This window comes from Chanos chanos, chromosome 7, assembly GCF_902362185.1.
Source record: "Chanos chanos chromosome 7, fChaCha1.1, whole genome shotgun sequence".
Taxonomy (NCBI): domain Eukaryota; kingdom Metazoa; phylum Chordata; class Actinopteri; order Gonorynchiformes; family Chanidae; genus Chanos; species Chanos chanos.
Genome location: NC_044501.1, coordinates 23,510,602 through 23,653,893, shown reverse-complemented (window position 1 = coordinate 23,653,893; position 143,292 = coordinate 23,510,602). Strand labels below are relative to the sequence as shown.

Here is a 143,292-nt window from a genome sequence, read left to right as displayed (position 1 = left end):
CCAAGCAAAGACAGATTGGACTATCACTTAGAAAAGTAGTAGCAATCCATCTTGGTATGTGAAACAGGGATACAAGTGCTGTGCAATAGAATGTATATATAGTGAGTACACTGAGTTAAAAAGAGATCATTTTTCTCCAGCCAACTTAATGAGAAAAAGAAATAATAAGCTGGTGAGTTTTTTTCCCCAAAATATACTTCATTTCAAATATACTTCTTAGAAAAATGTTTTTCTTTGATTATGGCTGCTCCAGTGATCCTCCAATTTTCTAGGATGGTTCAGACTCTAGTTTTCTTTGCTGTTTTGGTGGAATTTTGTCTTTAGATGGCATCCTCCTCTCTTTGTGCTTTGTTGTTCGTTTGTTTGTTTTTGTTTGTTTGTTTGTTTTTGGGAAGTGTGGTATTGGTGTTTAATTATGTACATCAGATTAACATGCATGGAAATCCAGTTTATGACAAAATGAACGTATCATTGTATAAACACAAGGACACACAAAATTCAGGTGTTACACATTGGTGTATGTCTTTGCTTTTTGGTTCTAAAGAAGATCATGCTGAGAAATTGTTAGGGGCCCAGTATCATTGGGGAATTCTTCTCTGTGACACACATCAGCATTGTTTTGTAATCAGCGTAATAGTCTATCTGCATATTCAGAGTTCAAGTTCTGAAAGAAGCACAAACCATCTCCTTAGGTGTTTTCAGTACTCTACAAGAAACCTGCAACCATCCATGTTGTTTCTGAGTCGCCATGGAAACTGGCCGATACAGCTTGGACACACAGATGTCAGAATCTCAGAGATTCCTTGAATGCAGCCATAGTCCACCGACTGAGAAACCATGTATCTCCTACTGTTCACAGTGACAATGCACTGACTGGTAAACCATGTATTCTCCTACTGTTCACAATTACAATGCACTGAGTTATGATAGGTACTCTAGGTGTCATGGTTAAGGCTATTTTGTCAGTCTATTCCTTATGTTTCTAGTGTTTCCCTTTCCCTGTGCTCCCCCTGTTGGTTTGTCTTCTCTGTTGTGCATGCACGTGTGTGTTGTGGGCGTGGTTGCCTACACACCTGCGATCAGTCACCTCATCACGTCAGAGTATTGAAACCCCGGTGTTTCATCCACTCGTCGCCAGATCGTTGTTTTAGCCTGTGTGGTAGAACTCGCTTCCTGGTCTCGCTTTGTATTCTTTTGGTGTTTGTGGTTTGCATCTCAGTATTATCTGCCTGTTCTTTCCCAAAAGGATTACCTCCGTGCCACTCCGCATCCCCAGTGTGCCCTTCGCCTGCCTGTTACCGCTTCAGCTCCGTCACCTTGGTCCAACTACTCCTCTTCGCTCTCAGCTCCACTCTGCAACCTCGCTCGTCATCCGCTTCCTTGTCGGCTACCTTCATTTCCTCTGCCTGATCCCCTCTCCATTCTGCAACTTGTCAACAAACACTCCTTCATTTTAAACCTGAGTTGTGTTCTGCACTTGGGTTTCCTTAGTTGATTGTCACACTAGGATCTACAGATATTTGTGAAAGCAGTGCAGTACCTACATTAACCAGTTCAAACCCTAAAATAGCACTGAACTGAGAGAAGATTTTGTTTTCTGACCATAAATAACTGAGAAACTGACCAAAACCTTGTTCAGATGTTTGATGATGTTTTACTCCCTGTTGGTGGAGTTCAGCTATCCTTTGCCTCATTTACCTGTCTTAAATTATCCTGTCATTTTTTAACAAATGATTTGAACACATTTTTAAATTGTTTCAGTTTGGTTCATGGAATCAGAAGAACAAAGCTAGAGTGTCTGCTAAGCACTCACGCTGAACAAGATATGATGACTTGGTGATCTTTTCAGACAGTACAGAGAAAAGTGTGTCTCAGTAGTCAAGAAAAGCTATGGTCAAATTCTGTCTATCATTCAGCGTAAGCAGAGATGATGTGTGTAAAATCACTGAGCTCAGAAAAGACCTCAGTCACATTGTCAGGATGATCTTTAAAATTAAGACTAATGTTTGAAAATAAGCCCAGAGTTCCTAACTGTAGACTTGTTCAGATGAATGCAATGATCAATTCTTCTGATGGCTTTTTTAGAGATAGTATGTAACTTTTCAGTCAGTTCAGTTAACTTTACAAAACAGTTGGTCATTCAGTTTGTTACTTTTGACAAACAATTTATTCAGGAAGATTTTGGGCATTTGGTGCAGAAACTGCTCAAATCAGAGGTGGCTGGAGAAATCAGCCTGATGATATCACTTTAGAAGAGTGTATGACCCCAATGACATGAGTGAATTTGATTCTGACCAATTATGATAAATTCCATCCCAGTTCAATTCTATAGTCTTAACTCATAGCAACATAACAAAGGACAGAAATAAGCACAAAAACAATATTCATTCAGTAACTGTTAACTGAGCATAGTAATGAATAATGCGTTCTCAAAACCATTTCTTTCCATTACAAATTAACAACATAACATAACAGCCATTTTTGAGAGACATAGAAGAAAGAGACAATCAGATATTTCATGAAAAGGCATAAAATAAAATGGTGTACACTAATCTGAGGACTGATTTAACTGCCCCCTTTGCTGATGGACTGAAAAGGACCATAGAAAGCCCTGATGTGTTTGGCAAGCTGAACCATTCAGCTGGAAACTGAAGGGCTGGATGGATGGAGTGAGCGCGATTAGGGAAGGAGAATGGGGTGGATGAAAGATGTGTGGGGGCAGCTTTCTCTGCCCCTCAATTGGCTCTTGGGTATTGAATAAGAGTGATTAGTAATCTGCCAGTGATTAGTAATCAGTGGTTTTGTCCAGTATCTAGGTCTTCACCAATAAGATGTGAGTATTTCTCTGCTATGTCCTGGTCACATGATCAGCAGAAGTTGCAGTTTTCTGTAATTTTCTCACTGGGGTGTGTTCACAATGACTTTCCTTTGTGTGCTGTTAGCCCAGATGGGACATGGAGAGATTTGTGTGCTGACAATTAAAGCAGTGTAGACATGCATGTAGAGAGAGACCAAATAAGGGGTAAGGGGAAAAAAAGGATGGAAAGCAAAAGAGAAAAAATAAGATAAAATAAAGAACAATGAAGGACCGAGAAATGAGAGAAAATGATAATAAAAGGAAGGTAAAATTGAGAAAAAAAGATAAAAGACAGAGGAAAAGAATACAGAGTAGTCCTAACAGATGAATAGAGAAACAAATACAAAAAACAGAAGACTAAAGACAGGCACAGATGTGTTTGAGAGAATTTGAGATGAAGGGGGAGAACAGAAGACTAAAGCTGCACAGATGTAGCAGTTCTCAGGATTGACAGGCATGTGTGTCTATATTGTCATACAAGGTGAGAAAGACAGTCGCAGAGTCAGGTGTAAGACCAGAAAGGAGAAGATGAATGAAAATGTCCAACCGTATCCCCATCCATCTATCAATCATTTCACCAACTCCTCCATCTCTCCCTCCCTCCCTCTCTCTGTCTTGCTCTTGTTCAGCTTGCAGGCAGGGCAGAAATACTTTCATTTATCTGTAGAATCCAGTCCTGGTGTTACCTAGCAACATGGCTTGGATCATTTAGTAGCCCATTCTCTCTTTTTATTTTCCTCCTTCTTGTGTGCAAGTGTGTGTGTGTGTGTGCGTGTGTGCATTTGTGCGTGCGTGCGTGTGTGTGTTCATTTAGCAAGTCATAATTTATATTGCTGAAATGATTTTTGAATGCCTCAAAGAAAAACAAAAGAGTGGTTGCCTGCACAACACACACACACACACACACACACAAAGTCTGATGCGAGACACCACGCTGTCAATATCTGTCTCTCTCAGATTTGGCAGGTCCACACACACACACACACACACACACACACCAGTGAAAGATGAACCGTACATTTTAAAAGCCTTGTGGAGAATCAATTAGCATTTAAATTAATGAAGCATGTAATGAAGATCGGCTATCTTCTGTAAGGCAGACAGAAATCTGCACCAGGAAATACACTGATCCACTAAAAAGACCTTCAAAGATATTCAAATGCACATTTTGCCCATTCTCAAGGAAATGAATTTGATTAAAAAAGTAAGGACATCCACATGCAGATAGGAAAAATAATAGTTCAACCAAAAATGTCCATATTAAAATCCATTCATGAGAAACAAAATTAAAGATAAAATGATATGAGGATACATGTAATTTTAGATGATAGATTTATTGCTAAAATAAGTAAAAGGCTGTTAAATAGTTGTCTGAAAATAAACATGTTTATTTAATACAGGACATGTGTTTAATTCACAGGTGTTTCGATTAATAACAACAAAGAGCCCCTCTCCTCTGCTTCTTTCATCTTACTAATACACACACAAACATCTACAAACACCCCCCCACACAAACATGCACACACACACACACTCAAGACAATACTTTCTCTAATTAACTCATATTTTCACTTGTTTCTTCATTTCTGACAGCCTGCTTTCATAAACAGGTATATCATGCTACACGTGGATTGTAAACTGTTATAGGCACAAATAGGGAAACCTACTCTCACATAGTAATAATTAACCAGATGCCGTTTTTGGAGTAGAAATTTCGCCAGGTGAGTGAGTAAGTGAGTATTTGAGTGAGTGAGTGAGTGAGTGAGTGAGTGAGTGAGTGAGTGAGTGAGCGAGCGAGTAAATGACTGAGCGAGTGAGTGAGTGAGTGAGTGAGTGAGTGAGTGAGTGAGTGAGTGAGCAAATGAGTAAGTGAGTGAGTGAGTGAGTGAGCAAATGAGTGAGTGAGTGAGTGAGTGAGTGAGTGAGTACGTAAATGAGTGAGTGAGTGAGTGAGTGAGTGAGTGAGTGAGTGAGTGAGTGAGCGAGCGAGTAAATGACTGAGCGAGTGAGTGAGTGAGTGAGTGAGTGAGTGAGTGAGCAAATGAGTAAGTGAGTGAGTGAGTGAGTGAGCAAATGAGTGAGTGAGTGAGTGAGTACGTAAATGAGTGAGTGAGTGAGTGAGTGAGTGAGTGAGTGAGTGAGCAAATGAGTGAGTACGTAAATGAGTGAGTGAGCGAGTAAATGACTGAGCGAGTGAGTGAGTGAGTGAGGGAGTGAGTGAATGATTGAGTGAGCAGGTGGGTGAGTGATTGAGGGAGTACGTAAATGAATGAATGAGTGAGTGAGGGAGTGAGCGAGGGAGTGAGTGAGTAAATTATTGAGGGAGTGACTGAGTGAGTGAGTGAGTGAGCCAGTGAGTAAATTAGTGAGTGAGTTAGTGAATGAGTGAGTGAGTGAGCAAATGACTGTCTGAGTGAGTGAACGAGTGAGTGAGTGAGTGAATGAGTGAGCAAGTGAGCGTGTGAATGAGTGAGTGAGTGAGTGAGTGAGTGAACAAATGAATGAGCGAGTGAATGAGTGAGTGAGTGAGTGAGTGAGTGAGTGAGTGAGTGAGTACGTAAATGAAGGAGCGATTGAGTGAGTGAATGAGTGAGTAAGTGAGTGAGTGAGTGACTGGGTGAGTGAGCAAGTGAGTAAATGAATGAGTGAGAGAGCGAGTGAGTGATTGAGTGAGTGAGTGATTGAGTGAGTGAGTGAGTGAGTGAATGAGTGAATGAGTGAGTGAGTAAATGAATCAGTGAGTGAGTGAGTGAACGAGTGATGAGTGAGCGAGTGAGCGAGTGAGTGAGTGAGTGAGTGAGTGAGTGAGTGGGCGAGTGAGCGAGTGAGTACGTAAATAACTGAGTAAGAGAGTGAGTGAGTGAGTGAGTGAGTGAGTGAGTGAGTGAGTGAGCGAGTGAGTAAATGAATCAGTGAGTGAGTGAGTGAACGAGTGATGAGTGAGCGAGTGAGCGAGTGAGTGAGTGAGTGAGTGGGCGAGTGAGCGAGTGAGTACGTAAATAACTGAGTAAGAGAGTGAGTGAGTGAGTGAGTGAGTGAGTGAGTGAGCGAGTGAGTGAGTGAGTGGGTGAGTGAGTGAGTGGGCGAGTGAGCGAGTGAGTACGTAAATAACTGAGTAAGAGAGTGAGTGAGTGAGTGAGTGAGCGAGTGAGTAAATGAATCAGTGAGTGAGTGAGTGAACGAGTGATGAGTGAGCGAGTGAGCGAGTGAGTGAGTGAGTGAGTGGGCGAGTGAGTGAGTGAGTACGTAAATAACTGAGTAAGAGAGTGAGTGAGTGAGTGAGTGAGTGAGTGAGCGAGTGAGTGAGTGGGTGAGTGGGTGAATGAGTGAGTGAGCGAGCGAGCGAGCGAGTGAGTATGGGAGTCAATGAGTGAGTGAGAAAATGACTATGTGAGCGAGTGAGTGAGTGAGTAAGTGAATGAGCAAGTGAGTGAGCCAGTGAGTGAGTGGGCGAGTGAATGAGTGAGTACATAAATGAGTGAGTGAGCGAGTGAGTGAGCGAGTGAGTGAGTGAGTGAGTGAGTGAGTGAATGAGTGAGTGAGTGAGGGAGTGAGTGACTGGGTGAGTGAGCAAGTGAGTAAATGTATGAGTGACTGAGTGAGGGAGTGAGTGGGTGAGTGAATGATTGAGTGAGCTAGTGAGTGAGCAAGTGGGTGAGTGAATGAGTGAGTATGTAAATGAAGGAATGAGTGAGTGAGTAAATTATGGAGTGAGTGAATGAGCGAGTGAGTGAGTATTTGAGTGAGTGAGTAAATGAGTGAGTGAGTGAGTGAGTGAGTGAGCGAGCAAATGAATGAGTGAGTGAGTGAGAAAATGAGTGAGTGAGTGAGCAAATGGGTAAGTGTTACTGTACGTTCACACTGAGAGCGGCGAGAGCGTCAAAATTCACTCAAGCCGCCCTGCCAACAACACTATCGAACATTGTGGACGCTCTGACGTTGATGAAATAGGTGGGTACAAGTTCATTCGGAATGCTTGGTCATGCAAACCTGTAGGGGCTGAAAGACAAACAAACGTGTAGACCGACATATGCAGACTGACCACAAGTAGGGTAAAAGTTAACTCTAAGTGAAATCTTTTAAATGTGTAGCTGAGAAATTGATCGATTAAGGAAAGAAATGAACAATTACAATGACAAGTTTGGTAACAAAATAAACTAACGAAATAAACTAATTATAAGACATTTGTGTGTTGTGACTTTTGCGGTGATGCTAAGTGCTAACATGCTAACAATGCTAAGTCAAATTTCAACATTTCAACCCGCAACGGCTATGATCAAACTGTCCTCCGTTGTGCTGGGAACTAAATTACATGTTTGGTGGGAACAAAGGTTTACATGAATGTGTTCTCCAGAATTCTCTAGTGGGTAGCACTTCTAAATTCCGACTGTTGCCGCCGAACTGCATCATAGCTCATTACCATAAAGTTAACCAAACTTATTCTGACGCTTAAATCGCCCTCGCCGTGCCGCTTCTCGTCGCGCCGCTCTTCGCCGCTTAAAGACACTGGCTCACATAGAAAATGAATGACTTCCGGTCGCCTTGACGCCCTCGCCGCTCTCAGTGTGAACGTACAGTTAGGAGATGAAATTTTGGGCAATCAACTAGCACTTATCTAAACAAATTAAGACTCACAGTCTAGGGAAATAACCTACCTAGTCCAGTTAGTCCCCAATAGTATCAAGCCTGGTACCCTAACCTAATGTCACCCTACATGTTGCGTATAATGTTTAAGTATACTTGTATATGTGTGTGTGAGTATGTAACTAAAGAGATGCTTGGAGGACTGCATGACCAAACTTGGGGAATGTAAGTGGCATATCCAAAAGGCCATTCCAAGGCGCCGCGATGTTCGTTCGTCGTACAGCGAGCCCAAGCCATATCTTTTCAGTTCAGCAGTGATGGTGGCAATCCAATGAGTGATTGGACACAGCACAAAAGACTTCGACAAGAGGGGAATAACGGAAAGGAATAGGGAGCTGATGTCGAAACACGATGCGATGTGGACCAATATGGTGCCCGTATAAGTTTATGGGAAACCATTTAAAGAGTTCCCAAGCTCCTCCCTCTCGTGAGAGCTTGTCAATTCCCTTTTTAAAGAGACAGTAAAACACCCTCCAGCAGCTCATGTGTTCGTCAGTGCCTTTCCTTACTCTACCATTACTATAGTGAATGAGTGAGTGAGTGAGAGAATTTTCAGAAAAAAGAATCATTCTATAAACAAGACAGAGTTATTAACACACCATAAATCATAATAGCCCAGATATCTAATGTACCCAATTAAAATGAAGAACAAAGCCATTTTAAAAGAAGTAAGTCCTGTAAAAATATGTCAGATGTTTGGGACAACTGGTTGTTGACTGCACAGTGTCATCCTCTCCATGGCACTTGTGAAACCCACAGCCTCCTGTGAAACACAGACTCATTCTCATTCTAAAGGAGTGCCACTGTAACACAGCCAATACACTTCTACATTTCACTTCTTACTGCTTACGTCCACCCACAGGATGGTATCTGTCCTCGCAGTGGAAGTAGGGGCTTGAGGAGTTGATTTTGCCTGAAAAGGACACAGGAAGTGTCATCCCATTTTCCTCCATCTCCAGTGTGCATTTCTATTCAGTTAGGAGGGTGGTGGGTGGGGCCTTTCAGAGCATTTGCCCCACCCCTGTGCCTGATTTCCCAGCATCCTACAGTCAATGTTGAGACATGCATGATGTTTCAGTGACCAATCAGAAAACAGGAGTGAGCCTCACAGTGAGGAGATCCACAGAGTACAGTCATTGTACAAAGGACACTGGTGGGTTCTCATTCAAGAGTGTTTATCTCCAGGAGTACAGCACATCCAGCGGTACAGAATACTCAGGACACGTCAAGCCCAAATAATGTAGCAACTAAAATGTGAACAATGCTCCATGTGTGATGATTTCTATTTGTGATGTTTTCATTGGTCTGTTTTTTTTCTACATGTGTGATAAAAGGTGAGTTTATGTTTGTATGCTACGGTTATTGACAGTAACCTACAGACTCATTTAACTAGAGTGAATCTCTAATTTTCTGCTTCTATATGAACTCTATATGATTTTCACTTCTATATGAACTACCTCTCTATGTCTCCAGGAAGCACCCCCCCCACTTTCTCTCTCTCTCTCTGTCTCTCCCTGACCCTTTATTTCTGCCTTCCAATTACAGTGGCCATGGCAACTATCTTGGTAAACGTCACGCAGGCCGCTTTTGCATTTCTAGGACACCGCCCTGCAGCCAATCTCTCACACCCCTCTCTCTCTCATACTTATCTCTCTCTCTTACACCCCTCTCTCTCTCTTTGTCTCTCTCCCTCCCTCTCATACTCATGTCTCTCTCTCTCTTTCTCTTACACCCCTCTCTCTCTCTTTGTCTCTCATACTCATCTCTCTCTCCCCCTCCCTCTCATACTCATCTCTCTCTCTCTCTCTCTCTCTCCCTCCCTCTCATACTCATCTTTCTCTCTCTTACACCCCTCTCTCTCTCTCTTTGTCTCTCATACTCATCTCTCTCTTTCTCTCTCTCCCTCCCTCTTATACTCATCTCTCTCTCTCTCTCTCTCTTTGTCTCTCATACTCATCTCTCTCTCTCTCTTACACCCCTCTCTCTCTCATAAACATCTTTCTCTCCCTCTCTCCCCCCCTGTCTCTCTCTCTCTCTTACACTCATCTCTCTCTCTCTCCCCCTGTCTCTCTCTCACCCCCCTCCCTCTCTCTTACACTCAACTCTCCATCTCCTCCCCTTTCTCTTCCACTGATATCTGTCTGCCTCTCTGTCTGTCTCTCTCTCTCTCTCTTACTCTTCCACTCATTTCGGCCTGCTTCTCTCTCTCTCAGCTACATTCATCTCTCACTCCTTCTAACATCCCCCCTGTCCATCCAAAACACAAACACATACACACACACACATACACATACACACGCATATCACTCCCCTTCTCTTTTGCCAAAGTCATCCGCTGTTGTGTCCCCAAAGCTAACCGTAGCCATGGCAACCAATTTGAGGCAATTTTAGTAATAATATGTATTAGCTGCTGCCTAGCCTTTACAGTGTTTCTGGGAAACACTGTGTTTGTTTTCAGCACTGCACACTCTAGTTGGGTTTTATATGTTGTAGTTTTACAGTCATGTATCATAGTTTTGGACCCTCTTTCACATACAGTTACACAAATACACAATTACATACACACACACACACACTCGCACAGTTAAGACAGGGGTTCTCTCAATATGTATGTGTGCACTGATGCAAAATGAAAAGAGAGTGTGACTGAACATACACTGGTCTTTGTGTTTTAGGTTGTAAGTTCATTCATAGCCATTTCTTGCCCCAGGTCAGTGTCTGTGGGAGGACGGGGTCCACAGAGAATCCCCATAGTGGAATCAGGAGCACAACCCCCCACCCCCAACACACACACACACACACACACACACACACACACACACACACAAGTACACACACATACATACACACACACACACATACAAACACAAACGCGTGCGCGTGCTAACATACCCAGCATCTGAGTACATGTGACAAAATAGCTCCAGTCAAGTGTGGAAATGAACATAACGCCACCTGCATCCCAGATTTGTGTCCAACTCTCCTTCTGTATTTACCACCTTGTCATTCCCTGTTCCTCTGGTTTCTCACTCTCTCTGTGTCTGACTCTCAGAGCCATATCCATTCAGCCCAGATGAAGAGGGAATGATCTGACACATGTCCAATTTTACCCAACAAAAAAGAAACGACTGCGCAAACCAACAAGGAAGAAACTAACCTGAAACGTAATGTTGCACTTCTATCATTTTATTTACTTGATTGTTTGTTATTTTGGTAGAAGCTTTGTAAAATACATACGCATGATACTTGAGATGTACTCATGGCTTTCTAATTACAATTATTTTTGAGTATATAGAGATTATACCGACCCTGCGATTATATTACATGTCTGCAGGTAGGTTACCTTCCAAACTATAGAAACACATTACTACCTGCCAAAGTGCAACAGGTAGGAAAGGGTGTGGCAGTGTAGTCCTGGTGAAAGAGGTGATAGTTGACTCCATGGGTATCAGAGGACACATGTAGAAGTCTCTGCCCTCCACACTATTGATGCAGGGTGCAGAGGTCTAAGGTAACCGTGTTTAAGGTGGAGTCTGGGGCAGAGCCGTGGCAATGTCAGTCTGGAATAAAATGAATCTGCAGCACATTTGGGACAGGTATGAACACACTTACTGATCTGGGCCAGAATTTATTATATTCAAGGTGGAACTGGGCCAGTTCTTGCCCTGGCTTGTATCAGATAATGAAAGCGGACCCATGCCCCTATTGGCCCTCTGTACAAAAAGACACCAGGCCAGATCTATTTTAGTGATTTGGGCTGGATTCACTTAAAACAGATCCAGCAGAGTGTCCTTTTGCTATGTGAGCTGTTTGGCAGGTTAATCATCCATTATTTTGCCTGTCACAGCTCAAGGCAGAGTTTTACTGAGCCTGACATAAGGATGGATGTTGGGACTCTTTCTGCAGGAGCTTCAAAACCATCAAGAGTTATCTCGCATCCCTTCAGTAGAGTTGCAGATACTCATGTAATCTATGGCTCAGCAGAGTTACAGATATTCGTGTAATCTATGGTTCAGTACAGTTACAGATACTCATGTAATCTATGGTTCAGTTGAGTTACAGATGCTGGTGTAATCTATGGTTCAGTAGTGTTACACATACTCATGTAATCTATGTTTCAGTAGAGTTACACATACTCGTGTAATTCATGGTTCAGAGTTACAGATATTCGTATAATCTATGTTTCAGTAGAGTTACAGATACTCGTGTAATCTATGTCTCAGTAGAGTTACAGATACTCGTGTAATCTATGTTTCAGTAGGGTTACAGATACTCGTGTAGTTTATGTTTCAGTAGAGTTACAGATATTCGTGTGATCTATGTTTCTGAAGAGTTACAGATACTCATGTAGTTTATGTTTCAGTAGAGTTACAGATACTCGTGTGATCTATGTTTCAGAAGAGTTACAGATACTCGTGTGATCTATGTTTCAGAAGAGTTACAGATACTCGTGTAATCTATGTTTCAGTAGAGTTACAGATACTCATATAATCTTTGCCAAGGCAAACTGAGAAGCTTCTCAGGTGGCTTGAGGTGACCAAGTAAGACTTTTCTCATTTATATGTCTGTGCTTCCATAGTTTACCTCAGTCTCAGTTATACTACTAAGCCTGCATAATAACTTTACCACAATGATATATGTCTTCATTTACACACCAATATGCTCACAAAACATGACTGAGCCTGGACCACTGGAGAAGGTAACTGCCATAAATGAGCACTTGCCATTGCATCAGCCCCAATTTTTTGTTGGGCCTAAACCAGCGCACTGTTCTGGGCGTATAGACTCAGTAATGCTACATATACAGTGATATGACATTCCACATGCTCCTGGGAACTGTGACTGTGGAATAACACAAAGGAACTGGAAGGAAACACATTACAGCTGTCCTGAACACAGCATACAGCTAATGTAAATAACAGCATTGTAAATTGGAAGCACTGCCCAGTAATACATTACAAACTTCTGCTGCTTTAATACCAAACAAGGACTCAGCTCTACTGTATGTCTGCATAGAATTCAAGTGGGTCAAAAAACACCATTTCTGAATGATATTAAATATTACTTTTAAAAACTTTTTAAACAACCACAAATAAGTAAGATAAGTAGAGTCGCAGTTTTGGCCAGATAAGCATTTTGTACTTGCAGAGCAGAAAGTAATGAAGTACTGACTCCCATTAGCAGCTACTGACTGAAATGACCATTCACCCCTCATATTTCAAAAGTTCTTGTCTTTTCGGCAACATTATGCCAGGATTTGTTTGCGTCCTGCCACTGGGGTCCAGCCCCGTCTGTAATCCAGCTCCTTGTTTGGTCACCCTGCATGTCCATTTCTCAGTCAAGTGTGCAGTGATCCAAACTTCCTATCCATTGTCCATGTCCTGTAAGAACAGAAGAGTAAAAAAACGCTAGAACTGTAATATGAAATATTCCATTGGGGATTACAGAAATTAATGTGAGGCACAGGTTAAAGATAATGGGCAGCGCAAATTTTCGGCAGTGAACAGTAGGACAGAGGGAGAGTGTGTTACTGACATCAGGACATCAGGCAAACGATCCAAGAGAGCTTTATACAGCCTTTACACTGAATTTAGACTTTTCACCTTTCATAAATAACAGCTGCAGTACTAAAGAAGAAAAAGAAGTGAAAGAGAGAGGGAGAGAAAATGGAGGCAGGGGAGCTATTAACTGCCCTGCTTTCATTCCTCTATTAAAGTACAGCTGCAGCCACTGAAAAAAACAGCTTTTAGAGGATAATTATCTGTGATCAGGTGCAGTACTAAAGGTATGATCACACCAGAACAGAGGGGAATAGGACAGGCAGACAGACAGACAGACAGACAAAAATATTCAGACAGACAGAGAATCATGACAGAAAATCAGAGGGAAATCACAGTGAGGCCTGGTGTCATACTGAAGATGAAAGAGAGTGTGGGGATGTCTGTGTGTGATAATGGCATTCCAAGCCCCTCCTCCACGCGACTCTGTAAGGCTGAACGTGGAGGCAGTTCCACCTGCCTGGTGCACGCAGAGCAAAACAAAAGACTGCAAAGTGGTGGTGTTTGGCACCCACAGTCCTCCTCTAAATAACCAAGCCACAGTAAGGATAATGGGCAAGGATGCCAAGGAAAAAATAAAAGAGAAATAAATGACAGAGCGAGAGAGGAAGTGTGGCTGGCTGAAAGAGTGAAATGGAATGGGAATTCCCAAAAATGCCATGAGTGATGAGCAGTGGCACAGGGTTAAAATCACAAACAGTACGGATATATTTACTGTCAAAAATCTAGTAGTTGGAGTAAAACCCTTTCAGTGAACAGGAAAAACATGTAGTGTTGGCATGGTGTGTAAGGCATCTCATACAATGATTTCACATGTAGATTTTGGCTTTAGACTTTGTATGATTTTCTCTCTCTCTCTCTCTCTCTCTCTCTCTCTCTATTTCTCTTCACACTTCTGTCTTCATCTTGAAGTAGTATATTTATGCAATATATAAAGCAATATATGAAGTAATACATGTAGTAATAAGGTAATATATATATATAACTATAAAACCCAGATCCACAGACCTACTTTACCACAAGGCCAGTTTTACTAATAGAACAGAGTTGAACTGGGGCTCTGTCTGTCATCTCAGATAAGGCCAGAAGACAAATGAGTGTACTAAATTGTTACTTACCTCATGTCACACAAAATGAAATGGTTTGTTTATTCTATGAATCTTTCTCTGATAAGATCTGAGCCCATTCGTGTCCTCATATACTGGGCAATCAACAGCCCTTAGGATTCAGAGGCTTGACCAGCTGGAGTAGTGCTGTGTCAATGCAGAGTCACAACAACTTTCCATATGCACTGTAAGATTAAAGACTATTTTAAGATCGCAAACTACTAAGTCTCTGTCTGTATCAGTGTTTCTTTGTATACAGCATGGGTTACAGTGTCATTTAGAAGTATTTGAATGTGCCATTCCATTTGTCTGATTTTTTCATTATTCATCACAAGTTTATTATCACTCAACTTTGTTGAATCCATATTGGTCAGCGAGTGGCCAATATTTCTGAACAATGAGCAGTGAGTAATAACACTGAAATCAATTGATTTGGGACAAGCAAATGGTTTTAGAATGTTAGATTTGTGTTACATTATACCAAAGATGTGATATTTGGTTTACCAGTGGGCTGAACCAAGCTAACAGCCAGAGGTTCGGAGTTGAATTATTTTATGGTAGTCGCTAGAAGCTACAAGTTCACACAATCAGCTTTATTCACAGAAAGATCAGCTGGTTAGTTCTCAGAGCTGTAGATTGGGGTTATTCTAATTTAATAGGACACTTGGATGGACTAGTCATCAAAAAAGACTGAAAAAAAGGAATGAAAAACATGGGTCCAGTCATTGTGTTTGCTAGGTAAAAGGACTGTGTGGTTAGTACATGAGATCACATTCCCTCAGCATGTCGTACAAGTCTTGATCAGGCAACTCAATCCTTAGTGTCAATGTTCCACAACACCTTAGATAATGTGGCCCCACTGAAAAAGAAAATAATTAGAGAAAAAAAACTAGCTTCCTGGTATAATGATCTCACACGCACCTTAACACTCATCACTCGAAAATTAGAACACGAATGGCACCAAACTAAATTGGTAGTATTCCAGTTAGCATGGAAGGAGAGCCTCCTGAGCTATAGAAAAGCTCTTAGTGTTGCTAGATCAACCTTTCCACCCCTAACAGAAGTTAACAAAAACAATCCTAGATTCTTATTTAATATTGTATCAAAACTAACTAGGAATAAGAGCATCTCGAAAACATTCACACCATCAATATACAGTGGCGACGACTTCATGAATTTTTTCAATAGCAAAATTGCAAACAATTCAGACTATAAATTTAAAACCACACAATTTGATAACTAACACTGTAGATAACAATATAATTATATCAGATCAGTGATTAGAATGTTTTACTCCCCTTCAAGCGATCAAATTAACCTCACTAATTTCTTCATCAAAATCACCAACTTGTGTATTAGATCCCTTACCTACACGTTTCTTCAAACAGGTACTACCAGTAGTGATTGAACCTCTTCTAAAAATAATCAATTCCTCTCTTAGCACTGGCTATGTACCTAAATCCTTTAAACTAGCAGTTATCAAACCCCTAATTAAAAAGCCTGACCTCGACCTCTGTTCGCTGTCAAACTATAGGCCAATATCTAACCTCCCCTTTATCTCCAAGATCCTGGAAAAGGCTGTAGCACAGCAGTTATGCTCATACCTACATAGGAATAACATTCATGATTAGGCCTCATCATAGCACAGAGACAGCACTAGTTAAAGTTGTAAATTACCTGCTACTGGCCTCTGATCAGGGTTGTGTCTCCTTGCTTGTGTTGCTTGACCTTAGTGTAGCCTTTGACACCATCGATCATACTATTCTCCTTGATAGACTAGAAAATGTTGTTGGAGTTAAGGGAACGGCCCTCTTATGGCTTAGGTCCTACTTGACTGATCGTTATCAGTTTGTTGATGTAAATGCTAACTTCTTTACACATACTGAGGTAAAGTTTGGTGTTCCGCAAGGTTCTGTTTTAGGCCCACTGCTTTTTTCTTTATATGTGCTACCTCTAGGTAATATTATTCGTAAACACAGTATTAGCTTCCACTGCTATGCTGATGACACACAGTTGTATGTCTCAGCAAAGCCAGATGAGAGACACCAGCTTAACAAAACTGAGGAATGTGCAAAGGATATTAGGCACTGGATGCTTACTAACCTCCTCTTTCTTAACTCTGAAACGACAGAAGTGCTTGGACCACATACAGCTAGGAATAAGCTTTCTGATCATGTAGTAACTCTGGGTGTCCTTTCTTTTTCATCATGTGCAGCAATTAAAGACCTTGGTGTAATTATTGACTCCAGTCTTTCATTTGAAGCTCATGTAGATAATATTACCGGGATAGCCTTCTTTCATCTCAGAAATATTGCAAAAAAAATGCAATGTCATTTCACAATGCTGAAAAACTAGTTCATGCTTTCATTACCTCTAGGTTAGACTATTGTGATACCCTACTGTCTGGATGTTCTGGTAGGTGTATAAATAAGCTGCAATTAGTCCAGAATGCAGGGGCCAGAGTTCTTATTGGAACCAAAAGAAATGACCACGTCACCCCTATCTTATCCAGACTGCACTGGCTCACAGTCAAATTTCGCATCAATTATAAAATGTTACTATTAACCTATAAGCACTGAATGGTCTTGCGCCACAGTTTCAGAGCGAACTCCTTGTCTTTTATGATCTGCCACGCCTACTTAGATCAAAAGGTGCAGGCCACTTGTTGGTACCTTGAATTGTAAAGGCTACAGCAGGGGGCAGAGCCTTCTCTTTGTTTGGGTTCTGATTATATTTACTTGAAATTGTAATTGCCTGCTGGGTTGGTGCCTATTGCACACCTGTCTGGCCAAGAAGGGGTCTCCTCTCTCTGTGGTCCTTCTCAAGATTTCTCCCATTTTTTCCCTGTTATTCCTGTTACACCTGGGTTTTTGGGGAGTTTTTTTCTTGCCCACCATGAGGATTAAGTCAGGGGGTGCCGTCCTGTTTTGTTTGTTGTGGCATGTAAAGCCCTTTGAGACTGTAAACAGTGATACTAGGCTCTAAATAAACTTGAAACTTAATTCTTATTGTGAAAAGGGTCATAGTGACAAGAAACCTCTGTCTGACTAGCCGACATTAAGGGAAAATCTGACCTGGAGCTCATGCTAGGTGATGTCTCTCCAATTGCACTTGTCAGGCTAAGCCAACATTGCACTAACACAAACCACACACTTGACCTGTGGGTTGAAGCCTCCCTGGAAAGCACTGTTTTTAACACAGCCACTGTTTTAAAGGCCAAATCAGCAACAGAGCCACCGCTCAGTCAGCAGATCCCACAGACATGCCACAGGGATCATTCTCACAGACATGCTACATGAATCATTCCCACAGACATGCCACACGAATCATTCCCCCAGACATTACACACGAATCATTCCCACAGACATCTCACATGAATCATTCTCACAGACATCTCACACGAATCATTCCCACAGACATGCCACACGAATCATTCCCACAGACATTACACACGAATCATTCCCACAGACATTACACACAAATCATTCCCACAGACATGTCGCACGAATCATTCTCACAGACATCTCACACGAATCATTCCCACAGACATGCTACATGAATCATTCCCACAGACATGCCACACGAATCATTCCCACAGACATAACACACAAATCATTCCCACAGACATCTCACACGAATCATTACCACAGACATCTCACACGAATCATTCCCACAGACATGCTACATGAATCATTCCCACAGACATGCCACACGAATCATTCTCACAGACATAACACACAAATCATTCCCACAGACATCTCACATGAATCATTACCACAGACATCTCACACGAATCATTCCCACAGACATACCACACAAATTGTAGGGCTGTGTATCAGCAAGAATCTGGCAATGCAATACGTATCCCGATACAGGGGTTACAATTTAATATACTGCGATACTGTACGCAAGGCAATATATTGCGATTTTTTAAATCTAATTTTAGATCCACTCGTGTAATGTTAGCCGTCTGCTGTTCCGTTAGCTGTAAATCAGAATGGTGTCTTGCTAAGTGTGCTCTCAGGTTTGTTGTGTTCCCCGAGTATTCGATTTTGGCATGGCACATTTTGCAAACAGTATGGCCGTTGTCGACCTCCTTAGGGCCTTCTTTATTGTGGAAGCCCACACTTCAGCTCTGTACGCTGCAGGAGCCAGTCTAACTATTTCGGATTCAGCCATCGGTGGTAGTGTTAGCATTAACATTAGCATTAGCAAACCTAATGCTACCACTAATGTTAGCCTTAGGTTTGCTAATGCTAACGTTAGTGATGCACCCTCATACCACTTCTTCTCTCAGTTTATGTTGTTAAGTTAGAATGGAAGAGTCACACTGCTATCTACAGTTGGGGGATTAAACACAACACAAAATGAACCACTGTCTGCCACAAATCTTTGCATGTAAACTATTAATCAAAAATCGATACAGTGTTTTTGAGAATTGATACAGTATCACAGAACATAATAACACGATACTCGTATTAACGATATTTTCTTACACCCCTAAAAAATTGTTCCCACAGACATGCCACACGAATCATTCCAACAGACATCTCACACAAATCGGTCCCACAGACATCTCACACAAATCATTCCAATGGACATCTCACATGAATTATTCCAGCAGACATCTCACATGAATCGTTCCCACAGATATGTCACACAAATCGTTCCCACAGACATCTCACACGAATCGGTTCCACAGACATCTCACATGAATTGTTCCCCCAGACATCTCACATGAATCGTTCCCACGGACATTTCACACGAATCGTTCCCACGGACATCTCACACAAATCGGTTCCACAGACATCTCACATGAATTGTTCCCACGGACATCTCACACGAATCGTTCCCACAGACATCTCACATGAATCGTTCCCACGGACATCTCACACGAATCGTTCCCACGGACATCTCACATGAATCGTTCCCACAGATATGCCACACGAATTGTTCTAACAGACATCTCACATGAATCATTCCCATGGACATCTCACACAAATCATTCCCACAGACATCTCACATGAATCATTCCCATGGACATCTCATGCAAATCATTTGGGATGAAATATTTAGAAGTATTTAGTTTCGGTGATTATTTGATTTCAAATACAATTCATTGACAGAAACTGCTTCAACAGTGCAAGAGACCAGCAGGATGGTTAGCCTGTCTTTTTGTAAAACCCACTTTTTTTTTTTTAGAAGATAAATAGGTTTGTTGCTGCAGAGACGGTGTCTGTCCCACACAGTTAGATTCAGTGTGCACTTGGTGGATATGGACATGTTTGTCTAGGCTGTGTTTACTGATGCTCTCTGTCGGACCATGCACCCATTAGTGTGACCTGATACAAGTAAACATAATGAGTTAAAGTTTAGAAGAAACACTTAAGCTGGAAAGGGCTTTAAACAGGGTGGGTATTCCACTATAGTAATACTTCTGACTGATCAGCCAGCATCAAGGCAAAAATTCCATGCCAGTCCATCATTATATTAACATTTCATAGACTATGCATATATGATTACAAACTCTTCAAATGATAAGAAAATTTAATCATATTCAGTTTATTTATAACTCCTGTGTAGGAATGGAAGTTGTATGTAGTTCAGCCCTGACAAAGCAGAAATTTGTATTTGACTGAATTCTCTAGTTCTGACGTTTATAAACTAACAGTCAAGTGGCTCTCCGGGCCCTAAAACTAAGCTTTTTTTCTCATTTTTTAAGAAACAGAGCTTTGCCGTTTTATGTGATTGTTGAATAAGGTTATACAACGTCTAACACAGTAATTTTAAACAAACACTCGATCCTTTAGTGGTACAGGTATTAGACACAATAAGGCATCTCGTGGACAACACGTTCCGTTTTTAGTATTTGCAGCGTCTGACACGTTGTTAAAGAAATCAATATCCGTCGCTCATGCTCTCGCCTCTCGCACGAGTGGTAAATAAGCGCACGAGTTCTTACCGGGTGTGATTGCACCGCTAACAATAAGGTTTAATCAACCCACGGGACTAAGGCTGCACAGTGTTCAAAGGAGCAGGAGTTTATTCACAATCATGCTATGTATGTTTCAAGTGCACTCTCCACTCCAGTTAGGTTCAATTAAAATCAAAGACTCTAGCCAAAGAACGTCACAAAGAGGAACGGAAACCTTTCAAGTTGCCTTTGTAAAGGGGGCCAATTTGCTTGGGAGCTGTAGATTTCATTGACTCTCGCGGACAGAACTTAAAATGGCCGATGTATGCTAATAAAAACAGGATTATGCTAATTGAGCTAAGCAGCTATGCAAATTTACGAATTGTTGGCTGACAGCTTGTCACGACATCGTTGCATTTATTTATTTATTTATTTATTTATTATAGTTCTTTTCGAGAAATAATCAAATATTTGTACCCATATTCCATGTAATCACATATCAATTACATAAATAAAATAGTAGAATAAATTATTTGAATAAACTGGGTTACTCATTTCCAAAACTCTCAAACGTGTCTTTGATGTCATTAGGAAAAGGTCAGGAACCAGTACATGGCAATCACAAGAGGTAGTTCGGATAATTGCTATCATTACAGTGCAGACGGATGGAGAACAAGGGGACTAAGTATAGCCATTTTTCTCCCATGTTCACACACCATGTGTAGTCTGCGCTGGCAGGAGGCTGTGTCTGAAAAGGAAACAGTGATCCACATAACATGCAATTTTAATGAGTACAAAACTGTCCCCTGTGAGCTCCACTCTCTACCTTAGGCAACTTTTCATTCATTTACCCTCTTCAAAAAAAAACACCGATTTTCAAACCATGGCATCACGTCACATAACTCCCTGCTGGATTAGACGTTGTTTTTACATCTAGATGTATTGACTTTACCCGCTGTACTGACAATACCCCACCTTTAAAATTTAAATTAAAATAATTTTATTTTTGCCTCGGGGAACAGAATACTTGCGGGAGTCAGCTGAAAAACGAAAAGCTCAAATTAGCCTAATTAAACCGTAATGTAATTAGTGAGTGATTGTAATGTGCATTACAATTTACAAGAATATCAGTGGACCCAGAAAGAATGAGTTTTTGTCATCCACACCGCGCTATACGGAAAGAAAGATGCCCACGCAAGACGGAACAGATCTGGAAGCTTTTGCAATAAGGACAAACCATGCTCAAGAGGGCTTTCAAAGAGCGGCCGAGAGCGCTACAGAGTAAGGCCCTGCAGAGAGCAACAATTAAATAGACCTAAAAGTATGCCCTCCACTTACCTTTAACGGCAGACAAAAGGGTTTTTAAATTTTGTTCGTTTACTAAAAAAACATATTTACACTGAATTTTAGTGTAACAAAATTAAAAAACAAAATTAAAAAAACATCTTAATTCAGTGACTGAAAGGCAAAGGAAACAAAAAACTTAACTTGAGGCGACTGAGGCGTTTAGTAGTATAGAATAACGTGCAGACGGGTCATAAGATGCACAAGCTTTGATGCTCTGAACTGAAACTTTTAATATGAATGACTTCTCCTTTTCAGACTAACATCGCCACAGACTCCATCACTCATCTTGCACAGTGTGCGGGAGTCTGTTACCAGGCTTTTCCTTCGAATGACCGAACAACGACTTCGTTCAGGCAACGATTCACATACACAAGATAAAAAAAAATAGCTCCACCTCTACGAGTTCAGTAGGCTATTCGCGATTGGAGAGTCCCTGACAAACACAGCTCCTCATCCATCCCATCACTGTGGGTCTTTATCACCATTTTGATTGGTTCCTGCGCTGGAACTCCTGATTCATTCAAATGGTTGGTGGTACTGTCCAAGTGTTGGACAGAATGAAATGCAAAAACTCATAGGTACACTGTAGGAATCTCCGGTTTATGCACCTGGAATGCTATAACTTATTGTTGAACTAAAGAGCAGGTTGCATACATATATTTTTTATTAAAAAAAACAACAACAAACCCGTTCTGTTTATTATCAGTATTGCAGGCTTATGGCTAAGTAATAGAAACAGATCGGTGGGTAGATTGTCTTTGCCGCGGGCTCTGAGTCCCAAAGGATGGGCTGAGTTTGCTATGTGTTCAAAGGGAGGGGGTAAAAGGCAATTACAATGTTAATGTGTCTTGGCAGGAGTAGAGGACGGGGCGTTTGGTCGAACAGTGCAAGGTGATGGAGTGCCGGGAGTCACTCCAGGTTAACAGAAAACGGCGTCTGGGGAGCAGTGTGAGCGTGAACAAAAATAAAAATAAATAAATAAATAAAAGCCTACAACATGACACGGGAAGATGAGGACAGAATTACACATACGATCGAAAACAGGAAATTATTACTGTTTTCGATTATGGCGTAGTGGCACGACATTGTTATGTTGCTGGAAAGCCAAGCAAGCACTATTTTTCCATGAGAGAAGGGTGGGAGACAGAGAGAGAGGGAGAGAGAACATGTGCTGGTTAGGTAGAACTAATAGGGCTATTATGCAGGGCTAATATAAACCACTTCATACCCTACGTCTCTCTGGGGACTTAATGATAACCCATTAAACAGGCGCATTAGGACAAATGAAAAGGCTTTCAGGTTGTCACCATAAGACCACCTGGATTTCGCTATAGAAGGAAAGTGTTGCCTTAGATTTGCGAGCGTAACGTGAAATGTCTATTGTGGCCGTCGAAATTGTCGTGTACATAAAGATTAGGCCTACCCTGTCTTGTCGTAAAAAAATGTAACTAAAAGAAAATTTTGACTCCACGCTTTATAGAGGAGTTTAAACACACACACACACACAAACACACACACACACACACAAACATATTTACGTGTAAACACATACAGACATATATATATATATATATATATATATATATATATATATATATATATATATATATATATATGTGTGTGTGTGTGTGTGTGTGTGTGTGTGTATAAATTTTATAAGAGAAAAGGAGCGAACATTATAAAACATTTTCATATGTTTGCTAGAAACGAAATGAAAAAATGACCATACTTCTATAGGGATATGTAGCTTGCTTTTACCTATAGTGAAATAGACTACCCCACCAAATTTGCCTTGGTACCGGTTAATCAGCGTAATAATTTACCTGTAATTGTAATGCTAATAATAATGGATTTGGAGAGGAGCCAAAGCGCGATTGGCTAATTTTCGCGTGCTGCGCCCCCCTGGAGACGCGTGTGTCTTTTCAGCTTCTCTCATTAACTGAAGGGTGGTATGTGCTATTTTCCGCCTCGCTGGGCTGTCGTGAATGCGTACAATGGGGCCAGCCATAGGTTAACGAAGAGAGACGAGGGAAGGATCCAATGATATTTCGTAAATAAGGCCGAAACGACGGATAGAGAGACAGAGAGAGACAAAGACCAAGAGACAAATCCAAAAGAGCGAGGATTTATTTATCATGAATGCCGTTTCACTATGTGAAGGATAGAGAGCTAGCTGATAAACTGCAGAGACACATACAAATGTATAATACTGTTTCTCGTGTATCGAATACATAGAGTACAGTTTTCATATTTATTGAAAGTATCCAAATACAAGAGCATTTGTGAAATGGAATCAGGTGGATTCACATAAAAATAAAATAGGCACATAACTGGTAAATACATGTTTCTTTTCAGCATTTCCAAGTTGTTGTTCCTGTGCCATGCTGGTAGTGTGACACTGTTAAAAGTGAATCAGTGGAATGTGAATTAACTCGAGACTATTTTCCCTCTTTCTGCATTTAAGGCACATTGTGATGAGTCTGGTCACAGGAGGTCTGTGGTAGATGCTCTATTACTGACTGTGAAAGATTAATTAATTATCTTTCTTTGGTGAAGGAAGAGAAATGACACCGATGCCAGCCCAACCAAGTGTGTAATAGGAAAAAGGACAGAGCAGACTGCGGAGGCCGGAGGGGAAAGAGAGAGAGAAGGGAGGGGTGAAGAGATCAGAGTGAGAGGGTAGAGGCTGGTGACTGAGGGAGTGTGACAGGCACCTCCACACTGTTTTGGCCACATGCTGCTGTTTGAGTCTGGCTTTAATGTTCATCATACCAGGCTTCTAATCTCTGGATGTCTCTTTCCTGCTTTGCAGGCTTAATTAGAGAGATCTGCAAATTCACAAAGTCTGCAGGTCACAAATAAGGCCTGTAGGTAACTTAGACCAAATGCTTTAGACTGCCACTGTGGATTGGTTTGTCTTAATGTATGTTGGGTTATTCATGGTAAAGAAAGAATCATTTAATAGTGCACATTTATGGAAAAGACTACAGTGAGGGAACTGTTTTTTAAAGGTTTCTGATCAGTGCTCTGGGATTGACAGAACAGCTGATCTGAAATCATTGCCGCCAAATCAAAGAACATATTTTGTTCTGTATAGCTGATCTCAGAACAGCCCAGTAGCTTTATCCATGATAAGAAAAGAAAATAAAAGAGAGAAAAATGTCATAATTGATTTTGTACTTAAAATGGACCAATCTACAAAGCAGTACACATTGCAGTAGTTATTTCTAGTTTTATTTCCTAAGGATCTTGGAATATCTTTCCCTTTATAATCATGCTCACATGATTCACATGAAAATCTGTTTGGCATATCTGATTTGAGGTTAGTCTCCTTGAGTAAAGGAGACTATGTTTTTGTGGTCTCCTGGGAGCAGGCCCATGGCCCCTCACTGACCTCTCTGATAGGTAATAAACTGAGTGTGATGAGTGGAGAGGACATCCGTGCCACTTCAAAGAGCTGCACCACTGGCTTTGTCTCTGCTCTCACGTGCACTGATAATAGTGATTTTCTCTCTCTCTCTCTCTCTCTCTCTCTCTCTCTCTCTCTCTCTCTTTCTTTCTCTCTCTCTCTCTCTCTGTCTCATCCACACATACCACACACAGCTTTCTGAAATATAAATTCCAAAATTAATGACACCCTTGATAAAGATAGACAAAAAAATGATAAAATAAATAATATCTGTGCAGGAGTACATTTTAATTTTCAACATGAAATGCAATTCCCCATTGTGGAGTGGATTTAATTTCATTTGTGTTTTAAGGGAAACCAGAATTACACATTCCTTAAATTATAATTCATTTACTAATTTGTTCAATTTAAAATTTTCACTGAAATCCCACATCCCCTGAGCACAAACTATTGTGATGAGCAATGTGATAGATATGATAAACTATAGATACATATACTGAATTGTGTGTAAGTGTGTGTGTGTGTGTGACAAGAGAAATATTGTACGAGAAGTGCGAAACCGAGCAAACCAATGTGATAAATCTACCCTCCCATTTACCCCCAGAGAATTCCGTCTCTTTGTGTTCTTATTTAAACAACGATTCTCAGAGGACAATATTTGTGTATTTTTACAATAGGTTCTGAAGCATTGCCACTATCGTCTAAAATGTAAAAAAGTGGGGACAAAAGAACAAGAAAATGTGGAAAGTCATAAACGGATGTGAATATGTGAGTGAAAGAAGTCCGACAGCACCAACATCCGACAGCTACGGCTCTCTTTATGCTACCGCATAAAGTATTTAAGTGCATTCGCGTCTAATAGCTTCCACAAAATGCTCACAGAATCCTCTAATGGCCAGTAATGCAGAAGCTGAATGGTTCCCCAAACTAACTGTTCGTCGCACTGAAATTCCAAGAGACAAAGAGAGAGAGAAAGAGAGAGAGAGAGAGAGAGAGAGAGTGAAAGGGAGAGAGAGTTTATAAACTCACAAAGATCTGTGAGAGAATAAAGCATGGACCTGAGTCATCCATCAGGCAGCAAAATTTGCTGCCTTTGCTGGCAAATAGGTCAAAGTTGTATGTGTGTGTGTGTGTGTGTGTGTGTGTGTGTGTGTTTGGGGGGGGGGGGGGGTCTCCTCACCAAGCGCTTCCTCTGGCTACAGACACACTGATTTTCTCAGCCGAATGATTGAGCACCTCTGTTGTTAAACAGAGAATTTCAAAAATAAACAAAATTTTCAAAATTGAGCGGTAAAAAAATTAAGACATAAGATAACGATGATAAAGAATGCGGTGGGATCAGTGGGACAGGAAAAACGACAATGGGCTAACCATTAAGAATCATCTAGGTGTTCGAGAATTTCTTCCATGAATAACCTATAACCTATGATAGATAATAATCTGCTTATTTAATTATTGTTATTATTATTATCATCATTCGTATCACCATCATCGTCATCATCATCATCATCATCATTATTATTATTATTATTATTATTATTGTTGTTGTTGTTGTTGTTGTTGTTGTTATTGGCGTCTTTGTGTGTTATTATGCTTACGGTTGCTTTTGCAGTCGTTACTGCTTTCGTCGTTGTCAGTCTTACCGCAGTGCTGTGCTTGATGTGAATTGACCTCAAACGCTTGAGTAAACCCCTCCCCACATTTCGTGTCACGGCTGTTCTTTTCATGATTGTATTTCTACAATGTATGAAATCAGACGGTCGTAAGTACATATCAGAGGAGGTCTGCAGGCAGCTGATAACGCTGGCGGTGATTAACCCCTTCCGTTCCCTCAGGGATCCTGGACGCTTGACGCTTCAAAAGGCATCTGATCTTAGAAAAACGATGAACTCGCCATATAAGGCATGGCTGAAGAAGCTGAATTTCATGTATTCTATTGTTTGAGAAACATATGATGCGAAATGATGCGTTAAGTGCAACCTAAAAAAACGTGGGCATTATGTCAAATTATTCCCCCGAGCATGATACAGAGGCTGTTTTCAATGTGATTTAACTCTGTTTTTCTCTGCAAGGAAGCAACTGCATAGCTCTTTATTTTTCTGCGTTAGCCTGTGCGGATTTTTCTGATTGTTCACTTAATCGTCGAAACCCAAATACTTGCAAATTAGAAAGGAGCCCGTTTGTGATGGAGAACTTGACTATTTCAATTGTCTGCGCTCAGACAGCTGCTCTGTCTCCTCACGGTGCAAAAACAAAAATATTTAACCAAACACTATGGTGATTAAGGCATAGACTCACCGTGCATTTTAGTCGGCCCTCTCAAGGCAAATTAATCTGTTACTAATTCTGAAAAGAAAAATATTATATATTCTATATATAATCTATTAATCTATAGTGGAATACGAAATCTAAGATAATGATTTTGTATTTCTCACTCTTGAGTGTAGGTATATAATAAGGCTAAATAACGACAGTCTTGAAATTCGTTGAAAATTCTTACATGAGAAATATTCGTAAAAGACTAAAATAAATAAAATAAAAACAAAAAATGTAAAACATCACGTGGTTTTACCCTGAAATGTCAAGCACATGTCGCATCATATTTTACAACTGTTCATAATTTCATACAGGCCCCAGATCTCTTTGAACAGGCTCCATTGTCAGCGAAGAAGCGTTATCCTGCCGGGCTGTGACTTATGTCTGCACATTAACGTACATTTGACCTGCAAAGGACAAGACGAGCGAGTTGTAATTATTCAAATGAACTTTCCAAAATAATTGCCCGTGAGAAGTGTCGGTGATAAATGTTGGTTACCTTTACCTGACCGTTCAATATAATTTCAAGGAGGGAGATGAATGCTGAGGATTCTGTTTTCAAGTCGCCAGGAGCAGGAATATTTATTATTGGGCTCCATCCGGGCGCATGCATTTAGTGAAACTGAATAGGGAAAAAATATTCTGCTACATGTTTTCGAAAACAGGGCTGGTCCTGAAGACAACGTTTTTAGATAAAGTCGTGTAATTAATTGGCGTAGAACGTGTTAATAAAAATATTCAAATATTCATTTTGACTTAAATGTGAAAGAGCTATGTTAAATCCATAAAGCACACGAGATGTAAAGTATTAGCCTGGTCATTTTGATATAGAGTACTAAAATTACGTTGAGTGATAAAAAGCGTGCAAACATGCGAAGTCGTTTTGAGGCGAAAGGTGTACACAAAGTGCATTCCTGAAATCTGCCTTCCATAGGGAACGAAAGCAGCGCTGAATGAATTTTAATATGCTTCATTTGGTCGATTATGTGCGCATAGCAAAATTTTCGTTGAAAAGAATATTCAATACATAGACCTATATATTATTTCATACCTTCATTTCATTTGAAGGCCTATTTTTAATTGAATCGTATAAATTATGTGATCCCGCAGTTATCGATGACTTCCCCTTTCTTTTAGCAATTCCTGCGGATTAATCACGTTACTGACAGAACACATCATCGGATCCTCAACAGCCTGTAAAACAAAACATCATTTTGGCAAATGTTCTTTTCCATCACGAGTAGATTCCTCACTCAGACCGATCCAGTGACTACTCCATGGTAAATTTAAGATGGTCACCAAGAAAATAGCTAGTCCTCCTGTCGTCGTTGCAAAATAGATTGGGAAAAATCGCAAAAAAAAGATAGAAATAGAGAAAAAGGGGGATATACAAAATGTAACAAATGTTTAATCACATCGTAGAACCGCTTAAACGAGATCCGGGAATTTGGGGAGTTGGGAAAACCACTGACCATGCCTCTTTATATACAGGTAAAGTTATGCAACACTTGAAGTCCCAAAATATCATTGGATGTCGAAATAAAGTAAACTGTGGATGCGGGGAGGAGGGGTGCGGTACCACAAGCACCTCCCCTGGAAATGCAGCAATTCTCTCCCCATTTTCATGTGCGGGGTGACTGTGCGCACTGGAGGCCAGAGACGTGCTTTGCGCGGAAGAGTCTTTGCATTGGCAGGCTGACGATGACACGTGCCCCTTCCTCGCCATCCCCCGGCTCCTGCGTACTGCATTGGCATCAGTGACGGCTGTGGAAAACCAACTGTGGACGCGCGGCCACAACGACCTGCGCCAATCAGTTTAAAAACTGAAAAAGTATACATACCGCTTTACGCACTAGCTATTGGATCCAATTTACTTTGCGTCAAAAAACCCCCACTGCATCAAGAGGTTGGAGATTTTTTTTCTGAACAAAGAAGGGAGCGCACGCATAAGATGCAGAGACCAGGAACCGACGTGTGAAGGTGACATGATCCAAGGGACTACTAAAAACGGCAGGTGTACTTTCAAGAAGAATTGGAGATAACAGGCTGAATCAGTCCAAGAGCGTATTCTGTGCATGGTTTTATTAATGTTCAGAAAGAGACCATTACTCTTACACTAAAATCATAATTTATCTAACTATATATATATATATAGTTATATATAGATATAAATATATTATCATCAGTAGATTCGTAATAGTTTTGAAATTGGGTACAGTTTGGAAAGAGATAATGGCAACATTAATTCGAAGCAAGATTTCCAATAAGCTGTCGAATGCAGCCACCGCTGTGTCCAATAAATCGCAGGCGAAGGTGAGTGGCATGTTCGCCAGAATGGGCTTTCAGGCCGCTACCGACGAGGAAGCTTTGGGTTTCGCAGCCTGCGATGACTTGGATTATGACCACAGGCAAGGACTGCAGATGGACATTCTTAAAAACGAAGAGATGGGGGGCGACGCCGCTGGAGAAATGGGTGGAGACGGGACGATGGAGGGGGACAGCCGCTACCAGCGAGACGGCACGGGTCCCCCGCCCTCAGCTTCGAAAGACGGTGGGGTTTGCGACGAACTGGGCGGTCAAGACAAACCAAAAATCACAGCTTGGGAAGCAGGCTGGAACGTCACCAATGCTATCCAGGTAAACTTGGATATTAAAATATTCTACCAGATATGAAAATCTATGAACAACAATTCTTGCGTGGAATGTAACAGAATTTTGAAATACATAACATTTTAAAGATGAGCCAGAACTGCGGGGAAAAGTGCTGTTCCGATTTTTTTTTACATTCGTTGCGCGAAATGTTGAATGCCGTGAAATGTTTCGGAACAGCGATGCAGTGAGGTGGATATGAATATGTACCAGCATACATGTCTGAACGCTGTGAATCTCGTCGAGAGGGTGCGTGTCGTGGCATAATGTTTTGCTTTTGCTTTTGTATGTTTAGAAATAGTGTGCACGAAATCGTGTTATTTCTCTCTTTGCATGAACCTGTTTTTCTGTTTGTGTTAACCTGCGTTTAACCCTCTTTCCAAGATGCGTAGAACCAAAAAAGTGATTTTATAACACTAACCGAATCTTTGAAGAGAGCAGAGCGAAACCTCTGTCAAACTTGTTAATTACTATTTGACACTGAAAGGCAGTGACGTCACGTTGCGATTTGTGAGGTAAGGGATGACATGTTAAGATTTGTAAGACAAAAACATCCCTACACAACAGTCGTGGGTTTATGATCAGAGCCAACCACGTTCGGCACTGTTCTGTCCCTCTGATGCCTCCTAATTATCACATAATGAGACAAGGGCGAAGTGTTCAGAGGAGCACATGATGGCCCTTGAATAAAGTTACTGGCGCACACAAGACTCACTCTCTGCGACAACCATGATTCTGTGATTCAAAAATTTTTTCTTTATTAGGCTACTGCATGGTTATACAAGGAGAATTTACTCTGAATCATATTTTGGACATCAGTGCCTACAGCCTATGCGAATGCAAATCATGCCAATAGTGGTGCAATTTTTAAACCTGTGTGTATTTTGCAGGGGATGTTCGTTCTTGGGTTACCGTATGCCATTCTTCACGGTGGATATCTTGGACTGTTTCTCATCATCTTTGCCGCAGTGGTGTGTTGCTATACGGGAAAAATCTTAATTGCTTGCCTGTATGAAGAAAATGAAGACGGGGAGCTTGTGAGAGTGAGAGACTCGTATGTGGACATTGCTAATGCTTGCTGCGCGCCAAGATTTCCCTCACTAGGAGGCCATATTGTGAATGTAGCCCAGATTATTGAGCTAGTGATGACCTGTATTCTGTACGTCGTGGTGAGTGGCAATCTCATGTACAACAGTTTTCCAAACCTACCGGTATCTCAGAGGTCGTGGGCCATCATTGCCACCGCTATACTTTTGCCCTGCGCCTTCCTCAAGAACCTGAAGGCTGTCTCTAAATTCAGCTTGCTCTGCACCCTTGCTCACTTCGTCATCAACGTTCTCGTGATAGCATACTGTCTCTCTCGGGCGCGTGACTGGGCGTGGGACAAAGTCAAGTTCTACATCGACGTCAAGAAGTTCCCCATTTCCATTGGCATCATTGTTTTCAGCTATACGTCTCAAATTTTCCTGCCGTCCCTGGAAGGGAACATGCAAAAACCCAGCGAATTTCACTGCATGATGAACTGGACTCACATTGCTGCCTGCATCCTCAAAGGCCTGTTCGCGTTGGTGGCTTACCTAACCTGGGCAGATGAAACTAAGGAAGTAATCACAGACAATTTACCGCCCAGCATCAGGGCTGTCGTCAACATTTTCCTCGTGGCCAAGGCCCTCCTGTCTTATCCTTTGCCATTCTTCGCTGCTGTGGAGGTGCTGGAGAAGACTTTTTTCCAAGATGGGGGACGTGCAATATTCCCAGATTGTTATGGCGGCGACGGCCGCCTGAAATCGTGGGGGCTGTCCCTCCGCTGTGGCCTTGTGGTATTCACCATGCTTATGGCCATCTACGTGCCCCACTTTGCCCTGCTCATGGGCTTAACGGGCAGCCTCACGGGCGCCGGCTTATGCTTTCTGCTCCCCAGCCTCTTTCATCTCAAACTTCTTTGGAGAAAGCTGCTATGGCACCAGGTGTTTTTTGATGTCGCTATATTTGTGATTGGGGGTATATGCAGTATTTCCGGCTTCATTCACTCAATGGAGGGCCTCATAGAAGCATACAAATACAACATACAGGAATAGCTAAACCCGCCTGCGTTTGTTCGGTGATTAATGTTATGTCGCATCCACAACATTTGAGGAACCAAACTCCCCCAAATTCTCACAGTCCCCAGCTTTAAAATAAGTTTTGTGAAACTAAGCACGCGCACATAAATCAGAACACAGACGCATATATGTGCGTACGTCACGAGCGTTCTCAAAATTCATACTCTGAGATCTGAACACACATATAAACACAATGCGTAAATAAACCTAAACAGATTCATAACCAAACCCGAAATGCCAGTGAAAAGAGAGTTAAAAGTGAGGACAAAATATTAGTAGATCCAAGGCTTGCAAGGGGAACCAGTTTGTAGGAAAACTGATCGAACGAAACATTAAGAAAAGCTCCATTTGATTAAAGTATGCGCTTTTAAGAGATGTTTAGGGAAATAACTCGCTAAAACTAAAATTTGTGTAAGTGCAAGATTCTTTTCTGGCCTGTGATAGATACACTCTAATCCGCAGTAAATTTAAATCAGCCTACATTACGTTAAACATATTATCCAGTTATTGGGGACGAGCAATAAATAGGCCTATGAGAAACAAATATGAGATTTAGCTTCACGTAACAGGAGGAGGACTATGAACACAGTCACAAAATCTTACCATACTCCAGATTACGGAAGTTTGTACATAAAAGACTCATCCTTTTTTTTTTTTAATTTCTCACTTCATCCGATCGAAGCAAAGTGGCAAAGTCAGGAAAAAACAGCAGTCTGAGACAGTGATTTAAATAGAGTTACTTAAACTATGCATTTTGAATGTAAAATGACCACGCAGTAATGGCGGAGGAAGAATTCTGAGGCTGAGAAAAACCGCAATAGTGCTTATGTTTACGCAGTGGGGTTACACTACACAGCAAGTGCACTCCTCATCCGAAAGACTGACCACACAATAACCAAACCATTATTTCTATACATCATTTAAGCATCGTTTATATTGATAAATCTGGAATGCACACCAAGCCCCCAGCCAAGGCTCTATATAAGCCCCTATCTGAACAAAAAAAATAGAAAATGTCATTTAGGCAACGGCCTGCGATTTAAAAAGGATTTTCACACAAAAGCTGAAAAATTCTGATAATGCTAAGTTTTATGAAGTCTTTTTAGATTTCGTAACACGCTATGATCACTACATCAACTGATTTTCCCTCCAAGAAGAGTAAAATTGCGTCAAAGCTATGATATTAAGGTGATTTTATCTTGATATTCTGACATATTTCCAGAAAGAAAACCTGCATACGCATTTTCATTCTGTGCAATCCAATGGGTGCTGTGGAAATGTTATAAAATGTATGTGTAGTGTTATTGTGGTTCAAAAAGATGGAATGTATATCACAAAAATCGTTATCATATATCGTGAAAATGAATATATTGAAGAATAAAGAAATATGTGAAATTCTGTTGTACAATTGTGTTTGGTTTTGTGTGCTTAAAACAAGAACCGTGAGAAATGTGTATTTTTTCCTCCGAAATAGAATAAAATGTTTTAAAAATTGAATCACATTCTCATTTTATTGAAAATACCATTTTCACGGAAAAGGCGGATCACTGTTTTGTAATGTTACTGTGATTTTTGGCCTGACTGCATCTGTCTGGCTCAGTTTGTCTTTTGATTTAGACATTTTAATTTACACAATTTCTTCGTTTAGTTAGTGAAGGAATGTTATATCTAATGACAATACCTTTTTTAGAGACGACAAAAAATACGGTTTTTTTTTATCTGAGGAAAGCGGTGCTCATTACATCGTTGAATAATGCCATACATGGATGGGAACGGAGCCTATCATTTAAAGATATGAAAAAATATTTAATACTTTCAATGATTAGGCGTGGGTTACCGTGTGTGTGTGTGTGTGTGTGTGTGTGGGAGGTGAGAGCAGCTGAATGGTAACCGTTCGGTGGTTCAGAACTTCCGCATTTGTCATACTCATCTTTTCTGCTTAACATCCGTTTAAATGATTTAAAGGGTATCCATTTTAATACCCTTTAAATCATAACTGGCAACAGAGGCAGTAGGCTATAGACCAACGCTCAGACACTATCATTGTTTTGGAAACTTCGTTTGCTTGTTCACCAAACGACTACCGGATAATGAAGGCAGGATATCTTAATTTACTGAAGTAGGCTACGTACCAGGAGCGGGGGAACGCATTAGCTTTATGCAATGTCTCGGTTAAACCCACCGATTTTCGGTGTTTGCGTGTTCAGTGAAGAAGCAACAACAGGCAGACGAAACAGACAGAAGAGTGAAATTAGAACAGACAGGATTTGCCAGATGTTTTGCTCAAGGCGGGAGTCAGCAGGTACCTGTGTCGTGCCCGAGTTTGGACTTCAACCGAAACATCTGGACTTTTTTTTTTTTTTTTAGCTCAGAACGAACCAGCGTCAAATAATGTATTTCTTTGTAGGCCTATGTGGTTTATAATCTGTTGTAAAAAAATGTGTGTTATAGGCCTACCATGGAGGTGGCCTGTGTGAACCTAGCCTTGAAACCAAGGTGGTCCATTTAACCTCTATTCCTATCGTCCTATTAAGATTATGGTGATTCTCGATATGAGTACTGTATGAGGTCCAACACATCTGAGGTCTCATTTGGTAGAAGTTGGAAAAGACTGAAAAGCACAAGATTTAAATTTGGATCGGATAACTGATTCAAACTTACAAACTGTGTGTGTGTGTGTAAACCCCTTCGCTGTGAGAAGACGAAATAAATATAAACTTAGGATAGTAGGCTATGTAATGGCATGTAACACGTAAATGAACTTTAATTAATATTTGAGATTGAAGACGCACGTTCTATTCGGGAAAAGGAGAACGTGTACCCTACACCAACCGACCCTGACCAAACATTAGGCTAAAGAAACATTCCTTCTTTTCAGTGTCATGGCGGTTCGGTCAGTTTACATGGTATTACATGCCCCTCTCAAACTCGCTGCGTCAAATCCTGAAAAATAGTCCTCAAGAACTAGTCTGTCTATATAGCCTAATTTCTAACAAGCTTTAATATTAGAATGAAGCCTATGTACAAAACGTAATATTTCGTGAAAAAAAACGAGGATGTTTGAGTCAATAATTTCATAAAATCTCTCAAGAAGAATACGCTCAGCATTATTACTATCTCTTACATATTTGATTATGAAACATTATACAACCATGGAGGGAAATGTGTAGGTATTGTCCACAGAGCAGTGAGTGAACGTATAATAACCAAAACCATGTTTTCATTTCATCGTACATATGTAGACACACTGATAGAAAACGATCCACGATCATATGGTCAAATTGTACAAAATGCCAAGTGCAAAGAATGAATATTCATTTACTTATTTTCTCCAACCTTTGACGTCCAAGTTCATTAAATCTCATAGGGCAGTACGTCATAGGACATCAAGCCCGATAACCGCCGAGACCAAACTGGAAATTGTAGAAAAGCGACACCTAGCGGCCAAAATTAGATAACCACCTGCATATTTGGTAATTGTTCGTAGGCGTTATTTACTGCGCCTGCAGAGGAATCAGTTTACACTGACCTGCACGTAAAGTGTAAAGATAGAGGGTTGACCTGACAGAGGTCTGTCACTTCGTACTTTTACTCTGCTTTTGAAAATACAAACAGTAGTTATTATACAGTGGGTTTTTAGATCCCCAAAAAGAAAAGTATATATTTAGTCATTCATGACAAAACACCCATTTCCTAGTATCATATTCAGTGGAATATGAGCACTGTCTTCAACTCAGTGTCACACTGTGACATGAAGCAGTGTATTCATTCATACATCCATCTCTTTTCTTTTTGCTCAGGATACACAAATGAACCCATTTCTAACCATATGTCAACTATAGGATCCCTTCTCTACAGACTCAGGATACTGCACTCCTCATGGTTCTCCATCATCACAACCTGGCCAACGACCTTCACACAAAATATTAAAAACAATGAATTTTTACACTCATTTAATATACACATAAGGAGAAAAAACACATCTAAAAGCACAGTGAAAAATCATTTAAAAAATTTCCATCCCTCCCATGCAACCTATCAATTTCATTGTAGGATCATGTTTATTGTTTCAAGTAAAAAGCAGGAACATTTAAACTTTCATAATTTTACAGAACAGAGAAATATTTACATGGTGCCACAACAGTGCTCTTGCCGTGAGAGCACAGTGGTGATTTAAAAAGACATTTACTTTAAGACAACATTCACTCATACATATCCATGCAGTAATACTCCACTGACGTTTCAGAGGAGTGTAGCCAATGATGGTTGTAGATGTTGAAAATAAAAGCTCCTCATTGGCCGGTGCAAGAGCCAGTGGAGATAGTGGTTGGCTTCTTGGTAGAGTTCTCCACAACCCATGGGTGCTGCAGCACACCTTGGATAGGCAGACGGTGCATGGGGTTGTGTTTCAGCAGCCTGCTAATCAAATCTTTACTACCCTCACTCATATGGGCAGGATAGCTGAACTCCACCTACAGGGGGAAAGACATTATCAAATGTCAAAACAAGATTTTAGTCAGTTTCTTAGTTATTTATGATCAAAAATGTATGTAAAAATCTCCAGACTTTGGTGCTATTTAAGGTTAACACTGGCTTTCACAAATATCTGCAGAAGCTAAACTACCTGCCTTAACTCAGCAGTGAGTGTGATGTGGACTGGGATAAACAGGTGCCCTTATACATGGATGATCAGCGTAAAATGAAGTGCTTCATACATACCCTTGATATCTTGCGATAGGTTTCTTCATGGCTTTTTGTTTCAAAAGGGGGACGTCCAACAAGAAACTCATAGCACAGCACTCCCAAACTCCACAGGTCCACCTTCTCATCGTGAGTCTTTCCCTCAATCATCTCAGGAGGTAAGTAATCCAGTGTTCCACATAAAGTTGACCTCCTGAGACATTGAAATAACCCCGTTAAAGCAGAAAAAGAGCAGTGAACTCTGGTTTAATAGTGGGAAAGAACTGAAACTTAATCGTCTGCGTGAGGGGACCCTACAGAACAAGCACAATGTATAGCAACAGTTTCAATGAACTCCACTTACCATGAACTCCAAGTAGAACTCCATGATGCTTAGAGGTCAACTATAGTAGTTGTGTGTAGAGTTCAGTTTAAGAAGACCAAGTATGGCATTAATCTTTCAGGTCAACACAGGCCTTGCGGGACAAATTGAAAGTACCGTCCTTGTTTTCACTCAGATATCCAAAAAAAAAAAAGAACGGATTGATTTGCTCGCTATTATGCTTTGACAAATGTTTCTGCCCCCTTGGCTAAGCCTTAAGCTCAAATTTCTAACTCAGATTCAACTGAATGGGATGTGGGACTGATCCAGAGTAAGCTATTAGATCCACTGAGTGGGTCAAACACTCTATACAGCATTAATATATGTTTGAGGAGAGCTTGTGAATCACTAATTAATACTCAGTAGCATCCAAATATATACAAGTCATCCTAAACATGTGGTGGGAAATGTGTGAGTGTTTATGAGAGACACATATTTTAATCAGTTTTCTGCAAATCAGTTTCCCTCCTCATCAACCCTGTCTGTTATACTAATCAACAAAAGAACCATTTCTCTCTGACTTGATAATGCAACCATGACTGCAGCTGGTCCATTTTCACAGCTGTTGTTCACATGATGCCAATCAGGTCAAAGCTTGTTTGGTCTGATGAGAAGATTCACCTAGCAACTCTCCCTACACCTGAGCACAGTGAGGTTGTTACATTTAAATATATGAACTTCTCAGGAAAGCCAGTGTTTGTAAGCTATAAACCCAGTGGTGCAGCAGTACTCATTAAAGCTGGTTATATAACCTATAGTAGCTAATTGCATCTCTGCTAAAGAGAGATTTATCAGATTGCCTTCACTGAGCATACCACCATTCGGCTACACACTCACTAAAAATGAGGAATTGCTATGCATAGACATTGTGCTAATGCACGTGCACTGAGACCACTACAGATGACAACTTTAACCTTTATCTATTGGCAAGCAAATCCTGCCCTGCTTCCAGCTCAGACCATCAGTCCTTTAGTTTCCGGTTAAATAAATATCAACCTAAGATCCAGAAGGGATTCAGATATTTTCACAATTAAACCACATTTCTTAAGGGTATTCCCCAGTTAAACCATCATTCTTAAGGGTATTTGCAACCTTTCTAAACTGAAGGTTATGCAAATGTCAAATTCATGCCTCTTCTGCATTCATTTAAAATGTAAAGAAAAAAAAAAATCAATGTCTCACCAAATAAGTTAATTTTTAAATGACATTTTTTGATTTTTGTACCCACATAACGAATCGGTTGACTGGTTTCATTTGGCCATGAGGAAAGGAAGAGAATTAAAAGGTAAAGTAAGAGTTAAGGCAAAGTGTACCTGGAGGATGGAGTGTGAACTGACCAGCCAAAATCTGCTATCTTTAGCTCTCCATTGGCCCCCAGTAGGAGGTTCTCAGGCTTTATGTCTCTGTGGATCACATTCTTAGAGTGGCAGTAGTTCAGAGCATCTGCCAACTCCATAATGTACTGCAAGACACAAACCCACAGTCAAAATTACATTCAAGTCTCACGTCATTCAGCCATGAATCCCAAAAAAAGCTTCAGATTTCCTATTCCTAGCTAGGTTCTCTGTCATGCAGTGTAAGTTCTACTCTTGGCGTGAAATCTGACATGGTATCAGAGTACAGACATCTTATCAAAATGATCATACCTATTCCTGCACGTCTTCCACTGTAATTTCATTTTTCACTATTGTGTTCACAGTACTGCAGTAATGTGTGTCACTAAACTGTATTGGAGCTTTATAGTTCTTACAATTAAATGATCCTAAAATCACATAAACCTACATCTAAAAAGGTAGACTATACAAAGGCCTTGCTGACTTCTGAGCAGGTGACTGCTCTGATAAGGCCGGTGCTTGTTCCAGACTCATGTAAAAGGCCACAGTCAGCTGTGTGACTGTCTCACCGTGGCACTCCGCTGGTTGTCAAAAGTACCACAGCGCTGTAATTCACTGTACAGCTCTCCCTTTGGCGCAAACTCCAGGATAAGGTAGACACGTGAGGCATCATGGAAATAGCCATACAAACGCAGGATGTTGGGGTGTCTGTATGGACAGGAACACGGATAAACAGAGCCAAGCAGGTTAAATAAATAAATAAGAGGGTACTGCACACCATGGCAGACCCACAGCAATAACATCCGCCGTCGTATAATTATGTAGCCTAGTGCAAGTGCAGTTGGATTCTCTTAGCACCGTGGTTGTCCTTTCCTAAGCCCTTATGAATTCACATCTTTCCTTAACCTCAGGACGCTTTCCACAGAGGTAAAGGAAAAGTGGTTAGGAAAGGACATAAGACATCATCTTTTTAACTATTTGACCGTAGCCCACGTGTCCCTTTAGCACTCCAGCTTTATCAGTTTTCCATTTTCTTTGTTCATAGTGTGAAAGTCATCAGACCAGCAGAAAGTCAGTGGGAAATGTCACTAGGGCTTGACCAACATAGTTTCCCAGGGCCAATAACAATACTGATTATTAGTAATCATGGAGGCAGAGGACTGATATTTATTTGCAACAAATATGAATATTGCCACATAAAAATTTACATGTGTAAAGTAACACAAACTCGCAACACAAAGCTTTCTTTAAATGATCGTATATTCAAATACCAAGAAAGCTCAGAACATCACTTTAAAAAATTGAAATGCATAGAGCTCCCAGAAGGCACAGAACCGATCGGTCTTTAGTGAAATAATTCTATCCACACCCTTATATATGTGAGGCAAGATAACTCTATCTACACCCTTGTAGCACCAACCTGAGATGTGACTGGATCTCGACCTCTCTCCTGAGCTGATGCTCCACCCCAGCCTTCTCCAGCTGTTTTTTGAAGAGCACCTTCAGTGCCAAAATGAACATGGTCTGACGCTCCCTGGCCAAATATACGTTACCAAACTTCCCTTTGCCCAGAGGTCGCCCAATGTCGAAATTCTCCAGACTCCAGCGCTTCCTGCAGGAATACAAGGTGAAAAGTCTTACACAGATGCCATGGTCAATAACATGTATGTGAAACTAAAATGAGTTGAAACATTGTTTCAGTCAAGGGAATCTGCTGATATCAACTGATTCAATGTGTTTTAAGGCCTGTAAGATATTTTATACTGTGCTTCTGTTACCAAAGTATAAACAGGCTACACTGTAATTCTGTTACCAAAAGTTGGAACAGATTATATGGTTTTAACCAAAGACAGGTCTTGGTCAGGCCGTCTGAAATCAGAGAAAACTGAATTTCCACACCCATCATCTCAGATCACCCTTCACATGATATCTCTCTTGGAGATAGTCACACCTGCAAAACTAGCTGTTAATGTGTTATGATCAATAAGGAAACTTAGTTGACTCATTTCCCAAAATTCTCATTGAGCTGCATTTGGTAAATAAATCGTTAATGTAAACGGGACTGTCCACTTCCTGACCATGATTAGGACATGAGAAATCCAAACTCCCCCATCAACCCCATCCCTTACATTGTGTGTTACAGCAGGAGACCTGAGATGGAATTACCCCCCCCCCTCCCCATTTCAATGTGATTAAAACCACTTACTTTGCAGCACTGTTACTGGAGGATGAGCCATTGCAAGTTTTTTCTACAGAGGGAGAAATAAGCAGATGTACCTGTAACTAAGTCACTACAAAAATATACACAATTACTTGTGTGTGTGTGTGTACATATATATATATATACACACACACACGTACAAAAATGCATACTTACGATTTGGTCTCTCCTGTTTGGCTGGCTCCTTATTTTTGCCTGATTCAGAGCTCATGGGAGCAGCAGCAGCAATGCTCTTGGGTGGATTCTGTGTTTGGGGTTTCACTTGAACCAGGTTGATGTTCTGGTCTCCAGGGCAAGTTGTCCTGACAGGAGGCTTTTGGCTTACTGGCTTTTGTTGAGTGATGGGTCGCTGTATCCGTTGTGGTCCATTCGACACACCAAGAACACACTTTGATGGCACTGTACATTGTTTTCTGCAGCTCTGTGCTACTGGAACTCTTTTCGGTCCGTCACTGACCACCTGGACAGTGAACAAAGTTCTTAGATCCCGCAAATTAAAACTGAAGGCACATTAAATATTGCAGCCTTGCAGAATTAACACCATCAAGACCCTGTAACTGACGAGTGTTCCAGACATCTGGTGTTATATCATTTCTCTCTACATATACCACTTGAACTTAATTGTCAAATTCAACCGGCACACACAGAAAGAAAAGATAATACATTGCCCTAAATAAATAAGGCAAATAATAGTAACAAGCAAAATAAATAAAACACGCATTCTAATTTTATTGTAGACCTCACTCGATTTGGGTTGTGGTAAAAGAAAACCTCACACCAGAACGACTTTCATCCATGACGCGCAAAAAAAGAAAGAGAAAAATAATAATTTAATCCCGTTTTGTACAGATTAGAATATGCTAAAAGAGGCAATTCTGCGCAGACCTAACTGGAGCGCAGCCTGCCGCAAACCGGCCATCAAACGTTAATATTACCTTTTCACTGCCAGTTCGTTGTGCTTTGAGGTCGTTTATCAATTTGCCACTGGCAAAGTCCATGATCTGAAACGAAAACTAGGATTAACCAGTGATTAACCAAGAAAAACGACTAACCGAATAAAACTGTTCGGTTAGTTACAATTCAGTCTCGTAGCTCACATATATGTATAGATGGGTCGAAATATGCAAAGTCCGAAGGTTGTTTTAGAAACACATGCAGGCTATACCGAACGGTTAACAACAAACAGTGTTAGCATGTTAGCTAGGTTTACTCAAGCATAGCTCGAATAATTTCTCATACTAACGTCATTTCTGTTAACACTGTTAGGAGGTAGAAACACAAACTGCAAAGAATAACAAGGAATATAACTTAAATGTGAACAACTACTGAGTACATCTCTAAAACAAAATATGCGTACAACACTGACTCAATATTCGAAACATGAAATTAGCTAACCCACTGTTCCTCCATCCGTGATAAAACCACCAAAATTAGCAACACTGGCTAACTAGCAACAGTGCTAACCAAAAACGACCCAGACGTTTTCATAAGTTTTAGGCCCTGAATATTTAAAATGAATTGGCGGGCCTGCAGTTTTGGTTAACTAACAGAATATATCATTAACTTACCTAGCTGCTCGCAGCTAACGTTATCTTCCAGGAAATTAGATGCTCGTAGCCTCAAATGCTCTTAGAGAGCCCAAGGACTTGACTTGTTTAATTTCAAATTTCGCTCTTTTAAAATACCTTTAACTTTGCCGTCGCCTCTGATTGGTCCGAATTGACTGTGCTTTCGTCGACGATAGGCCATTCGTTCACTTTCGTCACCATGACGCATTTGACCATGTGTTGAGGCTTCCTGCTTCCATTCAACTCAGCATGCGCACGACTGACTATACATTCACTAGCAGGCAGGCCCAACTGACTCATCCGATCCTACGTCGTCAAGTGAATCCACTTTTATGAGTTGAGTTCGCTGAGGTTTTACATTAACACAGCTTTCTCGTACAATTCTATGGCAACTCACATGCCTCCCCCTCGAAAAAAAGAGAAAGAAATATTGAGATGATGTCATGATCGCAGATTGCGGACGGAACCTTTTTAAAGTTACATTTAATTTACCATGAGCAAAACACCAACAATAAGGAAAAATTCAGTAGGCCTATTCGCGAGATAATACACACATTGTACAAATATAAATATCATTTACAGTAATTGCTACAATTAGCGACGCTCGTACGATGGCATATTTGACACCTTGTCCTCATTGAAGCTATGTCCATTAAAGAAAAGTGACAGTAAACTGAGATATTAGATTTTTTTTTTTTCATTATAAATACAAACCTAGGGATTTATTTAAGAATATTATCACCCTGTATGCAGTCACAGAAATCCTCATATGACAGCATGTTACCTTCATCAACTGTTCTGCTGACTAATATGCCCCTCTCTGTCCAAGATCTGGAACTGACGAAAACATATCTGTTGTTCCAACCTGGAGTGTTCTGTGGTGTGAGGTTATGGTCATATAGAACTTTCCAGTACAGCACAACTAGCTGGTGAAGAGAAGACGATTTAGTGAGAAGTCACAACATGAACGTTCTCCAGACCTCCCAGCTTTTTAAGTTATTTTAATACCCAAGGGGAAAAAAATCATTTTACCAAAATAGATTACAACTGATGAGACAAAATCTGTTGCTTCTTGGCCATAATTTTGACAGTTCTTTACTGCAATGCTTGTTTTAATATAACAGCTTCCAAATGTAATCAAAGTTAAATCAATTAGTTAACTGGGAGGCGTTGTATTAGGGAAAGCTAACGAATGAGGAGAATAAATACTTTTTTGTCAGATATATACAGCCAATGATGGAAATCTTTATCTGCAACCAAACCAATTGAGTCTGTCTTAAAATTCTTTTAATTTGCTACAGATATCGAGAATTTCGGGGAGGGGGTATTGTTCTTATTTTTTTGTCATTGTTTTGTTTTGTTTTTAAATATTTTCAGTCATGTGGATCCCAGAGTATTTCACTGTAGATTTAACTGGGCTACAATCAAAAGCCACTAGAGGGCAGTCATGTACGATCATTAGTTCACATTAGTGATAGGAAGTTCGGATCTTTGATTCTTGTTCAGTAAAATGAACCAATCTTTTTTTAAGTCATTCATTCATTGGAACTAGTGCGGCAGTGTAGCTGTCATCTGAGTGGTGACAGAAAGAGCAAGAGCAAGGTTTTCAGACACTAAGAGCAACATGGTTTGCTTCACCTGGTAATTATAATACACAATTCACTTTTGTTAAGCTCTTAAGCAACCTTTTGGACCATAGCCTATTGAGTTATTCAGTTGAAATGACTGATTACCTCAATTCAAAACTCAAAGCATTTATTGTCATATGCACAGTTAAAACAAGTTTCCCTATGCAATGAAATTCTTACTTTGCCTTCCACTCTGAACGCCATTTATCAAATAAACATGAGGTATAAGAAAGTAGAGATAAAGAAAAACAAAAAATATATATATAAAAATATCCAAAGACTTAGACTTAGACTGCTTTTATTGTCATTTCCACATATGCATGACTCATACATACAGGGGAATGAGATTGCGTTACACAAGGGCCACAGTGCCACATAAAACAAATAACAAATAAATAACGCACAAAATAAATATCGCACAAAGAACACTATGTACAATATGTTCAAATGCCCGTATGAGAGCGCTGCGTTTATCAATAAAAAGTATCATTCTATTCATTCCATGATGGCTATTCACTTCGGCCTGCCTGGTCACTGAGGACCCGTAGTGTATAAACTTGTCCCGACGGAAAGGCAAATTAAACATCCATTCAGTATCTACAGAGAATTTCTAAACAGAAGAGAACTTCTACTCTTAGAACTTCCTGTTTCACAAGAGGCGCTTGTGAGAGAGTCCAGAATGAATGAGGGCCTCTGAGGCTTTACTCCCAAAAAATGTAACTTTCATGGGGTAAAAAAAAATTTCTGGCAATTTTCATTATATTTTTGATATAAGGGTTTGAGACAATAGATATAGTTCCATTGTTAGATTTTTCATGGTTTTCAGTTATAGTAAAATACCTTTCTGTAAGTGTTTGTGATATCACGCACCACGAGCCACTTTACGGCAGGATGGCTTCACGCCATTTACAGCCACATGTGGGATGGAGAATAACAATCAAAGGATGTGGGCAACGTATGGACTCATGCCAGGTCTCATCCCTAAATACCTCTGGTGCGTTTGTGTTGTTTTGTAAAAAGCTTTTTGGACAATGGTAATGTCCATTGTGAAGTGTATACCAACACAAAGTGTCCAGTGTTGAACAGTGGTATTCATCACTTCAGCCCTTAGCTCGACCCTGAACCTAAACCTTAACCCTCCGTAAACCAAAATGTCCCTAAGCACTCTCATGTCGCTCCACTGGCTTCTGGTAGCTGCCTGCATCCAGTTCAAGACACTGGTGCTGGGCTAACAGGCCACAAGAGGCTCCGCCCCATCATACCTTCAGTCCCTAATAACTCCGTATACCCCTATTAGAACCCACCGCTCTACGACCTCTGGTCAACTGACGGTCCCCTCACTTCGGGAACCCGGCAGCCACTCCTCCCGACCATGCCTCTCCTCCGCCATTGCCCCGCGGTGGTGGAACGACCTCCCTCATGCAGTTAGGACTGCAGAATCTCTTACCATCTTCTGCAGGAAACTGAAAACCCACCTCTTCAGAACCCACCTGTCCCCCACTGCCTAACCTCCCTTTCCTTACATTAAAAAAAAAAAAACCTTGTCTTGTATCTATGTTTGTCAAAGTATTCCAGGGGCACAATACAAAGGGGTAAATTAACGCTCAGTCTTATTGTGATCTCTGCTTGAGGTATTATGAATCTGACTGATGCACTTATTGTAAGTTGCTTTGGCTAAAAGCGTCTGCCAAATACCAAATTGTAAATTGTAAATTTAGAAGACCAAAGACAGGATGGCCCATGAATTCACTCTTTTTTGAACCACCAAGAAATCTCTGGAAACTCAGAAAATCAGGATCCTTTTCCTAAACCTTACCCCAAATTACCTACAGCTTCACCAGACCATTAACATTTTTCTCACCTGTTTTCTCCAACATGGGCAACTCATCACAGCTTTTGACACATTTAGCGAACTTCTATGGACATAGCTCATAGCTACAAAAATGAAGCAAAGTACACTTTAACTGCAGTGACTCTGCTATTGAACGCGGAATGTTGTCGCTGCGACAGTGCCGTCATGCCCTATTTGTTACATTACAATAATGTATATACAATCAGCCCTCCTCATCCACAGGGGATTGGTTCCAGGACTTCCTGTGGATACCATATCATATAGTGTAATATTTGCATATAACCTACGCACACCCTCCTGTATACTTTAAATCATCTCTAGATTACTAATAATATCAAATACAATGTAAATGCCGTGTAAATAGTTGTTATACTGTATTATTTTGGGAATAACGACAAGGAAAAAAGTTTGTACATGTTCAGCACAGATGCAAAGATCATAGGCCTGACTACATACACGTCAGCAACAACGTAACATTTTCTTTCTTTCAACACATACAGATTGCTTTCGCTTAATGAAAGAGAAATACAAAGAATGAAACACAGAATATTCAAAATACAAGTACATATAGAAAATGTAATTATAAATAGAGAACATATATATTTTTAAACACAAGTTGTGAACGAACGAGACAAGAGGCAAACAATGCTCAAACAACGAGTGCTGGAGAGAGACTAATGATCTGTGAAATGACAGGAGACTACAGCAGGGTATGCCTACACATCACTTCATTTGCATGGATTCAGTCTAATGTTCGGCGCGCAGCAGTTTTACTTTTTGGAACTTTCTGGAATTTTTTCCCCTGAATATTTTTGATCCACAGTTGGTTAAATCCGAAGATGCGGAACCCCTGGATAAGGAGGGCCAACTGTATACGGTACCACTTTACAATAAGACCACCCTTATAAAGGGTTTATGAATATTTTATTATTAGTTATTAATTAGGTTGTGAACACTTTATAATTCATTAATAAGCTGTTATAACACATTAGATAACAAGGGCAACAGTGACTCTTTGCTTGCCAAATAGTGAGCCCACGTTTATCTGTACTGCTAAGCCTCTGATCTCACTGGTTACTTAGCTTATGTTGTCTTCTCCATCAGACAGCATTTATCCCGCTAAGCTTCATCAGATATTTGTTAATAAGTTACTAGCATTGTACCACTGTCAGCATATCTTAACAGTCAAAAAGTTGGTCATTTAGCATATCAAATTATGGCACATTAAATCAATATATCAAATTACCAGGTTCATACACTAAGGCTATGGCAATATTGTTTACCTTGAAGTTTACCCCAGCTATCAGCAGCCGTGCTCATTATGATCCCAGGTGTTAATATGACATATGCTATCAGGTTGTTATGGACACTGGATATTAAAGTGGTATATTGTGATGCGTGCTAGGGGGGTAGATGGGTGGAGTTTCCCAGCATGCCTTGGGACGATGGACTGTTGTTTAGCCCCAGTTCGTTACTGTTCAGTTTATGTTTCCCATTGTGTCCGGTAGACGTGTATGTGTATTGTTCATCATGTAGTCTTTGTGTTGTGTTGTTAATTTTTGTGATAGTTCAATGTTATCTGTGTACTGTAAATGTAATTGTCTGCATGAATGATGTACTTCGCTCCTACCATGTCAGCAACATAAATAATCCTAATATGCACTGTTGCAAAATAAAAGGCGTGTTGCTGAAAGAGCAAAGGCAGTATCACCTCCAAACAAAACCCAGCAACTCATTAATAAATGGTGATATGTTGTACACATTACAATATAGCTCCTTTTTGCCAATTATAAATGTTAGTAATTCATCAGTGGGTGGTGATGTGTTTTACACTGTACAATAAGGCTCCCTTTTGCCAGTTATATGTTTGTAACTCATTAATAAATGGCGGTGTGTTTTGCACTTTACAATAAGGCTCCCTTTTGGCAGTAAAAATGTTAGTAAGTCATAAATAAATGGTCATAAAAATGAGATGAAGCTGACAGTTCAACATGCTGACTGATAAAGGGACGATAAAGTAAGCTAAGCAACTAGCAAGATCTGAGATTTAACAGAGTAGACAGATTAAACAAATACAGCAGTAACTTGATCTTGCCAACTAGTGAGCCTGCATAGATATATGAAAAGTGTTAAAACTGCTTATAACTGTTTATTTATGATTTATAAAGTGATTAGAATCTAATTAATAGCCTAATTATAAACCATTTATAAATCCTTTATATGGGTAGTCTTATTGGAAAGTTGTACCCACATATATGTTTTTAAAAAAATAGGTTTACTGGGGCATCAGCAAATTCAATAGAGCGTGCTCTGTTATTACTATTAATGTGCTTTCCCCCCTGGAAACACACACCATACAGGCCCTCCAAACAGATAAAACAGGAACATGTTAAGCATGTTAAACTTGTTTATTTGGATGATACTTGTAAACCAATGTGGATGTTCTTTCACCAAAAACATAACAGTACAGTTATAACAGTGCATCATCACATCAGTACCATTACATTCAAAATTTAGAATAACTTTTTATATGAGTTTGCACAATATAGATTCATCGGCAAAGGGCCATTCATGAGGCCAAAATCAATCTTGAATTAGGACCACATTTACCTGTTTGTGCTTACTGTGCAATTCTTCACAATATTCAAAAGTGCAAAGGCAAGCTAAGGCCCTGCTCTTCATATTATACATGTCTGGTAAAATTTTACTTTTACTGTGATAATCTGGATAACATACAGTAAGTTCTCTGAGGACAGCTCCTGTCTGATAATCTTATTTTGTTCCCCTGAAAAACAGTTTCCATTCTACTAAAATAAATCAACCCCAAATAAGCCAAGGTACAAACTATAATTTTGCCTATTGTTTTTTTTTGCCTTTCAGAAAGCCACTGTACTTAGTTCATATATTACCACTGTATGAGACAACAAAGATAACTCATGTCACTTAAATAAATAAATAAATAAATAAATAACCGTTTCACCACATATGCAGACATTTCCCTGTTAGCATGTTTAATTTGGCTGTTCAACATATACTAACCTAAATGCTGTGACATCCTGAGAGCAGTCACTAATTTTGGCCTCTGAGACAGAGGTTGGGATAAGACATCATGCTCGTCTTTCATCCAGACTGTTTAAAGGCACTCCTCTACACGGTGGTTGCATTTTAAAACAATGCACACACCCAGTGTGTGCTGTTGTTAAAAACACAAGAGCTGGTGACGTTTCAGTGAGGGCTTTGGCAAAAACATGCTGCAAAACAGCTCATCCCTCATGCTTAAGTTCACAGGGAGCTAGCTAAGATCAAATCAATAACATACCAATCTGTCAGAAAGATCACTGATGATGCAAAATAAAATCTCTTTGCAATATCAGAAAACCTGATTAAAATGAATCAAATCTGACACACTGTGAAAAAGCTTTGCCTATCCAAACAACAGATACACCATGTTCTTAAGTGATTTCAATGGTCTAGTTTGTACAGTCCCTTTCTTTGCACATTCTCTCACAGAGGGGTGTAAATGTGAATGGGCTGACACAGGCTAAGGCCTTTCATCTTGATTTTGTCTGGAAAAAATAAAAAATAACACCCACCCCCATTCACACTGCGGCCATGCTAAATGATCACAGTCCTGACCAGAGCTTGTTCTCTGTAAACAGACTTTAACTTGATCATATTACCATTTTAAATTCCCCATGATTCTGTACATTACCCAGAGATTTTCCTCCATCCTCTATCAAACATTAAAAAAAAACAGTTTTGTTTGTTCCCTCTGTTTTAGTTGGTGCACACATGACAAGCACTGTAGGTGACAGCCAGGTTTAGAGACCCTGGCAAAAGAGAGCACACCCATGTGCTCTGCAATGGGCTTTCCAGTAGACAAAGACCTAAGAGGAATTCTAACAGAGCCAGCTTAGTACAACCCAATGCAATTATCTCTGTTTGAAAAACAAACTGAACCTGTGACACCACATTGCACAAAACCTCATTAAACCTGCTCACATTCTTCCACAGCCACTGTTCCAACATCTCAGGCCTCCACTTCTCTCTCTCTCTCTCGATCGAATCACCCCTGAAATAAGACCCTCCTCAGTTCTCCATGCAAGCAGAGATGTTGCTGTGCCAGCCTTACAGATAAACCAACGGGAAAAGTTTACCACTACCTCTTTATGCGGAGATTATTCATATGAAGTTTATTCACAGTAAATTTACTAAATACCACCTAATCCTGTTTTTCTCTATGATGTGAAAAACCCTGCTAACCACACATCAGGCCTCTCTCCGAAGATAAACAGCTTTCCTATTTGTGACCTTCTGAGTCCACCCAGCATCTAATGTAGACACTCATGATGAAGACAATGGCTCAATTGTGTTTCCCTGAACGGGAAGAAAAGCCATGTTGGTTAAAAAAAAAAAATTAAAAAATGGAGCAACAGGGAGGAAGGCTGTTTCTGTGGTACTGAGTGTGCCCCTGAGTAAAGGGAATGCAGTGTGAGGTAGAGAGACAGTGAGGGAGAGACAGAGATCTCATTTTTCTGTGACCGCGGCCGCCATTGGTGTTCTCATGGTTCCCCTTGCTGTGGCTGCGAGGTCCTCGATTTCAGTGTTCAATCTCCGTATCACCCACTCCATCGCCTCTCGACCCTGAAAACGCACCGTCAAACACTGTACAGATTCTGAAAGATGATAAAATCTAACCTAACACTTAATTCAAATTTTTGTTTTTGTTTTCATTTTTTGAAGTACCCCAGTCACTATCAGTTTAGAGAAACTTTTCTACACTGACAAGGTAGAAATACTTGCATGGTTTTAATGATTCAGCAGCATGTAACTGAAAAGACAAGACAAACAGAACCGAAGAGTTCATCTTCTTCATCCCAAGGTTAACCGTGATAAACTAATGCAAGGCTATTATATATTCTGTAGGTTTTATAGTTGACACAGTTAATATCCACTCTCAGTAAGAGTCAATGTTTCATGTTTTTTAAACATTATTAGCATATTAATTATAAAACTTGGATATGCCATCCATTTAGAATTCCATTCTCCCATTAGCCAAAAGAACTAAACAAAATCAACAAAAAACAAGCAAAAACCAAGGATCCCCTCCTAATTCTTCCCAGGGGACAAGACAAAAATTATCCTGAGAATCAGAAGATCTCAGAGTCCTCGTACCCAACCTCTGTCCATGTAAGGAAATTTTGTCTTCTAAGCTTTCCATATCTTAGCTGCTGGGAAATTTAGATATCTACTCCAAGGAATATTAATTGTGCAACTCACACTAAAGACAATTTAAATCTTGTAGATCTATTTTTGTCTGATCCAAGGTGGACCTAGCAAAGCTAATCTAAAATGGACAGTGGGCATAACTTTGAGAAGGGGTTGAAAACAGTCAACAGTGACAATGAGCTGATGTGTAATGGAGTGGTTGATGGAAGCTCTGGTGGCATGTCTCACCTTTCCTGCATTTGTGGAAATGGTGCTGGCCATAAGCCCTTCCAGGTAACTGCTCAGACTAACACCCTTCACAGAGATGATGGCCTCCTGCGTCAGTATAGTCCTGCAGAACACACACACACACACACAATTACTGTAACACACACCACATTAAAACCAAAACCTCCACCTGTTATAAACACAGACCAACACACACCCAGTTAAAGGCCAAAACAAAGCCCTCATCAAGAAATTAGTCTATCACTGATCCTGAACACAGATGTGTAGAGTTAGGGACAAGTGGTAACTTTAAACTGTCTTCACATTTGCTTGAGTTGTGCTGAGGCAGCAGGTGTGAGTGCTTACTTCTCTGAGTCTTCAGGGTGAGGCCTGTACGTGAGCCTCTCATCCACTGACACCAGGTTGGTGAATGTGATCTGCAACAACAGACAAAATTTAGGGTGTCAGCCTGATTCAGTAAGTGTACACAAAGCTGTGCGTACTTTCTGTCAGCACAGTTCTCCAAGGTCTCAGTCAAAACAAAGCAAATGCAGGTTATATGACATTCCAGAGGACAATGAACACCACCTCTTTCGCAACCAAAACAGGCCTTACGTACATTCAAAGGATGAAGCTCCAGAAAGTTCCTACAGACTTCAATGACTTCTCAACTATTCTTATATAAACTGTATTCCAGAAAGTTCTTGACCTTAATAAACAAAATTTGACTACATATAATTATGACTAAGGCTTAGATACGCAATATTTAAGAGATAAAATCAATAAGACAGTGGTAAATAAATGATATGAATTTGTGACACAACAGTAAGCGGTCTGAATGAGTTACTCTGACACACACCCTTAGTGAACTTTGGTGAAGGTGGCACCATTCAGTGATAAGGCCAGCCTTATTGTTAGAAATACTTACATTTGCAGACTGAAGTTCTAATGTTCTCTCTTTGGGGTCCACAACAGAGTGCTCCTGAATGTATGTGCATGTCCGAATGTTCCCGATAATCTGAACCATTTAGAAAAAAAGACATCATAAAAAACAGATCTTTGGAGCAATAAGAGCTTTTTTTTTACCATTCTCTCATGAGTCCCTTTGGCAAACATCATAAACTACAGCCATATTTTACCCATGCTCACACCTGCAGACCACACAGATAACCAGGCTTCAACCTGTAGCATTCTTCTTTAGTTACGCGAGACCTTCAGCTCACAGACACAGAACTCAGTGTGCCTAGTTCAGCTCACAGACACGGAACACAGTGTGCCTAGTTCAGCTCACAGACACAGAACTCAGTGTGCCTAGTTCAGCTCACAGACACAGAACTCAGTGTGCCTAGTTCAGCTCACAGTGATGCATGTTTTACATCCAGTCCAGTCAGCCTCCTGAGCCGGAGAGGACACGCAGGGAACAACACTCACTCTCACTCACTCACTATCTAAACCGCTTATCCTGATTAGGGTCGCGGGGGGTGCTGGAGCCTATCCCAGCGCACATAGGGCGAAAGGCGGGGAAACACCCTGGACAGGTCGCCAGTCCATCGCAGGGCAGACACACAGACAAACACACTCACAAACACATTCATACCTAAGGGCAATTTAGTGTCTCCAATTCACCTAACCATGTCTTTGGACTGTGGGAGGAAACCGGAGCTCCCGGAGGAAACCCACGCAGACACGGGGAGAACATGCAAACTCCACACAGAAAGGACCCGGCTGGGAACCGAACCCGAAACCTTCTTGCTGTGAGGCAACAGCGCTACCCACTGCGCCACCGTGCCGCCCGCAGGGAACAACAGACAATTATAAAATGTCTCAGTGCCAGATCAGATACACCCTCTAAAATCAGTGCAAATGGACATACCCTTAGGGGAACTTTACAGCCTGTTTACTGAAGATCCCCATATTGAAATGCTGTGTGCTGACACTGTTAACTTGTGCTTACTGTTAACAGAGTCCAAAGATACCTTCCACAGTCCTTCAGTGAGTGACAGTTAAGACAGGGTTGTGAGGACTGAATTTTCCTGCCGTGAATAAGCACAGGGCTGGTCACAGTTACATCATAACCAGACAAGGCAATTCCAGCTCTGCACTGTCAGGAATGGAAACACTGCGTTCAGGACAGTGTGTGACAGCCAGCTGTCCTTAGAGACCTGCACTCTGGGCTGACAGAAATAGCCCAGGCTACGGGGTTGAGCTCTGGGTTTGTGCCCTGGGACTTGGCACAGCGTGTGGAAAGCCTTGAGACTGGCACCATATCATTAGGTAACGTGACTACAGCAGGTAAAAACCTGCATCACAAAGAAGAAAATGAACATTACCGAAAATGGAAACACCCCAAAAAAACAGCAAATATACTAGCACTCAAAACTATCCAAAGCCTCATACCACAAACATAAAAGCCTTACAGTTAAAAACCACTTTTAAAATGCACCCCTTCTGACCTTCACATGCTAGACACCAATTCACCAACATTATTTTGTAATCTTGAATCATATATCATTTCATGAGATATCCGTATGGGACCTCAAGTCCACAAAAATACAAACTCTCCACTGAAGCTAAGTCACATAGCAAAAGGTAAAATTTCTGTAAGTTTTTTTTGATGGATTAGTTTGATTTTGCTATACTAAAACCAAACTGTCAACAAATAAAGTGTAGCATCTAGTTAGGGTGACTGAGCTTAGTGACTGGTACTCACAGATTTAACAATGGAGGGAAGACCCCATTCAGTGCTGAGGAGCCTCTTGCTGTGGAGACGGCCTTGCTCGTCCACACTCCTGTCCAGAACATCCACTCCAAACACGCTAGGGTTCATGGGGTTGGGGTACTTCTGCATGGCAGCTTTGGTCACCGTCTCCCAAGGGTGGCTGAGGGTTGATGGGAGAATAAAAGAAACTGTTATTTTCACAATTACAAAATGATATTTGAAAATGAATACATGACAAAACCGTAGTCCAGTTCTAATTTCATTTGGAAACAGTTGTTAATGTTTATTCACTGGGCAACACTGTTGACCTCCAGACTTGTGCTATTAGTAACAACATCATTTTTCATCAGGTGAATACACAAATGAAAAAGCCATAAGTGGTAAGGCAGTGTCAGGGTCTACACGAGCAGACTTGACTCATACATGACAGAGGTGACTGTTGTGTGACAGGGACCTCCACAGGTAAATGGAAATTTTCACATGGAAAAGGAGGGCATACCAAAACATTTCTGATAATATCTGCCACAGAAAATTCAGCATCAGTCTAACAGCAGCAAAAAAAAAAAAACCTCATTCAAGTTTAATGGACTCCAGAAAAATCTTGTATTCAAGTTTAATGGATTCCAGAAATATCACATTGAAGTTTTGTGAATTGGATGCAGCAGTGTGGTAGTTTAGAGGCCCGTAAGTGACACTGGATGTAACAGACTTACTCTGCAAATGTACACCTTTAGGTACCATCACTAACATATAAAAATATTAAATACCAGGTGATTCATTCAAAAAGCTGAGGGTGCAGGCTCTTTAGTCAGGTTTTTAACTGGTATTATAATTGTCAAACATGACTACACCCATATATTCGATTAAGACCAATTTTTAAATCTGATTTTACCTTAAGACAGGCAACAAGTTTGCCAATTATGAAACTGATAACTACACCTGACTTTCATTGAGCAATTAATCCAATTTCCCGAACTGTCCTGCTTCATTTGAGACTAACTTACCTGCACTCTTTCTGTACCTGATACACTTTAGGACAATAGGTGGCGCCATAGAGCACAATACGATTCCGTGTTACCTAATGCAGGAAACTGGTAAACCCATTTCTTGCTTAATGGTTGCCTTGGAGACTATCAAGGGCACCGTGACTAATGACGAAACCAAGAAGGCGGGACGATGTAAGTGTCCCGCAAAATATGTAGGTGAGAAGTCACTGTAGCCACGCTGTTCCCAGCGCTGTCAAGGGTAGTTACGCAAAGCGACTGCAATGAGGACCGTAATTTCACATCGCGCCGTTGTAGATATTTGGCCATGGTTCAGAGTGTAAAGATCAGCTCCAGCCTGAAATATTTCTCGGTCATCGGACGATAGTATAGCTATCCACTGCCGATCTTCATAGTTTCACTCATCTTTCTTGCCAAGATTCCTGCACGATGTGATATATTCATACCCCCAGATATACATAAGACTCGCAGGCTTAGTAGCAAACTTCACATCTGCCCGCCGGCGTCTTTTCAAAAAGTCGCCTGGAAACAACACATTTCTGGATATAATATAAGCAGGCAGCCTCGCAACCTAACATTTTGTGCACAAAAGAACTCCTCCACCACATGCGGAAAGAACGGAAAATATCATTCAAATCTACTGACTACGGTACACATTGTCGCTGGTTTAGATATTAGGCAGCCTCGAGGCGATCTCCATAAAACTCAGATTAAATTTTGGAACTTCGTTCAAGGTGAATCTCTTTTTTAATTCCACGACCTTAAAACGCTCAGACTGACGCCCACTAATACAGAAGAAACGAGCAAAAGGCACCATATTATGTAGCACATTGAAAAAAAACTGTTTCACCATGACGGTCAGCAAGCCACCTATCAAATGAACTGTCCATTTATTCTCCAGCATAAAGCCGGCTAACTAATTAGCTAACTTCCTATAGCCTACTTTTAAAAGTACAAGACAGATTTAGATACAGTGAGTGAAATTTTAACGTACTTTTACAATTATCAAACTGTTATCCACAAAAAGAAAAAATAATGTCTAACATAATTTGACTTCAGTGAACATTTAAGTGCCACTGCGATGGGTTTAATGAGGAACTTTTGCGACGATGTATCTATCCATCATGTTCTCGAAGGTGGACACATGAAGGCAGAACAATCATATATTCCAACTAATACGTTCCTGATACAGATTTGAATTTTCAAAACTTACTTGAAAATGTGCTCAGATGCCCAGATCTTCATTGTAGGGACTATGTTCCTATCTGTCGAATAACTTGTTCGACGACTGCTGCACCACAATTATATTTCGGTGTCTTGCTGTCAAGAAAAGCATTTCGCGCTCCACCCTCTCCGCCCATTGTCATGTGAATGCAGTCGCGCACTTCCGCCTCTACGTCAGCAGCACACAGAGAGCCAGAGAAGTGAATGGACAAGGGCAGCCTGTGTAGCTGGCACGCAAATTCATCTTGCACGAGTTTCTAGTATAGCAGCGTTAGCACTACGCTCTTACATCACAAATAAATATCGTACATTAAGTACCTCGGACAAGTAATCTAAATATTTAATAGCTTACACTTAGCCAAATGTAAAAAATAATGTCATACCACGTAGAAAACTGATTAATAATAATTAAGATATATTCGAGTAACGGTAGTTTTTAAATTAAACCTACACTGTATAATTTAATTATGCGACATATTTACTCACTTGTAATCGTTGGCTTACAGGAATCTAAATTCAGAGTGGTGTGAACGGGAATGTCATGGGTATTGTTTTTCAGCGGAGAGATTTGAGGACTTTACAGGTGAGCACGCATGATAAAGAGATTATGGTATTTAACTGATCACCTTGAATTCACCTTTACACATCTCACATTTGAACAAGTGACGACAGAACGTTGTGCAAACAACTCAGGGAATGTTGTTTCAAAGGACCCATTTCGATACAGCATTTCAGTCATATCAATAGTATGACATCCTCGGGACCACACTCAGAGGCAAATCGCCATTAGTTCGAAATGCCACGATTAATTGGCGTGTCCTCCGAGCACCTGACAAAATCATTTTCAAATATCCAGCAGATCTGGGACCCTCGGGCAAATTATTAGTTAAAAATCTCTATTTACAGTGTGACAGGCAAACACACCCTACGTGTTCGTGTTATGAACAATAGAGCCGTGTTCTTAAGAGAAAATAACAGGATAGCAAGTTATGGACAGTGGAGTTTTTGGTAATGTGATAGACTAGATCCAATCTTTAAACTTCATAAACATGACCATAAGTCATCTCAATTCTTCAAAAAAAAAAAAAAAACAATAATAATAATAATTTTGGAACAAGTATAAAACGGACCACATCTGGAGACACTTTTCATTTTTAAGCAAATACCTGAGAATTTGAATTTTTGACAGCGATATTGTTAATGTTACCATATGCTATCTGATGTTTACACGTCTGCTTACATGTCCATAAGTAAGTAGTAATCCTTTTTTGGGCCATCATGTCCTCGATTGTTTCATCAATTCATGAATGTCATCCACAGTTGTGTAACTGAGCTCCTGTGTTGAATAATTGTACTGTCTGGATCCCACGACTTGCACCTCCAGGACCGGATTTGACACGTGTTCTGTTTGAATAAAATACAACATACATGCATTTGCAATAGATGCAAATTAACAGAGGATAAAATTTGCCTGAGTGTTATGCACATATATTATTTTTAATGAAGAAATTATATGTTTTGGTAGCTTTGTCACATTTAACAAATTTCAAGTGGCACATTAACAGATTAATTTAATTTACGTAATGAATTGTTATCAGTAAACGTATATTGTCACAGATAAATCTGCTCTTCTGTCATTATTAAGGTACTGGAATCAAAGTGTAGATTATTCATAGTAATATTTTGCCTATTAACCGAAGCTATCTAAATTCTATTTAATCCCTAACAGAGACGTTTTCTTGTCTCTGATGCAGAATTTATTTAAAACTTCAAAATATCCAAAAACTGAAGACGATAAAAGGAGACGAGTAATACGACTTTCTAATACGACTTTTTTATTTATAAAAACTTATAATATGTTGTTATTTCTCCATAAATGTCCTTTATATCATCAATTGTGTAATATTACTGAATGTTTTTATTCTTTTTGTTTTAGTTAAAACCTTCTTGGAATGGCATGATTTTTCGGTGAAAATAACGTGTTGCATCAGTACGTTTATATATATTGTTTTAGTTTATTTTGAATATGTTACCTTATCTGAAGGTAAATCTGAAATTTGTCTCGACCAAATTGTCCTTCCTCTTTCTTTCTTTCTTTCCTGCTCTGTACTAAATCAGTTGCCCCAGTGTTAAGATGAAGCAATTTATTACTATTAAAACATGTATGCCATCTACTGTAATTTACACTGAATACTGTATTTGAAGAGATGCAAAGCAACTGCTACGCCAAATGCCCCTGGAATGGACGCGGGGGTGTCCTTCCAAAACGTAAGATCTTGACGCCACCGCTGAGAAACTGGGTAGAAGGATGATTGACAAAGTTCCAAACCAATGAAATGAAAAGACCGTTATGACGACTTATCCGGCTTAACAAGGCCTCGTCCTGTTCACGTCCTTGAGCTTTGTCTGCTGTTGGTGTTGAGCTTCATCTGCTAAGAAAATGGTTTCTTACTGGAGACAAGCCGGGCTTAGGTATGAAATGTTCGTGTGTTTGATATGTGTGAAAATCACCAGCTGTTGTTTATGTTGCGCACAGATCTTTTTGCTTCGTTTGTTCGGTACTAGTGAAGACATATGGCTAGGTATTTTAGCCTGTGTCACTGTGAGGTGTATGCTAGCACAGCACAGAGATAAGATGGAAGACCTGTCCTAGATGACCCAGATGTCAGTTTGATTGTATCCTACTGTCATGTAATGTTTGAGAAAGTTTTGATTTTTGCGTGCTCTCTCGTAAGCCCAGTAATCCTCGGAGGATCTCAGGTTTTGAAACAGCTTTAGACAGAGGCAGCGCTAGACAGCCAAGGAGCAGCAATGCAGGTTATACAGGCTTTCACTACGAAACTCTCTCTCTCTAAAAAAAAAAAGACCTTACTTATTTCACACTGTAACGCGTTTTAAATAAGTAAGGGTCTGTCTGTCTTTGAGTAATAATCAGTGGAGCTCTGTCCCACACTTTGAATGGAACCTACTTTGGGTACATTACGTTTCTGCGGTAGAGTGCAATTCCAAAGGAGGGTTGCTAGTTTTGCTCTTGAATTGTATTACTGAATATGATTCAGGCACAGAGGGCATTCGTCGATTCATTTATTTAAATACATTTGTTTTGTTTTGTTTTGTTTTTTTTCGAACTTGAGCGCTACTACAGCAGCTTCCTCAGTAACTGCATCATTAGGCAGTTAGGAACAAATTAGACGAGCGTGGCTTGATAATTGGTTACATTTCCAAATTGCTGGACTGAATCCGCTGCCTCTGACCCCACGTAGGATGTAGTGAGTTTTGATATCATCGGACTGTAAGCCAGTTCTCAGTATTCACATATTAAGTGGTGCCTAAACAGAATGATTTTGTATCAGGCCCACTTGGTTCAGGTAACGGACTTCGAATCTTTTTCACTGATGTCTTTAATGAGGCTTAGCGTACATATACGTGTATCTCAATACCTAAATGTATTAGTAATATGTAAGTATTAAGTATTTAAGTTCAATATTTACTGCCTAAATCAGATGCTCAGATTTTGTCCTCACCAGGTGTCAGTGTGGATTGGGTGTTTTTATATGACTGCAAAACTGAACAGACCAGCTGTGGTTAGAGCACTAAATGTGATCAGACATAAGCACCCTATAGCATCATTTTCTATATTAATAGAGAGGTTAATCAAACAGACACGTTTTTTTTTATCATTTCGTTTCAGTTATATCAGGTACTCAGCCGTCTGTGCCAGGGTGGTGCGAGCAGCACTGAAGCCCCAGGTGAAAGCAGAGGCCATGAGAAACGCAGAGGCTAATGTGAAAATTACGAAAGTGAAGACGGCATGATGTGAGTTGACATCACACAGCTACACCTTAAATTAGTTTGTCTCAGTGTCATACGACCTTTCTAACCTTTTGTTTTTTTATCTTTCTCCAGGGTTGTCATCTTAACCTGTGGGAACAGTGTGGCCTCAGCCAAAATGAAGATGATAAAAAATATGTTAATGTTGAACACATGATTAATGACCATAGAAATCTATTCTTTTGATAATAAATTCAAAGAAACTCCAAGTTAAACTGTTTCCCTTTGTCTTTTGTTACTGAAAGACATCTGAAGTTAGCTGGTCAAATCTTGTACTCTTCAAATTGGGTGGATAGGTTCAGAATGGTGTGTGAGGGACCAGTGCAGAAACACATGCTTGCAGTTATGCCATTTTGTAACGGAGTAGTCGTTTATCATTGTTGTAGCCTTGAGTGCCTAAGTGTGTACAGGATAATACACATGCTCAATGCACACACACACACACACACACACACACATATCAACTGTACTCAGATACTTGACTGAGTGAATCATAGTCATGTGGACCTTTTAGCGGGAGTGTTAAATAAGGATGGGAATAAGCTACTATTGGTAGTTCTAGCGCCCCAGAAGGACAGCTGTTGAATTGACAGCACATGACACAGAGGCTGCTGCATATCAGTGTGAACAGGAGACTATTCCATCTAATCTCCTTCTGCCACACCAGGACAGTGGGGAGCGGGCAGGCCTGCAGGGGCTGTCAGGAATGATTATGCCAGCGTACTGGGGAGGTCCCAAATGCCCGTTGGTTAATAACGACAAATTAATAAAACCCTCTTGTTTCAGACCATAGAAAACAGCAAATGAACTATATAAACCACCCTGTGTGGTTGAAAGACACACATTTGTCAAAGAAGTTTATTTTCAACATATACTCTGAGAGCAGTACTTTATATACTTTATATACTTCATCTGCTTGATTTTATATACGTTATATATATGTAAATGATTAAATTCGATTTGCTCTTTGGTTTACAGGATATAAAGAGAAACAACAATAGAACTCAGTATTGTATATATTATGGGGCAGTATGTATGTATAAAATGAAAACTTCAGTGTTTTGTTTTTATTACAAAGCAATGAGCATTGTCATGCTGCTGACTCAGCATATCTGGGAACTGTGATAAGAGCTGGTCTCCCACACCAACATATTCGTTTCTAAGGACTGACTTAAAACACCCTCATTTCAGTATTCAGCAGATGTTTACATTTTACCTATCGTAACTGCAATTACGTTATATAGCTTTGATAACTGCCACAAAATAATCTTTTGTCATTTTGAAATATTTTGCTTGTCAGTGCTATGGTATTGATTTCAATAAAAATGTCGCCACTCTGGTAAGCAAAGCAGTCATAAGCAATAGCAACTCAGCTGTGCTTTTGCTTGCAAGATTCCTACAGAGCTTTTCACTAACTGAAATAAAAAACAACGAAGTACTGGCATTGTATGATAGAGACAGCACGGCCATACAGAACTTTGTTATGAAAGCTATTGGTCCTTAAGGTATGCCCTCTACAGCAGAATGTTTTAGCAGGGAAATCTACAGGCAGACATTCCCTTTACACGCTTTTACATTCACTCAGTTAAATTCTTAAACCTTATTGTGAGTGGGTACTGTGCATTTTATACATGCATTTAAGTGTACTGGTTTACACACCGGGGAAATAATTCATCAGAGACTCTGTGCTGGTACAAAATGTTCTCACCACTATCACAGCCCTGACCCCATGGCACTCAGCTGTATACAGCAGCAGTTTACATGTCATCCAGCTGTCGAGTTGTTTCTGTTACAGTCTCAGTCTTTACCTCCACTGTCCGCTGCATCGTGACTGCGGATGATGACGGCACCTCCTCCTCTGGTATGTCCTCATCAGGCTCCCAGTCCAGGTCTGCCGTAGCATCCTGGTATTGCTGGTACTCAGAGACCAGATCATTCAGGTTACTCTCGGCTTCGGTGAATTCCAGCTCATCCATTCCTTCGCCGGTATACCAGTGTAGGAAAGCCTTACGTCGGAACATCACAGAGAACTGCTCGCCAATGCGACGGAAGATTTCTTGGATTGCGGTATTGTTACCGATGAAGGTGGAGGCCATCTTCAGCCCCCTGGGTGGGATGTCACACACTGCAACCTTCACGTTATGTGGGATCCAGTCCACAAAGTAGTTGCTATTCTTCTGCTGTATGGCCAACATCTGCTCATCTACTTCTTTGGTGGACATTCGGCCACGAAACACCCCAGCTACAGTCAGGTACCGGCCTCGGCGTGGGTCACAGGCGGTCATCATGTTTCGAGCATCAAACATTTGCTGGGTGAGCTCAGGCACAGTGAGGGCACGGTACTGCTGACTGCCACGTGCGGTCAGGGGGGCAAAGCCGGGCATGAAGAAGTGAAGACGGGGGAAAGGGACCATGTTAACAGCCAGCTTGCGGAGGTCGGCGTTGAGCTGGCCAGGGAAGCGCAGGGAGGTGGTGACTCCGCTCATGGTCAGTGACACCAAGTGGTTGAGGTCACCGTAGGAAGGTGTCGTGAGCTTAAGGGTACGGAAGCAGATGTCGTAGAGCGCCTCATTGTCGATGCAGTAGGTTTCGTCTGTGTTCTCGATCAGCTGGTGGATGGACAGTGTGGCATTGTAGGGTTCTACCACTGTGTCTGAGACCTTGGGAGAAGGCATGATGCTGAAGCTGTTCATAATGCGGTCTGGATATTCCTCACGGATCTTGTTGATGATCAGTGTTCCCATGCCCGAGCCTGTACCTCCGCCCAGAGAATGGACAAACTGGAAGCCCTGCATGCAATCACAGCTCTCTGCCTCATTCCGCACACGATCCACCACCTGCTCCACAAGCTCTGCCCCCTCCGTGTAGTGACCCTTGGCCCAGTTGTTTCCAGCACCAGAACTCCCTGTCCGAGCAAAAAAAAAAAAACAAACAATTTTGGGTTTGTAGTAGGTAGATAAGCAATCTTGAGCACAAGCTTAGTTTTTGCTTTTTGTTTTAGCCATATAGATCATTTCAGGTGTACTTTAATTTGTGGAATGGTTGAGTCGCCAAGCACACTTGATGATAAGATTAGTTAGGTTTTTCTTTATCAGTTTTATTTATTCTGTTTCTTGACATGTACATATTTTATAAAATAAACCCCACAACAACTGGTTTAACAGATTACAGACCTTGTTAATTAATTAAATTAATTGAATTGTAGGGCTTTAATGTATAGATATTATGGAGATTTGATAATCGCGTCATTTGACTGTGCAGCCCAAGAGGACCTGAGCAAGACAGATGTTTTCTAGGCCATATCAGATATTAGTGCTATTGCTACTGAACATTACTGTCAATAGTATGATTTAAGACAGTAGCACAGCCATAGAAAGTTAGGTTTTTGCAACTTTTATTAGGACACTATCCACACAGTTTCCCAAACAAGTCATAACTTTTTGTAATGTTTGTGCACTTTCATAACTTTTTGCTTTAATACTCTTTGTGGAGGATCACTGCCACTGATCTTATGGCTTCAGTAAAAATGTTTTTATCCTTCTGTGAAATTTGTTATGAGGGGACAGCTGATAAAATCTAGATGAGAGATGCCCTGTATGTTTGTGTCTGTGTTTAATGGTATGTCACTCATCATGGATGAAGTTGTCTGGTCTGTATGTTTGTGTCTGTGTTTAATGGTATGTCACACACCATGGATGAAGTTGTCTGGTCTGTATGTTTGTGTCTGTGTTTAATGGTATGTCACACACCATGGATGAAGTTGTCTGGTCTGTATGTTTGTGTCTGTGTTTAATGGTATGTCACACACCATGGATGAAGTTGTCTGGTCTGAAAAGTTTTCCGATTCTGCTTCCCCTCACACTGTCCATGGTACCAGGCTCCAAATCAACCAGCAAAGCTCTTGGAACATACTTCCCACCTGCCAGTGAATCCATAACGACAAACCAGTCAATCTACAGTTGGTTAAAAGGCACGCTAACCTTTGCTTAATAAAACTACATGTTGTTTTTTCAGGCTGAGACCTGATCAATATCTGAAACAGACTACAGAACAATCAGCTTCACATGTACACAGCATCACTGCACCTGTGACTCAGTACCATATCAGAGATCCTCTGTGTTGGACAGTTTATTGGAGTGGACTGGTATTGAATATAGATTTTTTACCATGTGCTTCGTTAAAATAGACGTTGACTCTCTCCAGCTGCAGGTCAGTGTCACCTTCATATGTTCCCACACTGTTAATGCCATGTTCCTCACCAATCACCTCCCAAAACTAAAACAAAAATATTTCAGTCTCTCCACATATCATAAACTCACTAGCCTGTATCTTCAATTCCCAAAACTATGCATGACTCATGAATCACATTTTTTTAACATTTTCATTGATGTGCTTTAGAAGACTAGTGATTATGGGTAAGATTTTAATGTATGTGCATAACAATATTAATTTCACACATAACACACTCATATCTTCATGTAACAAACACAAAATCATTAACTAGAAAGTTTCTATTTTTCAAAGTCTTTCAAAGGTATGCCTTCAGCTATATAATAAGCTATGTAACGCTGACATGGAAGTATTGTAACGCTGTATGGAAGTATTGACCCTTTTTTACAAGGCTCCATTTGTCATTTCATATGCCACTCTGCTTTTCTCTTGACGCGATAATCCGTCCATGCCACCCTGTTCCCTGGTTCTTATCTCACAGTCAACATTATCAGAGGAAACACCCTCTGTCACCCCCCTGGCATTGTCTCTCATCCTTCTCACGATTTGTAGAAAAATGCCCTCAGTTGAGAACACAGTTAACATACTCAAACTCTTACCAGAAACCTATGCCCTATAACGCATTAAGATAAAACACAGCCAGTGAAAAATAAAAGGCAAGATCAACAGCACCTCCTGTACATGTGTTCATTTTACCTCACAGGTCAGGTCAGGCTTTGCAATGATTAATATTAGTTTAGAAACATACATTAATGTAAAGTCACAGCTAAAGAATCATTTTTGGGCCAGCATCATGGCATCAGTTACCTTTGATCCGATCTGGTTTCCGCACTGCCCAATCTGCAAGTGTACGATTTCACGCATTATGATCTGACTGCCACTCAGAAACAGACTGATGTTCTGAATGGAAAAGGAGAGATGTTGGCTCTGGGCTTTTATATTGCACATGACGTCATCAGCAGGGAGTCTCCCCAACACCACTTGACAGAGAGAACCCACAACACTGAGGCAGCTACAGATATGCCATTACACTGGTCCATGAAGTTTATACTCCAGAGCTACAGTAATATACGATAATATGTTTTCAAAATCAAATATTAACATCTGCTTGTATGTACCTCTGTCAGAATAAAACTTCCTCCTATTTAACATTTATAAGACCTACGGTCAGTGTGCTGTTTAGAAAAATATCCATGACAGCACATGAATGGCATCATATGAAACATAAATTCTGTAAAACTGTACCTTTGAGACAGAGAGAGAGAGAGACAGACAGACAGACAGAGAGAGAGAGAGACAGAGAGAGAGAGAGAGAGAGAGAGAGGGAGTGAGAGAGAAAGAGACCGAGAGAAACTCGCTGTCTTTCTGGTGTGTTTCTGATAAAAGTCCTCTGGGCACTATCTCAGAGCGTCAGAGACAAAATCCTGTCAAAGTGAGGGTTAGGGACTGTTCTGCGCACAGTCCATCATCTGTCTGTGGATCTGTATGTACATATATCTGTCACTGTAACCAACACTGCATGAACTGACATGAATGACCAAGAGGAGGAGCAGCAATTCAGGAAATGTTTAATGGTTAACGCTGATTAGATACACCTCTGTCATCACAGTGAGTCTGTCAGAGATGGGTAGAGTTGCAGCTCACAGCTCTATCCTCATACATACATACGTACATATATACATACATACATACATACATACATATAAATGGGTAATTCGGTGTCAAATCAGATAAAGTTGTTGCAGCACCGTCTCAAATTTTGTTCAAACCGTATCTATATCACGAATAGGTCCAAAAACCATAGCCTGGAAAATATCTCTCTTCAAATTCTGTTTTCATATTTTTTTGGCCCTTGATACTGTTTTGTTTTTCTAGCTTCAAAAATACGTTATCTGGGTAGCCATGTTTGGGGATCAGTATCTTGACAAGTATTGTTCCTAGCCTCAACAAACATTGTAGGATGGATGACAAACATGTTTTCTGTATACCAAAACCCTTAGAAGCCTGTACTGCATGCCATTTTATTTTTATAAGGCCCTAGATTTGGAAAAAAAGTGCAAAATTAATGATGAACGATAGTGACATTAAGGGCACTACAAACTCACATTTTTGCATTAATATGATATCAGTCATTATTTTTTCTGCAAATACCTTTTATTAATTATGTGCCAATATTTGAGGTCTCTACCACCAATGGACATGAAGATATTATGAGTAAAACAAGGTGTGGTAGCATATTTTGGTCATTTTCATAGGACCAAAATGGTATGTGGGGTGGCTAGTAGGAACATGAAAGTGTACATGGAAATTGCTTGATGTATCGTTATTAAGGGTACAAAGTGCCAATGTCCACCTGTTTTTTCTTCATACAAAAAATAGACACAGATTTGAGAGATATTTTACCTGTGGCAGAAAAATATCCATTTCAGGATTACAGTTTTTTTGCCTCAGTATCTCCATGAATTAGTGAATAATGTAAGATAGGGATTCCACTTATCAAGAAAACACCAGGCATGTACCCAATTCAGTCCTGTTGTTCATGTCATATGTTATTACATCACATGTAATTTCTAGTACATAATTTGCTACATTGCACATCATTTTCAATAGTTATTTGATTTTTTTTTATTGAGTGTCTTATTCTTTTTTAAATATGGGATATAAAATTGAACCACTCCATTGAATATAGCACCTATCATAGTTGATGCCTTTTTCTATAATGAGGACATTCTTTTCTTTACCCCAATCTGTATTTCAGCGGTATAAACAATGCCTCAGAGGTAAAACAGTGCCTTTAACTATGTGTATTTATCTATGAAGGGAGCATGGAAGGACACTGGCACTTCATACACTAAATGACCAGACATTAAGCTATTTCCACATACATTTGCAGGTTCCTACTAGCTACCCCACATACCATTTAAGTCCTATGGAAATGACCGAAAAATGCTACCATGCCTTGTTTTATTCTTAATAACTTCATGTCCATTAGTGGTAGAGACCTCAAATATTGGCACAAAATTAATAAAAGATTGTATTGTAAGAAAAAATAATGATTGATACCATTTGAGTGCATAAAAATGGGTTTATAATACCCTCAATATCACCCTCATTTAGGAGTTAAGCACTTTTTTCCAAATCTGGGGTATTATAGAAAATCGATAGGCATGCAGTACAAACTTTTAATGGTTCAGTCATACCGAGAACACGTTTGTCTTCCATCCTACAAAGTTTGGTGAGGCTACGAATACTACTTTTTAGGATATTAATGCCCAAACATGGCCTCCCAGATAAGGTGTTTCTGACAGTGTAAAATGAAAATATATCAAGGGCCAAAAAAAGATACAAACATTGGAACTGAACAAAAATATTTCACAGGCCTTAGTTTTGGGACCCAGACATTATAGAGAAAAACTTTGAACAAAATACGAAACATTGCCGCAACCAGTCTCCTGGATACTGTCTGATTTGACACGAAATGACCCATATATATGTGTGTGTGTTTGTGTAACTTGTACACTTACTGCCCTGTAGGTTGCTCTTGTATCTGGGTGTGTGCTCTGATTATTATATACGTGAGACTGTCTGAACAGGAATGGGCAAATACGTTTGTGAGAATAACTGAATATAAATGTGTGGTCTTGAAGGAAAAGGAATTATCAACACTATAACCATCAGCACTGAATTTTGGTAAGAGATATAACATTGTATTATTAATGTGCCCACAGAGAATCTCACATAGAATAGTACACACAGTAATACTGAAAAAGAGAAGGAAAAACTATAACAGAGGCATTAACTCAGAGAAGCAATGGCGCATGGCTAATAAGTAACTCAGCTGAAACAGAACAAACAGTATCTACATATATCTCATCTGCAGAAAGCTCAACACAAGAAGTCAGGCCTCTCAAAAGAGTATCAGATCAGAGGCACGTGGGAACAAGGGTATAGGCCAGTGACAGGTTGAAGCTGCCGGTGAAAACCTCAGACAGTTGTCCAGTACATGCAATTTTACTTATATCTATATCTAACAGTATCAACAACATCACATTTCATTCAAAAGCCTGGCAAGTAGTAGGGTTTATGTCAGAGGGTCCAGTCATCAAAAGTGGATCGTTTGAAATATACTGTTGACATGGCCACAACAGTTGACAGCATTGTAAATCAATTTAGTTTAAATTTATTTCAAGGTGTTGAAGAAAAGAATTTGAAGCTGTTGCAGAAAATCCAAGTCGCTGAAGCACTTGATATTGGTGGTATTGGTGGCTGTGGTATTGGTGAACAATGCTCTATTGTGTTAAAATAATTAAAGTAATTATTGTGTTAAACCTAATGGGTTTGAGTGTCCTCTATCTCCCCCCAGTGGCAAAAAAAAAAAAAACGTACTGCAGATGCGGTGGGTGTGGATGGAGTGAGAAAACTGGTCAAGAAAACAGCCCCGCTAGAGCTGCCAGGTCCAGATGCTGTAGCTGTGATTCTTAGCGTCAAATGAAATTTTGTGAAACAGAGTCACGGACTGAACTGCCATGTATTTGAAGAAACAAAATAAAAGAATTCCTACGTCCTTGTCTGTCAAACTGGGCTGCTATTTCACGGTATGGACTATTTGCAACTGTGGTAGTGGTGTAAATTTGGGAAGAGCTCAATGTTAATCGCCTCTGACTGGCCGAGCTGGCTCTCTAACCCATCAGACGTCTGGTCGTTGTCACGGCATTTATGTCACATACTTGAGGAGCTATAGGCACAGATGCCCCGAGTTGACAGAAGTGCCTATTGGACGCCGACTCCGTTAAAAGTGCACCCCTAAATTTTAAGGCATCGCATACTATATTCAGCTGCATCATTAAACAGCTCCACAGTCATTTGAAACTGCATTGTGATACTTGTAGTACAGATTAGGTAACTGTATGCCCATAATTTTCCTATCATATTTGGTAGTTTACCGTTCATTTTCATATTGTTATTATTTATTATATAACAATAATAATAACGATAATAATAAGAAGAATGAGAATAACTCACTGAAACCTGGACATAATTTGGCTGATATTTGACACACCAGCTACCTGCTGGTGAGAGGTAGTAATAACAACACTATTTATAAACCTCAGTTTGTCCTCCCAGTACTTAGACCAGACGACCCAGCTTGATTGTTAACAGTAGAGACTTGGAAAACAAAACCACACTTTATAGTGCTTAATTTCTGAGAAACTTTTCAAATGTTAGCCATATCCCGTACTCTCTGTTTTTCACAATATTGTTGGAGGCCTGAACTGAAAAATGAAACCACAAAGTACAAAACACAAACACCAAAAAAGAGTATGCTAACAAAAATGCTAACACGAAGAGAACATGGACACAATCTCCCCAAAGCCTCCAAAACATTGGTGCAAATTGTTGAAGGACAGAGCGAGTGAGTAGTACAGTTCATTTATTTAGGGACTGATGAGGTTCTTTCAGAGAAAGCATTTGACAAATGTCCTTCAGGCTAAGACAGTGCAGACACTATAAGGCTATTCACACTGAAGGCACTGCCTTGTTTAGGCCCAGTAACTCTCAGTTATGGACAGTATCACGGTCTATGCCACTACCATAACATTCTTCAATAGCAAATATAGACCAACTCCTCTGAAGGACTACATGTCAAATTTTATCTTTAGAAATATACATTTAAAAAGATTTTAAAAAATTGAAACAAGACATTCAATTAGACAACCAAAGAAAAGGGGAAAATCTATTCGAAGCCTTGGGTTTTTCTGGTCTGCCAAAACATGTAGTAAATGCAAGCACTTCTCAGACAGGTTGTAATGGCTGCCAGAGGTGGGTCACTGGTGGTTTACTGAGTGAGGGTTGCATTACTTAAATCCCTGATACAGAGGTGGATCATTGGTGGTTAACTGGGTGAGGGTTGCATTACTTAAATCCCTGATACAAACTCCAGGTGAGAAGAAATGGAGAAGTCTGACTCTCAGACTGTGTCCTGCCTTTTGTCTTGTGGAGGTGATTGTGTCACTGGTTTTGTTCTAGACTACATGTTACTGGTTTTATTCTAGACTACATGCACCTAGTGTATCAGGGAGTGGTGAGGATTCTTCTACAACAGCTACAGAGGGGACTGACAGAATCGAGAATTGTCACCATTCATAAATTTGTCAGATCAAGCTAGTAAGTTCTTTGGAAAACAGCTCAGAAACTGCTTTATAACCAACGCTATGTTTTTGAAGCACAGAGATGGAAGGCACCTAATGGACTCCTTACACAGGCCCTTTAGTTTCATATTAGAGAGAGGTTTGAACACTTTATTGTCAGTTTGGAATGAGATGAGTAACAGACATGCACCAGAGCTCTTTGTTTAGTAAAGTGGGGTGAAATCCACAGGAAATAGTTTGTTGTACAGAATGTATATAACCTCATCCACAGTGCTGATGATACACAGAAATTCTAACACTCTCTGCATATCAGCATTCCTCTTTTCAAAACACAGCTCTCACTCCACTGAAAGACTTTAATGAAATGCCAAAAGAAAATGCATGTCAAGGAAAAAAAACAACAAGCAACAAAAACTCCACAGCATCTAACAGAAAACACTGTTTTCATAGAAAAACAGATGCTTGGGACTGTAAATTCACTCTTAGAGAAATAGCTTAACCAATTTTCAAAATTACCAGTATCCTTACCTTGTATGTGGTCCGAATAAATGCTGCTTACTGTATCAAGCTCTTCAAATTTCACAATCAACAGTGAAACGCAGCTAATGTGAAAAAATGTTGACGCAGTTGTGATATGAGGATAGGCTAAGAGAAACTTACTGTGATAAGATGGAGTTTACCTGAGTATGTTAGTTTTAAACAGAATGTAAGTTTAAATACTACAATTGACTTTCACATAGATATGACATTTTTCCTCGGTGCATTTGTCCTCGTTAATGATGCGCTAAATAGTTGGTATTGGCATATCCAGTACTTCTGCAATGTCTCCATTTGATTTGCTCTGATTGTCACATCATTTGAACTGACACTTGAACAACCCCAACAGCAGTGTCCAGATGCAGCGACAAAGCCTAAAATCAGCACTAGATCGCTCTCTTACCTGTGAACTAATGACACAGACACAACTATATCACATTTAAATTTATTCAAATGCTTTTATTCAAAGTGACTTTCAAGTGAGGCAAAATATAATCCAAGCATGTAGCTGGTAAGGAGCTGGCTGTGGTTTGAGTACTGTGGTTCAGCTAAGTGATTCATCATATTCAAGTGCAAGAAAGGTAGATGAAGTAAAAGAGTAAACCACAGGCAAAGACAGGTAGAAACAATGCTAATGAACAGGGCACCACAAAAAAAAAAAAGGAGAAGAAGCAGTCCAATGTGGTGGATGAAGCAGTGCTAATAGCTGGGACGCTATGAACAATAATCAACAAACTCCGCTACTACTGCAATAATAACATAGCGGGTCATTTGTACCATGGTCTAACGTTATAATGTACCATTCAAAATACAGTATCTCAGCAGTAAATGCTGAGTAATACATGTAAGACACATCAACAGATTCAGTTCAAAAAGTACCTGACACGAGGGGAACCATGTTCAAAGTGTTCTATCATGTCTGCTGATGAGGAGATGTGGGTTAATATAATCCAATATTAAGGCAACTAATCACCTCAGTCTTATTGACAGGTTAGCCTCTAACAGGACTTCAGAGAGGCAACCTGAGACTGCAGTTTCAGTGAAAAGTTTCACTGCCATTTCTCTCAGGGCAGTACTGCATTTGATTCAAGATTGTACATCTGTTTTTCTTAAGGGCCCAGTGGCCTCTCTCTCTTTCTCACACACACACACACACATGTGCGCACACACACACACGCTCAAGCACACACATACACACACACACACACGTTCATATAGTCTGCATTGTAGCTGACAATGTAAAGTACATGCTTATGTAAATTTACAGCCAAATTAAACATCTCCTTTCTGTTGTTTTACCTCCAGTGCTTCTCTGGCCGTTTTCACCCACCCAACACCTGGTCAGTGACCCTCACCATTTTCCTTAGCATCACATCATCATGGAAGAATGAGAAAGAGAGAAATAAGGGAGCATGGCAGTCAAGCAGAGAAAAAACATTCAAGAATATATCATAATTTTAAGAGCAGAGTTTGGGATTCACACTAATGAATACAGTATATAAGACAGTGTGAAAGCGTTTCTCAGAATATCTAGACGTTTTTTTCCTCTTATGACTATGGGAAGACTGTCTCAAGTCTTACTTTGTAAAGGTAACAGCTTGACAAAAGCAGTTGTGGTATTACAATTTTGGTTCTTGGGTGGAGTTTAACAGGGGTCAACTATATCTTAAATGGTCCAGTAATCAAATTGGAAAAGAAAAAAAACAAGTGATTAAAGCATTCAGCATAGACTGACAAAACACCACTCTCACGCACAGCACAGGTGTGTCAAAGGTAACTGGGGGGACACTATTCACCTACTGTAGCAAATCGTAGTTGACGTTTTTTCAAGACCAAGTGACGTCACGGTGTGGCCTCCCAGTTTGTTTCTGAAAAATTTAACAAGCCGAGGAAGTTTAAAGAGTCTACCTTAGCGGACATGCAACTCAAGGAGAAAGGACAGCGAGTTAAACAGAAATTTGGGGAGGTATATGGATAGTTTCGGTCTCTTGCTTACTGATATAGTACAGTAGAAAAGAATACAAACAAAAAGGAGGAGGAGGCATGTATAAAATCGACAATTTGAAAAACAGAGGTAGTTTGTACGATTAGGCGAAGTGGGATAGTGACCGGAGCGGACCTCCCTCGCTACCTGACTTGGATTACCATCAGTATGATATCTTCCTTTCTAAGACTTTAACGTTTGGCTGCTGGACAAGTTAATAATACGGTCTTTAACTCAACGCTCGCCATGGGGATGTGTCACAGCCTGAGATCTAGGTTATTAGGATCCCAGTCCGCAATAACCTACAGCGAACGGACATGTGCTAACATGGGGGGAGATTACGAGTCCGGTCAACCAGACACCATAACGGACCAACAGCTGAGAGAGCAGCGGAGGTTGGAAGAGAGAGCCCGGATAAAAGCCGAGAACAAGCGGAGCCGAAACATAGACAAAAGCCTTAAAGCGGAAAAGAGAGAGTACAAGCAAACACACAGGCTGCTACTGTTAGGTAAGACGCCGGCATGCATACTGTCTCCCATGTACTGTCATCATATACGTCTAAGGGTAAACAAACAGTTCTCTCGCTTGACGGGCTGAGGTCCGGGTTGAGCTGCAAGACTGGGCAGCTAACTTTCAGCTAGCCTCCACTGGTTGCTCACTTCTCCAATCTCAGACGGTGACCCATAGCGCAGTCGTCATACTGGGGCTACAGCAGGTGCAGGGGTCGGTATAATAGGGTGTCATTTTCGGACTATGGAATCAGAACTGTGTCTTTTTACTGTTATTTTCATTTAAAGTAGCCCATTGTGATGTTTTCTATTCATAAACACACTACAAAGTACTTTGTAACAAGATTACTTGGCTTTTCACTTGAAAAACAATCGAGATTTTAGAAGGTGACGGTGAACATGCACTTTGCTCTTTGCTATAGCCTAGATCTAGAGTAGATCTACTATGGACAGTTATGTTGAGATCACATTTAATTTTAGTTTTATCTGTCTTGAGAACAACTTTCTTTAAGAAACACACACACACACAGATGGAGTATAAAAGTGAATGCTCCTCCCATAATAACTGTTTCAGAAGCCTAGATTCTTACTGAACTGGTTGTTCATTAAAGGCATTTAGCTTAATGCTCCATATGGATAGAAACTGATTTTTCAAACTGCAGTTGCCACCTTTGTGAAAAATGTGTATTGACATTTTTCACCATGATTGTTTCTTTGCTTGGTGCTTTGATGGTTAAAACTTTTACTCCATATTTTGCTCCAGTTTGATTTAGAAGTATATTGTTAAAAGGTCTAAGAGGCCTGGCCACTTCAAAACAGAGGTAGTTTGATAGGCTAAATCAGTATCACAAGAGGCCTTTTATCTTTTGCCTTTTATAGGAGCTGTCCCTCCTTTTATTAACAAGTTACACAAAGTGATGAGAAGGGACCATAGACACAAATGGAGGAACTGTTGCTCCTCTGTGACCAAAATACCCAAGTCATGCGGGCTGTCTGTGTAAAAACATATAATACTGAAAAAAGCAGGCCTGTGCAGTCTGAATCTGTAAGAAAAAAGTGCTTTGTGAGTGTGTGTGTGTATCTGAGTCCAGATACTGTTGCAGAGGTATTTTTACCTAGCTCAGTATCCCTTCCTTTGTATGTCATTTGATTCATTTAAGAAACATACGGAATGTATGTTGTATTGTTAAGAAACAGTTGGAATTGAACTGTAGCTGTATTTTCTTTAAGCTCACAGACTAGTCAAGTTTTTTTACTGTTAGTTTTCAAATGGAGAGGCATTTGGACTGGAAAGGACTATTGTTTGGAAGTAAGGTTCTAGAACATCACATTTCTAAAGCATTATAGGTTTCCCCGACAGGATGTGCTTTTTGTTTCCTAAAAGCAAGGCGTGTTGCAAAGTACATGCTAGTATAAGCTGCCAAAAGCATTTTGCCAAGGCAGAGGGGGCAGGGACAATTATCTGTAGGATTACCTCTTGCTATAGGTAGATTACCATTCGAGATGAGCTGGTGAAGATATTTTTCTCTTAATGGAAGAAACATGCAGAGCTGAATGGAAATACATAAGATATTTAAGCACATCACAGACACTCCACTAATCGCTAGCTAGCACTACTCATCTCCGTAGTGTGTTGTGAGGTAAAAGTTTTTAAGACCTACTCACCATGCAGTCCCTACGCCATGCTCATGTCTTTCTCTCCATGGCCTTTTCTTCAAAGACAGATGCTTACTGCCCACTGCTCTTTGTGTGTGTTTGTGTTCACCGCTCTCTCCGATGGGTCAAAATGGAGAAGTAAAATTTCCCCGTTATGGGATTAATAAAGGGATTAAATTTAAACAGTTTGTCAGGAACTCTGAGAAGCTGTGCCTGTTACAGTGTAAAATCACAAGTAAAGTCAGCAAGATAATTTTTCTCTGTTTAAGAGAAAGATACTGACAGGACACCAGTCTAGTTCCTCAGATAGATTACAGGTAATTGTCTTTCCATTTTGGATAAGTGAAACATTGGCAGATGAGCATACAGAAAAAAAGCAAAGCAGGATGGAAGGACCGGTTCTATTACTGGTGTATTGCTTTAGGGTCATTCCTGCTGGTGTATGTGAAGTATAAAGTGTTTATCTTTAATGTCTCCTGAATTAGGTCAGCTTTGCTGGATACTAGAGGTGGGAGAAAAAGATCGATATAGTGTAGTATCACGATATTCCCATATAATATCGGCACGATATTATAACAATACAGCGGCGCCAAATATCGATGTTTATTTATTTAATATTTTCCCAATTTTGAAAATTTATTTACTATACTTTGACATACCTACTCTGATAAGCTAACATTTCTTCTGAAGTCCACAAGATGGCGCAAGACCTCATAATTCTCTTGCGTCACAGCGGAAATTGGAAAGGAAGTCAGTGGCTTGGTTTATGCCGGGTTAAGATTACACGATTTCAGCCCGATTTTGACGTCGCAGATAAACGTCCAGCGTCAGGCCTGAGTATGAACATCGGGAACAACGAACGGGCATCTTTACCCCTTGTAGTGTGACATAATCTAAGAACAGCGATGTGGCATCTGGGATGCCCCACGACGAAACACGACATGAAAAGTCTAGCATGTCAGAATTTTTTTGCATTTTCCTGCCTAGTCTTACATCTCCTACACGTTCCATGACCTTGACCAATAGGATGAATGACAGTCGTTCTTCCCAATGACCTACGTATAGCATCCCCGGCTGATTGATGGTCCTGGTCTTAAACCGGTGGTTTATAAAGATTACTTTATTAAGAATTTGATCCTCACATACACACCGTAAGAGCTGAAGGAAGGAAACAAATGAAAATACAGTTCAACATTTATAATAATCACTAAGAAAATACTACAGAAGGCTACCTTACTATATCTCATCGTACAAATAAAGAATGTAAGCTACTGAAGACATTATAAACTGATAAAATCACACACAATGTTCGCTAAATTGTTTAGAACATAAATTCAGATTAAACTACACCGCATTTATTTTTAAATGGGACTTGAAAAGCAGAGAACACTATATTGTTAAAGCGCCTGGAAAAGCAAATTGGCATTCGTGGCCTGGCACTCTCTTGGTTTAAATCTTATCTCTCTGAGAGAAAGCAGTGTGTCCACTATAATAATGTGACCTCTGAATACCGTAAGCTTAACTATGGTGTTCCTCAGGGATCAGTCCTTGGCCCTCTTCTATTCTCTATTTACATGCTCTCTTTGGGTGACATTATTCGTAGTTACAACATTAACTTCCATTGTTATGCTGATGATTTTCTCACCTATCCAGCACAATGACCGCTGAATTGGCTAACCTTGAGGCATGTCTTTGTTCTATTAAGGGTTGGATGTCTTCAAATTTCCTGATGCTTAACGCAGGCAAGACTGAAATGCTGAACATTGGTCCCCCTATGCATAAGCATCTTTTTAGTGATCTTACCCTAAATTTTGACAACTGCATCATCTCTCAAAACTCTTCAGCTAAAAACCTTGGTGTGATTTTTGACTCTAGTCTCTCGCTAGTCACTCACATCAAGAACACAACCAAAAGTGCCTTTTATCACCTCCGTAACATTGCTAAAATTAGGCCCTCTCTAAGTATGGCTGATGCAGAAACCATTATTCACGCATTCGTCACGTCTCGCCTCGATTACTGCAATGTTCTTTACTCTGGCCTGCCTGCCTCTAGTACCAATAGTCTTCAGCTAGTCCAGAATGCTGCTGTTAGAATTCTGACCAGAACGAAGAAGTTTGATCACATTAGCCCTGTCCTGGCTTCCCTTCATTGGCTCCCAATTCATGCAAGAGCAGATTTTAAGGTCCTCTTATCAACATATAAAATTCTACATGGGCTTGCGCCTTCCTACCTGTCTGACTTAATTACACCCTATAACCGACCTTGCACCCTGAGCTCTCAGGATTCTGGATTATTAGTCATTCCAAGAGTTAAAAAGAAGTCCGCTGGCAACCGAGCCTTTTCCTACTGCTCTCCCTTCCTCTGGAATGGTTTACCTACAGAAGTTAGAGAGGCAAACTCTCTCAATACTTTTAAAACAAGACTAAAGACTTATCTATTTTCTCAAACTTATGCGTAATATAATTCTGACAGGAAATCATTCATTTCCAATGGTGGCTGGGCGACAGTGAGCGACAGGGCACGACTACTCGCCTGGCGACAATAATCGCTGCGACTTGGCAACAACAAAAATGTTCTGCAACGTTCAACTTTATGCAAATGAGCAGCGGCAGAGTCAAGCGACGGCCAATCAGAGGGCAGATTATATTCTCTTATATTCTCTCGTTGTGAAATGTTTTCTTAAACTTTAGTTCCTATATTAGCATTTTGGTTCCCAACGTTGTCTCTGCGCATGGATAGCGGCGATTGCGAATGCTACTTTGTGGTTCATGGTGAAACAGTGGTGTTTGAAGCAAGATCACACTACTTGTAGGAAAATAAATTACCTCCAAAACATTTTTTCTGCGGGAATGCACCTGATTTGTTCACGCATATACTGGGCAATATATCAGTAGGCCTGCCTTTCACAAAATAAACATACAGCTCCACATGAATATAGCAAAGGTGACGTAAATATAGCATATAAATAAATATAACATATATATTTATATTTATTAGTATATACTTTTCTTAGGAAAATTGATGCATTGACACCGGCAGCGACAAGAAGAGACAAAGCGACCAGAAGTCATTCATCTCCAGTGGTTGCTGGGTGACACTTAGCGACAAGGCGCGACTAGTCACCTGGCGACAAAATTGCCACAATTTGGCGACAAAAGAAAGTTCTGCAACATTCAACTTCATGCAGAGTTGAGTGACTGCCAATCAGAGGGCAGATGTGTTCCTCTTATATTCTTTTGCTGTGAAACGTTTTCTTAGTTCCTAGATTAGCATTTTGGTTCCCAATGGATAGCAGCGATTGCGAATGCTACTTTGAGGTCCATGGTGAAACTGTAGTGTTTGAAGCAAGATCACACTATTTATAGTAAAATAAATTACCTCCAAAACATATTTTTTTTCTGCAGGAATGCACCTGATTTGTTCACGGATATACGGGGCGATTATTATAAGCTTGCCTTTCACAAAATACAAACATACAACTCCACGATGAATATAGCAAAGATGACGTAAATATAGCATATAAATAAATCGAGCATGTGATATATATTTACAATATTTATTAGTACATACTTTTTTAAGGAAAACTAATGCATCTCTTGTCAATACATTTCTTGCCTGCTTCCTCAAAACTACAGTAGCAACGCCCCCAAGCTGGTGTTAGGCAACTGCAAGCAACAGGGACTCGGAGACTCAGTGATTCGGTGACAAAAACTCACTGCTGGTGTGAGCACAGGGTAATGTGACATAGTGGGCACCGTTAAAGACAAAAATATCGTGCACTCTGATTCCGGCATTACATACACACTTTTTTGTCATTCTGTTTGAAATCATTCCAGATTTCAGGTCAGCTGTTTACATGGGATGAGATCTAATTACGGTCTGGTGTTTATACGTGCTGATGCATTTAATCGGAACAGCTGTGGGACATGCGCACATCATGCATTCATCTTCCTTGAGGGCTTTGTTTGGCGCGCGTTTTACTGTATCAGCTCAAGATGGATATCTATCATCAGTAGTCGCTGTTATTGTGACAGGAGCCGGAGACATGCTATAATAGACGCTTTTGCACCGGAGGAACTTTTCCATAGTTCTTAGAACTGTTGGAGAAAGTTACCCCTTTTTCGCGTGTTCGCACCGCAGGAGCTTAGAACGATCATAGTTCTTAGAAAGCCGTTTTGAGGGGCTTTTTTTTAGCTCCTACTTCAGGGTAGGTACTTTCGCAGCACAATAGGAATCTTGTGATGTAGGTGTACAGCCATTTGTCCAGACGCAGGTACATGAGGATTGCAACCGCCATTTTTAAAGATCCGTGCAAAATATAAAGTCTTAGATCATATTACATTTAGTTTTTGATATTCATGTCTGAAAATGTCTTAAAATGGAATTGTAGGAGGGGAGACATGGGCTGTGTCTGAAATGGCATACTAGCGTACTGCATACTCGCCTAGTACACACTGCGTACTGCACACTACTCCACACGCTAGTATACGGTATGGTATGCAACTTTCGTGTAGTGTACTACACGTTTGCTCTCGGTTGGGCTATCTGTTCTGATAAAATCGAACAACACACGACTACCACAAATATGTATCAAAAGCAGTCCTATAACAAAGCGTATGAAGACTTATTACACCAAAATATGCAACTTATACACTTATATTCGGAACTGCAGCTGCAGTTGAAGTTAGAGCTGGTTCTGTCACTGTCCGCCATGTTTTTAAAATTTTTTGACAGTTGGAAATCACCGCGTTGCTTCATGGGATGCAGTACCCGACGAAGTGAGCTCCGGTTGTATACTGCAAATTTTTTGCCAGAGTAGTACATCATCGGGGTAACTGTTGCGTACTGCAAAATTTTTATTTTTCACGTACTGCATACTACTTACTACTTTTACATCAAGATCAGTATGCGAGTAGTATGTAGTATGCCATTTCGGACACAGCCTTGGTTTTTATGTTTTATTTTACCGGTATTTTATATCCCCCAACAATGACCATTTCTACAACGTCCAATGTATATTTGTACATTGAAGAGGCAGTGTATACTCTGCTTCGGTAGGTGCTTGTGTGTCCGCTTGTGTGGCTGTGATCCGCATTTTAGCCTAAAATAAGACTGTGTTTATCCAGCTTACGATTTGAGGGCTGCGGCGGGGAAAAGGGAAAGAAAAAAAACCACGATGCTGCGAGCAAGCGTCAGGCACAAGCACTGTGCTAGCACCCGAAAAGTACTATGCCCATCGAGTCATTCTGCTACTGCAGTGGTAAATGCATAAATGCAGGGAGACATTTTTTTTTTCATTGGACTGGGTTTATCGCCATACAGTTTTGTTTTCGTTAATGAGAAGGCAGTTTTATGTTATAATGTGCACTCAATATTTCTGTCATTCAAATTCAATAAAACTCATAAACTGTGTATACTGTAGTCTAGTTTGTCGATTTCTTTTGCTGCAGTAATGGTATTTCCTTTTGGAGGTATTTAAAAGGTCTTAAAAGTCATTAAATTTGTACTTAAAAATGTGCAGCGATCCTGGTTAGTCATAAACAACAGCTCTTAGCTGCTATACTGTTGGCCGGCTTACGTCACTTCAGCGTTCCTACTGGCAGTGCGAATGCAAACAGAAAAAAAGGCCTTAGAACGTATGTAGTTCTAGGGGAAGCTCCCCAGGGAGTAGTTCCTATCAAATGAGACCCTAGAACTGTTTGGTCCGAAAGCGCCTATTATTTTACTGTATACTGACAACCTAATGCTGTTTTATTGCCAGGTACATTAAACTGGATTGCGTCTGAAATGTATTTTCGGCTAGCTAGATCTGGTATCTCAAGCTAGTTAAGTGGCTACTCTATTTTGAACTTTGCCAGGTAACTTGATATTGTTACCAAAGACAAACTGGGTTCTAGCGATACGTGTAACATTACTGTGTACCAGTTAAACTATACGATCACGAATTCAATATGTAATATGTTAACTAAATGGACGTCTCGCCCCTTTTCTTTATGCTGGTTACGAGTGTGGAGCCAGAAGTGTGTTATATTATTATACTGTATATTGACAACCTAATGCTGCTTCATTGCCAGTGCTAATAAAACACATGCTTTGAACCCAGTCCATCCTGTCTGCCTGTGATTCCTGTGACAGGCATGTCGGTCAGGAACAAGGGGTCACACACACACATATATATATATATATATATATATATATATATATATATGTCACCACACATTTACAAAGACGGAGGGCATGCACAGAAAGAACACAGCCAGCAGATAATCAGGTTGAATCGTTTACTTGATATGTTTTCTCTTTCGATTGGTTTTTCAAAAGGTTTAAGCTACCCCTCCACAACCAATTGAAACTGGTTTGGGCCTTTTTATCCTGACTGAGGTGTTTATGTTGAGCATTTTTATTCGGTTTGGGCTTTTGTACCGATTATAATCGGAATATTAGGCTCCGTGTAAACACAGCCCGTTGAGAGAGAGAGTTGTGACACTGATTGATCTCACCGCCACGCAATCACGTGGTTCATGTAGCCCTTCGATGGCTCTGTCGGAAATGGCATACTACATACTACTCACATACTGATCTTGACGTAAAAGTAGTAAGTAGTATGCAGTACGTGAAAAATAAAAATTTTGCAGTACGCGACAGTTACCCAGATGATGTACTACTCTGGGCAAATTTGCAGTATACAACCGGAGCTCACTTCGTTAGGTACTGCATCCCATGAAGCAACGTGGTGATTTCCAACTGTCAAAAAATTTTAAAACATGGCGGACAGTGACAGAAGCGGCTTCAACTTCAATTGTAGCTGCAGTTTCGAATATAAATGTATCAGTCGCATATTTTGGTGTAATAAGTCTTCATATGCTTTCTTATAGGGCTACTTTTGATAGATATTTGTGGTAGTCGTGTGTTGTTCGATTTTAACAGAACAGATAGCCCAACCAATAGCAAAAGTGTAGTACACTGCACGAAAGTTCTCATAATTGCGTACCATACTGTATACTAGCGTGTGGAGTAGTGTGCAGTACGCAGTGTATACTAGGCTAGTATGCAGTATGCTAGTATGCCATTCCGGACACAGCCAATAATTCCAAACAAACCCTGTGCTGTCAAGTTCTCTGTAGAGCTCCGGACATCACGTGACTCCTTTGTATCCACTGCCTTATTGGCAGGAAAAGCATGAGCAAAAATGAATGGGCCAGTGTAGATTTCAAGCCGTTAGAGTTCACCACACACTTTAATGATAAGGACATCGAGTGCTATATCGTAGATTAAACATTACTGACCTTTATAATGCCCCCGGGGTGCTTTTCATGGGCATTGAAAAAAACATTGGCAAAAAATTGCTTCGCCGTCACTGAGAGGGTAAGTGCCACTTCATTTTAGTTAACGTTAGCATAAGCAACGGGCAGTGTAATGTAATCAGTGTGGTAAATCGAAGATATAGACTAGTTTAAGACTACATACAAGTTGGCTAATGTAATGTAATCGGTGTGCCAACTTGTATGTAGTGCTAAGCTAATCTGTCTCTACGATTTACCGCCCCAATTAGCTACATTACACTGCCCGTTGCTAACATTACCCTTCCAGTGACTACAAAGCAATTTTTAGCCGGTAGACTCCGAAGCTGAATATTCACCGCGAATCCAAATTTCGTCCTTTCGTACTTCTCCAGGCTTCTGTAGGCTTTTAAGGACTCTCCAGTGTAAGATGAGGGAAAGTTGATCAAGTAATTGTAAATGTCTGGATACTTCAGGTCTGGAACGTTGTCCGCTCCGGCTATTTCAATACTCATGAAAAACACCCTGGGGGCATTATTGTTATAGTATATAGTAGGCTATAATGTATTAGTATGTTGTTGTAGTTACAGTAATGTTTAAAGTTTTGCAATATAGCTTTCAATGTCCTTGGAATTAAAGTGCGCAGTGAACTCGTACAGCTTGAAAGCAATGGTCAGCAATGGTCAGCAGAAGCAACCTTACAATCACAAGAGACTGCAATAACAGAAATAACAAATAACAGAGCTGCAAGGAGGGAAGAGCCAGTTGATATCTTGGATGAAAGAGCAAGAGCAGGCAGGCAAAGAAGACCAAGGCTGTTTCTCAATACGAAGTACGCCAAGTACATACTCCTATTCTTGGGAGTTTGGACTTGCAAGTTCAACTCAGGAGTCTTGACTCCCGATGACGTGGGAGGATGTAGTATGCTCAAACTGCATTTGAAACAGCAGCATTCTTGCTGGCTAGAGGCTCTAGAGCTGGTTAGCTCGGTCCGCTAGTAGATGTCACATCTCCAAGCATTTAGGACTTTCAAGGAGGCATTACCGACACATATTCCAATTCTGAAATATTAATTTCTCGCTGGAAAAATTTTAAACTACATTTGGTGACAGAACAACAGTCATAATACGAAACTTATAGTTATGTGGTAGCTCGCCTGCCACCATTGCCGTTACTTTTGTGAAATTTGGGTGAAATGCATTCTGTGAAACCTGACTCCCCAAGTCCACACAAGTCACCTCCTGATGCATCCTTGATAAAACCCATGAATCGAGAACACATGCAGGTATTTGATCTGTTAGATGTGAACTTTGAAATAGAATAGTACTTCGGCCGTGACGTTTCACAAGTCCATGAGAACGCAAGCACAGAGAAGAACACGTATTGAGAAGCGGCTCAAATCTCCTCCAACACCTACGGCTATGACAACCAAGCCACTACCAAGCACCTTGCTCGTTGCCATGGACGTACTTTGTCTGTCCATCCCTTGCGCGCCTGCAGCTTCATCTTCAAGTTATGGAGAGTCGGGGAGCCTGGTTGCTCCAACAGCCTCATCATCGCTCCAATAACCACAACAAATAGACTATGGCCATGAAATGTATTTCATCCAGTACACGTTTTCGTTTTTCCTCAGTTTGTCTAAAACTTGCGAGCTAACTAGCTAATAACAGGTTTGCCAAATATGGCCACATTAGTTTTAATCAGGCGTACTAACATGGTAGCAGTGCAGTCCACCTCAGCATAGCAAGAGGTTACCGGTGTTGGCTCAGGAATGACAGCAATCATATCCTCGAATGGGTACCAACGGACATCATCTCTAAGGGGCCAGAAAAACCTGTTAGGGCCTACACGGTGCATACATTTCATTTTGCAGTAAGTTTCATCGTGCTCAAGCATCATGCCTGGGTACACGGTTCCCTCATATATCAGGGCACACCATTTCCCCTGGAGATCTTTGTGTTTCCAGATGTTGTCCTCTTGCTCCACACTTGATGTTTCATTTATGATGTTAAAACTTAATTCTTTTGTATTGAAACAGTCACAATTGAAATTGTTTTGTGTTGAGCACAGACAGCTCACATCCCGATATCTTATTACTCCAGGGGAAAGAGTGACCACTTGGTGGAGCCTCATGGTATGTGGCACTGGAGAGATGTTAACTGGCATTTCCTTTAATGCCCTCTCTATAAGTGTCTCATCCACATAAAAAAGCTTCACTGATGTTTGAGATGCTTTTAGGCCCTGGTAGAGTGTAGCAGCATCTGGTATGTCGGTACCTTGGCTGACCATCCTGTCAGCTGTCCTCTTCAAAGATCCTCCAACCCCATCAGGAGCACCTTTTCCATGGCTGGCTTCAAAAAAGTTCCAAGTCCCAGCTTCAAACCCACTTTTTAACAGCTCAGTGCTGAAAAGGTAAAAATTTCCTCGTTGCCTATATTGGGTACGTGGGTCGTCACTAAAGAAGTGCACCATTGAGATGGTGGGATGCTCCTTGTGGACACACTCCAACACTGGCTTGAAGTGTTGCCATATGGCAGGAGGGCCTTTTTGTTTTGATGGAGACACTGTGGAGAAGCTGATGGGATTATCAGTAGTTGCACCTATATACAACACACCAGCGTGCAGTGTAACCTGCTGGTGTGAGGACCCAAAATGTACTGCCTGCACCTCAGAACTACATTTACAATTATAGTTCTCAGAAAAGTCGATATGGATGAGGCACTCCTTTGCAGACATGGTCTGCTTTAGATTTCGGCAGTATGAAAACTGCTGTTTTATATTGTATATGTGTCTCTTGAATTTTTGGAGTAGTGTATGAAACACTTCAGTGAGGCCCTCCATGGTAGTCTCCACGTTTTGTTTTAGTGTAATCTTTGAGCCATTTTGGCTTTGAACTGTAGCCCACTGAATGTATGAAACCTGGCTTGTGGCATCATAGTGGTCAGACAGAGAGTAGTCGCTATCTTTACAGTAGGAGCATTCCCCATACATACAATTCTGATTTGATGTGTTGCAAGCCAGAGACTCAGTAAGGATCTCAAGATTAGACTGCTCAATGACTCGTAGTTGGTGCAGATTCTGGACGATGAAAGACAAGTTCTCATGGAGCTTGCACATACACGTCTCCCTGTCTGTAAGGGATGGTTTGACAACCCAGAAAGGGCACAGGTGGCAAAACAATGAATAAGAGATACTACTGTCTACATATTCTGAGAGAAATTTTCTGTGAAGATTATGTAATGTGTCTGTAAGTAACCTCTTTTGCATCTTTGTTTTATGTTTTGTAATTGTCTGCTTTGTTCCAGTTGTTATTCTGCTAATGTCGTCACGGAGGTAGAAGGACTTGATCCTGGCTTTGAGGGCACAAGCGTATCTGTTTGATTGCTTTCTTTGGTATAGATCAATGTTGTTATTGGATGTGTGACGCCACCTTCTATATGAGAAGCCCAGGGACTTTTCTGCAATTTGCTGTAGACAGTATTTTTTTAATTATTTTTCCTGTGACAACTTTAGCTATGATTTGCCTCTCCTTGTCTCTTGTTGATTGTTGGTATTTTCTTTTAATGTTCTCAACTAATGCAGAGTGAAACAACAGGGTTTTTTTAATACTTGCCGTAGAAGACTGTCTGAGCAACTTCGTAACTTGTGTTCGAGGTGAGGCAGATTCTTCTTTCATGCACTGGACCCTCTTTCTGTATCTTTCTGTGCGTTTTTTTTGTTTTTTCAGTTGTTTCTTTAGTTCATGTATATTCTTGTTTAGTTCATGCAGAATTCTGTGTCTTCTTTTCCTTCCATCTGCTTTTTGCCTGAGAAAAAACAAAATAAAAAAATCCACTCGATTATTGGCTGTAAAATGTGTTAATCATAATTTAAAACTACACTTATCATGCTTACTTTACTGTTATTACAGGTTAATAAACACATTCTGTCTCACTAGCAATTGCCTATGCCACTACCTTCTACTACCTTATGTTGCCTGAGCGTCACCTGCACTACAATTTCAAAATAAATATTACGTCCACATATGACATTAATGAACTAGCCTCTCTCCTGACCTTGATATACAAGAGCCTGAATCTAAAAGAGCTGCCTGCACTGATTTCTGATCTGGGTGGACTATAGGATGTGTTGCGGTATTGAACAAGCTCAGAGCATCTCTCCTGGCCTTGCTTCTTTCATGTGCCTCCCTCCACTTTTTGCATTGCATACGTTGTTCTCTATTAGTTTTCTGTCCTATCAACTTCTTTTTTCCTGTTTGGATGTCTCTCCTCCACTTCTCTCTCTCCTTCCTCAAGTACTCTGCTCTCCTTTCAGGGTCGGCATCTCGCCGGGCACGATAAAGCCTCTGCCTTTCAGCAGCAGACAGTTTTGGAAGCTCAGACTGCAAATATAGTATTTGCTCTGTTATGTAGTACATGTAGAAATTCCTACTGCCATAATTAGAAATTACTACTGCTATATTAGGAGTCTATAAATATTAGCCGAAATGTATTCTTACAGACATTTCCATATTCAACTGCGCTCAACAGGGTTGCATGTAACAGGGTTGCAGACGTAGCCTAAAATCTGCTATTAATCATGAGGGGTTAGCTAGCTTGGAAGTACATGGTGCATGCTAACTATGGATCAACACATCTTTCTGTATATTGAAAAGAAATTATGTAAAATGTAATATTTCTAACGATAATATTGGTAACAGGGTTGCACCATTACGGTTTACGACAGCAGGTTACACAAAAATTTTTGTGAAAATAGAGAAATTGAAGAGAGGGTACTTACATTTGTCTTGCCCATGCTGCAGAAAGGATGTGACAGAGCTACCTCCTGTAATATGATTCACTTGGAATGTTCCATTTGTGAAAAATTGGGGGAAATATGTTTGATAACAGGGTTGCATGAAAACAATAATTTTTAATAAATAAACTTTTTCAAAACAAATAGCATATGTCAATAATAGAGTACATTTAAGGACACATAACTGTGAAACAAGTATTTCAATACTTAAATATTTTATTGGAAATATTGCATGCTGAAGTTCAAAGTCAGTCAGGTGGGACACACCAAAATTGCTGTTTTAATAGGGGGTACAGACAATGTGTGCATTGCTTTTGTTAATTTAAAAAATCATTTCTACCATTATTTTCCAAGTTACAGTACTACTAATGTCACTCTTTACAATGGTATATTTGTTTTTGACATTTTGTTTTAAATTACACTTAAACAAGTGATGGGACATAAATTCCACTCCATTCGTGGAATGACACATACATACTTATTGAGTTTTATTGAGTTTGAATGTCAGAAATATTGAGTGCACATTAGATAACATAACTGCCCTCTCATTAACGAAAATAAAACTGTATGGCGATAGTCAATGGAAAGAAAAGTCCCTGAGCATTTACCACCAAAGTAGCAGTGAATGACTCAATGGGCATAGTACTTTTCGGGTGCTAGCATAGCGCCTGTGCCTGACGCCTGATCGCAGCGTCGTGCTTTTGGTTTTTTCCCTTTTCCCCGCCGCAGCCCTCAAATCGTAAACTGGATAAACACATTCTTCTTCTAAGTTAAAATGCGGATCACAGCCACACACGTGGACACACAAACACCTACCGAAGCGGGTTGTACGCTACCTCTTTAATGTACAAACAAACAGATATAGGACGTTACAGCAATGGTCATTGTTGTGGGATATAAAATACCGGTATAGTAAAACATAAAAACTGAACATGCCTCCCCTTTTACAATTACAGACATTTTAAGAAATTTTTAGACCTGAATATCAAAAACTAAATTTAAGACGTTCTAAGACTTTCTATTTTACACGGATCTTTAAAGATGACGATTGCAATCATCGTATACCTTCACCTGGACCAATCGCTGTACACCTACATCACAAGGTTCCTATTGCGCTGCGAAAGTGCCTACCCTGAAGTAGGAGCTAAAAAAGCCCCTCAAAACGGCGTTCTAAGAACTGTAATCATTCTAAGTTCCTATGGTGCGAACACGCGAAAAAGGGGTAACTTTCTCCAACAGTTCTAATAACTATGGAAAAGTTCCCCTGGTGCAAAAGTGCCTCATGACTCCATACTACATTCTGCAATTTAGTGTTTCTCAACAGTACAGGATATGTCCCTAACAGGTGTAAAACCTTCCATATAGAAGTGAGAGTGAGAATCCACAAAGAATTTGTTTTACATAAATATCACAGTAATAGTTTGAGTTAAGAGACTGAGGAGCTTGGCTTCCGGTCTCAAAAGATGAGGTTTTAGCTATTGCTGGAAAATAGGGAGGGATTCACATTCACGTGAAGATCTTTCTGGCATTTTAGAGTAATAAGTGAGAACTATGAAATCCTGGAGGAGCAAGATCCAGGAACATATAGTGATTAAGCATTCAGGCTTCCAGAGGATGCCTAACGGTGTACTCTAGCCTGCCTGTAAGGACAGACTGTTGCCTTGAAGCAGGATGGTGCTACTCCATTGCTGACACTGTAGACCAGTGGTCACCAACCTTTTTAAGCCCAAGATCCCTGACCTTGGCCTTGATGAAAGGCAAGATGTACCTATTGAAGCGTTGAGAGAAAAAGACAGCCCAGATTGTACTTCCAACTTCAGACCATTTATGTTGGCTAATTGTTTTTAAATTACATGAAATGCTTTGGTCCAACTTTCAAATTGATGCAACTGAGAAAACATTGCACTGCACTGCACTAAAATAACTAGCATATCAAACATGCCATAGCTGTCTTGCTGTGTGAATTTTATATCATACCTTCAATTCTGAGTTTCATTATTTAATTTAATTCCAACACAAAAAATAATGGCATGTGTGGCCTATTTTCCATTTGAGTGAGGAAATGATTCTGTTCATAGTAGACAACAAAGAAAAAAAAATTAACACACTTGCAGTGAGCAGATCATATGAAGTGCCATTGTTAACTGTTATGCTTATCCACTGAAGCTTCATGCAAGTTACTACACTTACTGTTTGCATCTAATGCAGCATCACTTTTCACAATGCCATCCGAAGGCAAAACTGTCGAAGTCATGTTACTCACTCAAGTCAGTGCAATGGCTGTGACTGAATACTGTCTGTGAGTGCTTTATAGTTTCGCTGATAGCTACGGACAGCCAGTCTCGGGCAGTCTGTGAGACGACTGTCAGTCAGATGGCGCCTGTACTTTGCTTTGACTATTTTCATCTGTGAAAACGCCATTTCACAGAGGTAAGTGGATCCAAAGTAGGCACTCACTCTTAGTGCACATGCGGCAAGGAGAGGAAACTTCTCTCTCACCCAAAAGTTGCTGTCCCTTGATCTTGCTCTATTTTGCAAATCAACCATCTCCAACTCACTCACTATCACTCATTATCTAAGTCGCATATCCTAATCAGGGTCGCGGGGGTTGCCGGAGCCTATCCCAGCACTCATAGGGTGAAAGGGCAGACACAGACAGACACATAGCAGGGCAGACACAGACAAACACACTCACATTCATGCCCAGAGCAATTCACCAGTTCACGGGGTATGTCTTTGGACTGTGGGAGGAAACTGGAGCTCCCAGAGGAAACCCACGCAGACATGGAGACAACATGCAAACTCCACACAGAAAGGACCCTGGCCGCCACGCAGAAAGGACCCTTGCCGCCCGACCGGGAATTGAACCGAATACCTTCTTGTTGTGAGGCGACCGCACTACCCACTGCACCACTGCGCTGCCCCATTTCCAACTTCACTTGACAAAACAAATACTTGCTGGAATATTCCTGCTACCTGTTCTATATCAATGGGCAGGAATGGGTTTGAGATGAATGCAGTAACATTTTCCATGACTTAACTCACCAAAATCCAGATTGAACTCTGTTGCCACTCTGTCCAGGTGAGCACAGTGTGAAAAGCATCCTTGTCTTCGATGGCCAGTGACATTTTCTCCAGGTTGGGAAAGTGTGTCAGCCTCTCGTTGTTTAGATGTATGGTCCAAACACTGAACTTGGCCTCGAATGCATTCACTGCGCTTATCATGTGGGGCAGGTGTCGGTCTTTTCCTTTGAACTTGTTGTTGAGCACACTCAGTTTTGCCCTTAGGTCTGTCAGAAACCTCAGGTCCAGCAGCCATGCATCATCTGACAGTTACTCGTGCTCCTCGTTCCTTGTCTACAGAAGAGTCTTTATCTCAGGCAGCAAGTCAACAAATCACTGCAGCGCTTTGCCACGACTCAAACATTGGACACCAGCATAGAGAAGACAGTCTCTGCAGTAATGGCCATTGCTTCCTTGAATAAATTGCCATCTGTAAAAGGCTTCTTGTGTTTAGCCAAAAGGTGACTTACATGAAATGATGCTTCAGGAGTAGCCTCGTTTTGATCAACAGGTTTTGTGAAAAGCGATTGCTGGGCCTTCAACTCCAGTTTCAGCTCGTCAGCTTTCCTAGTACGGATTGCGCTCTTTGGTGGGTGGCTGTCTTTGAATTTCTGGTGATTGGTGTTGTGGTGCTGCTCCTGATTTTCTCTTTTAGACAGTGCTTGTCTTTGGTGGCACAGCATACAGTACATACACACTTGTTTTTCACAAAGGTAAAAAGAAACTCCTCTTCCCATTCTGGATGGAAATTGTACGTTTTCGCCTTCTTTCATGGAGCCTCCGTTATGCTAGCTAAGTGTTGGCTACCTCACAGGCTATCACCAGCGAGTGCCGTATATTGACGTTTGCGATACTCTTCTCTTATCTCATTGGTCATGTTAATGCAGCACCTGCTTCGCTGAAAAAAATACAACAGCTGGATCAAGAGAGAGACAGAGGTGCTTGCAAAACTGAAAATAATCAGGCATAATGTATTTGTGTATTTATTTTTATATTATTTTTGGGAGGTACAGAGAAAGTCTCAAAGATCTACCAGTCAATCACGATCGAGGGTTGATGACCATGGCTGTAGATGAAGACCAGAGTCATGAATCAAAAATGAGCAGCCACAAGAAGCCAGTGGAGCATGAGAAGTGGTGAGGCCCTTGAAAGTTTTGAGATATCGAAGGTCATATGTACCACAGCAAGATCCAAGAGTGAAAATGCATAGTTTAGAAAGCTGGCCAAGAGACTTCTGTAGTTGTGTGGCCTCCAGATGATTAGAGCTTGTGTTAGTCCGTCCCTCCAGGATTTCGCGATGTTGCAATCGCAACAATTAACGCAAATTCAACCAATCCCCGTAAATTCTGCACGCCCTTGCAACTTTGTCCGATCAACGCAACTTTTCTGCAAATTTCATCATAGTTTCCCGCCAATTTCACCAGCCATAGCAGTTCTTCATGCAATAGGTTGAGCCATAAATCAACAAAATCACTTACTTGTTTTATGCTGTGAAGATGTAGACACATGCGACACAAATGCCTTACATTTACCAACAAAAATAACTGCTAAAGACCACGCAAGGCAATTCCCCAATGTTCTGCATGAAAGCAGGGGTAAACTGTTTTGCACTGCGTGCAACGTTGTGGTGGAACGTAAACGAAAGTCAGTGATTGACAAACACTATCCTACCGCAAAACACACCCGGAGAATGGCTGAAATGCAAGGACAACAGACAAGACAAATCACCTTGACAGAGGCTGTTGCATCCAGATCTATTGCAAGTGCTTGAAAGAATCAAGGTGAGTTGGATAAAATATGCATGGTTAGTGATAACGTTAGTGTAGTTTATCACTAAGTGACAGAGACATGTTTTCCTGTTTGTGTGACAAACTGTGTGTCTGTGTGTGCGTGTGTGCATGTGTGTGTGAGTGTGTGATTAAGAAAATAGTTTAGGAACAAAAAAGTCTCAAATAAAATGTTTAAACATGGCGTGGAATACCCCGTGAAATATGGGGAATACCCTGGAATACTGTGGAATACCCCGCAGGTGCACTTCTTCATTTACAAATAAAGCATGTTTTGTTAGATTTTCTTGTAATCCTTTTAATTCTGTTTTTGTAAGCCTTCTTGGTAAGGTTACTTAGAATACTCAGAATAGCATGGTTTTGTTATCAAAAGCAGCCTAACAACATCGCAACATGCATCGCAATTTTCTAGAAAAGCTGCTGTGAAATCAGGCATTTTAGGCCACAACAATCCCAAAAAAGGCCCACGAAATCCTGGAGGGACTGGTTAATAGTTGTGTGATGTCCACTAGGCGAGAGTAAAAATGTACTGTCTTATGTGTCCGCAGGATTGAAACTGACAATCACTGATGTAATGGACCATTGCAGAAATGTGCCACCCAAGTCAATTTTTAATGGCACATCTTGCCCTCCAGTCCCCAGAAAGACAAAGGCCCTGAGGACCAAGACTTGTCTATGCATCTGGTGTGGGTTTGTGATATCAGATGTATTTGATTCTCCTTCAGCAGTTGCAGCTTGATGGTATGACTCAGCAGGACATATTAGAACATTGCTCTTGACATTTTTGTCTGAGGCTGGTTGGAATTGGATTTGTGGCCCCACTCTCTGCCTAATGTGATGTAGCTCAGGTGTCCACTTGCTATTTCCCCTTTCACCTCTTTTATAGTTGACAAATGAGGGGACCAGTTGATGTCCATTGTGAGGCCCTGGAGGAAGAATTACCCAAACAGCAGCTGAACATCCTTGGTTGTCGGGTCTCACCCAAGAAAATGTGTTGAGAACATAGTCACAGAGCACATGTAGACTTTTTCCTAAGTCAGAAATTCCATCTGTTGTTGCCTACATGTAACAATGGGCTCCTGGCTAAATTGCAAGTCCTGTATGAGGTGGAACAGAAGACTTGCTTTTGAGTCATGTAGTCCCAATGCCAGATCCATGTAGGAATACCAAAGTCTAGTACATCAACTCGCTGAAGCAGTAGGTGGAATGACCAAGACCACAGCTTGGTGAGCAGTACTTTCCCACAGTTCATGGGTCTACATTTTTCTGCCAGAAAATGGCCACTTGCCCCGCAAATGGACAGCCTGGGCAGGAGTTCCAGATGAGCAGTTCTGAGAGGAGCTGCCCAAGACAGAGGTGACTGCACTTGATTTGTTCCTTCTGTCCCTTGATTGAATGCATGTGGACTGAATGCCTGTGAAGGGGTTATTTGCAAGTCCCACTGACCAGGAAGTGTGGAGATTTTCCAGCTCAGAATGCCCATTGGACTGTACCAGCTTTTAGTGGGAGGAGCGTCAGTGACATGATCAAAGCTGATCAAAGTTGCAGGCCTGGTGAAACACAAGATGTGTTACTCTAGGCTGTGTGCTCAGAAGTGGGCTCATCTGTCCTCAGATTGCTAAGGTTGATGCATGTTCATTTCACTAGAAACAAATGAGGGGTGAGGGCCATTTTGGGGCCGCTCAGGCTGGTGGCAGGGATTCACCTTAAAGTTCTCCTGGTCAAGTCACTGAGTTCCTGACCACTGACCTAATCAGGAGAATGCTGGGATAAATTCAAACAACAAAAATGTTTTTTGGGAACTTCTAGTGTTTGCAGGGGCTGTTTGCACCAGGAGCCAAGTCCTCTTTATTCACCGAATGTACAAGGTACACAGGAATTTGTCATGGCGGTCAGTGCAAGAGCATAAAACATAAAACAGGTCAGAATATATACAATGTATACACCATAAACAACATACAACACAGACCATATGTACCACACAGTACCTACATGCAGTATATAATCAAACAAATGCCACAGTCAAACTACACTGTTATAGTGGAGCAGGATGCCTCTGGATTTTAATTAGTTTCAGTAGTTTGACAGTAGGGGTATGGCTATGATGAGGAGGCTGACATGGTGGGATGAAGAGGACGGAGGGGGGTGGGGCACACCTGGGAGGAATACAGCCACACTCATACGAGGCATTCATACTCAAGCATATGAGACACACACACACAGAAGATGAGGGGGAAAAGGAAAGCATTAGTAGGGTATCGGGACTTAATAAATAAAATAAAGAATGTAGTGCATAGATGCATTAACGCAGCAAAGCTAATAGCTGTGGAAGGTGCAGGTGGAGCAGGGCCATATAGGGCATGGGACAAAGTTGAGCCACCGACCTAAAGATGAGAGCCACATGAGATACAGACAACAACCACTCACACAGACAGAGGAGAACGGGTTAGTTAAAGAGTGAACAACACGGTCGAGACAGTAGAAAGTAGAGAGGAGAGAAGGTAGAGAGAAACTGTGAGAGACATCTAAACCAGCATAAACTAAACTAAACTTTCATAGGCAGAGACTGAGCCTCCCTGAATGGTCAAATCAAAATTGAATTAGCTATTAGAGAAAAGTTAGAGAAAACAGACAAGTCTTTAGTTTGGTTTTAAAGGTATCAAGAGAGTTTGCCTCCCTAATTTCTGTAGGTAGACCATGTAGTGAGCAGTTTTTAGGGGCCACTATAGGAGGGCTTTCTGTCTAAGTCAGTGACTGACAAGTTCTCAGGAAGAGAGGTGGTTGAGGAGTTCTGGTCTAATAATTATTGCACGGTTATATTGGTTTTGAGCTAGACTGCCACTTCATTTCTTGGTCTATAAATGGGAATACTCCAGTAATTGATTTGGTTATTTTTCATTTTCTTTTTGCAAAAGTCTTTGGTGTGAATATTTTTGATTACATCTCTAGCTCACTGGCTGAGGCAGAAAACACCATTGCACTTAAGTTTTTATCTCCTGTCTCCTCCCCACAGCTTGCTTAGGCCATGAATCCAGTTATCTTTGACGAAATTTTTTTTAGAAGCCAAAAGAAAATTTGATAAAAGATTAAGATAGTTAATTGTTCATGTCACCACAGTACCATCTTACAGTTAAAATAGCAGTCATGTGCTATGCACCATAATACTACTTATGCTGTAAAATTCTGTCTGTTGACATGAGAACATTATACAAACTAGCTTCTAGCTCTGAATCTCTGAAGTAAATTGTACCAATTTAAGTCTGACTTTACACAAATATGAGTATTATTTATATTTACTAAGATATGACCTTCAAACTTGGTTAAAGTTACTAAGTTGCCAAGCATTCAAGTTACCTTGGGTCAGTCAAAGCAATGAACTAAGCATAATGTTTTCCAGTACAATTGAGTTTTATATCTTTGAGCGTACAAGTAACACATGCACTGGAGCAGAAGGTTCGGGAGAAAAACAGATGACCAAGACAGAGACTAAGCCATGATTTTTAATCGCATTTGAATAGACAGGACCCTGGTTGGATCGTCATACAGTAATTAATAATGAAATGGGAGCAAAGTGAACACGAACAGCCCTCCTGCTGCCAACTACTGCACGATGTGTGGACAGGGGGTGGGTCCTGAATAGTCATGATGTGTGGACAGGGGGTGGGTCCTGAATAGTCATGATATGTGGACTGGGGGAGGGGGTCCTGAATAGTCATGATATGTGGACTGGGGGAGGGGGGTCCTGAATAGTCATGATATGTGGACTGGGGGAGGGGGTCCTGAATAGTCATGATATGTGGACAGGGGGTGGGTCCTGAATAGTCATGGTGTGTGGACAGGGGGTGGGTCCTGAATAGTCATGATATGTGGACTGGGGGAGGGGGTCCTGAATAGTCATGATATGTGGACTGGGGGAGGGGGGTCCTGAATAGTCATGATATGTGGACAGGGGGTGGGTCCTGAATAGTCATGGTGTGTGGACAGGGGGTGGGTCCTGAATAGTCATGATATGTGGACTGGGGGAGGGGGTCCTGAATAGTCATGATATGTGGACTGGGGGAGGGGGGTCCTGAATAGTCATGATATGTGGACAGGGGGTGGGTCCTGAATATTCATGATGTCCCTAACAGAAAAACAGGAGAAAAAGAATAATCAACAGAAAAGGCTTCACACCCCTACAACTACCTGGACTGTTCTAACATACACTATGTACAATATATACAACATGTCAATTTCAATCCACAAAAATAGCGATCCTCAACAGCAGGCACGGTCGGGTTGGGAGTAAGGAAAAAGCGGGGGCAGCAGGCATCAGAAACAGTATCTTTTTAAAAACGGCACCATCAGTCTATAGACCAATCCCCAGCCGCCACCTGCAACTCATCACATAAAAAGAAACAGAGAAACATGCGGGGGAAAAACAGACTACACAGGGGAAACAGCACCACCCACAGACAGGGGGAGAAAAACAACAGCACACAAAACAATAACACACACTTATGACCCAGGGTCATAACAATATACTTTAACGAACTTCACATGTGGTTCCAAAAGGAGAAAACTAATCACAGCTGGAGAACTGTATATATCATCCAACATCCCAGGTAGAGAAGTAATTCATGTTTTTCATTGCGTATACAAACACATGGACATATGTGTGAATAGACCTAGTGAATAGAGTGTACACACTGACTGTGGCTGGGTGTGTGAAGAGAGGATGATGAAGAACATCGATTGATGCCAAACCAAATGACTTTGTGCAGTATGATTATCTCAGAGACCCCTGCCCATGATGGACTTTCATACATAACCTCAGATGATACAAAAGCCTGCATTTTAGCAGTAAAATAAAATAGTTTTGTAAGTTGTACATGAGTGAGTTTAGATTGTTTTCACAATTGTGCATATGGCAGTTCTATCCATGTAAGTAGAATTATAGTCTAACCTTTACAATGAATATCACAGTGCATGACAAAGCAATGTGTTACAAAATAAACCAAACCCTGTTTTGCCTGGTAAACTTTAAGATTAGGGCTGAACTCTGTTAAAATGACAGTTTGAACTGCCAGCAGATCTCTGAACAGAACTCTGTGCTCTGTGTATGTATTTACAACTGCCTCAATTCCTAATGAAATATTCTATTGTCTTTCTCTGTGTCTTGTTGTAATGATGTCACACAAAACATCAAATCCCAGAAGTCCTTCAGAAGGACTGTAAAGTAGTCAGCGCTCTCCAAAAGACATAAATATCCTTAATGGAAGAGAATTGGTTTACAAGGAAGGATTCAAATCACAGGGCTTTGACAATTCTGTTTTTATTTGTTAATTTTTAAATTGTTGATAAAAAGAAATATTCTTTGTAAGACAGTTAGCCCTAGACCATATGTATTTAACTTTTACTCATACTAAGTAACCGCTCTTTATTTACCCTTTGCGTAACAAACGACGCATTTTCAATGTACCTTACTAAAAATATTTCTGAAATCCCCTAGAATGGCTGTCATTAACCAAACATAAAATAAGATGTTCTGATGGCATTTTATTTAGGTTAGGTAACACAGAAAACCTGTGGAGCTATGAGACTGTCACAGTGTATGTGTGTTGGCCTGACTCTGGTCAATGTCAACATTTCTAATTCTTGCAGTGCAGTCTTGTTGCTGTTTTGCTGAAACTTGTCCTGTAATTATAAAAATAAAGTCAGTCTCTTCATCTGAGTTTTGTTCTGGTCCCTGACACACAAAGCAAAACATTGTACTGTATGCTTTATTCAGAACCACTCTGTCATTTCCAACAGGCCAAACTACAAAGAGATTACAGACTGTATTAAGATCACTGGATGAGTGAAGGAAAATATAGCTTCATCATTTTTCCTTTTTTTTAACATTTGTAGGTTTAGACAGAGATAGAGTTATCTAGAGTTATGTTTTCTACGTTTATTTTTTGTGTGTTCTGTATATATTAGGTGCTATTTTTGCTGTCGCCTGTTGTGAAAAGTTCTATTTCTTACTGAAAGACTCATAAACTTGCATCCATGTTATGAAAACTTCCCTGTGTTCTTTCTCAGATCAGGGATGCCCAAGTCTCAGCCCACGCAGTTTCTAGGCTGTGTAATTCTTCACGCGTTCTACCATGTTAAACGACTGTGTGTTTAATGTGAAAACATAATGGGTTTAATGAATATCTGTTCACATAAACCCATTCATGGCTCGTCATGGTCCTGAAGGCCAGCTTTTTAGTAGTTGTTTGGGAATGCAGAAATACCTGTTTGTTATCTGTTATCTGATATCTCTCCCTGTAGAGCTAATTTGCAAATTATATGTTCAAACTCAAAATGAATCAGTTGTCAATTGATGGAGGTCAGAGTTTGGGTCTGATTACCTGATGGTACTTTAACAAGAGAAAAATATTCCACTGGACCAGAAAAATGCTCTGCTTTCCTCCCCCCCTTTTTTTTTTTTTTTTTTTTACTTTTTTTAAATTCAGTTCATTTGTATTTAAGTTGCGCATTTTTCATCCTACACATCTGAATTTTCACTAGTATTAGCTGACTCCATGTATCAGGATCCAGGCAGTGTTTTATTTTTGACTGACTGTGACTTAAAGGGTACAGAATGTATAGTAAGGACTAAAGGTGTTTTGTACAGCTTGGCTCTACATTGTCTCTAACCACATGGAAATATGCACAGAGTAGTTTAATATGTTCATTTTAGAACAGTTCTCTGTGAGAGATAAAATAATCTTCTTCAATATTGGGTTATTAGTTAGTTAGGTCTTTATTTGTATTCTCTAACAAAACAAATACAACAAAATAAAAAAAACCCTCAACATGTAATAAATATCCTTATGAGAGTTATTTTACCTGCAGGATAACTGATGCTTGATATCTCTGCTGTGACTGACATTTCAGTAAACATTGAATATGGCTTTATGTGTGTTGTGCATCAGAACAGAATATAGACATATAGACTGATGCACACAAAGATCTAACAACACACTTACACACACACACTTACTTGAGTTGAGGAATTACTAATGCTACAATCTGTATGACCTTTATTTAGTTATTTGTTTTACACAAGTCTCATTTCAACATTTACATTTTAATTTCATTTGTATTTGAATGGCCAGGGACATGCTATGAATTGACAGCTTGATCTGTTTCACCCACGTTCTTCATAGTGGTTAATACAATGTTAAGTAGAGCCCGACCAATAAATTGGCATGCCATATTATTGGCCGATATGAGCTGATTGCAGATAAATCAGTATCGGTGTTTATAATGGCCGATAAATGACTTAAAAAAGAAACGGAGAGATGGAAGATGGTGTCTTGTTTCATACAATATGTACCTGGATTAATTTCAGACAATGACTTGCTACAACTCAAAGTATTTATTTGGCAGTCCGGCGGCAAACATGACTGTCTTACAGGAAGGTGTAGGCTACTTCACACTAGTGATGTGTCGTTCGTGAACAATTCGTTCATTTTGAACTAATCTTTTGTATGACTCAGGAGTAACAAGTCCTCTAAGTGAGTGAATTGTTCTTTTTTTCCCTAGGCCGTGCATGCGCGCCACTCAGGCTCAGTTTCATTCACAAACGGGTCTTTTGGGTCTGTGCCTTCCGTTCACTTGTCATATAACCACTGCGCAGACTCAGTGTAGGAATGAGTGATTCGTTCAAGACTCACAACTAATATGGGCCTTTGGGTCCTGAGTCTCTCGTTCATTATTGACGTGGTTACAGCAGTAACATGACCAATGCTATTATTACTGGTGAGGAGAGCTTGCTAATGTTAGTTGGTCAACCAGAACATTTCCATAGTTAGCTAGCCGTATGTAATGTAGATACTGAATGGATGTTTAATTTGCCTTTCCTTTGGAACACGTTTATACACTATGGGTCCTCAATGACCAGGTGGATTAAAGTGAATAGCTATCATTGAATAAACAGAATGATATTTTTATTGATAAGTGCAGTGCTCTTGTATGGGCAATTGAACATATTGTACATGGTGCTCTTTGGATATTTTTATATATTTTTATTGTTTTCTTTTATCTGTACTTTCTTGTACCTCGTGTTTATTTGATAAACCATGTTCAGAGTGGAAGGCAAAGTAAGAATTTCATTGCACAGGGAAACTTGTTTTAACTGTGCATATGATAATAAATGCTTTGACTTTGACTGTCTCAATTCAAAAGTCAGTCATTGCAACTGAATAACTCAACAGGATATGGTTCAAAAGGTTGCTTAAGAGTTTAACAAAAGTGAACTTGTGTATTATGCTTTACCAGGTGAAGCAAACCATGTTGCTCTTAGTGTTTGAGAACCGTGCCCTTGCTCTTTCTGTCATCACTCAGATGACAGGTACATCGCCACACTAGTTCCAATGGACGAAATGAATGAATGACTTGAAAAAAGATTCGCTCATTTTGCTGAACAAGATTCAAGGATCCGAGTCAGTAAAAAGTTCCAAACTTCCCATCACTACTTCACACGCCCTGAGAATGTGTTGACAAACTCAAACTCTATCTGTGTGTGCAATGGACCAATAACAATCAAGTATAGTTCAGCATCCAATAGGGATATTTGTTACCATGTCATATTTATAATATTGCCGTTAAACAAGTCTTACCAGTATATTCTATGTGAATGTTACAGATGGATCCTTCAACCATGTTATGACGACATGTCAGCCATGCCTGGTTTTGCTGCAGTAACATGAAAGCCAGAACTGTAACATTACAGTAGTTGAGTGGTGTAGGCGCAGTTGACAAACATGACTGTAGGTTTATTTATGAAACAGTGTGGCAGTTCTAGCGAGTAAACAAACTGTACTATCATTTCTCTCGTCACTGCTAAAAATTCTCTAACAACATCACTTACAGCGGCTTATAATGCTGTCCATTGTTAAATTAGGTTACAAACAAAGCTATCTAATCACATATTTATCAGTGGAAGACAGATAACATTAATGAGCGGTTAAACTGAAGCAAATATATCTGCGACTCGCATGTCTGTAGAACACATCTCAGCATGGCTTGGTGGTAGCCAAACAAAGTTATATAGCTTCTCTTTCAAACATGTAGTGTGAAATCCCAAAGTCGCAAGTCCTAGTTGCAGACAGTCATTTAGTATAAGAGGCATTGAACAGCAGCGTTTATTCTAGGTCAGTGTATCAGTTTACTGCATTATTTATCAAAACTTTAATATATTTTGTTGTACTTTTAAAGCACTATTTATGACAATAAAACAAGTTTATTTTAAACTGCATTATGTACTGTTATCTTAGTGAGGACTCTTAAATAACCACACATAACAAAGGTTAGGGAACATCTTTGTTTATGTTATGTGTTTTGGGGGGAAAAAGAAGAATATCAGCCAATATATCATTATTGGATTTTTAAAATCCTCAAATATCTAAATCGGCATCAGACTTAAAAATCATCTATCGGTTGGGCTGTAATGTTAACTATGGAATTAAAAATAAAAACTCTCCAAATATCAGTCCTTGGTGAGGCCTTCTCCTTAGAAGTTCAGAAGTGTAAGTATCTATCTATCTATCTATCTATCTATCTATCTATGTGTGTGTGTGTGTGTGTGTGTGTGTGTGCGTATTTATTTATATGCACATACTCGGGATTTAAACACTACCGTGATGCTAATGAACCACCTGCCCCAGCATGCATTACAGTAACTGTATCATTTTTTTAATAGTCAGGTAATATCAAGTATCAAAAAAAGTGCTATTCCCATGACTGAAATGTCAAAATGTTGGTAATGTGTCTGTTTTAGAGCAGTAGATGGCTGGGAGACAGGGTGAGGGATGGTGACAGGCCATACTCTGTCTATATCTATTTACAGTCATAACAGCAAGATGAGATGATCATCTGACAGTCGGACCCAATGGAGAGGTCAGTTTACAAAACAGACAAGCCAAACACTGATGGAGGCATTTGAGCTGGAACTCTTTTGTTGTTTTTGTTAACAACACATCCAGCAATTCACTGGAAAGGAGCATGTCTCCAGAACATGGCTTACGACAAAGATTCACAGACACTTTGTAACAATTTGGTAGTTGCATTTTACATCCACTTAATGATACATTTTAACAGAGAAGTTGTGTAGCGCATGATGTAAGTGGGAAGGGAAAGTTGGGAAGGTTGAAATATTGTACTCTTCTTAAGTATAAAACATTTCAGTATTTTGTGATCCGTCTTCATAAAGACAGATTTATGGTCTATGGCACAATAGCCGTAGTTTTTGAAGAATTTGAACATGTTTCATAAACACTGCCATTCTTAATGAATCAAAGTGTAATTTGGCGCCAGAGTAGCATTTACTTCACAATGCATGAGGTCTTCAAAGAGGGCGCCTTTTCTCTGTAAAATTGCAACTTGCTGACGTTTTCTGGCAATCATGTGATTAGGCGCTCGTCGTTCCCAGGGTTCAATGAGAGCTGTTTGCCCCACCCATCTCTTCAACGCTATCTATCTCAATGTTCAATTCACTGGGAAAAGGAAAAAAAATACCAAAAAATACTCGTAAAGAAAGGATTTATTCACGTTTGTTCAAGAGCCAACATTGTCCGCCCACGAAGAAATTGCTGTCATCGTGGTATTTGTCCTCTTAAAGTGCTTTATCTTGATGTATCTAATTGCACATGTATCTACCATACGAATTCAAAAGGAATACAAAGCTTAGACTGTCAGTGGATCCTGTCTGCGTTAAACTGGAAACTATCGAAGGATTTTCATATATTTTCTGGAATCGGTGAAATTGTATTCAATGTCGGAACACCCTTGAGAATCATTGTTCGTGTCAGACAAGCGTACAGATGCGAGTAGAAATTCAAATTACAGTAACGGAGAAAAAGACGGTGAAGGGCCTCATTTGATTTGGACAGCCCCAAAAAGCAACCAGCTATCATCGTAGAAGAGAAAGGAAAATACACCTATTAAACGGACCGAAACAGGACATACTTTCTTAATTTGCAACAGTAACGTCTTTTAACAGATTTAAGGGGACAGTTTCAACTACAGATTAATGCGCAGCAGTCCACATGCCGTCATTTTGTTGAAAATATTTATTTTTTAATTTTCTGCCACCCTTCTATCTCTTTCTGCCTGTCTGTACTGGTGGACAGTTTGGACTAGACCAATACGTTTGTTGAGGCTGTTGATGTGTTCACCAGCAGTGGTGTTTAAAATTAATGATTTGGATTATCATCAAGGATTCACGACGACAGATTTGCTAAACTGTGTTTGGATTTCTGTTCGCCAGGAAGACGTGGGGACCCCGTATCGAATTCATTCATATACACAGAGGGCTGAGGAGGATGCACATACCCATATATTGAGAATTTTGTTAATTCACTCAATTTAAAATAAAAAAATAAAAGTCGGCAGTCTTGAGGCAGGCCTTGTGCTCTTAGTAGTATTGCAACCCCTCTCACTCGGTAAAAGCCATACCATAAAATCCACCATTCTGAGAAATTATTAGTTTATATTCCATGTTCCCGTAAAGACCTGTCAACTTCATGCGTTAAAGTTCTGTTTGAAGGACACAACTGACGACATAGATGTCTCAATTCTCAATCAATGTGTTTTTGTTTTGGGCCAATTTAGGAATATAGGTTGGTTTATTTATTTATTTATTACATTACCTCCGATCCCTCGAGCCTTTTATTGGGTTTTTGGGAAGATGGGTTGTTTGGGCAACAGTAAAACTGAAGATCAGCGAAATGAGGAGAAGGCACAGAGAGAAGCCAACAAAAAGATAGAGAAACAGCTTCAGAAAGACAAACAAATATACCGAGCAACTCACCGTCTACTACTCTTAGGTAGGTTGTTCCATGGTAAACTGCTGTATATGTCTTACTTTGTAAACACATGCACTGTATATGCTGATGATACTCAGTAAATTAGCTTGTAGCCTCTTAATTGACCTCAGGATCAATGAAGTCTACGTTCAGTAACGTCCAAGCTGCTATGTATGCTCAAACAGTACCTGTTTGTAGGGTGACGTTTGTATTTCGTAGCCTACATGTTTAGCTGAACCTGGGCATGCTATGTGGCTGTCACCATGCGCACGCCGTGTAGGCCCACAACAGACGTTGGCGAAACATCATATACCCCTTTGTCTGATGCTACTGCATACTATAATATAAATAAAACCTAAAAGGGATGATAAAATGTAACAAATTGGCCTGTGTGCCGTTTGTCCATGCCTTCACAACCGAATTCAGCGTCGAGTGCCAATTACACGGGTCATGCGGTTTCATGGTCATTACATCGCTCGATGTTTAGACCATTAGACCATCAACTATTATTTCTAGGCCTCCATGATCTTTATGTAAGCATACAGCCAACGCACTACATGCCTCTTATAAAGAACGTTTTAATCGCGTGTTTCGTCTCAGAAATTTATCAGCAGTCGGACTGTTTTGCAAGACACCAGCCCAGTTGTGACTGCCACTAGTAGTTGTGTAGTTTTGCCCGGGCCGTTAGATGAGCTGGTTATCACTTATTGCATTTTAATTTAAGATATGCGAAAGTGTCACTATTCGTGTCCACCACATTTATATTTTAATACTTAAGTTGAAACATTTTAGAGATCTGTTCTATAAAGGTGGTGATGATAGATGCAGCGTGGACGGTCCGATGAAGGATGGGTGCGTCTTATATTGATTTAGTTTTGATGGGATGTTTGGCTTTAGTCCAGTTATTTGGTCCAGTTTTCTGTTAGTTTAAAAAAAAATGCATATGTATGTAAGTGAATATTGACTTAAAATTAAATCCACGAACTATGAACCCATTTCTTCTGAGGTAACCCTAATAGTGAGGGACGGCTAACCGGCTAACTTTATTTTTGCGACTTAATGATTTGGCTGTAACCAACATGATTACGACATTGTCACATAATTACCCATATCTGACTTCAATCTGATCATCCACTATCATGCTGAACACGTCACATTGTCCGTGCATGGAGTCTCAATCGGTCTCTGCCACAGTGTAGCCAAGCCGTCATAAATGAAAACGTTTAGTAAACTCAGTTGTTGAAATTGATGTTCAGACCAGTTCAGGCTGTAAATCTGAGCTGGCTGCCCCCATCACTGTGGAACACAGTAGTGCCACCATCGTCCTGTGGACTTACTAATTCAGGATGGCAGGAAAATGGACTCAAATATGTAAAGTCCAGAAGTTGTGTACATTTTGTTTTGAGTGCTCCCTTTATGATTTTAGTTTGCGTTACAGTTTGATATTTATCAAGTTCTGATCACCAGAAGCCCGACTGTGGATGTATGTGTGGTATTGATTTTCATACAGTGGATTTCCATTCACTGACCCAGCCATGACCTCTGTGGCCGTAAACATGACCTCTGCATTCCAGCATTATTGGGGAAGCCTGAATACTCAGCATGTTGGCAGTGCCATACTGACACATTGTCAGTCAAAGAAAGATCCTGGTCTCACACAAATTAGGACTGATTATTGAAAGTTGTCTAATTTTTTCACTCTTTGTTTTTTTCCACAGGAGCTGGAGAATCTGGGAAGAGCACCATAGTGAAACAGATGCGGATTTTGCATGTCAATGGCTTCAATGCAGAGTAAGTATGAGTTTGTGCCCTCTTAGGTGGGCTACCTATGAAGTATGAATGAGTATGAACAATGTTGGTGGTTTTCACAGAATGCCTAAACACTTTGTCTCTCTCTCTTTTTGCTCTCTGTGGCTCTCAGACAAACAGAAGTAACATAATATTGTAGTATGTAGTTGTAGATTATGGTGTTTTATTTCTTTACACTGATGTAAAACCTTCAGTCTCATTTTGTTAATTTTGGTTGATTATATCTGATGGACTAGGTGTTGACTGGGAGACAAAACAAAAGAGCCAAAGTTTACAGTGTGTAGGAATATCTGATATGTCTGTTACTATTTGAGAATAGCTTGAAAATGCCTTTGTTGTAGAAATTGCATGTCTTGTTGAGGTTCAACCATAAAAGAAAATTTGACCAGAAGTATTTTTGTGTAGTTGTATATCTGTTTTTTGACTGCCTGATTTACTTTGTTGAAAAGACCAGAAGACATGATCTTAAAGTTATAATTACCTGACACAGTTTTAAACAGGTGTTTCACCCAGATGCATCATTCTCATGTGATGTGTCATAGGCGTCTATCTCATTTGATAAAAACTTGATTATAGTCTGAATCTACTCAGGATGTCTTTGTGCTCTTTTCCTCCACCACTTTCAAAAATCAGCTGACAACTTTACTATAATGACAAACTTCCCTAAATATGGTCCCCCTTACTTTTTCTTCTGTAATGTTTTTTATTCTCCATGGTATCTGCAGAAATGCTGCTGCCCTGTTTCCTCAGCCTCAGTTTCTAGTGGGTTGTGTTTGGGCTGTGGACAAGCCAATTGTACGTTTACTCTGTCCGTCCTGTGCAGGGACCTGACATGAGATGGAAAATAAAGAGGACTAGATAAGTGACATTTGGAGACGGAAGGGAAAAGTGAAGAAAAGGCAGAAAGAAGGGAGGTGCAGGGAGGTAGTGAGACCTGTGTGTCATAGAGTTTTACAGTAGGGTTGATTCAGGTAGTTTTGACCCCTTCACCAGTCCCCTTCACTCAGCTCTTCTTTTTGTCATGTTTGTAACCTGCCACGCATTTACAGAGAGCAATGGTGAATAATTATTGTCCCAGATGACCATATCTAAAAGTGAAATGTTGTCTGACTCGGTGCTTGTTTGGTATGTCATAATGAAATGTGCTGTGACTTCATTTATTCATTGTGAGAACACCGAAAAAGCATAGAGATTTTTCACAGTCAGTTGAGCAGGTCTGTTGTTTTTGGCTGAGATGTTTGATTGAAACAATTATATTTTTTGTCAGAGATGTTTTTGGTGATTTTTGGTTTAATAATATTTCATATCATAACTGACCCTGTTGCGTAGTATTTGGACAGAACTTCAGGACATGCAGATAATTGCAACAATAAAAGTGAGTACTTGCATAAGTGTGAGATACAACGTATTCTGAACACTGGTGCTTAAACACAGATGTTGGTTTTGAGTTCAGTTAAATTTCCATCCCATTATGCTTGGGATCCGTGTGTAAAAACACTGGGCAGATCACCTCCCCATTACTCTGGCTGTCTGGTTAAAGAACAGGTTCTTAGTGTATGTGAGAGAGGGGTTATTTTTGGCAGGAGCTTTAGTGATGAGGACTGCTCAACCCAGTGATGTTTGTTGAGAAGCTACAGCTATAGTGATGCTGGCATGGAAGTCCAGAAGAGTCATTATCAATTATGGTGAAATGTGGCAAAAATCACATACACCTCAATCTTAATATTTGTGTATGGTCAACCATCTCAGTCAGTTGGCTGTAGTTATCAGCCTATGATGGGAGCAAGCAGTTTTGGTCCGTCAAGGTCTTCGCCAAGTGTGATGCTGTGGTCGAGTTGCTTTGAGTAATTACTGCACCAAATTATTACACCAAAATGCATGTGCTCAGGTGAACAGGGGCAAAAGACTCAGGTAGTCATCTATTTTTTGTGTGAACAAATGGTATGATCAGTTCCATGTTTTGCACAGGAAAAGCAGAGGCTACAGGTCAGTGTGTGTGTTTGTCAGAATTAAGTGGGTGTGTTGTTATGGTGAGGTTTAGACCAGTGATCCTCAACTCCAGTCCTGGGGGCCCATTGTCCTGCACATCTTTGTTTTAACGCAGGACTTACACACCTGATTCCACTGATTGAGCTAATCTAGGGCTTGATTAATCAATTATCTGTGGCAATGAAGAGTTAAGTCAAAGACGTGCTGGACAGTGGGTCCCCAGGAGTGGAGTTAAGAATCACTGGTTTAGACCATTCAGCCCTGGAAAACAGCATCACTGTGGATAAATACAAAGCTGAACCTTTGTCTTGCAGTGAAAACACATTTTAATCCTAATGGATTTGGTGTCTTCCAGGATGACTGTCCCTCTGTGGTCACTTAACTGTATAATGGATCTATTTAACCATCTCATTCACCAGCTCTTGGCCCAGCTGAGTACTCACCGGAGGTTCTGGGGCAGTGTGGTCTGGAACTCCATCGCCATGATCAATATAACAAATGATGCCGATCTTATGCAACCACAGTGTTATATCCTTCCAGTAGTCTGTGTAATCCTGTTTCTTGTAATTCATGTCAAGGCACACTGAAGCTGTGAAGACACTTTATGTTACCATGTTCCCTGTATTTTGTTGGTTTGGTGTGTTAAAAATTTCTGGAAAAAAAATTGTACTTCAATGATATTTGAAATTCTGAACATATTCACTACCATGGTAAATAAGACTGGTCACCGCGATATGCAAGTTATTATACGCTAACATAAAGTTAAGAAATGTTGTCAGATATTGTAGTTATGTATCTATCATCATTGGAAAAACAGTACTGAATACCATAGTCAGTTTGGTTTAAAGACAATAGAAGCAGGATCTTCTCAATGAGTGCCTGGCTAACATCAGGTCGCTTTGAGACATATGGCCAACCGCTGGTCTGATACAGAGAAAGGTTGTGTATTTCTCAGTAGTTATGGGAGGGATTCAGGAATCCGTAACGTGATTTTCAGTGGCACAGCCTCTAGTGATTTCAGACTAGAGACACTGTTGTGTTTTTGCTGTACTGTGGGACTCTTGAAATGCAAAGAATGTATCGATATAGCTTCTTTTAAATAGCACACAATATTTAGGTTGGATATGGATGACCTTTATTCAAAAAAGACATTCTTAATAACAAAATTGACATGTTTAAGCTCATAAAAGTCCAGACATTACAGTAATTTGTCTTTTTTGGCACATGTCTAAACTATTAGGATCTGGGAGGCTGTCATGGCAGTGAGAGAGAGAAAAGAGGACAACTGCAACCCAAACCAGGCTTGGTTAGGAAGAATCTGGTTAAAATAAACACTGCTGGTAATGAGATATAGGTTTACAACATTTGCTGTTTACTTTGTGAATAATTCAGATGATCAATTAAAATAACTAGGCTACTTTATCAAGCTGTAAATTTATTTACAACATTTCTCACAGTGATCGGCATCTTTGGTTGTAGCACTCTAAGCGCTTCCTTTCAACATGGGGGATAAAAAAGCACCAAACCTTTCTCTATAATGTCTGTGGTATAAGGAAACTTTTGAGAGGGATTATAGAACAGTGCTCCACACAGGCTCTTCCTAGATCCTTTGTATCGCTTTGTCTAAACTTCAAATCACTGGTTTTCAGTCCTTAGAAAGAGATGGGCATTGCATAATTGTTGTGATTTTATGAGTGTTGAAGTATTTCTTTGTATTTTGATGTGGTGTTGTGGTCATTGTCATCCACATGTGGTTAGACTCCCATCCTGACAGTGGCAGTCAGGTTTTTTGGCTGTTCCTAGTGAATAATAGTTATTAGAAATCTAATTTATTTAAGATGTGATGCTGTTGACTTCAACAAGGAAAACTGAGCCTCTGGAAGAAAAATAGCACCATTAAATCAAAGTTTTGCCACAGTATTTCAGGGTAAATGTTATGTTCCATTCTGCCTACATGACTTTCTTTTGACAACAACCCCACTGCTGGTTTTAGCTGCTGGAGAGATATATTATCATCTCATTTGACCATAGCTTCCAGTTTAAGTGGAGATGCCATACTGTTACAGGCACTTCAAATTGTTGGATTTTTTGTTTTCCTGGGAACCCCTCACCTGTTTGTTTGAATGTAGCATTGTAGCCGGTTCAGTCCCCGGGAATGGCAGGAAAATGTGTGGGTGAACAGTGCTTTCCCTCCCACAACATCCACGGCTGAAGTGCCCTTGGGTAAGGCGCCTAACACCCAACTGCCCCCCGGGTGCAGGCGTGCTGCCCACTGCTCCTGCTTCTTGTGTGTGTGCTCACTAAAGGTGTGTAAAGGATGGGTTAAATGCAGAGGTTCACTACTCACTGCTCACAGTGTGTGTGTGCAATCACAGAGATTCTAAATTCTAATAAATGTTTAAATACCTAATTTAAAGATAAAAACAATGAAACATGGTTTTGTAATGAAACTGTGATTGTGTAGTGATTGGTTTGGATTTGTAATGAAACTGTGATTGTGTAGTGATTGGTTTGGATTTGTAATGAAACTGTGGTTGTGTAGTGATTGGTTTGGATTTGTAATGAAACTGTGGTTGTGTAGTGATTGGTTTGGTTTTGTAATGAAACTGTGGTTGTGTAGTGATTGGTTTGGATTTGTAATGAAACTGTGATTGTGTAGTGATTGGTTTGGATTTGTAATGAAACTGTGATTGTGTAGTGATTGGTTTGGATTTGTAATGAAACTGTGGTTGTGTAATGATTGGTTTGGATTTGTAATGAAACTGTGGTTGTGTAGTGATTGGTTTGGTTTTGTAATGAAACTGTGGTTGTGTAGTGATTGGTTTGGTTTTGTAATGAAACTGTGGTTGTGTAGTGATTGGTTTGGTTCACAGTATGTGTGTAGTAGACCACAGACTCCCCCCACCCCCCACCTTAGTACTTGTAAGTAAATTAAGTCAAAGAGAATATGTATACTCAGCATAAGAGAACACTCCACACTGTTTGTGTTTTTGATTACTAAAAATAATGTTAATCATAATATGGAGCCAGCTTCTTTTTCTTTGCATTTCTCACTTTGGGAAAAAAAACATGGACCATGCTTATGAAGGGTTGTGCATATGCAGTAACTGAGAAGGCAATTACACCACCTTCAATGACAATACTGACCATTTTAAATCACAGCAGCAACAAAAAAACACATGCCGCCATTACTCAGACCTTGGATAATGTTATATAGGAATATGTGAACCCACACAAGCAAATAAAACCAATCTAACCTCTAGGCTCTCCTAAGCAGGATCTTGTTTTTTGTATATCCAAATAGCCACACATTAGGGCTGCAACAAACAACTGTTTTGAATGCAACATTTAAGAAGAGAATTTCTAAATAGCAGACAGGCTGTTTAACATTGTACAGTTAGGGCACATTTGGAATGTGAACAGGATCGTTGTGAATAATAGGTTATTATTTGCTACACTGTATATTCAACATCATTTATAATTTATTGATCAAGAGAAAATGTATTTCAAAATAGAAAATGTTACAGCTCATAACATGAAGTAACATGGCTTTTAACATTAACATTAGCTATGCCAGCTAGCGAATTAACTTAGTGAGACGAGTCTTCATCATCCAGAGAGCCAACGTGCCACCTCTTTAGATGCTCGAGCATAACTGATGTGCTCCTATACCAGGCAAGATCAGGTTTGCAAATGTTGCAGTTCACGACCTTCTTGGCAGAATTAAGACTGAAATGCTGCCACACTTTTCAGATCTTTGGTTGTGAAGGTGTTGCTATCTCTGTTGTTCACTCCAGTAAAGCAACGTAGCTTAAGTTAAGTGTCTGAGCATTCTGAGTCAGCACGAAAAATACGCGATGATGTCATAAACAAATCGACAATTAAATTCGCTGCCAACTAAGTTGGTCATCGATTTTAGTCAACTACGTTGATTATTTATTGCACCCCTTCCACACATTGAACTGAAAAAGGTCAGAGCAGCTGGTTGTCATTTTTCTTGTGCTAAAAATGCACGTTCGAACAACAGTCCTGTTCAAGTTTAGTTTTCTTATACTGATTTTCTATGAGAAGAAGTGTAAAAATTTATGCTCAGGTTTAATTTTCTTGCAGTCATTATCATGAGCAATTGAAATGCACTGATGTTTAGATTTACAGCATTTCACTTGTTTTCATGGAGAAGAGTCTTAAAAGAACTGTTGCTCAAAGGTGCTGAAGTTTAGTTTTCTTATACTTATTTTCTGAAAGAAGAACCATGAAATAAAAGCTGTTGTGACCTAGTTGTCTTTCATTCTCATATTTGGAAGAGCTGTCTTTTTGTGTTAAATTTCTTTATGTTCAAATTAAAAAGAAAGAAAAACTTCATTTCTGAGTTGGTTTAGTTTTCTTTAAAGTTAAACCACGATAAACCATAAACTGGTAAATTATCACTGAGCGTTTTCCTTGATGTTAACTGTAATCATAAATCGCAGGGATTGACTGTAATTAAACTTAGGAAATATCTGCGGTTTTTCGCACTGTGGTTAGCACCTTTGGTGGACTCCTTTCTTTAGCCCTCATGTGGTCAAACTGCAAATTAAGAGAAGGACACTAGCAAATGGAGCACCATGAAGAGACATGAGTGTAACCCCTCAGCTCTTTTTTCTGCGTGTTGTGATTTGAGATATTGGTATGAAATGAGATGTTCATATGAGGGCACACAGTGCAGATACACTCAAGTCATCTTTTCATGGTGAACACATGGAAACAGGAAGTGGGGTCTGTCACCTTGAACACACTGACTGTGGTAAACATAATAAACACATTAGCTATTGATTAAAATTGGTTAACATCATCAACCAGTTTTCTTCTGGATATCCTTTTTTTTTTTTTTTAACTACAAGGCAGATGATGACAGTTTTGAACTTTGCTTATCTTCTATGCTTTTTAACTACGTGTTCTACATAATAAAGTTCTTAAGATGTAGCACTGTACTGTAGATGAAATGCTTTAGATGTAGTATTGCAGTTGTAGTTCTGCACTGCAGATAAATTACTTTTTGGTTTTTTTGACCCGTGCCAGATTAAAACATCAGCTGGTTTTTGTTATGTCGTCTTTATGAGGTAAGCTGCTGTAGAAAGTTGTGAGGTGCAAAAAAGTATAAAAATAGTCGGGGGGGATCTCCAAAGATCCAGTGCAGTGCAGTTCATATCTCCTGTAATGTCATGTAAATTGGTAAATTAGACTTATGCCTGAGGTAAGGGCAAAATTACCTGTTAAAAACCCTCTGACAAGTCATGTTCAAAGAAAATATTTTTCCTCAGTTAAGAATATATGTGTATGTTGCTTGTTCTCTATGGCATTTTCAGCTTATTTTGATCAAGGGTGCCAATTATTTTGAAAGTGCCTATCTCTGTTATTCTGCAGCTTGCCACAGTGTCGACAATAGAACACTCTGTGTGTAGTATTGGGCAGAGTGGGGATTACTGGTGGTTAGTCATACAGTTGTCTTTTTCTTTTAAACACTTTTCACAAGAAACCAGATTTCGTCAGGTGGAAACAGCTGTGAATGCAGATGTTAGATGTGAATGTTAACCTGTGTCTTTGTGTGCTTCACAGAGAGAAAAAGCAGAAAATTCAGGACATTAAGAATAATATCAAAGAAGCAATAGAGGTAATTTTTTTTTGTTTCGTTGTCAAAGATCTTAATATTGGTAGCTCCATGTTTTAAAAATGCTTTATCAACACCCCCCCCCCCTCCCCCAGACTATCGTTACAGCAATGAGCACCTTGGTTCCACCTGTCCAGTTAGCCTGTCCAGCAAACCGGTTCCGGATTGATTACATCCTCAACTTCAAAAAGGAATCGGAAGGAAATCAGAAGGACTTTGAATTTCCATCAGTAAGTGTTAAATTTGTCCGTCTGTATTCACTTTATTTCAATGTAAGCTTCTAAGCGGAAGAGGGGTGCATATGAAAGATTTTACAGATTTTATGAAATGGTGCAGATATTCTGCTTGGAGAACTCTGTACATTCTTGTTCAAATGGAAGTTCCAAATGCTCAGTGGTTTGGAAGGCTTCAGGTAGCTGCCATGAATTGTGTAACAATGTAAACTCTTTCATGAAAACATAGATGTAACTGGTTTATTCTGTGGTTTCTTCTCTCCTTTGCAACTGATGCTGTGTTTTTTCTTTTGCCCAGACCTGAACTAGTGAGATCATGCAAGTTGTGGTGCTTAATCATTGAAGAAAAAGGGGTTAAACAAATCGCATGTGAATCTGACTTTGTGTGTGTTGTATGTGTGTTCAGGTTCTTGAAATGTAACTTGTGATGAAGAGCACATTTTGTTTCTGAAATCGCAGTATCGGTGCATTGTACAGTTCTTTAGAGTCCTCACAAAAGATTTCACTCAAAATGCTCACAGTCTTTTCTATGTCTGCCTGAGGTGATCTTAAAACAGGACCTGATGAGAACAGGCTCACATGACCGCAGTAACCCCACTGCACTGTTTTACTCAGGGTGTTGGGAGATCGTTTGTGTGCGTTTGGGTGGAACCATGATCCCTTGCTTGTGTGTATTGGTGTGTGTTGTGCTTCAGTAATTAGGGGATAAAATTCTCCTCTAGGGAGGTCACATGGGTAAATTGAGTAAGTGTCTCACCTGTGGGGGTAAGCCAGCGAGGTGTCACCATGTGAGACTCATTAAGGCTGACTGTGGGTAATAGCCTCCCAATACAAGGCCCCTCAGAGGACTTACTGCTGCAACAGGCCATGTGGTTCAGGGGATCTTGACACAGAGCATTTAGATTCCCATGCCACCTGTGCAGGTGTTTCTGACTCTCTCATGGGAGGGACACAGAGCAGATTACTCAAGACCTTAAGTTCATCCAGGCTGATGCTCAGCTGGTTGGCATCTAAGCATTTGAGATAGAGGGGGGGGGGGGGGAGAGAGAGAGAGAGAGAGAGTTGGTTCAAAGTGATGGCTGCCAGGTAATGAAAATGCACTGATTTATAGCTGAGAATGCAGTGCTACTCTGTTCCTCCATTATCTGTCTCCATCCATCTCTCCCTTACGTACTCCTCCTTTCCCTCATGCTCCGCCTAGCGCTTTCACCTCTCTACCAGTCCCCTCTGTCCATCCGAACAGTGTAATCCCCCCATTTAGTCAAGATAAGCTGCCAAGTGATTTAAAGGCAAACTGTCCCATAATATAGCAAAGTTGAACATTTGAATTATGACCTTTTTAGTTAAAGAAGTGCAGATTTTTCCATCAGAGTATAACCTGCAGAGCCAAAATGAGACTTTTCATTTTCAAGATTTTTTTTTCCATTTGTGGTTTATGAACAGAGCCATGCCATCACATTCGGCCTGTGATGTGTAATCAACAGATATGACATGTCTAAGATCTGATTATTTGAGATGCGCACAGCGGCAAGCCTGAGGAGACCTGTATCTCTTTTCCACTAGGACGGTGCTGGTGCCCGTGCCCGTGCCGGTGCGGAGCCAGTGCTGCCTTGGTGCCTTTTGAGAACCGGCCCGCATTTCCACTGGTTTGGGAACCGAACGCTACATAGCGAAAGTTTGGGTAATTTCTGTAGGGAAAAAATAATGTTGGACAGAACGCATCTGCTCGTCTTTATAAATTTACTTTTACGCTAGGCTTCCACACAGCGAAACACCTCACGAATTTTGTCCTATAACTTTTCGCTCTTTGGGCAAAATTCACCTAGCTCAAAAGTTAAAACGAGTATTTAAATGAAGGTCTGCAGTGGTCTATTTACACTAGCCAGAGCCGAGAGAGAGAGTGTGTCTTTTTCTACCACTCTGGGTCCGACTACGTTCATGTAACATGTAAACAACAGCCCGTATTGATGTAGACACAAATTGTTGCGCATACATCTTTTAATCATATCCATATTTTCATGCTACAAATATCCTTTAGCCTACCGCTACTAAGTCAGACATTTTTTGTTACTCCCGCCTCTCTAAAGAACGTCACATACCAAACACATCAAACGCTGAACTGATTGGTTCTCGCGTGGTTTTTAATTTGCATAGCCTCTGACGTCAGCGGATCCAACTTTTGGGACCAGCAACTCTGTGGTGCCGTGCCGGTGCCGGTGCCAGCTTTTCGGCACCGGCACCAGTATTTTGTCAGTGGAAAAGCGCGGCCCCGGTGCTCGATTGGGCACCGGCACCGGCACCGCGGCAGTGGAAAAGGGGTACTGGAGGCACACTGGAGCAGCATGTCTTTGTTTTTCTTGATGGATGAACTAGCACTCAAGACTGTGTAATAACTGAGGGACATTCGTGTTGGATGGTTTTGTTTTTGACTTCATGCTATCCAGCCAACAACAACAAAGCACTCTCCTGTGTAGTAACAGCTATGAGGAGATGCCTTGCCTACATGAGTGCTCACAATCCTAAACCATAGAGGCAGACCAGTAGTTTATTAGCCAGCTGTGGCTAGTGGAGAATGACCATCACAAAACAAATTCTGAGCATCTTTTGAGGTGTTTTTGTTTTGTTGAAACGGTCCAAAAGTAGCACCTGCCACCCACCAAATGCAAGTAAAAATCTATGTTGTCAAATAAAATAAATGAAGTTAGTTGCCATTGGCGGGTCGCTGAAATAGGCCTACCTCACCACAGACTTTCATCACTACCACACATAAGTTGATTGACTACGTTTCGCAATTTTTTAATTGACCCTTACTGTCCACTGCTGCCGTAGCTTGACGCAAGAGACATTAAAATTTAAATCGTAGTAGGCTTTTTTTCATATGCAGCACTGCCAGCACACAATCATAAGAGTAATTTTGAGCATTTTGAGTATATGGAGTTGAGTACACTCGTGTTGTTTGCAGAGTGTGTGTATGAGATGTAGTATCAATCAACATTTTCAAATAAAAGTTGCCTCCTTACAACAGCATCTGAAATTTTCACCATTGTAATTTGTTTTTTTAAAAAGGTCAGTCGATGGGTAATTAGTAATTACATTGTTTTTAATGACATTGTGTCTTTCTATGGCCAGTTGAAAAATATTTTGGCTGGTAATTTTTTTCAGTTTTCCAGCCATTGGCAGATAGACCAAAAAGTTCATTTTGGACCCTGCATTAAAATGTTCACTTTGAGCTGACCATTAAGTACATTATTGTTATTGCATTGAGAAGTATTGTCAGTGAGTTTTGTGTATGAAGGTAACCTGCTTTCGATTTGGGCTAAGAGATAGATTCTGAAAACTGATATGATGTATTGTGACTGATATTCAATGTTTTCATTATTTTTAATTAGCCAACTGTATAAAAATATTGCTGTACAGGGTATCCCATCCCTGCACTCCTCTAATTCCTTATGAAGTGATCTTTGGTACAGTAGCAATAATACTAGATGTTCTTTAGTGAAGTACAATTCCAGTGCCCAATATTGCTCAACAAAAATTATGATAAAAAAACAGTGATCACACACCCAGCCAACAACTTGAATGTCTTGCATTTTGATGTGTGGGGGATATAGTGTGGTTGGATATAGTGTGGGGGAGTCAGATTTGAATATCAATAAGAGAGTTGCCCTGCTCACTTTCAAGCCTCTGCTTTTATGTTACTAATAGGTCTTATAAAAGCCCCATTAATTTTTAATAACTTAATTCAGCACGTGTTCCTAGCCAACTCAAGTTCATGTCATCCGCCCATGAAGTCAGGATTGCTCCATGCATACATTGTGTCCTTGAATTATTGCCCCAGTGAGTGTGCAACAACCCTATGACGTCTTTCTTCAGTTTAATTTACATCACATTCTTCCACAACCAAAACACGTCCTCTTTTTACGATGATGTTCTGACGTTCTCACTGCACTGCACTCGAGGGTTAATTATTCTGCTTATGCCAAAAGTAAAGTTTAATTTATTTTGTAGAATCAACATTGCAAGCATGCGTAAAGGGTGCCGTTAGCTCTGGAGCCATGACTGCCTTGCTCAGTCATAAGACTAGCACACCCTGGTTTTTTTTTATATCTATTTAATTGTTCATATTAACTAACATATTTTTTCTGCTCAACTGTTTCGCTTAATTTTAAGCATTTATAGTTTGATTTTGTTTCGCAGGATGAGTAATTATAGGTAATAAAATATCATGTGTTCTTAAAAATGATGACAGAGATGAGCCTCTGAGTTAATATTATGAAACAGTGGCTGGTTAGATGACAGTCTGAGCTGTTTGGACTTAGTTCTGGTTCTGATCTGATAAGCTAATAAGCTAAGTCTATAAGCGGGTGGTGAAAGTAACTCTGCGTTATGCTAACTTACCATATTTAGTTGTGATATTTAGCATGCATACAGCCAGAGCTCACCAAATAACTTAGATGTGATAATGCAGAATTGGGTGTGGTCAGTATTTCACATTTTAATGTAAAAATTCTTGTGATCAGATAACTGATAACTGAATAAAAGAAATTTGCCGAGAGATTTGTCGCGTGATCTTGTCAAAGCATTTGAGGAGGGATGATCAAATATGTTATATATGGGTGTATGGGACAAATGCAGTTTCTATTAAGACAATAAGGCATGTAGCCTCCTGATGAGAAATTACAGTCTGCAGAAGAAACCACAATGGGTTTCATGTACCGCATATTTGGTCATACTTGTCTTTTTAACCGTTCTGACAAAGTAGCCGAGGTCCTTGTTTGATTCAGAATGAAACTCTGACATGAACTCAGGTGTCCAACAGTGAGAGACTGTTTGAAGGACAGCGCACAAAACACTGATAGTTCCTAGCCTAGTAAATGTACACGACTTTCAAATCTGAAGCTTAGCTAGTTGGAAAATATCTCCCTAAGTGGCATATTTAACAACATAAAGCCTACTCTACTACTGGGCCACACCTCGCAACCTGGCTAGAGTTGGTTGTCAAGGCTGGTCAGTGGTTCTCAACTCTAGTCCTGAGGGCCCACTGTCCTGCACATCTTTGTTTTAACTCTTTGTTATCACAGTTAACTTAGCTAATCAAGGGCTTGATGATTAATTGATCAGTGGAATTAGGTGTGTCAGTCCTGAGCTCAGGGGAGTTAAAACAAAGATGTGCAGGACAGTGGGCCCCCTGGACAGAACCTCTGTGTTCCAAGCTGTCAGTGTGTTTGGAGATTCATGCTGTGGTGCACTTCCTCAGTGATGTAAACTGTGGTTGTGGTCACTGGGGGTCTTGAGTTTCCTGAAATCAGACACCCTCTCCCAGCAGCCCCGGCCAGGGCTGAGAAATTGATGGCTCATGCCCAGCTCCCACCTATTGTCCACAGGTTGCTCTTCTCAATCCAGTGCTTCTTGAACTTCTTTAAGCAACCTTGGTTGTAGTCTTAACGATTTTCTTCTCTCATCCATTTATTCCCCGAAGTGTGTAAACTTTCCATAGGGAATGGCCAGCAAATCCCATGCAGCTTTGCACCTTTGCTTGTGGTGCTTTCACAGTAGGTCAACAAACTTGGCCCTCTTTCTCTTGTTGGCCTCATCCATCCTGTCTTCTCTTGGCTATCTCTAGCACCTCAAGCATGGGCAGCCTTGTTGTTTCTTAAAGCTGTGCTGCCTGCCTTGAGTACAGTCACTAGGGGTGTAACGGTACACAGAAGTAATGGTTTGGTTCACAGCACGGTTTTGACATCACACTTCGGTACGAGTTCGATACAACAAGGATAAAAGCAACAAACCCCCAAATGCATAAGGCTAGGTTTCATTCATTTATTGTGAACAGACAGTAGTGCAAGTTACAGTTTGTTCCAACTAGTGTCGTATAGTCTACGCTGAGGTAGTTTATATAGCCTGTAGTGCATGAAAGGTGCCATAGAATGGAAATCACATTTTTTCTCGCCCTTTTTGAATTCACAGAGATGAATGTGCTATAGAAACATTGTCAAAGTATGAAAACATGCATTCTCCTCCTAAAGCCATACGATCTATGTGAAGAAAACAAGCCTATCTACAGCCAGTTCTGAAGTCAGTGTGTTTGTGACATCACAACCGTACATGGCCGCCTATAGCAGGGTGTAGCCAGTCGTCAGCTATTGACAGCCAGCATTGCCATCTATTATTCATTAAGAGTTGCAATTTACTTCTTACTACAATGTATCGGTAAACAAGGACATAAGGTCCTTGAAAACTTATGTCGTCATATGTTTGCACCACAATCGAATCCCAAATCTTAGAGAGAAGAAGACAAACCAACTAAGAGAGAGTGAAATCAGAGATTCGCGCTTGTGAAATTTGCCTCCACGTTACGTTGATCAATCTTCACACACAGACAACCGCGTATTCTCCGTATGACTATATGCACCGAACCGTGACTGTTCGGGATGAATACACGTACCGTTACACCCCTAACAGTCACTGCTGTGGTATCAAGGCATTTAAACTGTTTACTTGACAATCACCAGAGGAGCAGTACAGGTTTTTGGCTGTGGTTAAGGCTGTTCCTCAGGTCTGATGACTGCAGTTTACTGTCTTGACGCACAGTGGCACCTACTCTTACTGATTCCCCTGCACTTTTTTCTCAGCCACTGCCTTTATGATCTGGTCATGGCGGTGGCCTTCTCCTTGGGGTTTTGTCACATTTGAGGATCTCACGTGTTACTCTTTTTAGTTTAGTTAGGCATGACAGTGAGTTACGGTGCACAGTACAGTAACACAGCATATGCACAGTAGCACAGCATAAACTGTCTGGATCATGAACTTGGTCCCATGCGGCTCCTCCTCCCAAGGTTCAAGGGAACATCCCAGGTTATGGGTGCACACCTTCCATTTCTGTCGATAAAGAGCAATGCCACTCAGGCTGAGCCTTAAGTACCATCTGATCTTTCTCGGAAAGCTCTCGTTGTTAAAAGAACTTCATAGTCCTTGTGAGCCCAGAAGATTTGTGAGAACATGCTATACTAGTATAACCAGGGCTTGAACATCTGGATTTTCCAGTGTTTCCAGCCAAGCTTCCAGTTCTGCTCTTTTGGTCAATGACTTTGTCCTTCAATCCCACTGATGTAGATTTTGCTGGCGTGAAACACATCCCTGCCAAGGTGATGAGTTTCTCCAAGCGCTGAAGGGCTCAGCCGTGTCCTGGCTGTTGGGTAATTGATGGAGGTTCATGTAGGTTGTGCAGGACAAGTGTAGGATGAGTTTCTGTCACACTGTGAACCACATAAAATAACACTGGAGAGTTCAAGTTACCTGGCTGACCTGAGACTAGCTAGCTGCAGCCACTTTTAGCTACACATATGAGGAGTTATCTACTAGGGCTGGGAGAAGAAACCAATACAGTGTGTACTGCTCTATTTTTCAGCACAATATTATATCAATACAGCTGCACCACGTATTTATATTTATTTATTTAAAATTATTTTATAATTTTTAAAACATTTATTTAATATACTTTTATTTTGGTACATATGTCTACTCTGATAACAACTCTTCTGGAATTCACAAGAGTGCGCAAGACCTTGTTCTTCTCTTATGTCACAGTGGAAATTAGAAAGGAAGTTAGTCGCCCAAAATGGCTGAAGAGACTCCTATACAGAATGTGCCGTCTGCTTTTAAGTCAAGAGTGTGGCTTTATTTTGGCTTCCAGAATACAGCGAATAATAAGCTAGACATGCAACTTGCCATTTGCAAACAGTAGCTAATTTTGTTCACAGAATTAAATGGGAAGATTCAAGCGAGATGAATTGAGTCGTGTGTTATTTTCCTCATGACTCTGGGCTCAACAGTGCAAGCGTTTAACGCACGTGTCCAAATAAAGTGTTATAAAATTCAGCCCAAGCAGCCTCTCTTTTTTTCGCAAAAAGGTTGAAAACAACGGTGACGATGATCCGATCACTGCGCTGAACCAATGTTGTCCGTTGAAAAAATCACGTGATCCACTCATCAGTGCAAAGGGCAAAAGCTGCTGGACCAGTGATATTCTGTCTGTCTGAACGGACTAATCAGACTATCAGACTAGAACTATGAACTAATTTATCATAGAGGATGGCGTTTGTTCATACTGTTTATATAGTTTAAAGCAGTTTAAAGTATAAATAGTTACATCATTATTAAATAAATACAGTTTGAAGCAGAAGTAATTGAAAAGCTAGTGTACTTTTTGTATTCAAATAAATTAAATCATTTTGCTTGGAAATGTCTCCTCGTATCCCTTTATTAAAGAAAAACACGCAGTCTGTGTGTGTGTGTGTTTTAAAGAGGCACTAAGCTAAGACTCTATGCACTTTGTTGTACATTGTTTCATCTCAGTTGTCAAACTCTCGGAAACTGACATCATAATGCAGTGAATAAATATGTAATTCCTACTTTTTGCGTTTTTAGGGGTATTTTTTTTCTTCTTCAGTTATGTAGATATCGTGATGTATCGTAGATGATTGTCTTGCAATGTATAGAGTATCGCAGAATTGCTGTATCGTGATAACATCATTATCGTGGGCAACGTCTTGTGATAGTATCGTATTTAGAGTTACTCTGTGATTCCCACCTCTATTATCTACCTTGTTGAACTGTTGCTATCCATTGTCAGTGCTCTTTAGTCAGGATTGTGGAAATGGACAGTGCTGTTGCTGTGTGTAGAGCAGTGGCAGTGTTTTCATTTGGGCTAACTTATTTCTCTACCTAGCTTTAGGATCTAATTTATGTAATTCATATGCACTAAATAAATATCATAGTGTAGACAGTCACTGACTGACAGAGAAATTTACTCTGTTTAATGTGAGGAACATTCCAGAATCTCAAAATTAATAGTCTTCCCCTTTTCCCAAAAAAATCACAGGATTTTTTTGATAGCCAATATGGCCGTTAATATTCCAGAATTCCGGCAATATAGAGTAACTACCGGACATGTTTTATACATACCCATACGATAGCCTACATTTAAAGAGCAATAAAACACAACACAAACGCTATGATCTGACAAATGTATTTTATGAAAAGTAGTCAGCACGAATGAACTCTTTGCAGCTCTTGGCAAACTTTGCGAACTGAACATAGAGGCTTCAACGATAAAACAAAACCAACAGGTTTGCTGTTAATTAAATAAAGACATTAGCCTGCATTAAATGTATGACCCTTTGCATTCCAAGGCCATCAAATTGAATCACTTGAATATAAGCTGAATGAAACAATTAGGTCTAAAGTAAAATGCACTTAAAATAATATACTTGCACCATCACTTTTTTTTTTTTTTTTTTTTTAAACTTGCCGAGGGATGTCTGCTTTGACATTTCGGAGTTGTGCTAATATGCAGAGTCAAGCGAGCCAAAGAACAGTTGTGCTATGGGGTACGCACGGCACGCTATAGGCTTTTGATATCACACAACGCTTAGTCACATGACCAAACACAAGTTTATATTTAAGTTGTCTTGGCAACATATTTTATAGGTCACACAATATCAGGCTATTTAATGTGCTATTATGAATAATCAATGAATAGTTCATTAATGTTAGCTACTGTCGATCAAGAAGATCCCTTTAAATTTGCAACCCTAGTGTTTTTATTAGCCTGATTAATCGTGCAATTGGCCGACTTACAACTGCATGCTTACATGGCCTGAAATCACTGGAAGGCAACCCTTTAGAAAATGAAAAGATTTGGAGGATTTTCTTTAATAAGTACATTTCAGTAAACAAAATCATAGATCACATTCTAACAGCTGACAGAACAGAGCATCTGGCTAATGAAAATTAGACATAAAAAAATGAGATGTTCTATGTATTTGCATAGCTTCACAATGCAAAATGGCTCTGTGCTGATTCTCTTCTCAACTGTCCAGTTATTTTCATAACTAATAACAGGCTAATACTCTACAAGTTTTGCCAATAACTGGAGTGCTTTATTCTGCAGCAAACAGGGTGTGGTGAGCTGTGATGAACTGCCTTGAAGGTCTCTGTCATTCATCTGCCAAAAACGGTTGTGTTTAATGTGTTTAGCAGAAAATGCCTTTGTAATCAAGAAAGTAGATGTATTCAACATCTGTCTGATTGCTGATAAATAACTTTGTTCTGATACTGCTGCTTTTACAAATAGGCCCTGATATCAGCCTGTTTCGTTTCAATGGTTATTAAATTATTTTAAGCAGAAGATGCATTTAAGGACAGAAAGAAGGCACAATGTAAAACCCAAACTAGATCAAACTGACACACACACAACCCGATAATCTAACTTCACATTGAGATTTAGGATTTTCTACTTTCTGCTGCTCCACAGTTTGTTTAGGGCTTGTGAGGGATTCATTTCCCATTAGATCCCACTCATTTTGTAAAACTATTAGTATTTGCTGCTAATTGTTTACCATAACTAGTTATGTCAAAACAAAAGTGTGGATGTATTTCTTGAATGAGCATAAAGTGACAAACATATTAACTCAGTCAAAAGGAGTTGATTAATGCTTGAGAAAATAAAATATTTGGTGACTGCTCTATAATCTTTTTTCCAATAAGCAGAAATTGCAGAGGATTGCTAGTCTTAGGCCTTACAGTTTGCAAGTATGTTAACAGTGAGACACTGGCCCGATGGTATTTTGGTTGGACTTGGTTATCAGTCCACAGTCCACAATGAGGTTCCAGGACTTGGTTGTCAATCCACAGTGAGGTTCCTGAACTTGGTTATCAATTTACAGTGAAGTTCCTGGACTTGGTTATCAATTTACAGTGAAGTTCCTGAACTTGGTTATCAGTTCACAATGAGGTTCATGGACTTGGTTGTTAGTTCACAATGAGGTTCCTGGACTTGGTTGTCAGTTCACAATTAGGTTCCTGCGCTTACCTGCTAAATTGTGCTGAGCATTTCCGGTTTGACGAGATCCACCAGTCGATAAGTCATATAAGAGGTATTTCCTGAAACTTGAACTTGTAGCCAGTGTGTTGATTGTTCACAGTTCAATTCATTAGCTATTTTTTTCTTTGCCTTTTTCCCCATGATACATGTGCTATAGTGTATCATGTTAGTTTACTTACAGCCTAAGTATATAATAGGATGTTTAGCACTAGCCCATCTAGCCAAGGATCAAGTATGATACACTCACTCATTATCTAAGTCGCTTATCTTAATTAGGGTCGCGGGGGGATGCTACAACAGTAACAGTATGTTACAACGAAGATCATTTAAAAAGTGGTACAACATATAGTTATATTGAAAATTATTGCCCTGGGATCTCTTGCACTCATACATTCATGTTGTGAACCACTGCAACAAATTGTTTCATATGTAAATAAATAAATAAATAACATTTGGGAAATGACAGTAATGACAAAAAACATCAAGTGATTTCTTACAGTGTCCCCCTTTTTGGAAAGTTAGCTTGCAAGTGATTTGTTTTATAATCACTCAGCATAAAGAGTTTGTGTTTGAAAAGGATGGTCATTAAAATTATAGCTAAGTTCCGTGAGATGGCATTGCATTCACAATAAGCCGATCCGGACTTGAAATGGCCAGGCCTGTACTCAAGTGTATTTCATGATAGAGGACTATTTTATTGAAAACATCACAGTTAATATGGAGGTTAAAAAATGTCTTAAAAATGGATACTTTTGAGAAGTTGCCTAGGTTATGACTCTAGACTGTGGTGATTAGTTTCTTTTTATCTTAGGAAAGATTAAGCCAAGAAGTAAATGTGGACAGTGTTTGAATCAGTCAGACTACTGGCCCATTTTGACATTTTTGAAAAACACACAAGATGTTATGGGTAATCCTGTGTCTTGGTCAGTCTGTTTTAGACCCAATCATTGAGAGACAAGTGGTTACAGTAAAATCAGTAAGGGTGTATATTGCCACCATTAACATGCTTGTTATTGACACAAAATCCTTGCAGTAAGATGCTAAATAGGGTTTGACACCCTGAAATACAACTGCAGTGATGAAATATGTGCAAGTACAGCTGTAATGAATTTCCTCATTCTCAGAGTGTATTTATTTTTATTGACATTCTCTGAGGATGGACCTGGGGGGTATTCCAGAAAGTGGGTTTAGTGAAAACTCCGAGTTAGTTAACTCAGAGTAAGTAGTAAACCTCCTAATAGAAGAGCCATATGACTTTGTTTTACTAGGAGAATGAAGCCACAGGGTTCTTCTATTAGGAGGTTTACTACTTACTCTGAGTTACCTAACTCTGAGTTTTCGCTAAACCCGCTTTCTGGAATACTCCCCTGGTTACGATAACCATGCCTTACACACAGGGTGTAATCCAGAAAAGTTGTGTCATTTTGTGTTGACATCATTAAAGTAAGAGAAAGATCTTTAAAATTACAATGTGTAAAGAATGAGTAAGATCATTAAAAATGTGACTGTGTAAAGAGTGAGTGAGAACAGTAAAATGGTGTCTCTGTGTAAACAGTGAGTGAGATCAGTAAAACCGTGTGTCTGTGTAAAGAATGAGTGAGATCAGTAAAATCTCTGTGTAATTTGACCATAAATCTTGGTGATGATCTGTCCAGAGATAACATCTGGGCCCCTGTGTTTAGTTGATCTGTGATTTAATTTTCATACTCGGGGAATTTCATTAACTCTTCATTAGTATTATGTCCTCGGAGTTTCTCCTTTAAATCATTGTGTCCCTTAAATTAATGTTTCCCCTCTTTCATCACACTTTGAATGTATAGCTGTTTGTATGTTGGTGACAAGAGAATATTTTTGCACGAGTTTTCACTGACCAGAAAAGTTATTTATTCATCTAGGGAAAAAAATTGGCAATCCAGTTCCAATGCAGATTATTTATCATTTTGCTTCTTCCCTGTTTAGATTGGTACAAATTTACAAACTTTTGGTGACTGTATTTTTTTTTAAGCACATCCTTAGTGCCTTTGTAATTTTTAGTACTTCAACCACTTTTACTCTGGATGGAACTGAAGTAGTGCTCCTCAACAGTCCTGATAAAGTGAATTGTGTTAAATCTTTCAAGCACATGTAATTTTGATTTTTCCGTTATGTTGAAAGATATCTTAGTTCTTATTACTCCAGTGTTTCTCTTTTGCTTTAGCATACTTCATTCACAGACATTTTTCTTCTGAAGTCCGTTCCTTAGTGACTGTCCAGTCATGAACCGGCCCTGTCTGTTCTCCTCCACAGGAGTTTTATGAACACACCAAGACCCTATGGCAGGACGAGGGGGTGAAAGCCTGTTTTGAGAGGTCCAATGAGTACCAGCTGATCGACTGCGCTCAGTAGTGAGTGTAACCCTTTAATGTGTCTGTGATTTCTCTCTCTCTCTCTCTCTCTTCCTTCCTTCCACATGCACACACACTGATAAGGCTACAGAAATCTGTGATCCGTTTTAAATAAATAAACAAACCCAGTGAAACACTAGATGGATGACTTCTTGATGTGTCGCCTGCAGTTTTACAATGGATGTATCTTTAGACACCTATGAAGGATTTTTAGATGTAAGCGTGAGAGAACTTGCCAGTAAGACAGGATTAGTAGTAGTTTTATTGTGTTCAGTGCTTTGGATAGAGGGTGCAGTGGAAAGGAATGCTACAGTTTATTTAAATGAAACTAAAAAGAATTCATTTTGGGCAGATTGAAATCTCTACGTCTCTTGCATGCCTGCATATAAACACACACACACACACACTCACACACACACACACACACACACACACACACAAACTCACACTCACTCATGCCACAATATACTGACTTAAGTCTGTGGGTCATTTTTCCACCATTTCTGTCTATCTCCCTCTGCATTTTGCTGAAACAGGGCAGATTGCCTTCCCCTCCCACTCTTCTGCTACTTCCCCTCAAGCTTCTTTGCTTTTCTTTTTTCTTGGCTGTATTTTTTTCATTTGATCTCTGTCAGGCTGGCCTGTGCAGTGAGGCATGCTGTGGTCACATGAAGGCAGCCGCTCTGTGGAGCCTGACATTGGACTCTCAGTGTTGAACGAGCATGAGAGCAAACTTTCCCTCTGTCTCAAACACTCCTTTTGTGCAAGATGCAGCTGTGGCTCTGTGTTGGGCTAGAACCGTGATCAGATGGGTCAGTCCGAGCCATGACACAGCGCGGTAGTGAGACATAGAGATGCAAATGTATAAGACAGAGAGGGAGATGAGGTGGGAAGAAAGACAGAGAGAGAGAAAGAGAGGGGTTTCCTGCATTGCGGGGTATATCAAGCCTGCCCTCTCCCACACCCACTGGTGCTGTCGTGGATCCAATGCAAGGCTAAGCAGTCCAGACCGGAAGTGCTCCCCCTCCCCCCTCCCAGTGCTTATGTAAACGGAGAGGCAGAGAAAGAGAGGGAGAGAGAAGGAGAGGGAGAGAGCTATTTTTAACTCTGTGCACTCACTGCAGAAGGAGAGAGAGTTAGAAAGAGGGAGAGAGAGGCCGTGAGGGAGGGGGAGACTCAACTTTGGCAAATCGGATGTCTTTCTTTCATTGGAGAGGAGCTGGTTTCACAGGGAAAATATTGTTTCTTGCAAGTGGTTTGAAAGGGGGGGGGGGGCAGCTCCCACTGAGTGAGAATGTGAGTGGAGACAGTGTGCACAGAGACTGTATGCCGTGTGTTCGCACTGTATGGTCTCAAGCACATTGTTATTTACTCTAATGAACACTGTGTAGTGTTGTTTACTCTAATAATGAACACAGTGTGATGCAGTTTACTGTAATAATTAACTCTGGAGTGTTCTTCACTCTAATAATGAACACTCTGTAGTATTGTTTACTCTAATAATGAACACTGTGTAGCGTTGTTTACTCTGATAATGAACAGTCTAGTGTTTACTCTGATCATGAACACTGTAGTGTTAATCGCTATAATAATGAAGACTATGTAGTGCTACTTACTCTGATAATGAACATTGCGTGGTGTTGCTTACTCTAATAATGAATACTGTGTAGTATTATTGTGATAATGAACACTGTGTGGTGTTAATTGCTCTAATAATGAAGACTATGTAGTGTTACTTACTCTGATAATGAACATTGCGTGGTGTTGCTTACTCTAATAATGAACACTGTATTGTTACTCTGATAATGAACACTGTGTGGTGTTACTTACTCTGATAATGAATACTGTGTGGTGTTACTTACTATGATAATTGACACTGTAATGTGCACTAGTAAAATCTACGCTTAGAAACACAAGCAGCAAAACCCATAAAAAATAACAGTGGGAAAAAAATGTATAATTATGTATAATGTATAATTAACTTCAGCATATATATGTAAACAATGAAGGAATTGTGAAGAGGCACCAATATTTCAGCAGACACTGCTGAATGCCTGCAGGCTCTCAGATTAAGTTTCAGTTCATTTGAGAATTAAACCAACAAAACAATCTGAAGTGCCATAAACATAGCAAACACTCATCGGTGCATGTTGTCATAGACGAGTGTATAGTGCCGTCTTCAAATATGCTTCAGCGTTGAAAAGGTTTGTCTAATTCAGCAGTTTGCATAGATGAAGTTTTGTGAAGACTGGCCGAAGTCAGAGCTACGTTCTTTGTGGAGCTGTACTGGGTTTCCATGCCCAGTCAGACCAGACGTCTAGACTGGGAGGACCATGTCCTTCAGCTGATGGTATTACGGTATGAAATTTGTATATAGTAAATTTTGCCTCAGCTCTTTTAGCAGTTTGCTTCTCAAAATTTTTGTTTTGTCTCGCTCATCATGATAATAGGGTTTCACTCATCGTAAGAGGGTTGAGTGTGTGAGTGAACAGCGCTGTGTTCACATTGCCTCATTGGCTTTGTGGAATGTGATGAACTGAACTGGTGGGGGAAGCTTTAATAGAGCCAGAGACACTGTGGATGTACACAGAGCACGGAGCTTTGGCTCGGGCATATCACAAACAACTGTCCCTTGCTCTGTCATTTCCACTCTTCCACACATACTCCCCCGCCCCCTCTCTTTTCCCATCCTTTCCACATTTTCTTTTCCCTCTCACTCATTCTTCCTCCTCCTGTTTGTAGTAGTGTCTCTGCAGTGACAGAAAATAGCTGAGACTGAGTCATCATACAGAGAAGGTGTGTATGTGTGTGCGTGTGTGAGAGAGAGAGACAGATACAAAGACAGACAGAGAGAGAGAATGACAGGGTTAGAAAAAGAAAGTTTCACACAAGACAGACTATGTGTGGCAGTGAAGATCTGTTCCCATGTTATTTGTGTGGACATAATGAGACCCTGTTCAAATGCAGTATTTGTTGATGCTACTGTTGTCTTGCATTGTCTATCTGAAGGTGCATGAACCACTCCAGCATTACTGTACTCTTCTGTGCCCTAGGCCTTTACATCTTACACTGTTCATTCGTACCACTCACAAATCCTCTGCTTCATTCTCTCTCTCTCCTAAACCCACAGAGACACAGCCCCCCCCTTTTTTCCTCTGCCTTGAATAGCCCCTCTCCACCTTTCTCCCTTCTCTTCTCTTCCTATCCATTCTCTTCTCTCTCTCTTTTTCTCTCGCTTTCTTACTGTGGCTTTCTCTCGGTCTGTCTCTCCCTCTCTCTGGCCCCACTCCAGTCACACAAGATTTGGAGCTGATAGTCTATTTATAGCGCCTGTGGTTCTGTCACCATGACAACCAAGCTGGAGGCCAGGGCGCCAGGGAGCTATTTTTGGAACTACTCCGTAATGTCAGACACAGCCTTCTCTCTCTTTTCTTTCCATCTCTCTCCCTCTCTCGCTCTCTCTCTCTTTCTCCCCCTTGCTCGCTCGCTCACTCTCTCCACGGTGTCAGAGCAAAGCCGAGAGTTGTGGAGTGTTGGGCCGAAGGGTGTGTGTTCTTGCGCTCATGCATGTGGTGTGTGTATATTTGATGGTGAAATAGTAAGAGTCCATATATAAATGTTTTATATTATTTAAGTGCTATGCTGCGTGAAATTAGTAGTGGCAGTAACGATTCTGCTAATATTGAGGCTATGTGAAGTGTGTGCAAATTCTATGATTCGGTAAAATTGTCAGGCCGTTCTCTTATGAAGCCATCGCCTATCACAGAATAAATTTACATTTACTCAGCTCTGTCATTGGACCCCCCACCCCCACACCACACAGGGCATCAGTCCCACTGCTTTAAACCTACATCCTGTAAACCTACATCCTTTAAACCTACATCCTTCTGCTACTTCGTATTTTACCCTTCACACATGTCTCTCCTCGGCCCTGGCTCTGTGCTGAACCTAGATATTCCTGTGTGTAATTTTTGTGCCTGTGTGCAGTGTTTGTGCCTATGTGCAGTATTTGTGCCTATGTGCAGTATTTGTGCTGTGTGTAGTGTTTGTACCTTTTCTCCCTGTCCCAGCCGCTGTGTAATCCAGCTCTGCTACATCTGTTAAACTTCATCACACAAACTCTCCATCAGCTTATTACATCAGTTCTCTAAAAACGAAAGAAAATGCCAGGCATCTCACTGACCACACACAAACACACCACACACACACACACACACACTAGGGATGCACCAATCTTTTTCAGTCCCAATACTGATACCGATACCTGGGCTTTAGGTATTTTCTGCTACCGAGTACTGATCCGATACCAGTGTTTAATTAATAAGCCATATGCCTCACTGTGTGGAAGAGACTGGGATCATTCTTTTATGTGTAAGGCTTGACTTAAACGTTACTTTCGTAAACAAAATATAACAAATAAACACACACACACACACATATATATATATATACACGCACACACATTTATTGTATCGTTATTTATTATTAAAATAATAAATAATTGTGCACCAGCAACTGAATTCGAGAACCTTTTCTGTTATTTTTGTTGTTTTCACACTATCACTGAGAAGTTTCTCGCATCTTTGCAATGCACCCGACAAAGTTAACAGCTTCTTCGAATCGTCCCCTTTATTTGTGTGGTTGAACTCGTCATGTTCTTTGGCATGATGCTTCTGGAGGTGCTCCGCCCTGTCTACATTAACCCGGGTGGATTTGAAAACGCATAATTATTTCTCCATTTAGCCCTTCCATCCACACTAACACAGCGTTTTCCGCCACCGAAAACAATACTTTTCGAAAATGCTCTCCGAGCTGCATAAATTTGAAAAGCCAGGTTTGAGTTGTAATGTGGACAGGGAAGACGGAGAGTTTCAGAAACGAATACGTATGGTTGCGAAAGTTTGTGCTCGGGCAAAATGCAGTCAGTGCTGCTCTGTCAAATTTTGCTGATCTATCTTCAGTTACAGATCATCATACTGTACAATGCACACGCACTGCTCCAATGTAGAAGATGAGCTTTATATCTGCGGTGCATAAGAGACGGGAAAAAAAATGCTATGTCAGTTCAAACCCTACATGGAGCAGTGATTTTTGACGCAACCTGGCCGAACAATTAGTTGGTGGGACAACTTCATAATGGCATAACAAGAAACACTAAGGCGTTTCAGTGCTTTAGTGTGGACATAAAACATTCACCGATCCAGCTATCTGAGTCAGTATCGGACCAATATCTGATATCCATATCAGATTGGTGCATCCCTAACACACACGAACACACACACGAACACACACACACACACACACACACACACAGGGTCTAACTCTCCCTGCAGAGTCTTTGTCCCAACTGATTCACTACAAGACAAAAAATTAACTCTAAAGATATGCAATAATTTATTTTATTAAATTAACTCTAAAGACATGCAATATTTTCACTGCGAGGCGTGCAATATTTTCACTACAAGACTTGAAATATTTTCACTGTGACACATGTAATATTTTCACTACGAGACAAGCAATGTTTTCACTACAAGACATGCAATATTTTCTGAGGTGTGTCTGATAAAAAATTGACTCACGCACACACACACACACAGAGTCTCACACACACACATAAGCTTACTCTGAGAGTAATTCTATTATGCTAAAGGTTGTAAAGCAAAGTGACTGGTTTTATAACAGCTGTCTCTGAGTTTAGAGAAAGTGGTCAGACAATGCTTAAGAGACAGCGCCTTATCACAGACATCTGTCTTTGGCACATGACTTGCACTTTCACTCAGTCCACAACCTACATCATATATATATTTATATAGTGCCCGATCAGAAAAGACAAAAAAAAGTCTAAGTATTTAAAGTTAAATTGTTGTTATGTAGGTTTAAAAAGTTTAAGTGTTATAATGTAGGTTGTAGGAGTGCACATGAATGTGTCTAAAGCAAGTAGACTTTGCTCACTATCATTGTTATATGATATTTTTGACTTCTTTTGGTCCCTTATAATTTTGCTATGGTTATGTGCGTCACTGTATGTCTTTTCTCCATCCTCTTTTGATCTCATTCATATTTTCTGTTCTAAATATGTTTTTTGTATTTGGATGTTTACTGCTGTACTCCTGCATAGCAATGGATAGAAGTTAGAAAGTATAAATAGTAATAATGTTTGGGGTTTTAAAAAGTTCTAAATGTACCTAGAACTTGAAAATAATGTTTTTGATATAAGTGTAATGTTCTGATATAAGTTCTAATGTTTATGATTGTTTGGTTTGTGTGAGTAACATTAGCTTTAGTCGGTTATGCTTTCTCATAAAAGTCACAGCTGAATCAATTCTTTGTGGTCCACATCTCAGCAATCATGTGATTCTTCTCTGTCTCTCCCTGACTCTCTCTAAGATGTGTGCCGTGTTATGGTGTATATGAGAGAGATAAGGCTATTTATTTACTGTTTTTGAATGTTTTCGACTGTTCGTTGACACTGTAAAGTAAATATATCAGACTAATGAACTCTTAATTTACAGACCAATATTCATCTCCACAGACTTTTCTATAATGTTTGTCTATGAGCATATTACCTTTTTAGATGGAAAATGAAACACATCCATAGCCAAAGTGCTGGTTGACCGTGTGAGGCGGGAGCTTTAGCCTGGCTCTGCCTGTCAGAAGGCTGTGACAGGCTATGGCTTCACTTGCTCTCAGCCCATCTGACTGCCACACACCACTGTTAGTGCGACCGTGACTCACACACACACAGCAGGATGAGACCTGTGTTAGTCCCACCGTTACTCAGACACAGACACACACACACAGCCGGACCAGACCTGTGGTGACCTGAGAGCAGTGTGGATGACTGTGTGGCAGGGTGTACAGAGAGAACTCCACTGCCTGTGGGCCTCTCACTGTATGTCTGCATCTCTCACCACAGGAGCACAAATATACCAATCAACTCAGGACGTACCACGTTAAGACTTTAGTTCCATAGTCTTACGGAGAATACTGTCTCGAGTTTTTATAGTCTTTAAAATGCTCCAATCTTTCTCTTGGTATTTGACTTTAGAAAAACATCAGAGAGTAGCTCAGCATGAATTTTAAGCCATTAAAAGGTTGGAAAACTACTGTGTGTGTGTATATATATATATTCAGTTGACAAGACCTAAGAACCATTTTGACAGTCCGTTGATTGAAAGTGCAGATGAGTGATAGCACTCCATGGAGGTTAGGAGGGTGTGAGTATGTTGATGGGAAACACACTTCTCCACTTTATTTCTTTTTTTCATAGATAAACCATGGATAACAGTGTTCCCCCTACATAATGCACACTGCATTTAAACATAGATCTGATTTGCTCACTGACTGCGGTGTAAAATGAATTGTATATGAAGTGATATGACATCCTTTTCACTGCATATCTTGTTTTTTTTCTACAAAGTGGGCTAAATGTTCAGCTGTAAGTCAAAGCCACATGTGAGATGTCACAAGCACCTTTATTAAAACAGACTGTGATCAAAATAAAATGCAAAGACAGGGTTTCCTTCCCTGTTTGAAAATATATAGCTGCAAAACATGTGAATGAAAAATTATATAAAATAAATAGCCTATCTCTGAGAATGCTCCTTGAGTAGTTTTCAGATTAAAATAGAGTATGGACCAGCGCTGTGTTTCCCTCCATGTTGCAGGAGAACTTGTGAGTGAGTGGCGCTTTCATTCTCTCTCGCAAGCAACTTTCATTCACGCGTGCTGACCATTGGACCTGCCACTAGAGGGCTTCAATCCCCCTCGTGGGGTTTAAATTGCTCTTGTGGGCTAATCGGACCTCTCTCGCCTGGTAACTGGATCTCTCTTGCGCAAAAAGGGTTTGTTGGGGATGTCGTCAGAGACTGTAGAAATGTGTGTCGGGTCTGAAGGATGTTGTCAGTGACTGTAGAAGTGTGTGTCGGGTCTGAAGGATGTTGTCAGTGACTGTAGAAGTGTGTGTCGGGTTTGAAGGATGTTGTCAGTGACTGTAGAAGTGTGTATCAGGTCTGGATGATGTTGTCAGTGACTGTAGTAGTGTGTGTCGGGTCTGAAGGATGTTGTCAGTGACTGTAGCAGTGTGTATCAGGTCTGGAGGATGTTGTCAGTAACTGTAGCAGTGTGTATCAGGTCTGGAGGATGTTGTCAGTAACTGTAGCGGTGTGTGTCAGGTTGTCAGTGACTGTATCATGTCTGTCTCTGCATCTAAGCTGCATCCCCTCTGTCACATTTCACTTGTCTGTGTCACATTCCTGCTGTGCTCTGCTCTGGAGAGTGCTGGGTGGGGGGTGAGGGGGTTGTGCATACCTTCACCTCGCTCTGGCTCTCTATTGTGCAGCTCTCAAAAGACTCGGCAGAACCAACCGTGGGTAAGATGCTCCCGCTCGGTTCTGCTGCTGGGCTGAGGCCCAGGACTGGACTGGGATGGTTCAAATGATTTGTCACCATCAGCTGTTTTGGTGCTTTTCCCTTATTAACAACAAAGGGTTTGGGCCTGGAGTTTGGTTATGTTTTGCTGCTCTAGTGAAAAACACATGGTTCATGATGTCAGATTTGTTACACAGTTTTGACATTGTGTGGTGATCTATAATTCTACAGCTGCCATCCACTGTTAGATTATAATTATCTGAGACTCTGAGAGTCTGTCACCGATAGGTGTGTGAGATCTTAATCAGACAGGGAGCAGAGAATTTTGCCACCAGTGTGTTTGTGTTCATTGCTTTGTGAAATATTGCTGACCAAGAGAGGAACAAAAGGACAATTCAGAACAAATTTTCATTTTTCAACGCGGTTTTCGCTGCTCCTGTGTGAGCGAACATGTGGATGCAGCAGAAGAGACGCAGGGCAATGGGGAGTGTGAATCCAAGCTGACAAGGGAGGTGCAATTCAGCTGTGCCCCCTCCCTCTCTGATACCTCCCACCACAGTGGCTTCATTGACTACAGCTCTGTCTGACTGAGCTCAGTGATGGTGACTCAGACGCCTGACTGCTTTGATCTACAGCTCAAATGTACTCCCTCTGCTGGTTAAAAGCAGTATTGCTGTAAAGCTTCACCTTGACAGTATGCCGAACCAAATGAAATCTAGTTTTGTCACCTACATTTGTTTTGATCTTAAGTAGAAAAACACAGCCAGGAACCTACAGACCTAATTTTGCTTATGTTTTGATTATAATCAGTTAATAAACAGGTCTTATCTTGTTTGAGACCAGTCAATAAGGTTTTTTTCGGTTTGTCAATGGAAGTTAAAAATATAATTATTAGTTTTCATACAGCTAAATGTAACAAATGTTACACATCTACACACAAATGTCTCCTGAGAGGTATATGGAGTAGATGCTGTTGTTGAATACAGTTGCATAGGCAGTTCTTGAATATGGTGGTATATAGAGCCCAACCGATAAATCAGCATGCCAATATTATCAGCTGATATGAGATATGAGATAAATTGGTATAGGTGATTAATGACGATTGGTATAGCTGATAAATGACACTTAAAAAGAAAAAGGAGAGATGGGAGATGGTGTCTTGTTTCGTATAATATGTACCTAGGTTAATTCCATACAACAGTTTGCTACAACTCAAAGTATTTATTTGGTGTTCCGGCATGACTGTCTTGCAGGAAGGCGTAGTACACATGCTCTGAGACTGCACTTATAAAATGCGTGTTCTGTGGACTAGGGATGGATGGTATAAACGGTACAGAAAGTACACCGGTATGAATTTGCCCAACAGTATGGCTTTTCACTATACCGTGCTGACCAGTAGAGCCTTCAGCATGCTTCTGTTGCGGCGAATTTCGCTTTACTCTCATTCAGTTTGTAAGGGGTGGAATTCGTTCTGAATGGGTGAAATCGGAGCGAATCCAGTGAAGCAAGCGAAATTGAGATGGCAAATCCCCAACTTTATGGAAATAAAAACCACACGAGAACCAATCAGTTCAGCATATGATGTGTTTGGTATGTGACGTTCTCTAGAGAGGCGGGAGTAACAAAAAAAAAGTCTGACCAAGTTGCCGGAGGCAAAAGGCTACATGTAGCATGAAAACATGTAAAAGATGTATGGGCAACCATTTTTGTCTACATCAACATGGGTTGTTGTTCACATGTTCTATGAACATAGTCGGGGCCAGAGCCATAGGAAAAACTCTCCCAATGGCTCTGGTCGGGGCAAGTAGACCACTTGACCTTCATTTTCTTGCTGTCTTTGCGACCACACCCCCAGAGCAAAAAGTGGTAGGGCGAAATTCGCGAAATGTTTTGCTATGTAGAAGCCTAAACAGTAGTGCTGCTACGATTAGTAGACGTAGTTGATGACGTTGACTCTGAAAATATTTATCAATATTTTAAACCAACACATCCTCATTTTATTGTGATGAGTTTACCTTTTTGATTTAAACACTTCAGTTCACTATAACAAATGTTTTTTTTTTTCAATATCACTTCATAATTGCTGCAAAGGCTGCCAGTAATGACTATTTTTCTATCGATTAATCTATCGACTAATCGAGGCATTTTCCAAAGCCTGCCCTTACGAGAAGAAAAGTCAGTGGTGGACCGACATAACAAATGCCATCACTGTGTACTTGTTCTTAAAATACCTCTGTACTATGTGAAATAATTCCTAGTAATACAGTTAAAAGTACAGTAATAGCCGCTATGCAGTTGCCATACCAGTGCTTTATCCCTTTCAGAAGCATTTATACTGAGATGTTTGTGCTTCATATTATACCATGATATACCATACCACCTAGACCTACTATGGACCAATAACAATCAAGTATAGTTCAGCATCCAAAAGGGATATTTGTTACCATCTCATATTTATAATATTGCCGTTAAACAAGTCTTACCAGTATATTCTATGTGAATGTTACAGATGGATCCTTCAACCATGTTATGACGACATGTCAGCCATGCCTGGTTTTGCTGCAGTAACGTGAAGGCCAGGACTGTAACATTACAGTAGTTGAGTGGTGTAGGCGCGGTTGACAAACTTGACTGTAGGTTTATTTATGAAACAGTGTGGCAGTTCTAGCGAGTAAACAAACAACTGTCCTATCGTTTCTCTCTCGTCACTTCTAAAAATTCTCTAGCAACATCACTTACAGTGGCTTATAACGCTGTCCATCGTTAAATTAGGTTACAAACAAAGCAAGCTAATGCCATGTTTATCAGTGAAAGACCACTAACATTAATGAGCAGTTAAACTATAGCATTTAACTTATTCTGTCTAAATGAAATAACGGTAAATATATCTGCGACTTGCACGTCTGTAGTTGCAGTTGGTGCATTGGAAATTATTGAACCAGAGGAGACATCTCAGCATGGCTTGGTGATAGCCAAACAAAGTTATATAGCTTCTCTTTCAAACGTGTAGTGTGAAATCCCAAAGTCGCAAGTCCTAGTTGCGGACAGTCATGTAGTATAAGATGCATTCAACAGCAGCGTTTACTCTAGGTCAGTGTATCAGTTTGCTGCATTATTTATCAAAACTTTAATATATTTAGTAGTACTTTTGTTCAAAGTACTATTTGACAATAAAACAAGTTTATTTTAAACTGCATTATGTCATGTTATCTCAGTGATAACCACACATAACAAATGCTGGGGAAAGTCTTTGTTATGCGCGCCCCCCCCCCCAAAAAAACCCATCAGCCAATATATCATTATCGGATTTTTAAAATCCCCAAATATCGAAATCGGTATCGGTCTTTAAAATCCTATATCAGTCGGGCTCTAGTTGTATAGGCTATTGTTGAATAGGGTTGTATAGGCTGTTGCTTAATAGGGTTGTACAGGCTGTTGTATAAGCTGTAATGGTGTATTGCTCTGTGTCAGATAGTGATGTGAGGAAGTGGTTATGTGAAGGCATGGCCTCTTTATTTATTTCAGTCAGCCACACCCTTAACCTCACACAATGAGAACATTGTTCCATTTTCTGTCTCAAATTTTGTTTGTAATCAATATTTTATTTCTCTTACAGCTTCTTGGACAAGATTGACATAGTAAAGCAGAGCGACTATACTCCTACTGATCAGGTAAATATGTAAATCTGCATTCCTGATCAGGTAAATATGTAAATCTCCATTCCTTGCTCATTTACACTGAAGAGAATGTAAATTACCTTCAGACCCTGGGAGTGGGAGGGTGTCATATACTATCTAATGTGTTTGTTCAACTACTGCATCCTCTTTCTCTCCCTCTGCCTCTCCCTTTTTTCTCAGGACTTGTTGCGATGCAGAGTACTGACCTCGGGGATTTTCGAGACGAGGTTCCAGGTGGACAAAGTAAACTTTCAGTAAGTTGATGTAGGAATATGGCGTGTGGTGAGACTGGCGGGCGTCTGACCAGTTGGGGATGGTGACTGGAGACAGGATGCTGACTGGGTTGCTGATAGACAGGTGGCAGAAAGGCTTTCGTCTCCTGCTGCTGCTGGAGTCCACTACCATTAGTAACCAAGGAAAAAAAAGAAATCTGATCCATAGCAAAGCATCTTAAAGCCCCTGTTATTGTGGTGATGCTGGACTGAATTGCCCATGACCGGTGAATGAGGAGCTACGTCTAGTTAAGGGTTGATTTACGTGCCCAAACGCTAGGCTTTAAAAAAATAAAACACTCACCAATGTCTAGCACTGATCTCGATGTTTTGTGAGGTCTAGCATTGACCTTGATGTTTTCCTTTTTGTTTAAATTATATTGGTTTAGCACTAACCCTTTTGTTCTCTCTCTCTCTCAACTCCAGTATGTTTGACGTGGGCGGTCAGAGAGATGAGCGTAGGAAGTGGATCCAGTGTTTCAATGGTGAGTGTCAGTGTCAGTCAAACCTGCCAGCCAATCATCACATGCCACCCTTTCTGTCTACAGAAGTGTTTCATCAAGAATTGTATGCTGTAAGTTTTCAATCGTTTGCCCATATTCAGTTTCGGCCAGCAGTACTATCACCTGTCTTACTGAAAAAAGCCTCGTCATTGTTTAAGTTGTTGAACATCTTGGGGTGTGACAAGGGCCTTGAACAGTGCTCTGGGGTGGGTGTTGACTGAGTTAGCATTCTCCAGTCAAACTCTTTTCATTCTCTGTCTGCAGATGTGACCGCCATTATTTTCGTGGTGGCCAGCAGCAGCTATAACATGGTGATCAGGGAAGACAATCAGACAAACCGCCTCCAGGAAGCTCTAAACCTCTTCAAAAACATCTGGAACAACAGGTAACATCAGGCTGACTGCATCATCAGTGTTACTTTACAATCTGGGAGTTGATCAACGTTATCCACACGTCCCTCATAAAATGAAGTTTATCTTTCTGTCTCTCTATCTCTGTCTCCCTCCATCTCTATCTCATGTGTATACCTCTCCAGGTGGCTTCGGACCATTTCAGTCATTCTTTTCCTAAACAAGCAGGACCTGCTGGCAGAGAAGGTCTTAGCAGGAAAGTCAAAAATTGAGGAGTACTTCCCTGAGTTTGCACGCTACACCACACCTGATGATGGTATGCAAGCATACACACTCCTATTTCAAGCCTCTTTGGTGGTACTGATGGTTAATCTACCTTTGATTGAGATTTTGTAACAAACAGAGTGCTGTTCCTAAGAACATGACGTGATTCAGCTGGTTTTTCTGACCTCTGTCTCTTAGCAACACCAGAGCCTGGAGAGGACCCCAGAGTGACCAGGGCGAAATATTTCATCCGAGATGAGTTTCTGGTGAGTAACAGTGCCATGTGTACCACAGTGCCCAGCTTTCTACCATAGCACTAAGTTAACCCAGCAACAGCACACGACAGAAAAATGCATTTAAGCCTCGGTCAACCAGTGTATCAGCACTGACTCAGCAGAGACAGTGTCTGTAAATTAAATATTGTCGTTGTTTTTTGTATGTGTTTTTGTTTTGTTTTTTTTTAACAGAGGATTAGCACGGCGAGCGGAGATGGACGGCACTACTGCTACCCACATTTCACGTGTGCAGTGGACACGGAGAACATCCGTCGAGTCTTTAACGACTGCAGAGACATCATTCAGAGGATGCACCTACGACAGTATGAGCTCTTGTGATGTGAGACGACAGGAGGAAAAGACTACTCCTGCCCACTCCTCCTCCTCAAGGCCTCTTTGCAAACCCCCCATTACTCCACTGACCAGGAAACACACACACGCGCACACACAAACACACACATACATACTCCTCCTCAGGAGGAGTGAACTGTTTTGAATAAAAGAAAAATAAAACCTAGCTAAAGACTCCTTAACGCAGTCATCAACCACAAATACTTTAAAAGATTTAAAAACAAACAAAATTAGAGGGGAAAAAAGCTCATACAAAATGCCAGGACTGATCTCCCCTGCACTTTGACGCTATGCTCAGGACATGCACACAAACACACACACACCACAGACATACAAACTTTCACAGACAATTCATTACCCACCCCTCCATCTATACCTTAACCTTTTAGCTCAGTCTTTTTCTGCTTGTAGACTACATATACACAGACACACACATACACACACACACACACACACACAGACATACTGTTCTGGTCCTCCATCTTTGGTCCTGACGAACACTCAGTGCCTGAGTAAACATGATCTCTCCACTCCTCTGATCACATGTATGTATGTATGTATGTTGAAAGTAAACCCAAGAGGACAAAGGGAGGGAGAGAGAAAGAGAGAGAAAGAGATGCAGCAGACAGATGCATTGAAAAGATTGTAGAAGAAGAATGTAGTCCAATTTCTCGTGGTAAAAAGGTGGATTTTGGGACTGTTTGTGCTGGGGGGACATTTGCGTGTGGAACGGAGTATGACTTGGACACAAGAGCATCACATGAGCTGCTGTTGAGTCGAGTCCCTGCAGAGGAGAGAGCAAAACAATCACTAACACAATGCATAGCTTCATGCAGAGCAGTGAGCTTCATGCAGTGCAAAAAATCCAAGCTATATATATAGATATTTATATATGTGTGTATATAAATATGTATATATATATATAAATATATATATAAATATATATATATAAATATTCTAGATTCCTGTAATGAGAGGACAGCATTTCTGTTGGTTAGTTTGCCCAGTTATGTGTTGATGTGCACTTTGTGTGCAGTCTGCCTTTGTGCATCATTTTATCTCTCCTGTCTTCTCCATATGTCATTCCTCTCTCTCTTCCCTTTGTCATTCTTTTGTCCCTCTTTCTCTCTCCCTTCTACAAAACTGTTATTCTGCACACTGATCCCTGGGGCTTTTAGGAAAACTGAATGAGGAGAGAGAGAGGAGAAAAGAAACTGGTGAACGAGACATTCGTATGGTTACCCTCTCACTTTTCTTTTCAGTCTAGTCCTCTTTCCTTTCTCTTTTCCTCTTCTCCTTTAATTTTCTTTTTCTTTTCCTTTAACTTTCTTTCATCAGACTTTTCGCACAGTACAAGCAAGTCCTGGCTTTCTGTACGTCTGTTATGATTTCACTGCTGGGTTATTACTCTTGTACAGACTGTAAAATGTATTATTTTGTACAACTTTATCAAAAAAATGAACTTGTAGAAGATCTCTGTGCCTTGATCATGACTGTCGGTGTAAAATGAGCTAAGGTGTAAAGCAGTGAGGTTTCATGGCGCTGTACAGCCTGGCCCAGCCTCCCTCCATAAACCACCATCCCAACTCTGTCTGCGCTCCACAGGGAGACAGCGTCATCCCTTCTTGCTCAGCTCTCTCATACTCTCAGCCCATTTTTTCTTGTCTTTTTGTCACTTTTTCTGGTTTATATATAAAAAGGATTTAAAGAAAAAAATTTTAACCTAATGCTGTGTGGTGAAAAACAACATTATACACACACACACTTAGACGTACATTGTACACTCACTCACGTGTCTGCATTAGCTTCTCACAGGTTTTGTTTGTTTCATCACTGTATTTCAGCTTGCAGTATTGGAGGTGGGGTACAGTTGTGTATTGGGATGGGCATAGTTCTTTTTTTTTTGTCTTTCTTTCATTTCTTTTTTTTTCGATTTCTTTTAGCCTGGACTCTTTTAAAGGAGGGCAAAATATCAAATGCAAAAATGTTTTTATGTAAACCAAATTCTTTTGTTAAAAAAAGGGAAAAAAGAAGAAAAAAAAGTGGTTGTGTTTTGGTTCTTCAGAGTTACTGCAGAGTGGACAGAGGCTAAAGAGCTTTCCCAGGATTCCCGTCATTCTTTAAAAAAAAAGAAAGAAAAAGTTGCTTTGATGATATGTGTTTGAGAAGCCAGGACCCCAGCGGTCCCACCCCATTCCCAGACAGCAGCCCTCACTGCTCCTCCTCTGTGTATTCCACAAGCCTCGCTAGCCGCCAAATCACAGAATGGAAACTGGACCCCAGTGTTAGGGTCGGTTTGTTATGTGTGCACAGTATTTTTTTTATTATTATTATAATTATTATTATTATTATTTTATTCCCCAGTTATTTTTTGTTGTTGTAATGTCCCCAGATTGAAGCAAGCAAACAGTTGTCTTGCCACTGTGGGTTTTTTTTGTTGTTGTTGTTGGGGGTTTTGCCTCTGTCCGTTTGCCTCTTTTCGCAAAAATTGGTACACTGATGGTTGGGCAAAGGAGATGTAAACTATGACATGAATTTACTGTTTACTTTTGTTTCCACTTTTTTTTGTCAAACTCGCTGCAGCAATAAGTGAGTGTAATTTTAGTACCAAATTCCACCTGACTCTGTTTTTACATTGAGTGGTAGTGTATATGTTGCTTTTTCCCTGTGTCTGACACTTCCTGTACATTTTGT

At 40.3% G+C, this 143,292-nt stretch overlaps 6 protein-coding genes across 23 annotated transcripts; 3 read left to right on the top strand and 3 right to left on the bottom strand.

The window, feature by feature from the left end:
• Positions 1-29,383: 29,383 nt before the first annotated feature.
• Positions 29,384-31,878, top strand: slc32a1 (solute carrier family 32 member 1). Its single transcript, XM_030780886.1, has 2 exons — positions 29,384-29,788; positions 30,691-31,878. Exons 1-2 carry the CDS (start codon positions 29,384-29,386, stop codon positions 31,876-31,878), a joined length of 1,593 nt encoding a protein of 530 aa, XP_030636746.1.
• A 4,316-nt stretch (positions 31,879-36,194) lies between these two features.
• aurka (aurora kinase A) lies at positions 36,195-42,288 on the bottom strand. Its single transcript, XM_030779110.1, has 8 exons — positions 42,205-42,288; positions 40,676-40,979; positions 40,505-40,547; positions 39,719-39,910; positions 38,868-39,006; positions 38,278-38,426; positions 36,622-36,796; positions 36,195-36,374 (listed from the first exon to the last, which is right to left on the bottom strand). The coding sequence occupies exons 1-8, from the start codon at positions 42,286-42,288 to the stop codon at positions 36,195-36,197; spliced, it is 1,266 nt and encodes a 421-aa protein (XP_030634970.1).
• A 5,699-nt stretch (positions 42,289-47,987) lies between these two features.
• prelid3b (PRELI domain containing 3) lies at positions 47,988-56,033 on the bottom strand. 2 transcript variants are annotated; one of them, XM_030780591.1, is made up of 6 exons: positions 55,940-56,033; positions 53,714-53,882; positions 51,932-52,021; positions 51,370-51,440; positions 51,025-51,127; positions 47,988-50,211 (listed from the first exon to the last, which is right to left on the bottom strand). In XM_030780591.1, exons 1-6 carry the CDS (start codon positions 55,969-55,971, stop codon positions 50,095-50,097), a joined length of 582 nt encoding a protein of 193 aa, XP_030636451.1. In that variant the 5' UTR covers positions 55,972-56,033; the 3' UTR covers positions 47,988-50,094. The 2 variants fall into 2 exon arrangements, with proteins under 2 accessions (XP_030636451.1, XP_030636452.1); XM_030780592.1 differs by lacking the exon at positions 51,932-52,021.
• Positions 56,034-58,322: 2,289 nt separating this feature from the next.
• Positions 58,323-59,996, top strand: atp5f1e (ATP synthase F1 subunit epsilon). Its single transcript, XM_030780539.1, has 3 exons — positions 58,323-58,422; positions 59,642-59,766; positions 59,857-59,996. The coding sequence occupies exons 1-2, from the start codon at positions 58,391-58,393 to the stop codon at positions 59,763-59,765; spliced, it is 156 nt and encodes a 51-aa protein (XP_030636399.1). The 5' UTR covers positions 58,323-58,390; the 3' UTR covers position 59,766; positions 59,857-59,996.
• A 1,097-nt stretch (positions 59,997-61,093) lies between these two features.
• Positions 61,094-64,898, bottom strand: tubb1 (tubulin, beta 1 class VI). 15 transcript variants are annotated; one of them, XM_030780234.1, is made up of 6 exons: positions 64,819-64,898; positions 63,948-64,056; positions 63,590-63,700; positions 62,479-62,686; positions 61,989-62,316; positions 61,094-61,913 (listed from the first exon to the last, which is right to left on the bottom strand). In XM_030780234.1, exons 1-6 carry the CDS (start codon positions 64,873-64,875, stop codon positions 61,539-61,541), a joined length of 1,188 nt encoding a protein of 395 aa, XP_030636094.1. In that variant the 5' UTR covers positions 64,876-64,898; the 3' UTR covers positions 61,094-61,538. The 15 variants fall into 15 exon arrangements, with proteins under 15 accessions (XP_030636094.1, XP_030636095.1, XP_030636097.1 ...); XM_030780235.1 differs by having other exon boundaries at positions 61,094-61,732; positions 62,057-62,686; XM_030780237.1 differs by lacking the exon at positions 61,989-62,316 and having other exon boundaries at positions 61,094-61,863; positions 62,338-62,686.
• Positions 64,899-72,927: 8,029 nt separating this feature from the next.
• On the top strand, positions 72,928-141,195 carry gnas (GNAS complex locus). Of its 3 annotated transcripts, XM_030780078.1 has the most exons (13): positions 103,287-103,610; positions 105,308-105,380; positions 106,452-106,456; positions 112,985-113,037; positions 113,130-113,264; positions 126,439-126,536; positions 138,523-138,577; positions 138,764-138,837; positions 139,282-139,340; positions 139,623-139,743; positions 139,894-140,024; positions 140,171-140,238; positions 140,440-141,195. In XM_030780078.1, the coding sequence occupies exons 1-13, from the start codon at positions 103,472-103,474 to the stop codon at positions 140,584-140,586; spliced, it is 1,158 nt and encodes a 385-aa protein (XP_030635938.1). In that variant the 5' UTR covers positions 103,287-103,471; the 3' UTR covers positions 140,587-141,195. The 3 variants fall into 3 exon arrangements, with proteins under 3 accessions (XP_030635936.1, XP_030635938.1, XP_030635937.1); XM_030780076.1 differs by lacking the exons at positions 103,287-103,610; positions 106,452-106,456 and adding an exon at positions 72,928-73,189 and having other exon boundaries at positions 112,983-113,037; XM_030780077.1 differs by lacking the exon at positions 106,452-106,456 and having other exon boundaries at positions 112,983-113,037.
• The last annotated feature ends 2,097 nt before the right edge of the window (positions 141,196-143,292 follow it).

What these genes read in the sequence shown, in the direction of transcription:
- slc32a1 (XM_030780886.1), top strand. Translation starts at nt 29,384, where the DNA reads ATGGCAACATTAATTCGAAGCAAGATTTCCAATAAGCTGTCGAATGCA. An exon ending in ACGTCACCAATGCTATCCAG is followed by an intron (nt 29,789 to 30,690) that starts GTAAACTTGGAT and finishes TGTATTTTGCAG; the next exon opens with GGGATGTTCGTTCTTGGGTT.
- aurka (XM_030779110.1), bottom strand. Translation starts at nt 42,288, where the DNA reads ATGGTGACGAAAGTGAACGAATGGCCTATCGTCGACGAAAGCACAGTC. An exon ending in AGGCGACGGCAAAGTTAAAG is followed by an intron (nt 40,980 to 42,204) that starts GTATTTTAAAAG and finishes TTCACTGTCCAG; the next exon opens with GTGGTCAGTGACGGACCGAA. An exon ending in TCCAGTAACAGTGCTGCAAA is followed by an intron (nt 39,911 to 40,504) that starts GTAAGTGGTTTT and finishes GTATTCCTGCAG; the next exon opens with GAAGCGCTGGAGTCTGGAGA.
- prelid3b (XM_030780591.1), bottom strand. Translation starts at nt 55,971, where the DNA reads ATGAAGATCTGGGCATCTGAGCACATTTTCAA. An exon ending in TAGAACTTCAGTCTGCAAAT is followed by an intron (nt 51,441 to 51,931) that starts GTAAGTATTTCT and finishes CTGTTGTTGCAG; the next exon opens with ATCACATTCACCAACCTGGT. An exon ending in TTTCCACAAATGCAGGAAAG is followed by an intron (nt 50,212 to 51,024) that starts GTGAGACATGCC and finishes GTGCGTTTTCAG; the next exon opens with GGTCGAGAGGCGATGGAGTG.
- atp5f1e (XM_030780539.1), top strand. Translation starts at nt 58,391, where the DNA reads ATGGTTTCTTACTGGAGACAAGCCGGGCTTAG. An exon ending in TGGAGACAAGCCGGGCTTAG is followed by an intron (nt 58,423 to 59,641) that starts GTATGAAATGTT and finishes ATTTCGTTTCAG; the next exon opens with TTATATCAGGTACTCAGCCG.
- tubb1 (XM_030780226.1), bottom strand. Translation starts at nt 64,875, where the DNA reads ATGCGTGAAATCGTACACTTGCAGATTGGGCAGTGCGGAAACCAGATC. An exon ending in GAAACCAGATCGGATCAAAG is followed by an intron (nt 64,057 to 64,818) that starts GTAACTGATGCC and finishes TTTTTGTTTTAG; the next exon opens with TTTTGGGAGGTGATTGGTGA. An exon ending in AAAATCTATATTCAATACCA is followed by an intron (nt 63,701 to 63,923) that starts GTCCACTCCAAT and finishes ATTCACTGGCAG; the next exon opens with GTGGGAAGTATGTTCCAAGA.
- gnas (XM_030780076.1), top strand. Translation starts at nt 72,928, where the DNA reads ATGGGGATGTGTCACAGCCTGAGATCTAGGTTATTAGGATCCCAGTCC. An exon ending in GTGGACAAAGTAAACTTTCA is followed by an intron (nt 138,838 to 139,281) that starts GTAAGTTGATGT and finishes TCTCAACTCCAG; the next exon opens with TATGTTTGACGTGGGCGGTC. An exon ending in TCATCCGAGATGAGTTTCTG is followed by an intron (nt 140,239 to 140,439) that starts GTGAGTAACAGT and finishes TTTTTTTAACAG; the next exon opens with AGGATTAGCACGGCGAGCGG.